Source organism: Echiichthys vipera (assembly GCF_963691815.1).
Source record: "Echiichthys vipera genome assembly, chromosome: 16".
Lineage (NCBI taxonomy): Eukaryota > Metazoa > Chordata > Actinopteri > Perciformes > Trachinidae > Echiichthys > Echiichthys vipera.
The window spans coordinates 25144794-25288972 of record NC_139841.1 but is presented as its reverse complement, the minus strand read 5'-3'; the positions used below and the strand labels follow the sequence as shown (position 1 = coordinate 25288972).

The window sequence follows — 144179 nt, the reverse complement described above, 5'->3', positions numbered from 1 at the left end:
AGTCTACGTACTACACAAGATAACAATGCATCATGTTTTATTCATAAGTTCATCATGATTTGTACATTAAATGTATTAAATATAGGTTTGTATATGATTTATCATACGACAAGTTATGCACAAAGATTGGTATGGCATCCCTGAAGTGGGCCGTGACGCTTACATTAAGGCAGCATCAGTGACAGTTGTAGGACAGGAAGTATGGCGCACTGTGAAGCCAATTTAACTAGGGGTCAAAAGGTGGCATTACAATTTCCGTGTTGGTCATGTGAAGCCATCTGGCCCAAAAGCAGCTCTCCCATTGACTTGCACGGCGAAAGAGCCGTCTGTAAATACGTGGATTTTTCTTTCAGAGCGCCACAACCCCCTGTGAAATGACTCGGGTATACATCAGATTATGATCCATTTAACATTTTGAAAGTCTAGAGTTTAGAGCAGGGGTGCCCAGTCCTGCTCCTGGAGAGCTACTGTCCTGCATCTCTTAGGTTTCTCTTTGCTCTAACACACCTGAATCGGATGATTTTCAAACCTGTGACGTGCTTCAGCTGCTTGATAACGAGCACATCATTAGATTCAGGTGTGTTAGAGCAGAGAGAAACCTAAAACATGCAGGACAGTAGCCCTCCAGGAGCAGGACTGGGCACCCCTGCTCTATACTCTAGACCAGGGGTGTCAAAGTGATCAGGTAAAGGGTCGTGTGTGTGTGGCTGCATGTTTTCATTCCAACCAATCAAAAACACACCTGGTCCAACAAATCAACTGTGTGAAGCGTGTTCAGGTGATTGAGTAAGTCGAGTCAGGTGTGTTCTTGCTTGGTTGGAATGAAAACCTGCAGCCACACGGCCCTTTACTGGATCACTTTGACACCCATGCTCTAAACCAGGCCTGCCCAACCCTGCTCCACCCTACTGTCCTGCATGTTTTAGGTTTCTCTCTGCTCCAACACACCTGAATCTAATGCTGTGCTCGTTATCAAGCAGCTGAAGCACGTCACAGGTTTGAAAATCATCCGATTCAGGTGTGTTAGAGCAAAGAGAAACCTAAGAGATGCAGGACAGTAGCTCTCCAGGAGCAGGACTGGGCACCCCTGCTCTAAACTCTAGACTTTCAAAATGTTAAATGGATCATAATCTGATGTATACCCGAGTCATTTCACAGGGGGTTGTGGCGCTCTGAAAGAAAAATCCACGTATTTACAGACGGCTCTTTCGCCGTGCAAGTCAATGGGAGAGCTGCTTTTGGGCCAGATGGCTTCACATGACCAACACGGAAATTGTAATGCCACCGTTTGACCCCTAGTTAAATTGGCTTCACAGTGCGCCATACTTCCTGTCCTACAACTGTCACTGATGCTGCCTTAATGTAAGCGTCACGGCCCACTTCAGGGATGCCATACCAATCTTTGTGCATAACTTGTCGTATGATAAATCATATACAAACCTATATTTAATACATTTAATGTACAAATCATGATGAACTTATGAATAAAACATGATGCATTGTTATCTTGTGTAGTACGTAGACTCTTAAAGAGTACAATATTTGCGGATGAAGGGTAAAGTAGCATAAAATGAAAATAATTCACATTCACATTTGTAGTTTAAGTGGTTCTCTTTGCTCTAACACACCTGAATCGGATGATTTTCAAACCTGTGACGTGCTTCAGCTGCTTGATAACGAGCACAGCATTAGATTCAGGTGTGTTGGAGCAGAGAGAAACCTAAAACATGCAGGACAGTAGGGTGGAGCAGGGTTGGGCAGGCCTGGTTTAGAGCATGGGTGTCAAAGTGATCCAGTAAAGGGCCGTGTGGCTGCAGGTTTTCATTCCAACCAAGCAAGAACACACCTGACTCGACTTACTCAATCACCTGAACACGCTTCACACAGTTGATTTGTTGGACCAGGTGTGTTTTTGATTGGTTGGAATGAAAACATGCAGCCACACACACACGACCCTTTACCTGATCACTTTGACACCCCTGGTCTAGAGTATAGAGCAGGGGTGCCCAGTCCTGCTCCTGGAGGGCTACTGTCCTGCATGTTTTAGGTTTCTCTCTGCTCTAACACACCTGAATCTAATGATGTGCTCGTTGTCAAGCAGCTGAAGCTTGTCACAGGTTTGATAATCATTAGACTCAGGTGTGTTGGAGCAGGGAGAACCCTAAAACATGCAGGACAGCGGCCCTCCAGGAGCAGGGTTGGGCACCCCTGGTCTAGAGTATAGAGCAGGGGTGCCCAATCCTGCTCCTGGAGTGATGATGTAATCCATGATGTGCTCGTTGTCAAGCAGCTGAAGCGTGTCACAGGTTTGATAATCATTAGACTCAGGTGTGTTGGAGCAGGGAGAAACCTATAACATGCAGGGCAGTAGCTCTCCAGGAGCAGGGTTGGGCACCCCTGGTCTAGAGCCACACAATGAACTCATCTAATTCCCATTCATGTTAGCCAGAGCGCTAACCCGGATGTAGCCGGCTCGGTTGGGAGAAGTCTGTACTGCACCTGCTCTATGGGCCCAAGAGTGGGGAAGCGACGCCGATCATCCGGGTATTTTTAGCTTCATGCGCCACAGAGCAGCTTCCATAGGAATAATAAGATTTATATATCAAGCACCATTAAAAACGGACATTTACAAAGTGCTTTGACAGGCGGAGCAAAGACAAAAGCACATAGAAATCCATGCATACAACATATGTTCACACCAAGAGAGCGAGATAAAGAGTAGGAGGCGTCTGCTAACAGTAAAAACGACAGATGAAGAAAAAGTACAGCAAAAAGACGATGAAATAAAACCTAAATAGAAGAAGAAGAAGAATTCTTTATTTGTCCCGCAATGGGGAAATCCAAGTTTCACTCTATTTTTTTCTTTTCATGTTACACACACACAGGCACAAAATACACACACATGCACAGACAGGACCTATATACATGCAATTAATGGAGAGATGTTAGAGCGAGGGGGTGGCTTGCTCAACAGTCCACACTCCATTCATGGTCCATACAAGGACTAGAACCGGCAACCCTCAGATTCCCAGCCAAGTCACCTATGGACTGAGCTACTGCCGCCCCAACAACACCAACACCCTGCGTCCAACGTGAGGTCACACTGGTGAAATTCCTTTTATACATATATAATTATTTCTATACCATGTCACCTGACTTCCTGCTTTAGTCTGGATGCAGTTTCTACAGTAAATAAATGTAGATTACTCTTCATCGTCATGGGTACGACCAGTGGATGAGAACAGCACGATTAAGGCTGCCTTTTACTGTAAAGGACCCGTGGCCGTGTCATGTGGTCCTCTCCGGGGACAGTCCCGTATCTGATTTAGCGTGGTGGCGGTGGCTCGTTGGAGGGTTCCAGTCCCTGTTTAGAAAGAGACTTCCTGTCTCTTCAGCCCTCTCTGCCAAACTCATTAAGACGCTCCTTTCTAATATTAGGACCTCGTCGGCTCAGCGGGATTATAACCTCTCTCTCCTACGCAACTGTCATTTGATCCTCGAGCGTGACATTCGGGGCAGTGTACGATGTACATTTGAGAGGCACAGCTCTCAAAGTGCATGTTGAGGTTTGTTTCAGGCTTAATTGTGTTTGTTAAAATGCAAATAAGTACTTTACTAGTTTGGTTCGCTCTCACCGCTGTCATCAGTGTCATGTCCAGATGCAGAAAGCAGCTGTTTACAGTAAAAACAGCTCTTAAAAAACTCACCGCGCACTACCTGCCCGGCCCCAAACGGCAGGCCGACACGGTTAGAGAGCAAGAACACGTCATCAAATGAACAATGAGCTTTTTTCCATACCTGTTCTGTAAATGAGCAGTTCATCAGATCAGCTTGGATCGTGCTGTGTTGCGTGCACAGATGGTTTCTGATGCCTTCAGTTGACTTTCAGGATTATGTGGAGGCTCCTTTCCCCCACTGGGACGGGAAATGATTCACTTTCATGAGAAAACTCCCTCAGAATAAGACACTGTGGCATTATTTTAACATAATACATCATTATTTTACGATTCTGAGTCATTATTTTAAGATAATGGGCCATTATTTTCAGATACTACTTAATTATTTTTGAGATACTACATCATTTTAACCACAATATCTCTATTTTAAGATAATAAGTCACCATTCCAGCATACTTTATCGTTATTTCTGAGATAATACATCATTATTTTTAGATATTAAATCATTATTTTTGAGATACTACATCATTTTAACATATTAAATCATTATATTGAGCTACTATTTAATTATTTTATCGAACAACATCATTATTTTTGAGATATTAAATTATTTTTTAGATACTCAGAACAAACTAACTTCACTATTTTAACATACTATTACGTTATTTTTAAGATATTATGTCCTTTTAACATATTATATAATTATTTTCAGATACTATATCATTATTTTAAGATACTAAGTCACTATTCCAACATATTATATTGTTATTTCTGAGATAATACATCATTATGTTTAGATATTACCTCATTATTTTTGAGATACTACATCATTTTAACACACTTTATCATTATTTTAAGATTTTAAGTCACTATTCCAACATAATATATCATTATATTGAGATACTACTTAATTATTTTAACCAACAACATCATTATTCTTGAGATACTAAATTATTTCTGAGACACTCATACTAACTTCACTATTTTAACATATTATATCATTATTTTGAGATACATTTTAACACACTATATCATTTTTTTAAGATACTAAGTCACTATTTCATTATTTCTGAGATAATACATCATTATTTTGAGATACTAAGTCATTACTTTAAGATAATGGGCCAATATTTTTGAGATACTACATCATTTTAACATACTTTATCATTATTTTAAGATACTAAGTCACTATTTCAGCATACTATATCAATATTTCTGAGATGATACATCATTATTTTAAGATATTACATCATTATTTTTGAGATACTACATCATTTTAACATATTAAATCATTATACTGAGATACCACTTAATTATTTTAACAAACAACATCATTATCAGAACAAACTAACTTCACTATTTTAACATATGATATCATTATTTCTGAGCTAATACATCATTATTTTGAGATATTATCTCATTATTTTGAGATACTAAGTCATTATTTTGACATACTATAGCAATATGTTGCATATGTCACAAACCTTTCATCTTTTATCTCTTGCATCAAAAATATATTTGCAACAAAGACACACGTACAGCCGACCCTTGTTTTCCGTCCCTTGGCGATGATTCTGAGGTTAAAGGACAATATAAATAGATGAGTGTGACCCTGAAACAATCCACTTCTTGTGTTTCACAGCTAATTGGAATGCAGTTCAATATAATCAGTTAATTGTTGCTGACTTCACGCATTCGTCTGTGCAAAGTAGTCCAGTGTTCTTCCTCCACAGCCTGGTGTTATTCTTCCCGTGGACCGCCTGCACCGCTGGAAATGTTATTAACGATCAAATCAGTGTAACGTTGAGTGATGCCTCCGTGTAAAATGCGATTACCATAGTTCTGAATGACTTTGGCCTCAAGCTCAAATCAATCTTTACATATTTATGTTGCGCCGTTGCCCAGATAACACATGTCAGTGTGGTTTGTGGATCCATGTATCCAAATATCTACGGTATAAAAACGTAATAAGAAGAACACGTGACCTGGAAAGGGGGAAGTTTGGCATTTACCTCATTTGATTACCTGGTCATTGATTGAACCCTGCGATGGGTAATGTGAGTGGGAGGCTTTTCGCTACCACCCCCTCTGGGAACATGTTCTTGTCAACAAGTCGCGGCATGAGTCATCCATTAAAGAAAAGTGCTTCCTGCGATCTGAGGGGGGATCTGAAATAGACTGTGGCGTTACAGATGGTAGCGTTGCTGTTCATTCGAGGCTTTTAGTGCATGCTTTTAAATGAAATGCTTCAATGTTGATAACAAAACTCACCATCTAAACAGGTGCATCTGCTGTACATTGGCTTGCTTCTGTTGTCTCCCTGCCTGTAGGTTGGATGTATCAGATGCTGCACACGTCAGAATGAAAGGATAGATTTTTAAAAGGCATGTTCACCTAAACGTCATGACCGGAAGAACGAGGTCGTGGGTACAAGCGGCCGAAAGGGGGTTTTCTCAGGAGGGGGGCTGGAGTCTCCCTTAGAGAGAGGGGGAGAAGTTCAGCCATCCGTGAGGAACTCGGAGTAGAGCCGCTGCTCCTTTGTGTTGAAAGGAGCCAGTTGAGGTGGTTCAGGATCATCTGGTAAGGATGAACCCTGGGCGCCTCCCTAGGGAGGTGTTCCAGGCACGTCCAGCTGGGTGGAGGAGGCCTCGGGGAAGACCCAGGACCAGGTGGAGAGATTAGATCTCCACACTGGCCTGGGAACGCCTCAGGATCCCCCAGTTAGAGCTGGTTAATGTGGCCCGGGAAAGGGAAGTTTGGGGTCCCCTGCTAAAGCTGCTGCCCCCGCGACCCGACCCCGGATAAGCGGTTGAAGATGAGACGAGACGAGACGAGACAAAACGAGACGAGACGAGATGAGATGTTAACCTGAACTTTTGCCTCTGCACCCTATCTTTTCCATAGAAAAACACCATTTTTATCCCTTTCCCGACTCTCGAATGATAGCTCAGGAAATGAATGACCTTGTACAAAGACCCCAACCGACTTAGATATGCTTCCAGCTAATTTGGGCTAAGAAGTGCTCTGCAGCGTGACCTCCACATTTGTTTTGGATGTATTCCAGTGTCACATGCTGATTTTGAAAAGTAACAGTCCTCTTGTGGATTCTGAAACTTCCCTTTTAGGGGGTCGGATGCAAAAACATAAACTCTCTTAAAGTATCATGCAATCTGCATTAAATACTGTGTCGGAGACGCTCAGTTCTTCTTGAGTTATGGTAGTTTTCAAAGGCATGGAGGGTTGCACCTGTCTGCTTTGGTCTCACAAGGACCTGAGTCTGCACCTCACGGTCAAACACTGCTTTTTCAGGTGGTGCCCGGCTGATTATCACCCTCACAAAGCACCCAACGCTTCCTGGAATGACTCCAATACGTGACACCTTTAGCGCCCTTATTCTAAGGGGAGGTGGTCTACGATCTTTCTCACTGAGTCATGTGCTCTTTGGGAAGTACCGTAAGTCCTGCTCTCACTCGTGACCAGCTTGCCTTTGGTGATTCTACAAGCATGAGATGTGTGTAACACGGCTGCATGTTCGCTTTTATCTCACAAAACTGCTTTTGTCTTCCCAGAGGAGGAAGAAGAAGAATTACTTTATTAGTCCCGCAACAGGAAATTCAATTTTTTCACTCTATTTTTATTCATGTTACACACACAGGCCTGAAATACACACACACAGACAGGACCTATATACATGCAATTAATGGAGAGATGTCAGAGCTGCCAGTGACCAGCGCCCCGAGCAGTTGGAGGTTCGGTGCCTTGCTCAACAGCACCCCGGTAGTGCCCAGGTCATGAACTGGCACCTCTCCAGCCACCAGTCCACGCTCCATTCATGGTCCGCACAGGGACTCAAACCGTCAACCCTCCGGTTTCCAGCAGAGTCACCTATGCACTGAGCTACTGCCGCCCAAGAACTACGAAATAGCACACGATGTTACAAATAAAGGTCCTACGTTCATCCTTTTTACTTAAGTCAAAGAACAAAGCATCCTAAATATTTTTAAAATAATATATGTCAGGTTAGCACTGTCGCCTCACAGCGAGAAGGTTCCAGGTTCGAATCCCGGCCTGGGCCCCTCTGTGTGGAGTTTGCATGTTGTCCCCGTGTCTGCGTGGGTTTTCTCCGGGTTCTCCGGTTTCCTCCCACAGTCCAAAGACGTGCAGGTGTTCGGTTCATTGATGACTCTAAATCACCCTTAGGTGTGAATGTTTGTCTGTCTCTGTTCGTCCCTATGTGCCCTGCGATAGACTGGCGTCCTGTCCAGGGTGGACCCCGCCTCACGCCCGATGCTAGCTGGGATCGGCTACAGCCCCCCACGACCCCGACAGGGACAAGCGGTTGAAGATGAATGAATGAATAATATATGTCTCTGGATTACAAGTTTGGATGCATTAATTGGTACATTGCTGTAATGTTGCAGCTGGTAATTCATGGTTTGATTTATATTTTGTATTAATAACAGGAACCTGCAAAGTAACGACTCAGATAAACGTAGAGGAGTATAAAGTACAACATTCGTAGTGGAGAAGAAGTGTAAAGTACAAATAAATGTACTTAGCTGCCGTCCACCACTACATGTTACTTTTGCAAATTCGTTTTAAACAAACTTGAAGAGTTTCCAAAGCACGAGGACAACGATCTTTATATCTCTATCTGTCACACGGGGCCACTTGTAATGAGAGAGTGTGCACGTCTCCACCAAGCTGATTATTGCACAAGCCTATAATCTGTGAACATCTGCAGCCCGACTAGTCCGTCGCCACTGGTGTGAGAAATCTGCCAGCAGCAGATTTGTCTACTTTCGCTTTAAAGAATTAACTCGGTTTGGACTCAGACGCAGTCTTGCTCAATATCTGCATGCTGACAGAAAGCCATGTTAATATGAGTTTTATCCAATGGGGGAAAGTACATTTATAACATTACTGTATTTCAGGATAATACTTTTGTATTTCTACTGTTTTTTATTGTTTTTTATTGTCTGTTTTTATGCTTTGAAGCACCTTTGAGTCTGAAATGTGTCATATGAATGAACTTGCCTTAAAGTATTTCCATTTTCTGTCACTTTACACTTCTATACAAAGTCTGGTAGATTAAGGTTTTACATACAAAGCATTGGATGACGTGTAGAACAGTATGAACAATACAAAAATACAATATCATTAAAAAAAAGATGCTCATGAGGGCAGTTTTCTGGATAATGAGCGGACACCTAAAGTAGATTTTGCGATAAATACTTACTACTGTAGTATAATCTGAGTATTTATTATATGTATCATATTCATAGTCAGCCTGGTCTCACTAAAAGGCGTGTGAATGACACGCTATTTCTCTCAAGCCATCTCGCGTATAATTACAACGCATTTCATGATTTTTGCGTGTTATTTCACGCCATGTAGTCTCAATTGACTTGTATATTGCAGAGATGGCGTTGTCATTTCACGCACAAATGTCATTGAGGGAAAACCCACGTGTTCGTATTTCTCCGCTACTATCCGGATAAATACGAAGTGGTGGAGCTTTCTGCCAGAGGGTTGTTTTTAAATCAATATTTCATGTGAAGGATGGCTGAAATAACGGGCGTGAAATGCCCTAACCCTAACCCCAAACCCCAACCCTAACCCCTAACCCTAACCCTAACCCCTAACCCTAACCCTAACCCTGACCCTAACCCTTACCCTAACCCTAACCCTAACCCAAACCCTAACCCCTAACCCTAACCCTAACCCTAACCCTAACCCTTAACCCTAACCCTAACCCTGGGGAACTACGGGCGTTAAATGACACGCGAAAAGCTTAATATGCGTAGACATGCACGCGAAAAGTCATGCAAGTCATGAAAAGTGGCGTGCTATTTATACGCCCTCCCATGAGACCACGTTGTCATAGTGAGTAGTAAATGATCTGAATACTAAAGTAAACCACCACCAACACATATTCCAATATCTAGTAGAGAAAAAAGGCGTTATAAGTCTCTGTTAAGTTTTCAACATGCTGTACTTGTAGAAGATTAAATAAAGGAACCACTTCATCCAACACCACCGCACCTCCACCAGTGGAACCCCTGACATTGGTGCAGTTACACTACAACATGTAATGCATCCAAACACCTGCTCAACAGTTTGTGACTGTAAATCACATAAAAGGTGTTTAATTTGCTGTGTTTTCCCACACGTCTTTATTCAACAGTAGCTCATTGTTGTGTCCAATCGACATCCCCAGTTGATGCAACGAGCAGCTGTGAGCTACGTGTTCCTGAGGCTGTTAATACGGTGCCATGCTGGCAGACCAAGTGAGGCAAATCCAGTCTATTCCAATTATACAGTGGAGCGCTTTACTCCACTTACTGAAGTAAGTGCATTACCCACTAATCAGTGCCTGGCTGTACTTGTTAGTGCATGACCTTCCCTCATATTCATGCCAAGGTAAGTGCTTCTGGTAAATTAGCTCTTACTTCCCCATGGTAGATCTTTTCTCCTGTTCATATGCAAATGCATTTACGCTCTCCAGCAAATACATTAGCACGTATGCTGCTGTAAAACAAACATGTACGACGAGGCCTAGTCCACACTAAGTGCTTTTTAGGGTGCACTCACACTGTCCATCTGTACCGTGCCCCCTGCTTTTAGACCCCTAACTTCCCTCTCCCGGGCCACATTAACCAGCTCTAACTGGGGGATCCCGAGGCGTTCCCAGACCAGTGTGGAGATCTAATCTCTCCACCTGGTCCTGGGTCTTCCCCGAGGCCTCCTCCCAGCTGGACGTGCCTGGAACACCTCCCTAGGGAGGCACCCAGGGTTCATCCTTACCAGATGATCCTGAACCACCTCAACTGGCTCCTTTCAACGCAAAGGAGCAGCGGCTCTACTCCGAGTTCCTCATGGATGCTGAACTTCTCACCCTCTCTCTAAGGGAGACTCCAGCCCCCCTCCTGAGAGAACCCATTTCGGCCGATTGCACCCGCGACCTGGTTCTTTGGGTCCTGACCCAGCTTTCATGACCACAGGTGAGGGTAGGAACCAAGATTGACCGGTAGATCCAGAGCTTTGCCTTCCTCAGCTCTCTTTACGTCACAACGGTGCGGTAGAGAGACTGCAACACCGCCCCCGCTCCCCAGGAACCCAGTTTTTAAAAACACCCGTACATGTGGACTAGACCTCAGTTTAAGGGCACTGCACTCAATATTCAGAACATTAATTTGGCATCAAACAAAAATCGATATTGTAAAGATATGGTGGAGTAATTGCGTCGTGTGGTTCATGTGGATAGACGGCCTGATGGTATGTGCATGATGTGAATTTTTATGTACTGGGGTGAGAACCAAGTTGAGGCAATCACACCCACTCTTTTCCACACGTAGAGCACCTTTAAGGTACTTTACATTTACTCTAATTACATTAACTAAAGCTTGTAGGTAGTGCTGGCTCAGGTTCGCCTCGGACCAGCAGCCCTGAGTTATGCTGCTATTAATAGGCCTCGGCTGCTGGGGGACTTCCATGAGCCTCTCTCTCCTCCTCTCTCTACATCTGTAATATTCATGTCCCACTAATGCACATGTTTCACTTAGCTTCTTCCCCGAAGTCCTTGTGCTGTCTAGCTTTTAGCTTAGCTTAGCAGAGACACTGGAAACAGGGGCAATAGTTACCTTGTACTGTACATAAACTGAAAACTGCGGTGATAGGCTTGAAGGTTATAGGTGAGAACTATTTCTTTTAGCTTTTATACGTCGGAAACCGTCCTTTTGAACCTTTGCACAGAGCCACGCTAGCTCTTCCCCCTGTTTCCAGGCTTTATGCTAAGCTAAGCTAACTGGGCGTAGAGACAAGGGAGCGTTATCCATCTTCTCATCTCACTCTTGGCAACAAAACCTATAATATTATTTTCCCCAAATTAACTTTCCCTTTAACTTTGACCAGAGAGCCTCGCGGAGTGACTCAGTCTCCATTACATCACAAATGTATATAAAGTCACCGTAGTGCTCGAACATGTGCTAATACAACACAGACCTGCTCACAAAAAGGGCACCTTTGTCATTAAATACACATTATCCTTGATATTTCTTATAATGGTAGAAAGTACAATCCAAAATAACCATGGTATTTATCTCAGTTTTTAATATAAAGTGGTAAATTCACGAGCTACCTTCCTTTGACATAGTCGCACTGACCTTAAACCCTCCTGTTGCCCTCAAATATTACTAACTCCATTTATTCTAGGGGTCAGTTTTAATTTGTAGCAATTTAAACATCTGGAAAATGATCATAATCAATGTGTGACTCAAGTGAAGTCGGGTACTTTATGTATTTCTTTAACTAAATGAAAAATATCACTGATGTTAAACTGCATGGAGGGATTTCTGTGTGTGTGTTTGAAAGTAAGTGTGTTATTTTAAGTGCTATTTTGTGTTATTTGTAACATCTGGAATGAAAGTAACGTCCGTTATCAAGGACAGCAGCATGAATTTGACCTCATATGATAATTGAATTGTAAAATAAACAATAATAATAATGATTAAATCATCCAGATTATCAAACTGACCCAAAGGAACACCGATGCCACAAGTACATGTACGATAAGAACAATTAAAATATATATAATCATGATAATTTTAGGTTTTTTATGAGTTGTCCCCATAAAATTAGGAAAAGTCATAAATATAAAGCAAAAAAAAACAAAAAAAATGACATTATTTAGAGATGTTAAACATTAAATGGGGTCAAATTGACCCTGAGGAGAACAGGAGGGTTAATAGAAGCGCACTGTGTTAAATGAAAAAAAAAGAAAAATCTAGATCATAACCTTTGGACAACCCCCTGCAAAAGTTTCATGAATGCTTTTGGAAATCATTTGGGACAAAAAGTCTCTTATGATTCTCTGGTTATCTGGGACAACCTCAATCCTGCACTTATGTTAATCCAGCCGTGGCAGCACCATGCAGCCGGTGCCTGTGACACAGGACTGAACCAAAGCAGATTTCCAGTGATCTACAAACCCGGATGGCACACAGAGGCCGTGCCAGGGCCTCTTACGTAAATTCAGCCAGCTGTGGCCGACCGTGGGCTGTGCGTGCAGGGAATGTGTTTACATAACGCTCATTTGTTCCCCTCGCACAGCCGGCCCTGTAGAGTTGAAAGTTGGGACTCTTTTTTTATTTATTTACTTTTTTTTTTAACGGAGAAACTTTTCCTCTGACTGACTTTGGGGAAATTTGGGAGGACTTTGCATTTGTCAAGACAGCTGAAGAGTGACAGGACACCGAGGAGAGAGAGGGAGGAGGGGATGACCTGCAGTAAAAGGGCAGCAGGTCGGAGTCAAACCTGGGCCCCTGCGGCGAGGATTCTTAGCCTCTGTACACGGGGCGCCTGTTCTAACCACTGAGCCAGCGGGCGCCCTGAAGGCAGTTTCCATTGATCTCCCTCTTGACATTTGTCTCCGTCACAATCCAAACGTAGAAATCATCCACTGTGGCTCATTAGTGAAGCATACTGTCTTAAAGGGGAGTTTCAGTATTTGTAAAATGTCCACGTGTTTCTGCGTAAGTGACTAATGGCAAAGACTTTTTTGGAAACCGGTCCAGTTTAGAGTGTGAGCGCTGCGGCCTGGCTGTCGTGAATCAGGCTGCAATGTTGTCGAACTGGACGCCTGAACACCGTCAATGTACGTCCACTACATGTTTGATTTTGCCACTGACAGAAGAAGAAGAAGAAGAAGAAGAAGAAGAAGAAGAAGAAGAAGAAGAAGAAGAAGAAGAAGAAGAAGAAGAAGAAGAAGAAGAAGAAGAAGAAGAAGAAGAAGAAGAAGAAGAAGAAGAAGAAGAAGAAGAATTCCTTTATTTATCCCCCGAGGGGAATTCCATTTTTTCAATCTGTTATTATATATTGTTCATGTCACACACACAAACACACACACACACACACACACACACACACACACACACACACACACACACACACAGAACCTTTATACATGCATTAACGGAGAGATGTCAGAGCGAGGGGGCTGCCCCGAGCAGTTGGGGGTTCGGTGCCTTGCTCAACAGCACCTCGGCAGTGGTGTCCCTTGAGCTTGTTGTTGTAAGTGTCTGAGCACGTCACGGAAAGATGAAGGTGAAGTCTCGTTCTAAAATCTCCTTCTGAAATCTCGCCAAAGGACTTTTTGCCGCAAGACGGCGGAGAGGAACCACGTGAGCAAGATGACAAGCATATGACAATAAAGAATTTGTCAGTCAGTCAGTCAGTCAACTCTGTCGTCTCTTTCATCGATTAGAAAAAGGTAAAATGACAATTACGTTGTTTTTTAAACTCCGATCTGTTCAAACAACGGGGAACACGACACTGGGGCGTTGTAGGAGTATGATGCTCGGAGCGGCTTGGACCCGTAAATCATATTTGAAAGGGTGTTACGTCACGACGTAGGCCGGATAGTGTCTTTGTCAGACGATCAATGTGAGTGTGTGGATACAGTGGAACAGCTCGTGGAGGAGTCCAAAGTCTAGTTTCAGCTCTTATTTGAGCAGGGCGGCTGCAGCGATGTGGGCCAGGTCAAACATTAATAATATACTAACTAACGGTGTCGTGCGTGGCAGCATCACTTTAGTTGTCAGATGGGAGATCCACCCTAACTCAGCTTCTCCGGTGGGTCGTACAGTCTCCAGTCTGTGCTACTTTCAGCCCCTCTGTGTCTCAGGTGTTGCTTTCCTTCGACACAGCCTTAATGCGTCTCTCCCAGCATGCCCCCGTAACGGTGGCTCAGACTCCCAGTCCTGTTCTCCCGAGGCGGAGAATCAGCACCTGATCTGCGATAAGCCCTGGAGCTTAAATCCCTCTCAGACGCTCAATAATGCGCTCGGTGTGGGACCACACTGGCGTTGTGTCACTCTCCTGGGCCCCGACCCCTGCCCTGTGTCTGACCGAGGGATCTTCTCCTCCCCCATCCTCCTCCTCCTCCTCCTCCTCCTCTTCTTCAGCCTCCTTAATTTTGTCTTTAACGCCCGCCTCTGTTCACTCTGCCACCTTTTGACCTCTCATACTCCTCCCACAGGTGCGTCTAAAAATAACAGCAGAAGGAGGGAATCAAGAGAAGAGGGATAATCATTCAGCGGAGTTCTTTACTCACAGAGGAGCCGTTGGATGTTGTACATAAAGTTTGACGTACGCTCACATTTCTCTCTCGGGTCTGTATCCTCCTGTGGTCATGTCACTGAGAGATGGACGTATGTCTTTCTCCGTCCAGCAGGGGGCCGCTCCCCTGGTTCCAAAAAGAAGTTCAATTGTATAGAAGTCAATGAGAAAATGAGCGTACTTCTCACTCGATTTATTACCCCAGTAAACATTTTATCAATGACTTTAAGTCTTCAGCACCGCACGATGTTCATTTGGTCAATTACGGTCCTGTTTAGAGTCAAACTGGTGATAAAGCAGGGGGTGTTTTGGGGCGTGGCTACCTTGGAACTTTTACTGTAAATATGTCGTGGTGGCACTGTCGCCTCACACCAAGAGGGTTCACGGTTCGAATCCCGCCTGGGGCCCTTCTGTGTGGAGTTTGCATGTTGTCCCCGTGTCTGCGTGGGTTCTCTCCGGGTTCTCCGGTTTCCTCCCACAGTCCAAAGACGTGCAGGTGTTCGGTTCATTGATGACTCTAAAATTGCCCGTAGGTGTGAATGGTTGTCTGTCTCTGTTTGTCTCTATGTGTCCTGTGATAGACTGGCGTCCTGTCCAGGGTGGACCCCGCCTCACGCCCAATGTCAGCTGGGATCGGCTCCAGCCCCCCTGCGACCCCGGGTCACACAGGGTGTGTCAGCAGGATTACGGAAAAACCACTGGCTCGATTCTCATGAAACCCACGGGGCGCCTACACCAATTATTTTTCTCTTTTGTCAACACTGTGAGATAGGGAACGGCAGAGATCTGTGCTCACGAGTGCCCTTCCTGTTACTCTTAAGCCTCACTGAGGAGGTCATTTACTGTTCAGTCAGACTTTTACTTGGCCAAACAGAAAAGGGTCCTGCGGTCTGCTGAGCGAGGGGCAAGACTGGGAAGCAGATTGTGAAATTGTTATCCATCCATCCATTAACTACACCATGGTAACAGACAAGCATGCAATTTGAATTGTTTTCTTATTTGCGATTACCTATTGCAGTAAATTGATGTTACCCAGTGTCTCTGTGATTCAAGTGAGTTTTGAAGAGTGATACAAAACAGAACCATAATATTTAAATTGACTGCTGTGTGTGTGTGCGGCTCTTGCTGCCATTTCAGACAATGATGTTCTGACACTGTGTCGCACGAGAGGCAAAGGTCACATCTCCTCACGATGAATGACTGACAGATATAAAGCAGCAGAGTGATGATTGGCAGAGTCCAAGCAGAGCACGAACTGTTGATCATCTGGGAGTTTTTTTTTGTGTATTTATTTTGTGTGTACTCAACATATTCATTAGTCCACTTATTAAAAGCAGGGGGCGTAGATAAGAGGGCGAATCTCCACTGAAGGAGGCAGGTTAGTGCGGTGGCTGGTTTCCCACAACACGGGCGAGCGGGGTTTGTTCCCCGTTGCCGGTCATCTCCCGATTTTACGTCATCATACCACGGCTTTTCAAATCCTAACCGAGTCGTTTTGATGCCGAACCCTAACCGCCATCTTTTAAGGGCTAAACCAAAACCGGTCAGGTAACGGTAGCATTGGTGCCTAAACCTGACCCAACCAAAAGCAACCATCGCGGTCCACTCAACACTTGTCGCCGCCTCGCAGTCGACTTCCGTTCGCCATTTTTGTACGATATTCCACGAACTTTAGTGCAGAACTTTTTGTAAGATACCCTACGAACCTGTTTATGAGAATATGTCGCGTAGTTATATACAGTGAATGAGAACAGCATGGCAAATACAGTACATGTGAGCAAAAACGTACGCGTGAACTTTTTCGTACTTTGGTCTACGATGTTTCTGCGTAATATGACGTGTTCTTTTTTGCAGGCCGTCCATTTTGTTTTGGGGACTTGAGGAGGCGTTCGTTCGTTTCCCAGCCGTGAAGCTATTTTTCAGATTACTCCGAGTATTTGTTCCTGTCTTTCCTGCAGCAGCTCGAGTCCACACCTAAAAAACAAACAGCAAAATCACACGTCTGTGTACGGACCAAAAGAATGAAGTCATGATATAATCATACAATGAAACTAGCGACTTAAGCACTCTCTAAACTCACAGACAATGCGCAGTCGCCTTGATGACCCAGCACCAGTCTGTGGGCTGTATACATAGTTAGTTAGTACACCCACCATTTAGCAACCTTACACAAAAACCACAACACCATGCAGTCACCCTCCCCTCATTTTGCCGTAGCTCCACAGGTTTGAAGCAGGTTTTCCATCAACATGCTCTTTGCCACACAAGGAGCCTTTAAAAGAAGCTCCCGGGTCCCAGAGTCTATTTCAAACTGAGCATTTCATCGCAGCCGCGTGAGATTCCCTTACAATCGAGTGTTTGCTTTATTGCTGCAACACGAGCGGTTTCCTTGAATTCTGAAAATAATATTATCGGTCGGTTCCACTTCACAATCTCCATTATTGTTTACCGTCACCCGCCCACACTCGAGCAGCCGTCGCACAAACACACACACACACACACACACACTTCTACTTGTGTTTATGTTGCTTCATTCTTTTGGCTTCGCAGGCGGGACTCTGTCAACACGGGGGAATATGTTTGAATATGTCACATGGTGGACTGGTTGGTTACAGGTTACATATGTGACAGTTTGCATAATTTAAAGGGTGTTTTTCCACCGCCTGTCCGTTTCCTCTACTCCATGCAGAGTAGTGCTGATATGCTTTGGTTAGGAGTGAAGGATTACATGCCCTACAGCGGCTTTAGAGTGCAGAGTTGAGCCCACGTCAGGAACAATATCGGCACATTGTAAGAAAAAAAAGTTGTGCAGAACGCAGAAAACGAAGAGCAGAAACAATAACAATGGAGCTTTTAGCATTTCTGACACGAGGCTGAACCCTCTCCTACACAATGAGCTCGCCTCTCCCCGCGGCTGAGCACTAGCGCTCGGCCAGGAGCCATTAGTTGCAACATGAGATATGAGAGCTGGGCTGGAGTTCTGGCTTCCCCCCAAGTCACAGAATGTACTTGAACGTATTCCAGCAGCAAGAGTGAATGCAGGCCGGAGTGGATTTATCTATCTGTGTCTCAGATTTGCACGTGTCCACAGGAACATGTAATCTTCCCACCAACTGGTTTTAACGTCTCTACGTCTTTATTGATAAGATTCACTTTTCGCTCTCGTCGTCCAAACAACCGCAAACTACTTAAAGACACGTGCAACAGGAACATGGGATGTTTTCATAGATTTTTACCACAGCTTCAGTAATTCAATTCAATTCAATTTTGTTTATTCAGCCAAATCATAACAAAAGTTATCTCAGGAGACTTTACAGAGTAGGTAAAGACCACACTTTATGACTTATTTATGATTTACATGGACCCAACAATTCCCCCGTAGAGTTTTGTACATACTGACGAAATTGTTGGTCCACCACAGAATTAAATACAACATCCCGGCTGGGGCCCTTCTGTGTGAAGTTTGCATGTTGTCCCCGTGTCTGCGTGGGTTTTCTCCGGGTTCTCCGGTTTCCTCCCACAGTCCAAAGACGTGCAGGTGTTAGGTTCATTGATGACTCTAAATCACCCGTAGGTGTGAATGGTTGTCTGTCTCTGTTCGTCTCTATGTGTCCTGTGATAGACTGGCGTCCTGTCCAGGGTGGACCCCGCCTCACGCCCGATGTCAGCTGGGATCAGCTCCAGCAACCCCCGCGACCCCGACCCCGGGATAAGCGGTTGAAGATGAATGAATGAATGAATGAAGCTCAACAACTATGAGGTGGATTGTTATGACGTTTGGTACAGAAATGAATGGTCCCCAGAGGGAAAAGCCTGCTGACTTTAACAGTCCCCTGGCTTTCCTCTCTGGTGCCACCGTGTGGTTGGCGTTTGGACTTTTAGTGAAATAACTTGAGAACTACTGGATTTATTGCCATGAGATATGACATTCGGGGTACCCAGAGGTGGACTCTTTATTGCTTTGGTGATCCCCTTCTTTGACATTTAGAGGCTAGCCTGGAAATCAAGACCCCCATCTATCGAGATGTAGGGTCAACGAGCAACAGACCTTTCCAACGCACGCGGTTCAAAAGACCACTGTATGCAACTGGATAGCACTACGACTGACTACGCCCTCCTGGAAGTTTGTTTAATATCTGAAGAATCATTGGATTTTAGTTCGGACATTCATGGTTTTCAGAGGATGAATCCAACTCACTGGTTATACCCTGAATTTTACCGTACTTCCTGCCGCCAGCAGGTCGACGTTTTCACTCAAGTATCTGGACAATCATCGGTTAAATATGTCTTAGATTGTTGGTTCGGACGTCCTCGTTCCTAACAGCGTGGATTGTAAGAACTAAGATCTGTTAGCCTTTCATTTGGCGCCTTTACCGCAAAATGAACATAACATGCATTGATCATAACGTAAAGCGCGGTAGAAACAGTATAAGATAATAAATACGATGGTGGTTAGCACTGTCGCTTCACAGCGAGAGGGTTCCTGGTTCAAATCCCGGCTGGGGCCCTTCTGTGTGGAGTTTGCATGTTCTCCCCGTGTCTGCGTGGGTTTTCTCCGGGTTCTCCGGTTTCCTCCCACAATCCAAAGACGTGCAGGTGTTCGGTTCATTGATGACTCTAAATCACCCGTAGGTGTGAATGGTTGTCTGTCTCTGTTTGTCTCTATGTGCCCTGTGATAGACTGGCGTCCTGTCCAGGGTGGACCCCGCCTCACGCCTGATGTCAGCTGGGATCAGCTCCAGCCCCCCCGCGACCCCGACAGAGACAAGCGGTTAAAGATAAAGGAATGATATTTTTATATTGTTTGGATGATATAAGTTATATTGCCCGGCTCTCTTTTGTGTTCAGTGCTTCTTAGCAAATTTTCAAATGCTAACATGCTAAGCTAAACATCTGCGGCGCGTCTCACGTGCCGGATTTCAGGCCCTGTCAGCAATCTCGGATATGTTTTTGTGTGCGTTTCTACAATTGCACGGTTTCTGCATCCGGTGATTAGCACCGCAAACAAACAAAGTGCAAATAACAAAGGTTGTTTTTTCTTTCACCTATCCCTAAATGATAATCCCACCCTACTCGCCTTAAGCCAGGGCCAGAGGAAGTGCAGTGTGAATCCTAAAGGTTACCTGGAGTCAAAACGGTGTTTGTGAAAAGGGTCTAAGTTAGCTCAGGGTCAAGTCTTTAGAGAATGTGAACAGCCCGGAAGATGTTGAACACGGTAAACATCACACCTGTAAAACATCCGCTGTAGGCTGCTTTGTTTTCTCTGCACAGTGTCGGCTACATGTGTCTGTGTACACACACTGTACACACACACACACACACACATATATGCAGCTGATAACAATGCACACGGCCGGTCACATCATTAGCATTGATCAGCTTTTCTAAAATGGATTACAAACCAGCCACAAACCCCCACTGGACACAGTCAGACGGACGATGAAGATGCATTTCATCATCCTCACAATCCTTTATCTCCACGGTAACGTAACGTAAGCGACATTAAAGGGGCTGAAGCTGGAAACTTCCATGGGAGACGATGATGCACCGCAGACTCTAATGTAAAGTGACGACAGAGGGCATAAGGAGGGGGGGAGGGATTTAGTTTAACTTCATTTTAAAGCATAATTAAATGTATTGGCTCTATACTTAAAGGCAAACGGGGAAGTTATATAATTAGCATTTTTCCAGTGCATAAAGAAGAGGAACAGAGTTGACATTTTAGGACATTGCACCTACGAAGATATGGAGATTTCGTCCTACAGCTGCGACGGCTGTGGCTAAGGAAGAAGCACAAGAGTTGGGGGGGCGAATAACACCTAGGGCATCAGCCGGGGGCGGCAGGGGGAGATCCCTGCCGTCGCTCCGCCACCAGTGGACGTTCTGGGGGTAAAGGAGTGAAACGTTGATCACTGTTGGTCCCCAGCTGATGACCCGATTAGGCCCATAGAGGTGTTCAGTGAGGTGTCACAGCACACCTGCTCTAAGGCACTGTTGGAGGATGCCTGCCTGTCTCTCAGTCTGAGGGTCTGTCTGTTTGTCTAAACACCTGTCTGTCTGAATGCCTGTCTATCTGTCTAATTGCCTGTCTGGCACTTGCTCTGTTGCCTATATGTTCTGGAGGGAAGAGGGGGTGTAGAAGCAGGAAAAGTTTGGGCCTGTCTGTCTGTCTATATGTCTGTTTTGTTTGTCATGTATATCTGTTTGTGTCACTACAATATATTGTATTGTTATAATATGTTATTTTGGGTTGGGTGGTGCTGGGTGAGGGGTTGGAAATTTATAAGCGTTGCTTCCTTCCATCCCCTTTTCAGACTGTATGTGTAAATTGTTAATTCTTCTTTTTTCTCTTCTCAATGTGTTGTTTTTTTTTCTCATCTTTGGATTACAAGTCTGAAATAAATGAATAATACAAATACAATAGGTGCGTCAGGCAGTAATGCCCAGCAGAAATACCATCACCTGTATCATGAATGCTATTGGCATTTTCCCAGTGCATAAAGAAGAGGAACAGAGGAACAGAGTTGACATTTTTGGACATTGCACCTACGAAGATATGGAGATTTCGTCCTCCAGCGGCGACGAAACATGAGATTAAATCCCTCCCTTCTGGAAAACAACTCAAATAAGAAACACGCGGCCAATGATTGATAATAAACGAGTCACCACCATGTTCTTTCTCTGCCCTGTAGAAGCTCCTCACTGCTGTAACCCCCCCCCCTCTCAACAGTTAGCCCCATTATTAAAACCCTAAGAGGATTTCCCCCCCATTCATCCCTCGATTTAATATTTTTGCTTAGTAATCAGTCCGTGTGGACACTGATCCATGTGTATCATTAACCCTGTAATCACGTTACAGAGCGTCAGCAGGGAACCACATATATATTGGAAATATTCTTTTTTTTTTTAAGACAAAGCACATGTAATGTAATCACAAATGTGTCCCTACATGAATACAAGCTCAACCCGCAGATTACACATTAGAATATGGAGCCTTACACTGTGCAACACTGCGCAGTAATGCAGATTAATGTCCCGTGTATTAGCGTTTGCAGCTTTATCAGATTCAGTCTAATCTTGGGCGGATTTCCGTACACTACACCGCACCACATTTGTCCTCTGCTGCGTCTCTGTAATGGATGTTGCGTAACAGAGGGCCTCATTGGAACAGGGACAGCCGCTGCACACAGGTGGAAGGATACCGCCCCCTGTTGGTTTTACACTGCACCACCGTATCGTTACGTTACCTGCTGAGTGCAGATAATCTGTTGGCCCTCTGGACCCTGGATTTAACAGGTTTGCAATTCCTTATGGAGCTTTCTGAGAAGAACAGAGTAGTTTGATACCTGTTATAGGCAAAATAGGGATTCATACAACAGAAGAGATCAATTTAAACCCAAGACATTTACTATAAATAAATGTTTAAGTTGAATTTAGTTATCTGAAACTTTATTCCCCTCATATATGGGATCGTACAACCCTGGAAATCCACATGCACCACTAGGACATTCCCATTTTCTCTGGGCACGCACCTCTGGAGCTCATGAACTGTCAGAAAATGCCTTATCACCAATCAGAACCGATGACGTCAGTGATGCTCTGTCCAGGTCGTCACCCTGTTCATTGCTGATTGGTCGTAGTCGGTCGTAGTGCAATCCAATTGCGTGCAGTGGTATTTTGAAATGCATGCGTAGGTGCGATGAAGGTGAAGGAGGTGAAGGAGGTGAAGGAGTTCAAGTAGCTCTGGATCTTGTTCACGGGTGAGGGGACGATGGAGCGTGAGTTTGGCCGGAGGATCGGAGCAGCGGGGGCGGAGCTGCAGTCGCTCTACCGCACCGTTGTGCTGTAAAGAGAGCTGAGGAAGGCAAAGCTCTGGATCTACCGGTCAGTCCTGGTTCCTACCCTCACCTGTCTCGGGTACAAGAGGCCGAAATGGGTTTTCTCAGGAGGGGGGCTGGAGTCTCCCTTAGAGAGAGGGGGAGAAGTTCAGCATCCGTGAGGAACTCGGAGTAGAGCCGCTGCTCCTTTGCGTTGAAAGGAGCCAGTTGAGGTGGTTCAGGATCATCTGGTAAGGATGAACCCTGGGCGCCTCCCTAGGGAGGTGTTCCAGGCACGTCCAGCTGGGAGGAGGCCTCGGGGAAGACCCAGGACCAGGTGGAGAGATTAGATCTCCACACTGGCCTGGGAACGCCTCAGGATCCCCCAGTTAGAGCTGGTTAATGTGGCCCGGGAAAGGGAAGTTTGGGGTCCCCTGCTAAAGCTGCTGCCCCCGCGACCCGACCCCGGATAAGAGGCTGAAGATGAGATGAGATGCGTAGGTGTGGCCCCTGGAGTTGGGAAGGTCTATCGATCGTTGCCAGACTCCATCCCTGTTGCCGTCAGACAAATGTCCCATTCTTGCATGTTCACCTGTCTGCCTGTGCACCGACTGAAAGACTTTTGGTGAAACCTTCAGCTGATTAAGAGAAAATTGGCCCCTGAGCGCAGGCGTATGATGAGCTCAGCACCCTGCAGAGAGTCTACTCTTACACATGTTGTGTCTCTTTGTGGTCATGCTGCGCCTCCTTGTGGTCGTTTTGGGGTTCGCTTTGCATTTTGTTGTAGTTGTTTTGGATCTATTTTGCGTCTCCTGTGCAGTTTGCATCTATTTTGAAGTCATTTTGCATCTTTTTGTGGAGGTTTTGCATCCACTGTGAGTCGTTTTGTGTCTCTTCGTGGTCATTTAGTGTCTCCGTGAAGTCGTTTTGCATTTATTTTTTAGTCCTGTTACTTTTCTTTCTTTCTCTTCATGGTTGTTTTAGATGTATTTGATGTTTTACACCTTCTTGTGGTTCATTTGTAGTTTCTTTGAATCTCTTTCGAGCAAATTTTGGTCTCTGTGGTAATTTTGTGTTTTCTTGAGGTTGTTTAAATATATTTTTTTTGTTGTTTTACACCTCCTTGTTGGTTTGCATCTCTGATTATTTATTTTTATCATCTATTTTTAGACATTTTGCATCTCTTTTGGTGTGTTTGTGGTCACTTTGGCTCGTTTGTAGTGTATACGTTAGTGTGTATATGTAGTTTATATCGTTTTGTGTGATTTTAGAAACATTTTGAGAGTCAGGTCCTCGCAATTATTTGGGAAGTGTAGCAAAAGAACTCCTTAATTAATTTAGTTAGTAGTTATATGCCAAATTTGAACTTAAGTATGAAATTCTATAATTATTTCAGGAAAAGTATTGTGTTTATTCAGAAACTATGATAAATGATGATAGTAATCATTGGTCTTTGCTTTATTTTTTAGTCCTGTTACTTTTCTTTCTTTCTCTTCACGGTTGTTTTAGATGCATTTGATGTTTTACACCTTTTTGTGGTTCATTTGTAGTTTTTCTTTGCATCTCTTTCAGGAAAAGGTTTGGTCTCTCTGGTCATTTTGTGTCTCCTTAAAGTCGTTTGAATTATTATTTTTTGTTATTTTGCATCTCTGGATTATTTTTATCATCTATTTTGAGACATTTTGCATCTCTTTTGGTCTGTTTGTGGTATATAATTACTATGAAATCATAATTATTTCAGGAAATGTATTGTGTTTATTCAGAAATTATGATAAATTATGAGTAAGTAGTAATCATGGTCTTTGCGTGCGTATACAACAATTTAATTTACCAAAAACTATCCATGTAGGCTGCATCAAAAGAGGAGTGAACAGATCAATTCATAATTCCATTTTATTTTCAGTATTACGCAACATTAGAAGTATAAATATCTGTTTTAATATACAACATCTATGACATCCATAGAGCTTTCCTCGGGCAAAATACACAACTCAAAACACTTTTATTGCACATGTTCTAAAAGACAAACCATCGTAAGCGAGTTCATCTAATACTAGTTTTGCACAGAGGAAGGAAAAACAAAAAAAAAGGAAAAACGGGAAACGAGACGAGCAGAGAAAGAAAAAACCTGACGTGAAAAGACACCGATCACGGCACGGACGAATGTTCAGGGGAGCAAAGTCTCACGCTACTACAAACGACACTATCCTGGACACAGAACGTAGATTTGGCAAATCAACAATATACAAAATATACATCCATGATGCTTCGTAAACAAACAGTGAATGTGCTTTGAGGACTTAAATGTTGTCACGGGAAAAGAAAGAAGACAGAAAGACACAGAAAGAAAGGACGGGGACACGTGTTCAGTTTGTTCAAAGACAGATTCAGTGATTCATTGAGACGTCAGGATGAGAGGAGAGTTCAAGAAACACGCTTCAGCTCCAATTTCACTCTCTCCTCACCCTTTGAACTGAATGTTAGCGAACATTAAGGTGCATTTGTTCTCTCGCGTTACATCAGCGAGACATTAACGTATCTAACGCGGATAAACATCGGATTCTTTTAACATTAAAATCTCTTTCAGGTTCGTCCCGATGCGGCACGACGTTTGGACGAACCGCGCTCTGTGTCGCGTTCTGCTCGTCGACGTAAAGAGTATATGTAGTAGGACAGGGTTATTGTTTTTACAGAGCCAGCACGACAGAGCAAATACTGCATTTACATACTTTAGTGTCCCCGGCTACCTCCTGTTTTGTCATTTAATGCAATTCCAAAAAGGCGTCTACAGTATCGAAACGCGTCTGTGTGAGTAGATTGCAGAAGGTGAATGCAGATACATGACAGCCTGTGTGTAAAGTACCAAGTAGTTAACATCTAATGTGTGTTGTGGACACGAACTATGCTACGCAAACGGTCAGGATTCCTCATATGAAGTCCTATGAGCCGGGCGCTGCTCGTTATGAAGGGTCCTTTGAAACACACACACACACACACACACACACACACACACACACACACACACACACACACACACACACACACACACACACACACACACACACACACACACACACACACACACACACACACACACACACACACACACACACACACACACACACACACACACACACACACACACACACACACACACACACACACACACACACACACACACACACACACACACACACACACACATCTTACTGTAGTGATTGGTCTTAAAGGGACAGTCTGGGTTTTTTTTTTTTTAAGTGGGGAGCAACCTCATAGGTGCTTCTGAGGTTACCTACAGTAGATGGCGGTCGGCACGCCCCCCTAGTTTGGAGAAGCAGCGGTGGAGACGACGCTAACGCCGTAGTGCTGTGGTTGGGGGCAGCGGTGACACATATTTCCATGTATTTTGAATATTTTCACCGCTCTACTCTTCCGTCAGTGAGCCCTTTCCTTTGGCACCGCATTTCCTCAATTGTGTTCCTACCCAGAACAACAAATACATTAAAATAAAAATGCGTGATTAAGACAGCGACGACGAAATGCCGTTCACTGCGGGGGGGAAAAAGGATATGTTTGAGACGGGACGGGCCTGAAAGAGAGAGAAAGAACACTTCTCCAGGAAGGAAAGGGCTGTCTGACGGTCAGGCGGTGAACATATTCTACACAGAGGACACTTTAACTGATGTTGAGTACTTAGAGGTGAGTTTAGCTGCTGCACCCGTTCACAGCAGTTCATCTCTTAGCCTCCGTGGCGTGGCTCCTTCCTGCTTCTCCAAATTGGGGGTGTGGCGTAAGTACCACGTACGGCCCCACTTAAAAAAAAGAAAAGAAAATCCTATCCCTTAAATATGTCTCCGCACAGACGTGGACACAGCCGGAGATGAAACTTCCTGCGGTGATTATTGGCAAACAGAATTTCTTGTCCGTGTCGTCATATTTTACACTCTTTAAACCAAAGTCAGCCCGAAAACACTCCATCGACGACAAAGACGTTATTGGGAAATGCTGACAGCCCTCACAGTTTTGTTATTTAATGCTACATTTTTTTAGAAATAGCCCAGTTACCCCCTCACGCCTTCTCTCTCTCGCGCTCTCTCTCGTCAAATATTTGTTTGGAACATGTGAAAACATGTCGAAAGTCACAAAGGAGAGGACGCCTTTGACGAGACACATCACAGTAGCTTACTTCAGACCACAGAGACACTCTTAATGTTGAGCATACATACAAATGACACTGCAAAATCTATACATATGATACAAACGACGTAAAGCCCACGAATCCCGGTTTTACAGTGTTACCATATTTACACCATATTGCGTACAAATCAAAAAAACATATGTACAGACGTCAGAGGAATGTGAATTAAACACCACACCTTGCTAAGAACAGCAAGTTTTGTTATTTCCCGTAATTCTAAGGCCCCTACGCTAATTTACGATTTCTAGAATCGGGAGATGACTCCGTGTTTTCGGGGGGGTTTCTCTTTTAAAAGGTGAAAAAGCACAGGGCGTAGTGCGTTCCCTCCGTGTACCACTGCACAAACGACCCGACGCAAAAAGAATTACACCGGAAAACGGAAACAATCGTGACGCAACGGCTAAACCGCTGAGCTAAACCGCGTGGTCTACTGCATTAAAAAGACTTCGGGTCCTCCGAGTCTAGAAGTAAGAGTGCAATTCAAAAAACCGTTATGGCACCGACTCTACAGTACATCGCAGCCCCTGGAAAGGCTCCTCCCCTGCCGCCCCTCGCATACTGATTGCACGAAGCACGAACCGAACATTCAATACAACAGTAAAACACCAGAAATGAGCAAATCATTGCCTACATTCAGACCTAGAGACGTCCGCGTGTGTCGTCTCAAACACACGCACGCCTGCCTCTCCGTCAGCACGTAACAGCTTGCCCGGTCCTCAAACAAAACAAAAACACAAAAAAAGAAGGCATGATGATGTTCGCACAAACCATTTTTCCAACGTTTAACTACGCTCGGACTCTCCGAGTTTCGCCTAAATGTTACTTTTTGTTGTTGGAACTACGCGGCGACTCCTTCAGCTGCTTCCTGCCGGCGTCTCTGTCGGAGGCGGCCGCTCTGGACGCGTCTCGTTTTGTGTTTTTCTGCGCGCACGTGACCTCTTGCAGGGTCTCTTTTTTCTTCCTCTCAACCTGATCCTTCTTGCCGGAGGCCGCCTGCTTTTCGGGGGTGGTGGTTCTGGCGTCCGCGCCCTTGTGACAGTCCGGTTTCAGCGTTTCAGTCTTGGGGTTCTCCTTGGACACCTTGACTGCACTCTCCTGAGGTGCACCGCTGGAGCTCTTACCCGAGACGGCGGGTTTGGGCAGCACCGGAGGTGGATCGGGCTGGGAGGGAACGTCCGACGGTGCGGCTCCATCTTTTGGTTTCGAGCCGTGGTGGTTTCTGACCAACAGGGCTTGGTTTTTGGGCGATAGGTCTTTATGTTTGGCGTCTTGTTTAATAACTGGTGTCGGCGCTACACACGTCTTCAGAGTTGACGGTGAAGTGACGGTTTTAGGAGGGAGAGGTTTTGGCTTTGAGTCGGTTGCTACGGAGCTTTTGGGCTGGGCTTCTCTTTGCTTCACGTCGGCGAGAGAGGGAGAACGTGTGAGCTGTGTCGATTCCTCCCGCTTGGATGGCGAGGACGCTTCCTTCCGCTTGGAGTCAGGGGTTACTTGAGCGTTTGAAGTTGGGAGTGCAGACGCTGCAGGCGGATCTCTCGGTTTTGAACTGGGACCGCCCTTGGCTGCTGGGACGGGAGGAGACTTCACTTCAAGTGTTTTTGCCTCCGTCTTCACAGCGGCGTGTGGTGCAGGCTGTGGGTCGGGCCTCGACTTACTTTTGGGAATCAAAACATTTTCGGTTGCCGGGGATGAGCATTTCTGTTTTGCTGCGTTTTCTTTCACGCTGTTATCTGTTTTTTTAGAGGCGCAGGGTTCGGATGCGGGTGATTTGTTTTGTGCTTTTTCAGCTGGATACATTTTGGATTGCTGCTCGGAGTCTTTCCCATTGTCTTTGTTCTTTGTCTTTGGTGAAATCGGATGCTCCTTTCTCTGTGGCGACATGCTAACAGTCTCTATTGCACCGACAAAGCTGTCCTTTTTATCTACGCTCAGTGTAACATTGTTCAATGAGGCGACCATGGTTACCGCAGAAATATCGCTCTTCTGCGCACACACGATTTCCTTCCTGGAGCCCGAGCTCCCTGTATCCCCGACCGCTCTCACAGCGGATCTGTTCGACTGCACGTCGTCCTTACGCACAGATCTTTCAGAGCATTCCTGACCTTCTGATTTTAAAATGTACGTTTCATTTTTGTGCGCGGGACCAGATGCTGACGTTGCGATAGAAAGCTGCGGCTGTGTATTTGAAGAGTAGATGTTCGTGGGCTGCTGTTTTGACAGCGCTTCCTCTGGAGCGAGAACAGACGCAGAGTTGTTCGGTGCAGTCACCTCACAAACGGAGGTCATGTTTGAGCTGTGTGCAGAGGCTGTTTTCTTCTCACAGCTCTGACGCTGACCCGTGTCCAAACCACAGTTTATACTCTGCCTCAGCGACACAGGTAATGGTTCCCTGGCAGCTGCAGCCGGAGTCTTCGCAGCTTTTATGTCAGCCTCCAGCTCCGCTGCAGTCAAAGAGACCACTGTCTTGGAGCTGTCGGTACTTTGTGATGTAGCGTGTGGTGTGACTTCCTCCGGCTCCACTTCATCCTCCTGATCTTCATTGCTGACTTCCCGTATGGAGGGTGTTTTTCCACAGGAGGAGAAGTGGGAGCTGTGTCGAGGGCCTCTGTGTTCATGAGCCAGCGATGAACTGGACTTCATACCGGTTCTGCTCTCTTGTTTAACAGTGAAGCTTGAGGCCTCCACTTTGCCGCTTTGAGCCTTAAATGATTCGCCGTGTCTATCCTGTGTTTTCTCCCCACTGGTATTGAGTTTCACCTCTGTGGCTGCATTATGTGACTGATCTTTGGAGGCCACTATGCTATTTAGAGAAGCAACAGCTTCAGGGTTTGTGGAACAAGTCAGGGGGCTCTTCAGCTTGTCTTTAGTTTTCATTTGGGGTTTGGTTATTTGTCTCTCAGTAGGAGTCTGGAGCCAAATTGGAGGACTCAAAGAAACACTGTCGCTTGTGTTCTCTGCCATCTTGGATAAACACGTTTCTGTTTTGGAGTATCTGGGCCCTGAGAGCAGGCCGATATCCAGAGTGCCCTCCAGAGGCTTGAGAGAGGAGACGTGGCGTCCTTCGAGTTTGTATTCAGATGATGTCTTTCGAAGGGAGGACTCTGCGGAGGAGATGAGCTGGAGTTTTTCCACAGCGCTCTCTCCTCTGCCGGAAAAAAGCTTGGGGGAAAGACCTTCGGGGCTGGAGTGAACACTTCCCAGCCCTGCCTTCATGTGATCGGGAGACATGGCCGTGTCCAGCTGCAGGCTCTTTGACCTGGTGGAGCCAAAGTGCAGGTTCTCATGGATGCCGGAGGACAAGCGACACATGCAGTCTTCTCGCTCTTCAAACGAGAGCCTCTTCCTAGTGAACTCGATGTTGGGAGCTTTGAAGTCCAATCTGTCTGGCTTCATGTTATCTTTGCTCTGTCTGGAGTGCTGCCGCTCGGGGTGAATGGAGCAGAGAGTGGATCTGAGTCCTCCTTCACTTTCACAGCAGACGCCAGATGTTTCTGCGATGCCCTCAGAGACACGTGTGGTGAGTTTCTTATACAACACGTCTTTGAGGGTCGTGTTGGCAGCTTTGGCCTCCAGAGGGCCAGAGTCTGGGCTGCACTGGGTTTTGTTTTGGCTTCGGCCCACAAAACTTTCATCCCTGTCATCAGCACACAGAGGGGATGAGTCAGACTCACGCAGGGCATCTTGCTTCTGTAGAGACTCCCTTCTCTCTGACCAGTCCTGTCTCTTTGCAACCATCTTGGACTTCAGCTTTTCCTTGTCGAGCTCCTCGACAGACTCCTGCCGGCTCATCTTGCGACTGACGGGCCTCTTTAAACAGCCCTGCTCAACAGGTCGAACGCGGGTGACGGCCAGCGGCTCGCAGGCTGTTTCTTCCACACTCTGCAAGATGGTGTAATCCCGATCCCCAGGCCTCAGTTCCTCATCCTGCACCTCCTCCTGGGTCACCTCCAGGCTGTGTTTTCTGGGACACAGGTGCTTCTTATCGCCTGTGTACGAGGGGGACAGCTTCTCCTCAGACTGGACACGTTTAAGGAGTGGAGAGCGAGGTGGCTCAGCACTTTTGGGACGCACAATATGGCGTACAATTGTAGGTGGGGAATGTATCTTAGCTGGGAAGGCTTGGGTTGTCTTGGAAATGGCAACAGGATGCCCACTAAGAAGGGGAGAGGGTGAGCGCTGAGGAGACGGTGGCTGGGGGGTGGGTGAAGGTGTGCGAGCCAAAGGAGAAAGGGGAATGCTGCTGGCAGACTTGCGACGCCCCTGGCGAAGCCTCTGACCGGGCAGCTTGGGCCCGAGGCCGTGGAGGGTGCTGGGACGGATGTGTCCTGAGCCTGCAGGGGAGTTTGGAGCGCTGGAGCTGGGGGAGCTACTCTGGGAGGAGTTGCCACCTGGATGTTAAAACAGACAAAAATGGATGTCAGTAATTTAACATATAACATATGCAATGAAATTAAACTATTTCATGATGAATTTCATAGTGAAATTCTCCACCTGACTGGGTGAAGTCTGGTGTGGGGCGGGAGGTGGCGGTAGGGGAACGAGGGGAGAGACTGTGGGTGGGGGAGCCAGGGAGACTCTCACCAGATGACAGAGAGTGGTTGAGAGAGGAGAAACTGCGGCTCGTGTGCAGGAGAGGCGAGGGCTGCATGGCGAAACGCCTGAACAGGGAGCGGCGCCTGGAGGAAACGAGAAAAAGAAATCAGTCCAGACGACTCTTTTATACAACCACACATCTATAGATAACAATTACTGATAAAGAAAATACTGCAGTATAATATAGAATGATCTGTAACGTCATCAGGCTCTTTAACGTATGTGTACATACAAATACACTTGCAGGAATAAAACAAACATGCAAAACACAAAACAAAACTAACAAAAATATTACCTATTACTTATCCTATTATTGATGTGTGGGAGAAACACTCATGTTGAAAACTCCCTCAGTGTAATCGGTCTGCCCCCTAGAGGCTAATAAGTAACACAACGTCCACACACTTTTTTCTACTGCACTGTGCACATAGCTCAGGTTTAAATCAGTTTTCTTTCAACAAAATCCTCATTAACTTATAGAAGGTCCTGACCCCATACTGTCTCCCATATATGTCACTCTCTTTACTACATCCACAGACATGGTGTGCATCAAATATTTAAGACACCTAAATCTAGCCCATGTGTTGCATTTGGAAAACACATTGAGGTAGAGATAAAAAACCCCGAACATCTAGAGTGAAAGTTTCAGTGGAAGATTCAGACCTTTCTGGTGTCTTCTCCTTCTTGGGCTTTTTGGCACATCTCACCATCTTGCTCCTGTAGCTGTTCCTCCTGGCTGGACCGGTTTTTATCGAGGTATTTTCAAAGGGGGTTGTGGAGATGGCCACTTTACTGCCACTCTGAAAAGGAAGTACGAAGCATGTTTTTTTTAAATCACAAATAATGTTTACTCCTGCATTATCGTGGTTTATATGTGACGTTTCTAGAAAACAATGTATAGGAGATTAAGGGGCGCACTCACACTGTCCTTCCGCACCGGGCCAAAACAGGTCGGGGTAATGCCTAGTGCGTTTGAGCAGTGTGAGTGCAACCGCTCAGCGCATAACTGCGGACAGCTGGTCGTCCACGGCCCATCTGAGAGAGGTGGGAGTGTGTAGAGCGTGTTTGCACATGTACGAGCACGAGCGTGCGCACGAGCACGAGCACGAGCACGAGCACGAGGCCTACGGCGGTTCTGACGTAATTTATGTGCGCCTGTTCGTACATAGAAAATAGAAGGAGGGACCATGCGCGGACATTTAACAACAACAACAATGGTGGTGAAAGGTTCACGTTGGTGTGATGCGGAGGTGGAGTGTTTACTGCAGATTTGGTCGATGAAAAGATTCAAAAACAGTCGACAAGACGCACAAAAACTCTGTTTCCAAATCTTTCCATAGACCTCAAAGCGACCCATTGGGATGACGTCATCAATGCGTGTGACGTGTTACGGCGTGATGACGTATAGGCAGGCAAGAAGCATTCACCGAGGCCCAGGTAGTGTGAGTACAAACGGGTTGGCAAGCGGGGGGAGAGGGAGGGGGGAACAAGTACCCTAAAGCCTAGGGCACGGTGCGGAAGGACAGTGTGAGTGCGCCCTAAATGACTGTTTATTCTTGAACTTAATTTGTGAGTTGCAGTTGAAAGATAAACATACATTGACCTTTACCTTGAGCAGGAGCTCCACCACTTCAGTGTGGACAAGGCCGTGAACTGGTTCTCCGTTCACATGAGTGATGAGGTCTCCAGCCTTGAGTCCTGCTTTATGTGCAGGCCCACCGTCTTCTACATTCTGATAAAACACAAGAGACATTTATTATTATCATCATAAGGTTTGTTTTTTCTTTTACGGCAGACAGGAGCCTCCGCACTAAGGTGCAGAGCCCTCTAGTCGCCCGGGCCGGAACTGTCCATGGGACAGCACCCCCCGCGGCCAGACCAGAGACAACTCCCAATCTGGCAGGCCCCCTGAGGAAACATTGGAGATTAAAAACTGTTGCCTAAAACTGACTTATTATGACAATCTGTCCACTAGAGGTTGATAAAGTCCTTACCCAGACCATATGGTAGACAGTGTAGATGTCCCCATCACACGCGTACACACGGATTGCCCTCAGTGTGAAGCCGAACTTCTTCCCCGAGCTGTGGATGACGACGGGCTGCCGCGGGTTAGCGTTACAGAGGGAGGAGTCTCGGCTTGGAGAGGAGTCTCTGGAGGACGGGTCAGAGGAGAGGGAGTACGGAGAGAGGGGGCTGGCCAGCGGAGACGCCCCGAAGATATCTGGAAAAAGGAAAGGTCGATCACCACCTGGGCAGATTCTTTTATTTAATCAGTCGGTGTGTCTATAAAGCTCATGAGCCTGGTTCATGCTGCTCCTGCTGAGGGTGAAACTAATGGGATTTTCCCTCTCCCAGCAGCGAAGATCTCTTCCCCCTGACCTGCCTGCTTACTTTCCTTGCTAGCGGCGTGTACTCGGCTACTTGCCCGCAGCCACTCTGTAAAAATGGAACGCACAGCAGGTGTCACGCTGGACCAATTTCGCACAGATCTATACGGCGTGCTTTCATCTCCGTCACGTAATGTGTACAAAGTCTGCTGCTCTTTTTGTCATTCTTGACACGTCGCTGCTTTGATATACTTTCTACAAACTGGTTGAGATCATATTTCTGAGCGTGCACACCTGTCTGCATGCCGCTACATGTGCTCTGCTTCTTACCCCCGGGGATCATGAGGGACAGGGCACCAGTTGAGACGGACTTTGGGACTTTTGCCACAACTCCAGTCTTCTCCGCGGCACTCTCGGGCCTCAGGGAGTTGGTCGGGGCCCCCTGGTCTGCGGAGGTGTGGCTGGTGCTGTCGGGGCTCTCCAACCCCTCGCCCCTGGGTGTCAGCTGGTCCAGATGTTCTGAGAAACTTCCTATTTATGACAAAAGAGGAGCCTGGAGTGAGGCATGCAACTAGAGGAATCAGGATGAATAAGTCCACCTCTTCTTAAGACGTACTTTTATAGTCTAGCTCCTGTGATCCTTCTTCTTTCCCAAACCATTTACTTTATGGTTTTCATTTTAATTGCTATGTTTTATGTCCTATTGCTTAAGTTTAGCTACTGTTTTATTGATGGTGTTATTGCTCTTATTGCTTTTATAATCCACATTTTAATGATTATGTTTTTTTGTTGCTGTTACCCTGTAAAACACTTTGTAAAACCTGTTTAAATAAAGGTTTATTGTTGTTCGGCAGTGGTTTCTGCTACAGAATCTATTATAGATATAATTTTTCTACTCTTAAATCAACTGTTCGGGGAAATGTGGTTATTTGCTTCCTTGTGAAGAGTTGGATGAGACTATTTATACCCCTCAGATGATAGTTTAGCTTAGCACAAAGAATGGAAACAGTGGGAAACACCTAGCCTGATTTTTTCTGAAGTGAACAAAATCCTCCTGCCAACATTTAGAGCGTGCACTAACTAACACGTTATAGGACAATGCTGTAAAATACATGCCAGACTATTTTAAGTGACTGAAATTAATGGAAAAATACAAATATTACAACAAACACTGAACAAAAATGTGCAGAGATACTTCTGAATAATAGAAACGACTGAAAACAGGGAATTAATAATTACAAATAACTAAAGTAAAAACAGTTTTCTAACTGTATTAAAGACTGGGAAACACAATATACAGTAAAAAAAAACCTTTCTTTTTGGCTTTGTGTTCATTATTGAGGAACTTTCCAAGGAGACACAGAAGGTGGAATCATATATTTAAGGACTAAGGGCGCACTCACACTGTCCTTCGGCACCGGGCCAAAACAGGTTTTTCGGGTCAAGCCTAGTGCGTTTGACCAGTGCAACCGCTCCGCGCATAACTGCGGCCAGCGGGCTGTCCATGGCCCGTCTCAGAGAGGTGGGCTTTTGTAGAGCGCGTTTGCACATGTACGAGCATGAGCGTGCACACGAGTGCGAGCACGACGCCTACGGCGGTTCTGACGTAATTTTTGTGCGCCTATTCAGACATCAATGCGCGTGACGTGTTACGACCTGATGATTTATGGACAGCAAGAAGCATTTGCGCGAGGCCCAGGCAGTGTGAGTACAAACGGGCCTGGAGCGTGGGGGGAGAGGGGGCAAGTACACTGTCCCCGCGGAAGGACAGTGTGAGTGCGCCCTAATAGCTTCATGTTTAGAGTAAGGAATGGCATCAATCTTCTCATCTAACTCTCTGCAAGAAAGCAGATTATCATATTCCCCAATATATCAAACTCTTCCTTTAACTATTCATCAAACGCATTCCTAGACTACAATTGTCACAATACAGCAAAGAATTACCTGAAGGTTATCAATAGAAACATTATCATCTATACCAGTCCTAACAGAATGAGTGTGGATACTGTACTTTCATTGTTTCAGGGTTTTTACAGGTTACTGATTTATTAAAATGAGAACCCAGCACATTCATATATATGTATGTAACTGTAGACGCTGTCAGTTCGTACCAGAGAGCGTGGCCCCACTGTGGGTGCTGCCCGGGGTGGTGGCGTCAGGCTCGTCCTGCAGGAGCTCTCCCGTGGAGAAGGAGGTCTTGCTGGGGTCACCGAGGCCCGAGGTCTCGTCTCCTTCGCTTTCTGCTGAGATGGCGAACTTCGGCAACACGTTGGAGCGAGGGCCCTGGTTCAGACCGTCTGTATCTGTCGAGTGGGACAGCGAGGGCCTGGTGGAAGGAGAGAGCAGATCCTCATGAGACGAACAGATTCTCACTTTGTGTAAGAGCCAAGTTTTGTTTAAATACTTAATGTTTTGGATAGTTTTGCATGAGAATATAAGAGAGGTACACCCAGTGTTATTTTGCTGTTGGCAGAGTTAAAATATGTTATATACACAAGGTTAGATGGATCCTCGTTGACCATTTGTCTTGTTTTATACTCCTTTTGTTGCAGAAAGGTTTCGCTTTTGCAAGATTTATTCCAGCTGTGTACAAAGAAGAACTTTGTCATCTATGTGGGGCTATCTGCAGGAATGGTTAAAGGTTAACCTGTTCCTCTGAGCGAGTGAATTTGTTTATAATCTTCCATTGATGCAGAGTGGAACCTTGCAAAGTAGAAAAAGTGTAAAAACTAACGACCTCGAGTGATCAAGTGGCCTAAACTGCACTCTTAACTTGAGAGTACCGTATTTTCCGCACTATAAGTTGCATCTAAAAACCTTCAAATGTCTCCAAAGCCGACAGTGCGTCTTATAATCCGGTGCTCCTTATATATGGACCAATGTTGAGCCACAACAGGTCTCCAACTACGGTGAGCAGCGGCCGACTCTATTTTCCCCCGTAGAAGAAGTAACGCGCGGTGCATGTTGAGATATACGACTGCGTGAAGCGTGCCGTTTCATTTCCATGTGTGTGTTTGTGTAAAGAGCCCAAAATGGCTCCTGTTAAGAGACACGCTTACGACGCAGAGTTTCCACTCAAGGCCATTAGTCACGCAGTAGAACACGGGAATAGAGCAGCAGCCAGAGAGTTAAACATGAACCAATCAATGGTGCGGAAGTGGAGGAAGCAACAAGACGACCCGCGCTAAGTAAAGAAAACTAAACAGAGTTTAGAGGGAACAGAGCGAGATGGCTACAGTTGGAGGACAAACTCGAACTTGTAACCCCAGCCTCGACTGTAGCGTCTATTCTATGCGCCTTATATATGAAAAAAGTTTCAAAATAAGACATTCATTGACGGTGCGCCTTATAGTGCAGAAAATACGGTACTTGATATGATGAGAGAAAACTTAAATATAATATAATAATGATTAAATGTCTCAATCAGAAACAAATACAAAATGATATAAAACAAGGTATTTTTATTTCTTCGTAAGGATTTTAACGTTTCTTTATTAAACTTTTAGGATTATCTCAGTCTGTGGTTTTCTAAAAATATTTATATATATTTGTATCTATTTTATTAACTCCCATAAAATTATATATAGCGATTTATATCTTAAGTTTAAAGAAAAACGCGCATTAATCATTTAAATACAAACTTTCACCACTGTCACAAACTTGTAGTTAAAGATTTCTATTTTATACCAATTTTTCAACCGACTCCACTACATTTAGAGAAATATTGTACTTTTAACTACTACATAACTATAAATATGATTATAAAATACAATACAGAACTTTATTTTTCCTCTTCCCTTATTCATATCATGACTCCTGAGACTTATCTTGTAACTATATACCCACACTAACTTGATATAAATAAAACTACCTCCACCGTGAGCAGCTACAACTGTAAAATGCTACACACGCATTGATGCATCAGCATTAATCTAATAATGTCATATAGAATAATATATGTCTCACAATACTTAATACTTTAAGTACACTTTGCTGGTAATACCTCTGCAGGTAGGATTTATAATGCAGGACATTTACTTGTAATGGATTATTACATTCATATATTGGTACTCTGTACACTTCAAATACTGAATTTGCAGTACAATGCAAATGTCTGGCCACATATACAAAAAACAAACGATTTGTTTCACTATTTCTGTCTTTAAACCAAAAGGTATTTTCATTTGTGTTTAATATTATTTTCAAATGCAAGACATGAACAGCACGTTTAATCTCAGCTACGTCCTCTACTGTGTTTACGTTCAGAGGTTTCGTTAACGTGCGTTTCAAACATACATTTCAGGGAAGTCTGGCGTCCAGCTGAGAGAGTCAACCGTCAGTGGACTCTCGCTCTTCTTCCCCTCGGTCTCTCCCTTCTCCTCCAGGTGCCCACGGGACAAGTCCAGGCTGCTGTAGACCTGGCAACCACACAGAAAACAACGATTAGCTGCAGTACATGCACGCTATAACGGCATCATGTTTGCATGCATAGATTCAGAATTACCTTTAAGGATTGATTAATAAAAGCACTGTACAGATAACAAGTAATAATAAATAAATCAGTTTTACAATAAAGAAAGAGCAGAAGCACAGCGCTGTCTGTGTGAATGCAGACTTCAGCATGTTTTACAAGCATGGACTTTTAGGTGCAGCTGAGGCAAAAAGGATTCAGTGTAGCTCAACACTTCCTCTGAGACGCCCCGCTGCTTTCTGAGACACTGTAATGCTTTGTTTTGATGTGAGAGGGGAGCATACTGTACTGCAATGCAGCACAACAATGACTCCCAGCCTGTATGAATGTATTGTGTTCCACGTTACCCCAAAAAAACTCTGCAGATCTGATTTGCAAGCGGAAAATATATGCAAAGCCGAAATCTACGTTTAATACTTTGGGGGTAAAGGGACAGCGGGTTGTGTTTTCTAGACACTCATTTCCATATGAAACACCACTTGCTCACGCTTTCTTTTCCCATGAGAAGAGGAGCGGGATAAATGAAGGCATCAACTCATTTACATCGCGAAACATCTCCGGCGATAATGATGATGTATGCGTGTTAGTCGGAGAGATTTGAGGAGGGCGCACCTTTGAGAATCTGTGAGAACAGGACGAGAACTGCCGCAGCTCCACATTGAAGTCTTCGTCGTTTGTATCGTCTTCCTCTGGTTCCAGGTGATGGTACCTCTCAGAGCGAGCTGGGGATGAAGGGAAGTTTAGAGTTTTAGTTATTACAGGTTATTTACAAGTGTCACGAGGTGATTTAAGTCGTAGAACAGGGATGTCAAAGTCAAACACATCAGAGGGCCAAAAAAACAAATTTGCTACAAGCCGAGGGCCGGACTGGTTCAATGTTTATTAAAACACATTAAAATGATGCATATAACCTATTGAACCAGGACCTAACACAGTGTGCCGTATTTTATTTAATAATTAATTGAATAATCCAATATTTTCTTATGGCTCTGATGGTAATTTCAAGTGAAAACATTTCTCAACAGGCAAACAGCAAAAAAGAAAATGTCCTTCAAAAATAAAACGTGTTCCTTAATATCAATATAAAGACACACAGCTGTGTGAACATGTGCTCTGCCTCCCACCGAGCTTCAAACACCCTGTTCTCATCGTCCACCTTCAGTTAAGCCATTTTTGGGGGCCAGCAGGCGGCTGTGGCGTGCGGGCCGGTTCTAATACTAATCAAATATCATCCCGGGGTAATTCATTCGAGGGCCAGATCCGGCCCCCGGGCCTTGACTTTGACACCCATGTCGTAGAAGAATGGATTATAATCACTTTGAACCCAAGGCTCCAAGTTTTCACTCCCTTTATTTATTCACTACATGTATTAGCCACCACCGCAACGCTGAGCCGGAAGGCAAAGCTCTCGATCTACCGTTCAATCTTGGTTCCTACCCTCACCTATGGTCATGAAAGCTGGGTCATGACAGAAAGAACGAGGTCGCGGGTACAAGCGGCCAAAATGTGTTTTCTCAGGAGGGGGGCTGGAGTCTCCCTTGGAGAGAGCGGGAGAAGTTCAGCATCCGTGAGGAACTCGGAGTAGAGCCGCTGCTCCTTTGCGTTGAAAGGAGCCAGTTGAGGTGGTTCAGGATCATCTGGTAAGGATGAACCCTGGGCGCCTCCCTAGGGAGGTGTTCCAGGCACGTCCAGCTGGGAGGAGGCCTCGGGGAAGACCCAGGACCAGGTGGAGAGATTATATCTCCACACTGGCCTGGGAACGCCTCTGGATCCCCCAGTTAGAGCTGGTTAATGTGGCCCGGGAAAGGGAAGTTTGGGGTCCCCTGCTAAAGCTGCTGCCCCCAATAAAAAGGTAATGGTATGGCCACCAGTTATAATGATTTCTTTGTCATTCTGGCATAGTAGACACACGTAACAGCGTTTTAATCTGATGTTGTCGTAGTTAACTTCTACCTAGGATTTTGATGTACACAGGTCATTAGTTATCGTGACCGTATCGTTTCTGTGATTTCTAAGCAGATTTATGGACGCATGTAAAAAAACCTTTCGAGTAAAATTGATGCTTTGATAAACTCACTGTCAAAGTAGCTGGTGTCATCTTCAGACTCCAGCTGAGGGATAAACTCAGCCTTCTGCCTCAGCAGGCTGTTCCAGTCCAGGTTGTGGAAAAACTGATGCTGCTTCACTTCGGCAGCTCCACCTGCAGATGGAATAAATGCAAATGAATAACTAGTTTGCATATAAGACAAATGTGAGAAAGAAAGAAATCACTGAATGAATGAACGGTTAAGTGAGAAAACAGGAGGTGCAGAAACGCCAATGCTAGGTTTTCCTTTTCCCTAGTGGCTGCAGGCCAAACCGTTATAGTGACCATAAATTATGCAGGACAATTTCCTGCCTGTGACCTTTTGGTGGAATAACAGGAGACTTTGTGAATGGCAGCCTGGCGAGGGGAGATCTAGATGGACTATACGTGCATCCCTCTGATTAAAAGCCTTTGTCCCGGGTCATGACCACTTCTACAGTTCACAGATCTACACACTCCTAGTGCCTGATCATGCACGGAACTAGATTCATGCACTGGCGAGGAAATAATTGCAATTGATCAAAGGGAAGAGGTGAGGAGGCCACAGGATAAACTGCTCTGCTGGATGACCTCAATTTCTGCCCCGGGTGACTTGGAGTTATGAGTGGTGCTGAGGTGGTATTAAGGGTCACAGGAGAATTTATGGTGACCTCCTGTCCCCGTTACCGGCTGGGTCACATTGTATTTGGTCTTGTTTGTACCTGCGCCCATCCTTTCCAGAGGGTTCTGTCGGAGGAGTAGTGCGATGAGCTCCTGGGAGTCAGACGGTGGAGCGTCCTCTCCCTCGGGCCAGTTGATCTCGTCTGGAAATACACAATGCACGCAGTCAGTGCAACATGCAAGAAGCTGATGAAGCCCGACTGCTTTTATATTACTTAGTGTTTATATTACTAATGTGTTTCTGAGCAGCTTCATCGTAACACAAGGAGTTAAAAAACAACCCGGACCGAGTTGCTTTAATGCCTTAAACTTTCGTGCATAATTAGATTTTTGCATTAAACAATCTGGTCAGAGACTGATGAGGAACAAACCCAACAGTTCACGCTGTTACTGTGCGTTTGTGGCTGTTAAATAAATAAATATTGCAAATGTTTGTCAGGCTCTATAAACGTCTGGTGATGTAAGCATGGCTATAATCAGCCGGTAAACAGAAGTCGAGGTTGTAAAACCAAAACAAAACCATCTATGAGAGAAAAATGCAGAGAGGTCTTCAGGAAATTGGTTCGCTTGGGCAAGTTTTATTTGTTCTTTCCTATCAGCGAGTGTTGGCTATGTTTATGCTGTCTGGAGACATTTCAGGGAAATATCAACAGCTGATGTTGAGATAAATGTTTGTGCTTCAGAGAGTTTAGTCGACAAAGACGTTTCCATATCCCATTTAGGCCATCAACTCTTTTTCCACAAAGGGAAAAAACCATCTCAAGCGAGCGTAGAAGCATTTTTGCACAGTTCAGGTTTTATCCAGTTTGGTTGTTTCCATACGGCTTTGCTATCACCTACACTTATAGGTGTCTCTTTTCATCATTCTGTATGACTGATAGTTAACACTTAAACTCCCCGAACCTGGTTAAGTTTGACAATCAACAGCTTCAGACATGCTGATGTTAAAAAAAGTAATAATACATAATAGAATATTATATAAGCAACTTGTGCAGCAAGTAAACAACATGAATTCCTACTTAATCGTCTTCATGGTTACGTCCTGGTCATGTTATACTGGGGGATGTACATCCTCACACACACAACAGAACTGAAAATACTGGTAGAGTTGCATTTATTTAATGACCCTTTCCTTTCATTTCTTTCCCTTTGTCTCCGCTATTTTCTAAGAAAGCTGTGTAGAACGTGTGCAGAGTCACTTAGCAAAGAAATACGTTTCCCCCGACTCTCTTCCGTGCAAAACATCAACGTTTCAACACATTTATCAATGTTTTATTCCTGTTGTTGCTGTTTAAAAATGGGAAACCAGTTCATAAGAACAATATCATTACTGACACAAAGGGTATGAATGTTTGTGACCCACTAAGTCTGACATTTGCACCACTCTACTCTGAAGTGCTCGTTTCAAAATAGCTTCAACAGCAAAGTCAGACAAAACAAGAGCGATTCTGAGGTGTAAGCATATTGTTGAATGAGACAATTTACATGTGCTCGAGCTTTTAGTGAAAAGCCTCATGGATAAGCAATGAAAAGGGGAGCAAAGCCTGTCTGCGCCATGCTGATTGTCTGCTCTGTGCACCATTTGTCCCCATTTTAATCAAATTTGGGAGGGGAGCTATGAATATGTATGTGCGGCCCGAGGCCACGGCGGCATGCATTCAGTGTGTTCAGGCCCCTTTAATTAACAGTCACTCTCAGAGGCTTGGTAGAGTTTGATTGAGAGCATAGCAAATCAGTCATGGCGTGCCATTCATTTCCACGCCACAGATAGAGGCTGTTATCCAACAACTCCAAATAACACAATTCATCTGAGCCACATCGCCGACAAGATAAAAGCTCTTGATTTTAAGATTAAGATTTTCTCTTTGCTGCTTAGACTACGAGAAGAGAATGAAGAGACACCATCAGAATGATTAAAACTTCACTTGTGGTCAAGCTGAACGCACTTACTGCCATCTGTTTTTGCTACAGGCCCTGTGGGAAATCTTCGTTTCCAATGAATTAAGAAATATGCACACTGACTAATTCCATGTGGTCACTAAATGTAAATGTTTAATTCATGCCTCGATGAAAATTGGGAATTTCTCCTCGTGTGCCCAACAGAATCTGTAAACCAGATGTTGTGAGACCTGTGAACATGCATGTAGTAAAACTGGATATTTTTGATAAACTTACATAAATAAATAGCAAAGTTTATTTTCTTTTTAAATACAAAAACAACAATTTGTGCTCTGTAATTCAAATGTTACATGTGTCGTTGGATGAGGAAAGCAAAAAACTCAATCTTCTAGCTTGAAGGGATTGAGAGGATTTTTCCAAGTGTGGTTGTAAGAGATACTCATCCATAGCAGTCCGCACGCCACCAGTTTGGAGAAGCAGACAGGAACACCGGCATGAAAGCTAAGCAATGTGGTACTTTGGACGACTGCTAAATGTATTTTTACACCAAAAAAAACTAACTGTTCTATGATCTTGTTAAAAGCCGGCAGACTCCTTTAACAAAAACAGTAATTTTACCTGACAGAACACGGTGATTGCTGGTCTACCGCCGCCTCTATGGGTTAGTTTGTTTTTGTGACTTTGACGTTTCAAAGGCTTAAGAAAAAAACAACAACTAACAAACAAACAGGTGAAATACCTGGATCTCAAACCAGTTATTTGGACCAGTCCCAGCCTGGTCCTGGTCCTGGTCCAGTCCCAGCCTGGTCAGATGCGTACATGAACTGATGAAGCCTCTTGGATGAGAGGTGAAACGTCTTTCTAGACAAATAACCAAGTCCAGTTCCTTTTGACTGAAATTGCTTTGAGGATAACGACGACCTGGATGAATGAGAACATTCACAGGCTAACAAACTAACTGATCGAGGCAGCGGTAGACCAGCAGCTCCCCAGTTCTGCAGAGTAAAATTACAGTTTTGCTCAATGGAGTCTGGTGGCTTTGATGAGAGCATAGTACGGCTTCTTAAGGTGGATGGTGGCTATAATATGTTTTGACGCTGCCCCCGTCCACAGCAGTACATTACTTGGGACACCTGACTGCTTCTCCAAACTGGGGGTGTACCAACCGGCATCTACTGTAGGTCACACACTCACTGTGGATAGATACCTCATAGAAAATCCGAACTATCCCTTTAAATTAGCAAGGAAATCGGTTTTGATCGAAGGCTAGCTGATAGCATTGGACTGAGGATCACATGATCCGGAAGTGTTTTTGAATCATCATCATGTGAGAAGAAAGGGAGGTAGCACTGACCACTGATGACCTGTCCGAAAAGCTCCTCTGGTGTGTCTCCAAAGAAAGGCACACAGCCCACCAGGAACTCGTAGAGGATGATGCCCATTGCCCACCAGTCCACGGGCTTCCCGTAGCCTTGTCTCAAGATCACCTCTGGCGCAATATACTCCGGGGTTCCACAGACCTACACAGAAAATAAAAAAGCAATAAGTATTTTAAACAGGATGTGCTTTGTGGGAAATGCATTACTAACATTACTAAGGGCGCACTCACACTGTCCTTCCGCACCGGGCCAAAACAGGTTTTTCAGGTCAAGCCTAGTGCGTTTAAGCAGTGTGAGTGCAACCGCTCCGCGCATAACTGCGGCCAGCTAGCCATCCACGGCCCGTCTGAGAGAGGTGGGCTTTTGTAGAGCGCGTTTGCACATGTACGAGCACGAGCGTGCGCACGTGTACAGGGCCTACGACGGTTTTGACATCATTTATGTGCGCCTGCTCGGACATAGAAAATAGAAGGAGGGACCATGCGCGGACATTTAACAACAACAACAATGGCGGTGAAAGGTTCACGTTGGTGTGATGCGGAGGTGGAGTGTTTACTGCAGATTTGGTCGATGAAAAGATTCAAAAACAGTCGACAAGACGCACAAAAACTCAGAGGTCTATGGAAAGATTTGTAAACAAAGCCACGCATCGCGATGACGTCAATCAATGCGTGTGACGTGTTACGGCGTGATGGCGTATGGACAGGCAAGAAGCATTTGTGCGAGGCCCAGGTAGTGTGAGTACAAACGGGCCTGGGGCGCGGGGGGAGAGGGAGGGGGGACAAGTACCCTAAAGTCCGGGCGCGGTGCGGAAGGACAGTGTGAGTGCGCCCTTAGAACGTAAATAAGCTGTACCTGCTTATCGGAGAACTCCCTGGCATCTTTCTCTATGTGTCCCTCGTACAAGTTTGTGGTCATGTTCATCAGCCCGACTTTGGACAACCCGAAATCTGTCAGCTTAATGTGTCCCATCGACGTAACCAGCAAACTGCGGGGAAGGAGAACAAGAGGAAAAAGTACAATAAATAAACAGTCGGCAAACCTCAGGGCAATTATACTGGGAGACATTCATCATTATGAAAGAGCGCACAGGTGACTTGTGTTCCTGGCATCTTAAGAAGTATTAGATTAGATCTTTTACTTTAGTGACAGGAGTAAAACAACAGTGTAAAAAAAGTACTCTATTTCAAGTGAAACTGCTTTTATCATTTCACATAAGTCAATAAATAGATTGTTTTTACCCAGAGCGCCAAAAGTAAAATAACTAATAATGTAAAATGTCTTCTTTGAAAGGTTATTTATCCATGTATGTATGCATGCATCACTGTGTTTGGTGAAAGTGCTTTTAAATATTTAACACCTTTATCTATGAATAAACTACAGGATCATCAGGATCATAAACTGGAACCCCTCATCAGCACGGAGCATTTCAAAAGCAGGATTAAGGACTTTTTGAATACAATTTGCACATGTTCTGTCTCTGTCTCTGAGCACTGATGTGCTTTTTTATTTGTAATGCTGTTTTATTTTGTTGATTAATCATGTTAAGTTGTGTGCTGTTTTGGTTTTAAATGTGAAACTTGTGCGTTTATGCTGCCGTCTTGGCCAGGACTCCCTCAATGAGGATTTTCCTGGTTAAATAAAGGGTGATGAACATGAAAAATGAAAATAATGTATAATTATTAATGCTAACTTTGTACAGCTGCTTTTTAAAGCTTTTTTCAATGAAAACAGATGACACACAAAAAAAACCCTGCAATTCTGCACACTGGAAAACCACAACAATGAGATGAAAGACACTAAAGTGCCTTGTAGAGCTGCAGGGAAGTGCAGAGTGGGATGATATGTTTCTGTGAGTTCATCACTAAAATGTGCGAGGTCTCACTTGTCTGGCTTGAGGTCCCTGTGGACAATGCCGTAGTTGTGGAGATACTCCAGAGCCAGCACCGTCTCTGCAAAGTACATCCTGGCCATATCCACAGGCAGGGGACCCATGTTCTTCAAAAGGTTTGCACAGTCTCCCCCTGAAAAGATCAATGCAGTAATGTGATTGAGAGCACACATACACACACGCACATGCGCACACACGCGCACACACAGGAGACACTGTTCAAAGTGCTTTCAGCTACTGACCTTCAACATACTCCATGACCATGCACAGGTGCCGCCGTGTCTCAAAGGAGCAGTACATGGACACTACAAAAGGGTTCTCTGCGAAGGTAAGGATGTCTCGCTCCACAAAGGCCTGTTGTATCTGATTCCTCAAAATCAGGTTCTGCTTGTTGATCTTCTTCATGGCAAACCGCTGCTTCGTCTCCTTGTGTCGAACCAGATAAACAGCTCTGTGGAGGGAACAGTTCACCAGTCAGCTGGGGGAGAACAAGGTTGATGATCAAACCTGTTTTATTATTTATTGTCTGCGTTGGTTTTCTCGTGGGTTTTCTCTGGGTTTTCTCCGGGTTCTCCGGTTTCCACCCACAATCCAAAGACGTGCCCGTGTTAGGTCAATTGATGACTCTAAATCGCCCGTAGGTGTGAATGGTTGTCTGTCTCTGTTCGTCTCTATGTGCCCTGTGATAGACTGGCGTCCTGTCAAGGGTGTACCCCGCCTCACGCCCGATGTCAGCTGGGATCGGCTCCAGCCCCCCCCGCGACCCCGACCCCGGGATAAGCGGTTGAAGATGAATGAATGAATGATTAGTATCTAGGAAACAGCAGCCCCTTTCACACATGTAACCCTGAAATAATCTAGACATTGTGAGAACGTACACATCAGAATCAGTTGGATCGCACAGTAAACAGACTTTACCCTGCCAGCTCCCTAATACAAAGTCTATTACATGTCCAATTGAGTCCATATGTGAATAGAGCAGGTCATTGTCCACATAATTTACAGCGAGTGAGGGGGCGTGTTAGCGACACTTCTATCATGCGGTTGGTGCCAAACAAGAAAACAAAGAAGGGGGATTTACACAAAGACCCCAACAAATACAAGATTCAGGAACTTCTGTTGTTAGGGGTCGACGCCAAAATCGTAAGACAATTTCAAGAGCGCCTCGGTCGACCAAATTACGAAAAGACCACGATGTAATCCGCTGTTATCATGTCCTGCCGGCTCTGCCCAGGCACCACCACTCCTCCACCTAAACTAAAGTAGGTGAGAACGCGTATGACACAGACACTCCTGTTGTGTGTAAAAGGGAACCTGATGTGTCGAAAACGGCTAGAGCGGGAAAAGGCAGGATCGAAGGGAGATAACAGGAAAAGAGAAAGTCAGTTCTAGCTGCGATGGTTGTCTGTAACAAACCATCTATCAACAGAGATTAAATGATCAGATATAGAAGGAGATGTCCTTACCCATAGGCACCATTGCTGATGAGTTTTGTCATCTCAAAGTCCAATTCACAGGGTTTGCGTCGACACCGCAAGGCTGTGCTGAGGCTGTGAGACTGAGGGCAAAGAAGAGAGACAAATAACAGAACAAATCAAAAAGATAAACTCTGTACCTCGCTGGTACACCTGCTGCAAAGATAGATGGAGTAGATCAATAATAATAATAAAAAAGAAAATCAATTCCTGCTTACAGAGTCGTCTGTTTCTGGTGTTTCTGCGATCCCGCTGTCACAGCTGGTCAGCTGAGCGATTTCTACGGAAAGGAAAAAGAAACAAAAGCAGCAGTTTATGGTTAGTGCGACATTAATCTATAGCTTAACGTGAGGCCTATGAACGTGTTCTGCAGCACAGCTTTTCAAACAAAGGTAACGTGAGTGCTGAGACAAAAAAGGCAACATCCTTTATTGACCTATTAGGTTCGAGGTGCTGACTCCGAGAGAATCTGAATTGAGAATAAATGGGGCGGAAATCAGATGCGGCAACACAAACACTCGTCTAACACCCATTTTGAAAATCACCACTCCGGAACAAATGCTCGTTATAAACCACCTTGCATCTTTCGCATTTTTTTTTTGAGTGTGCGTTTGAGTGCAATCATGCCAAAGTGCATGTGTGTATTTTCACAGGGGGGTGTTTGTCGCGCCCCTAGAGAGCCTGTAAACACATTTCCACTGCTATTTAACATCTGTCCTTCCTTGTAAGGTTTGCTTCAGGCGCACGAGAAACTGGGCAAACGAAACACACGAGACACTCGGGGGAAATGAGCGGAGAGATGGGCTGATGAGCCAGCCTGAGTGGATCCGTATAAGGTCTGTGGGGAGGCCATTCCTTTCTAATTAGTCATAATGAATGTTGTTTGTTACTGAATCTGGAGAGACAGAGGGTCATTAGAAAGACGGTCTGTTCGGTACAGGACATTAGTCAAGAATATCTTTGTCTTTTACGTCTTTCCTTCCTTTACAGACTCACCCCAACACTTACCCTGTATTCAAATGTACCGAGACGCATAGCACTCAGCACTTTTAATGGAATTCAATAAGATCGGTGCAATGAATAAACTTATTTTTTACAAACTCTAAAGAAGAAACTAGACCCTACTGAAGTAATTTAAACGCACAATATGCCATTTTCTTTTCCCTCTTAATCGAAACATTACAAAAAGACAGAGTTTGGTGCGGCTCTGAAGAAGAGTGGGATCACGGGAGTTCAAGGTTGTCGTCATTGTATTCGGCTTCTCACGGTTAGGATTCCTTCAGTGTTTATCATTCAGGAAGTTTTTACGCGGGAGCCAAATTACCCGCAGAGGTCTTCTCCTCTCCAAATCAAACGGACCAGTTTATTTAAGAAAAACACTAAATGAAGCATTTTCTTCAGAGGACACAGGATGTCCCAGAGATGCTACGAGCTAAGCTACTGCTAATGTTTGCTCACTTGGGTTCTCTTATAATATAATATAATATATATCCAGGTAATATAGTGTATTGTAAAATCGTTGCTTAAAACAGGATACAAAGTGAATTCATGAAAACCACAACTAGGGATATGACACCACTGAGAGAAGACCAAATGTTGTGGACCTTTATCTTCCTCTGGTTTGAACATTGTTGGAAACATTTGAGTTAACGTAACTACACAACTCAACAAAATATACTACAAAGGTCTAGACATTAAGGTATTTTAATGTGGAAATGCCACCTATAATACCTTTCATGGTGTAATAATTGAACTTTTCCTAATTATTTTCTAACTTTATGCAGTTTTGACATTTGAGTGTCTTGTTAAACTTCCCGTACCTTCCAGAGGATCTCGTGTGAGTCCCAGCTGGCTGATGATGTAACGTGGGATGTCGGTCTTGATGCCCTGGCCCTCTTTAGCGTGTCCTTCAGCCGCCTCCAAAAGGTGGTAAAATTCCTCTGGGTCGAACTCCTGAAGACAGTGCAGAATGATTTAGTGTATGAACACACTCACAGATACCTGTTATAAGTCTGAATGTGCAGTCTGGAGGTTTGATAGATGGTGTTTCCGTCTAAGGGGTAAAGTTGCAGCTTTTCTCAAGGTAAGGAAATCACCTTTACACTGCTCTAACACTGGGAGGCTTGACTGTTAGCTATTATATACAGTATATATCTATAATAAGTAATGTATGTATAAAAAAACATGATGAAATACTGAATTTCTGATCTACTTCCTGTTTAAAAACACTCACAAGAGACACAGCAACACCAATTTCCTCTGTATCTAAACCTGCAACAGGAATTCTGCTCAAAAATCAGATACAAATGATTTGTGAAATGTATAATTGCAGCGGTAAACATAACAATAACATGTATTTCAGTGACGTGAAACATACCAGGCATTCCAGCAGCCGAGCGGGTCGAGCTATGATGATGAGGATCTTCTTCACCAGCTCTCTGATGAAGTTCACCTCCTCGCTCTCTGATCTCTCTGTGGACTGCACAGGAAGATACAAGGCCTCAGTTTTTCACTTGCTACTGTGGACTGAAAAAAAAATGAAGCCTTGTTCTCCTTTAGCAACACACATCCAGATGCTAAAAAAAGTTGGATAATTATTTGACATCTTAAATGTGATGTAATACATGACAAGCACAACATGGGGCTAGGTCCACCTGCTGTAAAGATCTAAGAGCGTGCTCACATTGTCCTTTTGGCCGCGGCCAAAACCGCTTTTTCAGCTAAAGCCTAGTACCTTTAAGCAGTGTGAGTGCACCCGCTCCGCGCTCAACTGCGGCCAGCGGACCGTCCACGGCCCGCTTGAAAGAGGTGGGCTTTAGCGGAGCCGTTTGCACATGTACGAGCACGAGCGTGTGCACGTGTACGAGCACGAGCACGAGCCCTACGGCAGTAGCGTTATGTCCGCCTGTTCGGACATGTAAATAGAAGGAGGGACCATGCGCGGACATTTAACAACAACAACAATGGCGGTGAAAGGTTCACGTTGGTGTGATGCGGAGGTGGAGTGTTTACTGCAGATTTTGTCGATGAAAAGGTTCAAAAACAGTCGACAAGACGCACAAAAACTCCGAGGTCTGTGGAAAGATTTGTAAACAAAGCCACACACACGCGATCAATGCGTGTGACGTGTTACGGCGTGATGGCGTATGGACAGCAAGAAGCATTCGCCGAGTCCCAGGCAGTGTGAGTACAAACGGGGCTGGGGCGCGGGGGGGAGAGGGAGGGGGGACAAGTACCCTAAAGTCCGGGTCTAGGTCCGGGAGGACAGTGTGAGCACGCTCTGAAACACTTTTCCCACAACACTGGCATGCAGAACCACGGTAAATCAGTGTCAATGTCTTTGCGAACATGATTCCTGAAAACGCACTCACCTCCTGAACAAGCCTCTCCAGCTTGTCGGTGAGCTCGCAGAAGTAGCTGGAGGTGATGAGTCCTAGCCGGCTCTTCTCCAGACAGTCACGGGCCAGTTCAATTATCTGGTGGTGGGCAAAGCCGAGCACGCCATCTGCCAACGGGAGGACGCTCTCCGGAGAGTTGCTGCGGATGATGTCCTGAATCCTTTCCTCCATCTGAGCCGTGGCCTGCGGGGAGAAGGGAAGGCGTCAGTTTGTTAATGCGTTAGATAATTAATGGCGCAGACACGGATGTAGTAAACATATTGCGAAGCCTCACTCTAGGAAACCGCTCCTTGTAGACGTGATTCATCATGATAATCTCATGGTCGTAACACGATGGCGATCGTCCAGGGCTGAAAAATGAATTCCATTTAAATCAGTACCTGAGTGGCACCGGTGGCATGCATGCATTAACACGTGTGGATGTTGTTCATCTGTCGAGGTAAACAAATACCTGAGGCTGCGTGAGCGGGGTCGCATGGCCGTCGCTCTGCGGCATTCATCCCCGGATATACTCTCAGTGCAGAAGTGCTTGGAGAGGAAGTGCAGTTCATCAGGCGTAGGCTGGAAGGGCAGCTGGTGCAGCTTCTCCTGTGATGAACAGGATGACTGGAAATGAAACACATATATATTCAACATGAAAAGAAAAAAGGATGACATTTTTTGTGTGGATAAAAAAAAAAATGCCATGACAACGGAAAATCATGTGTTATGGTCGTTTTTCTGAAGTACCTGAAGATACATTTCTACCCCTCCCTCAGCTGGGAAGTGACAAAACATACTTCCCAAAATTAGACTTCCCACTTTCTCTTAAGTACCTGCTAAAGTGTAAATAAATCCATTTTTCATTTTAAGCATATACTTCACTCCTACTCTTTTTCGGACATGTAAAATTTAATTTGCATTTATGTGAAATTTTTGTGATAAGAAATCTTTGAATTTGTACAAAGGATTATTTCATTTAGCCCATTTTATTCAATTATTTATTGTTATTATATAAGCAAGAAAGAAATAAAGACAGACTAACAGACAGAAACAAACAAATAAACCAACAAACAAACAAACACAACCAATTGCAAATATGAGGCAACAGCCAGGCAATGGTTAGCTTAGCTTAGCATAAAGACTGGAGGCAGGGGGAAACAGTTTGCCTGGTTCTGCCCAAAGGTTAAAAAAACAGAAAAAAAAGTAAGGAACAAAAAAGGTAAAACCACAGATAAAGATTAAAAAACAAGATGAAAAATAGAAATAAAATAATTGTGAGCTGCAGGTAGGTGGATGGAGAGAGAGAGAGAGAGAGAGAGAGACAGAGAGAGAGAGAGAGACAGAGAGAGAGAGAGAGAGAGAGAAAGGGAGAGATAGAGAGAGAGAGAGAAAGGGAGAGAAAGAGAGAGAGATAGAGAGAGAGAGAGATAGAGAGAGAGGGAGAGATAGAGAGAGAGGGAGAGATAGAGATAGAGAGAAAGAGAGAGAGAGAGAGAGAGAGAGAGAGAGAGAGATAGAGAGAGAGGGAGAGATAGAGATAGAGAGAAAGAGAGAGAGAGACAGAGAGAGAGAGAGAGAGAGTGACAGAGAGAGAGACAGAGAGAGAGAGATAGAGACAGAGACAGAGACAGAGAGAGAGAGAGAGAGAGAGAGACTGAGAGAGAGAGAGAGACTGAGAGAGAGACTGAGAGAGAGAGAGAGACTGAGAGAGAGACACAGACCGAGAGAGAGCGACAAGACGAGAGAGAGAAATAGAGATCCAGGTCCATTACTATGGTGAAAGCATGATTCAATTGCAGAAAGTCCTAACTTGTGCTTTTTATATCCTGTATTTTTAATTCCTGTTTGGCGTGTTTGAATACGTGTGCATGCACCCTCGGGACTGCTTTTTTATTTAATTGTACTCACAATGAACAATGACAATAAATAATAGGAGAACAGAGGAGGGTGGGGGTGCTGCAGGAGGAGGGCTGCATTTTGTCTTTTCGCCAGCTTTAAAGCATCTTAAAGGACCACTTGTACTATGGATGTTTAGTAACACACGGGACAGTGATGCAACTCTAACACACTAGACACAAAAATGACCAAATAGTAAACAATCTACTGAGAAAATTACTTATCATTGCATTTATAGTTTATTAAACAAATCAACTATCAAAGTGCTGCTGTGCTGATAACTTAACTACCTCTATCACACACATAAAAACAGTTACTGTGTCTGGTGCGACTTGACTCCTGACTGATGCCTCACCGCAGAAACAAGGATATGCTTCCTCCAGCAGACGGTGTGAATAGCAGGAAATGCACAAGGCGACCAAATACCAGACAAAACAAAAACGCTGCGCTTTAGTGCGTAGTGTTTACATGCATTGTGTGCCCATGCTCTTTGGCTCAGTCTGCTTCCTATAAACACAGATGTGTATGAATACAGTAGTGTTCTGTCAGAGTGAAAGAAAAAGAGGGATGTAGACGGAGGAACTAGACACAATGAGAGCGAGAGAGAGAGAGAAATGTGGGTTTTTTGTGTGTGCGTGTTTGTTGCCTACTCGTAAAAGTCATGTTTACTCCAGAAGAGATGTTTTGCCTCTCATACAGAAGCATTTTACTCACTTCCCAGAGAGAGACAAAGAGTTAACAAAGCCACTGGGACAAATACTGAACTCCACATTAAAGTCATTTTCCAGTTTGCTCTTCATGGTGACTTAGCCAGATTTTTATTTGACCCTCCTGTTTTGGCATTATGAATGTGGGTTCAGTTTAGTTCATTAGGATCTCCATCAGTGACAACGTTGCAGCTCTTCTGTCTGGGATCCTTCAATCAGGCTTTACATAGCAACCAATACAACTTTGCATCACAGCCATAACATCGAACTATAAAGCAGTCATGAAAGCTGGGTCATGACCGAAAGAACGAGGTCGTGGGTACAAGCGGCCGAAATGGGTTTCCTCAGGAGGGTGGCTGGAGTCTCCCTTAGAGAGAGGGGGAGAAGTTCAGCATCCGTGAGGAACTCGGAGTAGAGCCGCTGCTCCTTTGTGTTAAAAGGAGCCAGTTGAGGTGGTTCAGGATCATGTAGTAAGGATGAACCCTGGACGCCTCCCTAGGGAGGTGTTCCAGGCACGTCCAGCTGGGAGGAGGCCTCGGGGAAGACCCAGGACCAGGTGGAGAGATTAGATCTCCACACTGGCCTGGGAACGCCTCATGATCCCCCAGTTAGAGCTGGTTAATGTGGCCCGGGAAAGGGAAGTTTGGGGTCCCCTGCTAAAGCTGCTGCCCCCGCGTATCATCAGATATACGCCACACTGGGTGTGTGTGTTGCTGGGTCAGATGGTGTTGCTATAACAATAAACTTTTACATTTTGGCCTGTAACTTTAGGACCGCAAGTCTTGTCTGGTTTGTCCACCATTTTGAATTGTGTCCAAATCTGTGTTTTTCATTAGTTCTACAAATTTAGAGTTTTGCTACAGCTCAACGCCCTCAACGCTTGCTCAAATGCTGCAACAGCATTATTTCATCTCTGTTAACGTAAAACTGACACATTTGTGATTTGCTTTGTACAGCCTCACCTTGTTTAATACTAAGTAGACAACAAATAAGTCTGTTATTTATTGAATAGTAAATAAGTGCAATATTAGTTCCTGAAAGGTGAATCTGAACTAATCCTTTAAAACACTTAACAACACAGACAACCTTTCGGATTGAGGCAGCGGTCGACCAGCAACTTCAGTGTTCTGTGAGGTCAAATGACTGTTTTTGTCAAAGGAGTCTGGTGCTTCGAAGCGAGCGTAGATGGATATAAGGGCTGTTTGATGGCAAGGTGAGGCGGGCCCTGACCGGAGCAATGCATTCCTTCGCTTCCGTGTCCTCTCTGTTTCTCCAAGCTGTGAGTCAACCTCCATCTACTATGTTATACACTGACTATGGATGCGGTTGTGTCAGACTGGGTGAGTGCGTGATGCTTACAGAGACAGTGGAGCTGGGCGTGTTGGTTCCATATCCGGAGGACGGAAGGGAGGCCAACGACCAGCGGCGACCATCAGTCCTGTTACACAGCAACAAAGACGAAATTGAACTGAATCCATACATTAACAGAAAGCTGTGATGCTGTTCAGTCAGAAGCATTTTGCAAAATCGGCTTTAAAAACACAAAATATGCATCGTTTCCATGTTTGCATTCAAAACACGTAAATTAACTCCTACGATCCTAATGATGGATATCGATGAATGGTGACGTTTTATTTGCTGTTACTCAAAAATGATTTTACTTGTTACACCACACAGGAGAGTGTGAATGAATGTAGGACTAAAAGATGCCAGAGTGATGTAAAAGACAACTTCCGCGTTATGGTGAGACAAACTAACACAGTAAATGGCGGAATGAATGGACTAAAGTTCACTTGGTACAAATGTGGGATTATGAATATTCAAGTAAGTGCAAATAAAAGCCTAACAAAGTTACCTGTCTGCTCTGTGGCAATGACTGTGGGTTATAATAAAAAACACAATTAAATATGTGGTATCATGTTGAGAAATGGTATAAAATAAATAACATATTGATGCTGTTTTGAAAGTAGAAATAGATTCAAGAAGCTGAATATTTAGACTTTATTGACGGACACTTTTGAACGACTACAAGTTGATGTTTTTAAAGAAGTATCAAGTCTCCCTCTTGTTTTTACTGGCTGATATGTTCAGATTCAAATCAAGTAAATATCCACGGTGGTGTGTGTACCTTCGTGCAAAGGAGAAATGAGCAGAGGCACTAGGAGAGAAATTCCTTGGACTGTCTTGTGGACTTGATCCTGCAGGAAATACACAAGAGAAAACAAATGTAAGAAAGTAAAACAACTATACAGACAGCTGCAGGGATTAAAATGAGAGTGAATCTATTGCATGGGACGTGCGAGTAAAACACACATCTAGAACGCTTGTGTTGTAGTGTTTTGGACCCAATAAGGATCTCTTGTTGCGGTCATTGGTAGGCCAGAGAAAAGTGCAGAGCAGTAGCCTAGCCTGGACATTAAAAACACACGTACAGTATAGTACAAGACCTTTGGTGTCTGAATTGTATAAAATGGGATGTATCGTACGTAGAGAAGTCAGTTTTTCAGAACATACTTGATTTGTTATCTATAAATAGTTTGACGAGGATCACTTGCACCAAAAAGAGAGAAGCATCTACACCAGGGGTGTCAAACTCAGGCCCGTGGGCCAAATCTGGCCCGCGGTGTAATTAAATTTGGCCCCGAAGATCATATCAAGGTTGTCTGAGAGCTGGCCCGCCATTTTAAAGCACATACACGTCTACTTTTCTGTTGACAAACATTAGCATCCATGCTACCAGTCTCTGCAGACAAAGTGAATCCACCGCTCCCCAAAAATGGCCAAAAGAAAGATGGAGGACAGGAGCTTTCAGCAGATGATCTGTGTGTGAAGGTAAAGAGCTGTTTGTCACCGTGGCTGTAACCAAAGAATCAAACAGAAGAAACACCACGACAAGAACAAGGACCTGCACTGGAAAGGTTCAACATTACACATCTGGAGAGAAGGGAAAACATGCACACTTGCAGTCTTTAAAAACAATTTTTTTTAAAATAAATATTGAGTTTGGCCCGCAACTTTGTCCCAGTTTTTAAATTTGGCCCACTGTGAATTGGAGTTTGACACCTGATTTGACACTATGTCCTCCAACAACTATGCAGGACTCCCTATCTTTAAATACATTAAAAACAAATAATAAAAATACTACATCGCTGGTTATAGAAGCTTTGGGTCATTGAACACATTACACTGTGAGACTTTCTGAAAGGCAGCAAGTTAGCCGTTGTGTTTTCAACACATGTAAAGTTAAAACAAACCTTATGCTCTGGCGTTAATCTGACATTTTCCATACTGGTGAACAATGTTAGTGCCATTGAATCTTGATTGCGACGAATTTCAGCTATTTGACTGCACCGTAATCCTAATCACTGCCAATTAAAAGATGATAACCTCCTGCCTTGGGAGTTAGACTGCACTCGAAGAGACTACTGGCTGCTAAGAACCTTGTCTGAGAGGAGTAAGGGGTCAAGGTAATGTCATCTATAAAAGGATTCATTATCACAAACTAAGGTTTGATTTGCTACAAGACACGTACATAACCGAGACCACAATTCAGAAGAAAAACATCAAATTAATTATTGTGCATCACCACAGTAAACTGAGAGGGTGTTTTTCTTACCTTTGGTAGCAATATTACGACTAAGCCACAGTGTGAGGTCATCCCAGCGCTGAACACATTCATTAGCCTGAACACTGTGGATTTCTGAGTCCATCTTAAAGACGGGGCCGCTTTGCGAGGTTGAGGCGCAGACCAAACACTGAGAGTTGCGGCTCCAACTTTGCCGACCAATGCCAGGAAATAAAACGCCCTGTGGTAAATGAGGCCTGCCCTCCCTCTGCTCCTGTGCATTTCCTCTCTTGCAGGCCACCACTTCCTCACCCAGCACAATAACTGCCCTTCAACCTGCCACTGGTAAACGTTTTAACAAGCAACTCTTTAGTGCTTTGCTTTCTGTGCCAGAGAAGCTAGCATCCTTTGTTGTTAGTCAGTCAAAACTAATTAATGTGTAACATTGGCTGCCCATTTATTTATATATCATAATATTAATATTGTGTAAGGGTGCCTGATAAGTGCTGGTTTAAAGCTATGGAGAGTAAGAAATCTGTGTTGTTTTCCAAACGACTTTTGCATTACATAATGAGCTGCAGACCTCTTAGAGACCATTGTGAGTTAACAGCTCACCCTGGGCACGTGTGAGTAAACACATTAATTAACATGAGCATGTAATGTACATACACTTACCTGTAAGAGATGAGAGAGGGGAGTGAGGTCGGGGTAAACCTGACGACTGGCCGCTTCCTATCAGACTTTTTCTGTTGCTCGTTCTGCAGCTGTGAAAGCAGAGAGTCAAATATCAGGCAGGTGACTGGACAAAGATTTTCATTGTCACATATTTCACTACTGACAGGAGGCAAAATCTCAACTCTTATATTTTCTATATATATTTTAATTGGAGGTATTTGCTTCTGTTCAGTGGCGTCATTGCGATGTAGTGTTGTGCGTTGGTCAACCTCTCGGTCTTGGTATCGTTGTTAATGTCAAGTGTTGTAAAAGGGGAAAAAAGGAAGTCCTGTGATTTTGGATTGAATTTGTAAACCTGTAAAAACATTTCAGATGTTTTTGAGATTTCAAAACTGGAAATGACCGTTTAGAAAGTTCTTAAATGTTTTTTAAAGTTTAGCTTCGACAATGATATGTTACACGATAAACTATGTTTTCTAGTAATTCAATAAATGAAGAGTCTATATGAAATAACCACATGGTAAAGCTTTTTTTGTGTATACTTGTGTCACTAGACCATTTCCTCATTTAATAAATAACTTTAGTGCAAAATATAATATACCTCACATCTGATTTTCTGAAAAATTTGAGTTAGCAGGTGCTGGTTATTATTAATTTAGAAAATGTAAGTGTGTATCACATCTCAGTATATGATATCATCACAATACAGATACATCTTTACACATCCAATTACACTTATTACAAACACTCAATTACATGTATTTCTGACCGAATACTCTATAACAATAATGAAACATGACCTCTAATAGGCCTTCAACAAACACTGCATCCCTGTGTGTTTCAAACCCGGTAACACACTCAGACAGAGACGAGTACATCCCAAGGACAGAACACCACACACCCACAAAAGCAACCTGGTTTGTGCTGTTAATGCAACGAGGAATGCAAAGATCTCTACATTGGAGAAACAAAACAACCACTGCATAAACAAACGCATGGCCCAACACAGGAGAGCTAACTCCTCAGGCCTGGACTCTGCTGTCCACTTACACCTCAAGGAGAAAGCCCACTCCTTTGATGACAACAATGTCCAAATCCTGGACAGAGAGGACAGATGGTTTGAAAGAGGAGTAAAAGAAGCATCTACGTAAAAGTAGAGAAACCATCGCTAAAGAGAGGAGGAGGTCTGAGACACCACTCATCTCCAATTTACAATGCTGCCCTTTCATCCCTTCCTAGGAGATTCAACAATCCAACAACTGTTCACAAAAAGCCTCCTATGACTCCAACGACTGTCGTTCAGACTCAACAGAGCACTAACCAAGTCGAAACCTACTTCCCACCAACGACGGTCATTGGCACTTTGATCACAAAGGGTTCCAGTGACATCATCATCTTTGTGAAAGGTTAAATACCAGGATCTCCACACCAGTTAGTTGGACCAGTCCCAGCCTGGTCAGATGCGTACATGAACTGATGAAGCCTCTTGGATGAGAGGTGAAACGTCTTCCTAGACAAATAACCAAGTCCAGTTGCTTTTGACTGAAATTGCTTTGGGGATGACCTCTAATATACTCCAGGGATACACCCTGGAGTATATTAGAGTACACAGTTGACAGTAAATATCAGTGTGTACAGTGTCGTGAAAACAACAGACACAACATTGTGGTTCAGTCAACAAAAAAACAGGCTCTTTGTGCAGCATTCAGGATCCTTTTCTGCTTGGTGATCGTGTTAATACAAAACTGTGACTCACGAGGGACCACTGTGATCAACAACATGTGACTCATGAATGTAGCCCAGTTTTTAACCTTGAGAGCAAAAATGAACTATTTCAACGATTCAAAAAAAGCAGCTTCAGCGTTAACTGTCCTGATTAGTCGCGGGGTTACACATTGAAATTGCCAAAGCTGTCAGAGGAAACACATAATGCCTGAAGAGCATGAATTCACTTCAAGGTCAAAGACTCAATGGCATCCTGTTATATAACCTCCTCAGAGCTGAACCATTTACAACCGAAGCTTCAAGATGTTATTCAATAATAGTTTCTATACTGTGCATAATACTAATACCATAAAAACACATTTATTCTCCAGTTTTTCTCTTTGTTTGAGTATTGAAGCTAGTGACCGTGACTTTACTGCGGCTTTAGATGACCATAGTACCGTACTACAGCATTCATGTTGCCATGTTCCTGCTCAGATATAGAGTTTCCTCTTTTCCTATTTCTCAATGGTGACAAAAGTGTTGCTGGAGTTTTACCTCTTGAGACTTTTTTCCTTTCTCCGTGCACCTTGAAAGTATAGTGTTAGTTCTATAATGGCACCTTTTCTGATAGCAAAAAAATCTTATCGTGTTCCACAAAAGGAGTTATTAGAGCCAGGGTAGAGGAAGTAATATTCAGAGAAAGACTGCTCCCTATTTACAAGAAAAGAACTTGGATATTCTCTGAGATTAAACTGGAAAATGTACAAGAGGAAGCTGATATTATCAAGTCATCAATTTGTGGGGAAAAATTCAGAAATTCTGCGATTAAATTATTTCTTTACGAGAAAACCGAGAAAAAAGTTTTTGTGTTTTTGGGTCAAGGAAACGCATCAATTAACTATGCAAGTTCGGGTCAATCCTATCACACTACAGACGCCACTGCTTGCCGTGTACAATGCCCTAGATCATGGGTGTATGAATTATCTTGGCCCCCGGGATGATATTTGATTAGTATTAGAACCGGCCCGCACGCCACAGCCGCCTGCTGGTGTTTTTCATGCACCAAAACTACATTACCCACAATGCCACGGTAGCCTGCGAACTCACTGCAACGCCGCAAGTGGGCCGCCTCGGCTTCATTATTCGTCAGCATTCAGGGCAGATGTCAACTTTCAGCGACCCCCCCCCCCCCAATAACGGCTAAACGTCAGGTGGACGATGAGAACAGGGTGTTTCAAGCTCGGTGGGAGGCAGAGCACATGTTCACGGAGCTGTGTGTCTTTATCTTGATATTAAGGAACATGTTTTATTTTTGAAGGACATTTTCTTTTTTGTCTGTGAGCCTGTTGAAAATGTTTTCCTCTAAATAACTAAAGTCATAAGAAAATCTTGCTTTATTCATTGAATGTACAGGACAAGTTTGTTTTTGTCTGTGAGCCTGTTGAAAAATGTTTTCACTTGAAATTACTGACAGAGCCGTACAAAAATATTGGATTATTAATTTAATTATGAAATAAAACACGGTACACTGTGTTAGGTCTTGGTTCAATAGGTCATATGCATCATTTTAATATGTTTTAATAAACATTGAACCAGTCCGGCCCTCGGCTTGGAGCAAATTTGTTTTTTTGGCCCTCTGATGTACTTGGCTTTGACATCCCTGGTATAGATGAACTAAGGAAATTATAGTTAGCGGTCAGATTTAGCCATAAGCTAATACTTTAGCCCAGACTCACCTTAGTATCATAAGCATTCTGACTTTAAAGAGACTTAATGAAGTGATGTAGTTCCTCGACACAAAATGTACGTAAATGACTGATTTTACAATCTCAGAGTATTCAATTTCTTCAATCTCAGTTTTTTCTGGGAACATTAACCCTCTTCCACAGCTCCGTGATTACATTATTATACTTACAATATGCCGTTGTATTGTCTCCTTTTTATAAATTATTGATCCTTTCTTGTTAAAACACCTTACTGGGTGTTAATTCAATAATTTACGGTCTTATAAGTTGGTCTGGACATTCAGCACATTGTTTGGATGGATGGATGGATGGATGGATGGATGGATGGATGGATGGATGGATGGATGGATGGATGGATGGATGGATGGATGGATGGATGGATGGATGGATGGATGGATGGATGGATGGATGGATGGATGGATGGATGGATGGATGGATGGATGGATGGATGGATGGATGGATGGATGGATGGATGGATGGATGGATGGATGGATGGATGGATGGATGGATGGATGGATGGATGGATGGATGGATGGATGGATGGATGGATGGATGGATGGATGGATGGATGGATGGATGGATGGATGGATGGATGGATGGATGGATGGATGGATGGATGGATGGATGGATGGATGGATGGATGGATGGATGGATGGATGGATGGATGGATGGATGGATGGATGGATGGATGGATGGATGGATGGATGGATGGATGGATGGATGGATGGATGGATGGATGGATGGATGGATGGATGGATGGATGGATGGATGGATGGAAAACCACGTGCTGCATGGCTACAGGTTAGAGTCCTTTCCTCCAGTGACAGAGAGATGCACAGCAGCCATTTATGTAGGAGAGCGAGCATCAGTCCCAGCTGCAGCTCGTCTGTCTGTGCGTTGCAGCATTGATCTCACAGAACGCTTAAATGCACATGGGCTGATGCAGTGATGCAGAGATGCGTGAGCAGGCAGCAGCAGCCTTCATGTCTTTGTCAACACGGCTGAAAAGAAGCTCCTACAGGTGCCATCGCAGGGCACTCAGAGCTTCAATGTCAAATCAGCAGCAGTGAGGTGCTTGGCAACTACAAGAGCTGATAATGAAGTGTAAAAAGCCCTTGATGCTTCATGCTGTGCGCAAAAGAAATAGAAAAGCATTAAAGCCTAGAATTAGTCAAGAATTGACACAAAAACAATTACAATAGTCTAAGTTTTTGTTTCGTTAGTTTGCACGAATCAAGTGTTTCTACCGATCGCTGTCTTCACTCTCCTGCTCAGTTATTTATATTATAGCCTATAGATTCAGGAAATTTCAATAAATCACAGTACATCTACCTTAATGACACTGATGTATTCAGGTTAGCTATTTATTCTTTGTGCAGTGACTTTTAGATGCACCACTTGCAGTGCTGATAGTACTTGCTAGTGTTTTTAAGTTATCTATTTTATGTACATTTCACCAGAAATACACACAAATCAAACCTGAACATATATATTATGTAGTAATCTGCACCAGGTAGCGTTAGAGAAGGAGAGGGAGATAATTCAATTTGATCATTGTGATGAAATCATATTGAGGTATTGCGATACATCATCTATAATGATAACAATACACATCCTAACTCAAATTTCTGAGTAAATATGAGATATTTTGAGTTATCCTCAAAGCAATTTCAGTCAAAAGCAACTGTTTCACCTCTCATCCAAGAGGCTTCGTCAGTTCATGTACGCATCTGACCAGGCTGGATATTTTGAGTTAATATTTTGCACTAAAGTTATTAATAAAGTGAGAAAATACTCACAGGAGTATTCAAAAATAGACTTTACCATGTGGTTATTTTATGAGGCCTAGTTATTGAATTGCCGGCGAACGTGCTATATCGTGATATATATCGTTATTCAGATATAAAATGATCTATATCAGGATAGAAGATGTTGAAGATAGAAGAAAACACTGTTTATTCATTCGCCCTCACAAAGTGCGTTGCCTTTGAAAGGATCAGCGGCCCGTGGATGATGTTTGTGCTCCTATTGGTGAATTACCGACGGGCCATTTCCCACAAATTTGATGCATCGATTTAACGATGACACCAGAAACATCAGCAGACGGAGGCTGAAGTCTTCGTCCTGCGTGATGCCTGAGCAAATTAGCCATATGCTAATGTCTAATGTGATGATGAATAGATGACAAATGTGCAGAAACTGTGGTTACAACATCTAAGTGCTCTTGATGATCATAAATTAGGGGATGCAAACTTTTGACGATGCTTGGAGTTGTAGAGAAAATGTCTGGTATTTGGATATTTAAGAAAACAATGACCTTGGAACAGAGATTTAATAACTCTTATAAATGTGCATTCAATTAAACCAATAGTCATGTATGATGTAATGTTGCACGGTGAAAAACAACAGTGGACAGAACGGCAGTAGCTCAGTCCATAGGTGACTTGGCTGGGAACCGTAGGGTCGCTGGTTCAAGTCCCTGTGTGGACCATGTATGGGGCGTTGACTGGTGGCTGGAGAGTTGCCAGTTCATCTCCTGGGCACTGCCGACTGCCGAGGTGCTGTTGAGCAAGGCACCGAACCCCCATGCATGCATTGCATGTATATAGGTCCTGTCTGTGCATGTGTGTGTATTTCGGGCCTGTGTGTGTGTAACATGATTAATAATAAGAGCGAAAAATTCAATTTCCCCGTTGCGGGATAAATAAAGTAATTCTTCTTCTTCTTCTGAGCATGATAACGGATTTCTCTCAGTTTGAGCCTGTGTGTCAAAGGATCACACACAGTAAATGCACAAGACTGGACAAGAGGAAAAACCAAAGTCGTGTGCAATTTAGAGATACACTGGAAAAGGTGTTGAAGTACACCTTTATTTCACCTGCTTAAGCACAGGAAACAACTGCTTTTTTCACTGATTGCTTGAGGCTCTGCAGTGTAAAAGTGTTTTTAATCACAACCTGAATCAAACTTGAATGAAACGTAGCTGAACACGTCGCCTTATATGGCAATTTTAGAGCCATGCATTACGCTAATGATCTGGAGTTTGTGTGTGAATTTGACTTAAGACACACTTGAGACACACAAAATATGATATTTAGGATCAAAACTCAATATTATTATCAATAAATATTCTTGCATGAGACCACATGACTGGCCTCAGACGTATCTCCTGTCCTCTAGTCCTGTTGACGCCCTGTGGTCGCACCAAACTCTAAATTAATCTCTAAATCAGTGGGGAAACCCTATTTTGGCTGAAATCCTATTGTTCCTTGTTTGCTGAAGTGGTTTCTAGGACTAACCCCCGCAATCAAGAGCATGGACACATGCCATGAATCATTTATCGTGACGAGGAGGGAGTGAATAGTAACTGGTACACAGGTGCTCAGTCAAAGAGGATCAGATTTAATGAGATCTATTTATAACCTCTCACTGTGGATTAGTCCAAGAGAATGCCACGCTGCTGCCCAATCAAACCTCTTACTCCCCATCCCACTGTTTGCACCGCTGTAGAGAGTGCGGTGCCACTCGCGGAGACATTCAAATGACTGCTTCTGGGTTAGTAACAGGTTATGACAACACGCAGGACCATCTTCATCTTGTTTGACGCTAAGCTGAGCTGTGACGGAGGCACCTCTGAGGCCAGAAAGGCAAAAAATAATGTGTCTCTATGGTAAATCTTTACAGGAGGGATAAAGGAACCCTGGGCGAAGATGATAGGGAGAAAGTAGGCCAGTGTTGTATGCTGTACTGCAGATGTGCGAGATTCCTGGAAAAGATCCATAGGACGGTTTAACAGTCTCGGTTATATGCAAAACCCTCAACCTCATCGCACCATTGTTGTACTACACGAGAAATCTCCACAAGCGTAGCTGCAGATTCAACGACTAAAGATACTCCAGGAAGTGTTTATCAAAGTTAGAGATACTTTGCACTTCATTGTCATAATATTTAAGTGCTCATTTCAACTTTTATTACATTTATTTCATATTCTGCACTGACCTATTTTACTGAAACTCTTAAATATAACAAAGTAATCTGAATCTGTCAGGAGCTATTTCTCAGATTTCCGCGTGCTCACTTATTTTTGGGTACAAGAAGAGGCAAAAATAGATAAGAGCCTTTGATTTACAACAAAAAAAGACGACTCTGAAATGTCTCGTCTTGACCCCAGTCAACAAAAAGCCAGGATGAATCTTTTTCACTCCTGTGTTTTGCTCCCTTGTCGGAGCTGTCAGGTGAGCTGACAACGCGTAATGCCACATAAATTGCTGCTCTTCGCAGACAAACCCAAATTCAAAGTCACTCGTATGACACGCGGCTCTATTAATAGCATTTAAAAAACTTGCTGCTTGGGTAAAAGCAATGCAGCTTTTTTTTTCTCCAGCCACTGAAGACTGATTTTCTACATCTGACTATGTACAGTGATACATGGCTTTGACAGATCTTGGGGTACTTTTTAGTTTGTCAGGAGCTTATATTTTCAAATAAAGTGAATTACATAGGAGCTGCAACGATTAGTCGATTAGTTTTCAACTATGAAATTAATCGCTAACTACTTGGATCATCGATTTATCCTTTTGAGTAAAAAAGGGTCAAAATTCTCTGATATCAGCTTCTTAAATGTGAATATTTTCTGTTTTATTTTCCTCCTCTTTGACAATAAACTCAGTTTCTTTGAGGACAAACCGACACATATGAGGAAGTCATCTTGGGCTTTGGGAATCACAGATGTTTCTTTCTTTTTTCAACATTTTCTGCCATTTAATAGGCCAAACAATTAATCTACGAATCCAGAAAATAGACAAATTAATCCACAATGAAATAATCGTTAGTTGCAGCCTTTAATTATATATTTAATTATATATTTAAGTCCCCAGTGATAGTTGCATCAAAGTTCTTACATCCTGCAGTTCCTAAAAAGTTCATAAATATTGATGAATACAGTTAATTACTGCATCTTCTTCTTCTCGATTACAAGATGTGTCAGCTCCCTAATTATTACATTTACAGCGTCTTGTTTAGGATAACAGTTTTAGTGAATATCATGTGCTTATATCAAACAATTCACACAAAGAAATAGTGTGAAAAGGGGCATTTTTCTATAACGTGGGTAGAAAAGAAGTGGTCTACATGCAAAGCACTTAAATAAGGGTAAACGTTTCATTTGGGTTTAGGGTATCACTGGTCGCCTGTGATGAAACTTTCTATCACTTACGTTAGACATCAGTTCAACCTTACTACTGTCGATCATGAGTTTATGCACAAACCCAGAAGAAGAACATGCCTGTGATCTCTGAGACTGTGCGTTCTGCAGCACGAAGCTTCAGTTTTCAATATCCACTAAAATCTGACAGCCAAAGCGAGAAAATATTCATGCACTGATGCAAAATGTCCGAAAAACAGCCAGCATTTCATGTTAAGCTGTTCTGCACTATAAAATGGGTCACCACAGGGATTAAAGATAAATATCAGTTATATGGGCTTCAACAAACCACATACAGAAAACTGGGATCAAGTGGCTTAGCTATAAACCAGTGGCTACACACTCGAAATCACATAAACCAATCAAACATCAAACAACACGTAGCATGGTATGGAAGGCGTCATTTACTCAGAAGCAGTGCAATTCTCAAAATAAAAAGCAAATCCTCGGTGGGGGACAGAAACCGCCACTATCAGTAATGGAAACACACAAAACACATCAGCATTTCCATTTTCCAGCTCTTCATCGATGAGGGTAGCATATAGGAAAGTTCACATCCTGTGAAGGAAATGTGAGACTCATTAGCATTTAACCTACAAAGTAAATAATAGGCTACACAATAGGCTGGAAGGCAACACCCAGCTTCTTATTCATGTTGGCCTCATAAAACCGCCCTGCTGACACACTGTAAATACAAAGAACAACATCCCTCCTGCCAATCAGCGTCCAGAAAACTAAACATGTCAAGCTACTCGTTTGGTAGGAAAACAACGTCTTTACTCAGGACAGACTTATTTCTGTCACCTCCAAAGAAGCCTGTCTATAAAGCAACATATCATATTGCAGAAAAGAAATAACAGCAATACTTGAAAGGGTTTTGAAGGTTACCTCTTGGACCGGCGCAGACGGGCTCCACTGAAGAAATGTGGCATGTTAAAGTTGGACAGTACTGTCCACAGACTAGAATCTGACATTGTGTCGAAGTCATGCCAGAGAGGGAGATGTAAAGGAGGCTTTTGATGACCTATTGAGGAGCAGCGACGGCTTTCAGGGTTCAGGTGGATACGCCCCCCAGCACAGTCCTGACAAGTAGTCCTACAACAGCTGTCCTTAGGTCCAAACTTCCTCTGCACAGGCACATCTGCAGCCAGCTGCGGCATAAACACACCGGCAGAAAGGACAGCTTGTCCTCCTCTGTCCTCAAATAAAAAAAGTAATCCAGGGAGGATCCTGAGAGGGCACACACAGAATGTGTGATCCAGGTCAGGTGTTGACAGCCTCCACTGTTGCAGGGACAGGACACCTAACACCAGCAGACTTTTTGTTTTCCCCTCTCACTGTGGCTGGGCTCCATATCCCAAACACTCACCCTGCTCCCTTTGCTCAACATGCTTCATATCATGTAACAGGCATCTACCACTTCACATCCTGTGCAGGGGGGGGTTGTGAGACAGCAGGGTGCTGCATCATCAGCAGATGCTGCTGTGCACTTACAGCTTTCACAAACTGGCACCCCTCCAAAAGTTCGGTGGGTCAGTGCATAAAGCTGGACCTATTTGAAATGGAAATGCTTTGCTTTTGCATGGATTTTATTCTGCTGCTGCATAAATTTTTCCCTCAGCTGTTCCCTGCATAGACAGTCCTTCCTCATTCATTTGATGGGAGCCTCACCTTAGCGGCATCACCTTTGATCATTGACTCATGTATACCGGCCTGCAGATGCACAACTAAACATGAATGACTTCGGAAAAATAGGAGGATCCGAAGTTTAATCCTTGTTTAAAATATATCAACATATTGTTTTGACTTTAACTGTGATAAAACTGAGGACAAGAGGTGTGTTCATGCATGAGCACAGCACATCAAAACTGGTGTTTTGTCAGTTCAGTGATGAATTTGACTTTGAGTCTTGCGTGTATGTGTGAGATCTTAGAGTCAGCTGATCATAGCAGCCTGTGGGGAACAGACAGTACGCAGGCAAAATTCTCTGAAGGGGCTGTCAGGGCTTGGAACAAATAATATTCACGACCATATGAACCATTCCCAGCACAAAGAATCCAACTTTAGGACCAAGCCATTGATTGCTTATATCCAATGACCAACAGTAGAGAGAGTGAAGTTCAGCATTGCATGAAGACGCTTGACTGTGCCACCATAACCAAACTCAAGATCTGAGAGCACCTCTGTTAGTGTGTATGCAGAGTCTGAGGTCGCAGTAATAGGCACATGATTGATGGGGTGAGGTTTATATGTTGTTACTTTCACAATCCAGCTTCAAAACATTCATCTTGTCTTATCAAGCTGAACAGAAATAGATATCGACTTCGTGAGCAAGTAAAAACAAAGATAAATGCAACTCATTAGAGAGAGATTGTGAGCTAAAGTCTGATGTTTATGGACCTGAGTTACATCAATTGACAGAAAATTCATTGTCAATAATAAGTCATTGTAAATACCATCTTCTCTAGTGTGAATATTTGCAGGTTATCTTCGTCTCCTATGATCAAACTGCATAGCTTTGACAAAAATAAGCTGTTAACATATGTCACCTTGAGATAAAGGGAATCGTGATTGATATTTTTCACTTTTTTCTGACATGTAATACACCAAGACCAAATGATGAACCGAATAATTGAGAAAGTAATAGTCAGATTAATCAATGATTATCATTTGCGCACCTCTAGTGAACATACTCTGGTATAAACATGTCTCTGCTGCATTGCCTTCTTGGTGGGTCTAGCATGACAAATTCAATTCTGCCTTGACGGTGTTTTTGTTCTGGGACAACAGCTTGAAAATTGGGTTTATTTTAAGTCATAACGAACTAAACCAAAAAGAGCTGCAAAGCCTCGTTATTCAGCAGTGGCACTGGTTTCTGAGCAAACAAGATGGGGGAGCGTGGGGGGTGCACAGTCCATATATTTGCAGAAACAGATGACATGACCGTCATGCACCAGCTCTGTTGTCTTAGGCAGGTTGTTACGATGGCCAGATATCATCTTTCTTGTCGGTTTTAATACCAACAGTGAACAGGAGAGCAAAATAAATGGAAAGACTGCTTGAAAGCTTCAGAAAGGAAGTGCACAGTCAGACCGGAGGACCAGGGTGCTGCAGATTAGTCCCATCACTTGCAGAGTGCATTGCCTGGAAGGGACTCGAAAAGCTCAGGAAGAGAGATGGAGAGCGAAATGGACAAAATGAGGAACACTACCATGACGGCCTCAAAGCCACTGGTTCTACTTAGGTGTAATAAAATGCCATCAGAAGCCATTTTGTCCGTAATAAAGTCGCTGCGTGTGTCTGTGTGTGCATTCCCTCAGAGTGGCTCAGACCAGCTCCCTACAGGCCAGCGTGACAGCCTTCACTCTAATTATGGCTCTGCTCTGTTTCTGTGTTCCACATAAGAAATGATGGTTCAGATGGTTCAAAGTAAAACTTGCACAGAGCAGCATGAACCGGTGACACTGACATTACAAGCAGAAAAATTTGGGTTACTGTCCTCTTACTATCATATGACTTATTTCTGGTTATGAGGACACAGTATGTGCAGTGTGTAATGTATGTTTACAGTATTTTTATATGTTATTGTTACACATTGTTACTGTATTATGAGAACTGTTAGTGCTTTCATACATTCCTAAAAGAACCCTACGGTTATCACACCCAGGGAATAAAAGTTATTAGCACAAGCACAGATTTGTTACCATTAATAAACCGGGTGAAAGGTCAGCAGCTGCCTCTAATCAAAACACATGTATGTGTGTGTATGGTTGAGATCAGTGGCGGCTGCTGGTTTTTCGGAAGGGGAAGCTCATTTTTTTCGGCCTACATCATAAACGTGTTTGTTTGTTTATATGTAAATGCTACCCTTCGTTCCTTTTCAAGAAAATGATCTGTGACCTTGTCGTACCAACTAGGCGTCTCTTTCGGGGACTTGACCAGTATCCTCTCAATGGCAGCAGAGCTAGGCTGCTTAAACGGCCTTGGCCCAGCTGGAGCTGCTGCGCCAGGCTACTATGAAGTGTGACCGCCTGTGAGTGTGAGGGTGAGTGATCGTGACGGGGGGAGTAGCTCCGCAGCTGCCTCTGCTCGTTGGGAAAAGAAACCGTAGAGTGACAGAACAGAGTCGACCAAACACAACGCTAGTCGTTTTTAACAAAGACAAAGTCGCTGGGGATCGGCAAAGTTTCCGGATCAGTTCAGAGCAATGGAATGAAAACTTTGAAAATGCTCCGCTGGGTGTTTATTCTTCAAGATCGCTGATTCGCTCATTTAGCTGTCAATCAAAAAATAATTCCGCTTCAGTCAGCTATTCCAATCATGCAGAAGCCGAGCGTCTATGTCCTATAGACCCCTAGAGAGGCTGCGCGTCTGATGGGCGGGACAAAGCCCAGCATTTATCCAATGAGCGTCTAGTTTTGCTGCAGTGGAACAACCCGCTCTACGCTTCCCCATTGAAGTCAGTAGAAGCTGAGCGTCCGACTGTGTAAAGCGCTGTGGGGATGAATGAGAAGGAAGCTGCACCGGTTACCTGTGATAAGTAGCTGATTCTGAATGAAAGATGAAGGCTCTCTAGCGCGTGTTTAAGTAAATACTAGTTTAAGTGTGGGGGAAAAGGCGTATGCATGGTTTTTGAGCGTACACAGTTTATCCATCTGGCCCCTGGTATAAGTTTCATTTAAGGCAACAACAACAACAACAGCAGGATAGATGATGTAGAGGGTTCTGGTAAAATACCTGGGCCATCCAACAAGTTCAACCTGGCTCATCTTTTGCAATGCAACATCATCTGGTAATTCTGTTTTGGCCAATCGAAAGGACATGTGAGCACAGGTTCCTGGTTGATGACTTTGAAACCTTTTTGCATCTGAAAGGCTCGATAGATTACTCTTACTGAACTACCTGGATCTTATTTCATGTCTCAACAACACGCCTCTTGCATTTTCTTTTTTTGAGTCAAACGTCACTTACACAGAAACACATGGGAAAATAGGGTCAAGGTTAAAAAATACAGAAAATCCCCTTTAATACCTGCTTGGACAAAACCCCTGGGATGTTAAAAATACTGCAATGTCACACCAACGTCTTTGTGGAACATTAATCAGTCACTACCTTTCTGTCATATGTAGATTAGGATGGTGCAATGTGCTGCTGTCTAATGGCCCTGCAGGTGCAGATGGCCCCACACTGGGGTATATCAACTGCGCATGATATTATTCTGTATAGATACAAGTTGTAGTTTACAGCATCTTTGTTCGAACATTTCAGGTCATGCAAAGCCCTGCAGCACCAAACCCCTTGCATTGGGACATGATGGAATAAAAACTGAAATTGTCAATAGATAATAAAATACACTGCCAGTAAAAAACTTCACACTCTTGTATAGAGCTGACTCACTTAAACGCCTGCTCCTCTCGGTGCTTTATGAAAGCGGAGCACAAGAAGAGGAGATTAAAGGTGACTTGGGTGGGTGTTTCATGCTATTCATTCATACAGAAAAGTCTTTAAATATTGAATGTGTTGCATGAGCTGAAAGAAAAATAATTCCAAGTTTCATTCCAACTATTTCTCTTGAAAATAAAAAATCTCCCATCAGAAGCAGCTCAAATAAAGCCAACCGAAGAATCTGAGTCTCTTTTAAAATATTATTTTTTGGCAGTTTTATCCAAGCCTTTATTGGAAAGGACAGACAGGAAATGGGGTGAAAGAGATAGGGGGAGACGTGTAGCACAGGTCGGGGTCAAACCAGCGGCCACTGCCTCAAGGACCATCAGCCTCTTCACCCAATGACTCTCTTATTAGTAAAAAAGCATGTAAACATTTCTTTAAAGCATCGAGCTTTCCAATTTTTTTAAAAGTCCTGTTTCTTAAGCAACTAAGGGCGCACTCACACTGTCCTTCCGCACCGCGCCCCAGGCCCCGGGCTTTAGGGTCCTTGTCCACCCCCCCTCCAGGCCCGTTTGTACTCACACTGCCAGGGCCTCGCGCGAATGCTTCTTGCTGTCCATACGTCATCACGCCGTAACACGTCACACGCATTGATGAAATCATCGCGATGCGTCGCTTTGTTTACAAATCTTTCCGTAGACCTCAGAGTTTTTGTGCATCTTGTCGACTGTTTTTGAATCTTTTCATCGACCAAATCTGCAGTAAACACTCCACCTCCGCATCACACCAACGTGAACCTTTCGCCGCCATTGTTGTTGTTGTTTAATGTCCGCGCATGGTCCGTCTTTTTTTTTTTCTATGTCCGAACAGGCGCACATAAATGACGTGAGAGCCGCCGTAGGCCTCGTGCTCGTACACGTGCAAACACTCTCTACAAAAGCCCACCTCTCTCAAACTGGCTGTGGATGCCCAACTGGCCGCATCTAGACGCGGAGCAGTTGCACTCACACTGATCAAACGCACTAGGCTTTACCCGCAAAACCTGTTTTGGCCCGGTGCGGAAGGACAGTGTGAGTGCGCCCTAAGTTCCACTTGGATGGCGCTTAGGAGAAGCTGCTACGGAAGCCTTCTGTAGGTTCCTTAAAACGGAAGCTAACCATGAAGTTGGATGAATGCAAGAAAAAAATGGTAAACAATAAACCTCTTCCACCTTTGCATGCATACAACTATCGGTTCTTTCTTTGTTCTCACAGACTATCACATCCGTCAGAAGATAGAGATGAAGTAAACACGACTGTAATGCATAATGTCGTCAAAAAGCACTGGATGCTAGGCTACCTTTTCATCCATTTGTCCCACCGAGCAGTAATTACATAAACACCAAAGCCAGAACAAGATGGCTTCAACCTTGGTGACCTATTTGAAAGTGAAACCCTGAACAAGGCTTATGCATGAGGGAAAGAAAAGAGTTCAAGGAGAGGATGTACCATCTCAGACATCCCTGATGCACACCAACCCCCCCCTGAAGAAATAATCTTTTCAGTGACACGAGGATAAAAGTCTTCATGAAATAATCTGAAGCTCTACCAGCACACAGTTTTAAATACTAATCATAAACGAGTCGAGATGTAAGCTTCGATAGGAAACCATTACTGAAATCTAAAACGCTCTTTTAATGTTTTCAACACTCTTCGCTCCTAAATGAATCAATCCAGATTGAGACCGTTCTTCACTTTGATGTATTGCAAATGCCACAAATCCTGCTTAGCACATGAAAGAGAAGCATAAACCTCAGAACAGAGAGGGGCAAGATGGGGGAAGGGGTGGGACACTTTCAACATTATATAAGCAGTGTCCTCCTTTTTCAATGTCATTTCAATGGCAGATGATTTCAAGAGGGCAAACCAGTTACAGCCTTGAGATGCATGACGGCAAGACTGACTCAAACATGCACCGACAGGCCTTTCACAACAACACAGAAGAGCTCAAGCTTACCTCCAAAAATGAAATGCGTGCAGTGGGCTGCACGGACTGCAGGGGCTAGTGGGAGTGGGGCTCAAGCTTCGGGGAGTGAGGCTGTAAGTTAAATGGAGTGTAGTGAATAGTTGTCTTTTATCACACACAGGACATAAACACCCCCCCCACAGCTCTGACACGTGCTCAGATGAAGACAGCAGCATCATGAAGAGTAATGACCTCTGTCAGATGAACCAAAGTTGTGTTAACAGAGCAGGTTCCCAAGGTATTTGTCTGATTCTGCATTGTTTGTTGGACTATGGGAATGAAATGTACCGTAGGTTGCTTCAATTCAGACTAAAAAACAAAAAATACAAACAAGCACACGTGCTTAAAAAGCTCCAGATTAAAAAGATTACAGATTAACCTAATTTCACATTCTTTTCTAAATTCTTGCAATAAGGTAAGAAATGTCTTATGATCTCCTGTGATTCAAATAAAACAGAAACACTTTCACTTCTTCTCTTATGCGATGTCATGGACGGAGAGCCCTATTGAAACTGTGGCACTGCAGAGCACCAGGTCATATAGAGGTGAGTAACTTTTACTGCAGTGCCAGTCCAAAATACACTTTTAAAGGAGAAGTCTGGTGATTTCTTTTATATTCAGCTTATTTTTTTTTTTTTGAAATTCCATGAAAACACCAAAACCAACCCTGAATACATCGACTAATAAGTATTATCGGTGTATCCAGAGCCTCTTATATCTTCTTCCTCTGTGCCATGGAAGTCCATTGTTGCCCAAAAACTATTAAAATCAATGAGCCACTCTGTTGCTGTGGTAGTTCCTTAATAACCATGAACATGGGCACTGAACTTCATTCTGAGTCAGATCCTCAAACACCATCCTGGTGCAGTTAATACTTAGGACACCAAATTTTTAGTTTAGGCAAGTCACAAGGAACTAATTCTTTCTATGGAGGCCCGTCGAAGCTTTCCCTCTTAATAGGGATTATTACGCTAATAGTCCTGAGACAATGGACTACTCCCTCCTGTTTGGCCTGCTGTTTGCAGAAAATCATTGAGCCTTTTGTAAAAGTGAAAGTATGACGGCACTTGTGATCAATTTGTAAAGATTGAAATAATGCATCTTCAGTTAGAACCAATGAGCTTAGGGTTGAGTGCCACAGACCGGCACAGGAGCTCGTAGCAACCAACAAAATGCTGGATTTGGTCTTTTCATGGCATTTGAAATTCAAAAATCTGCCTAGAAATAATGTCTGTAAAGCAAATTGAACATAGTCACTAATCAGTCCGCGTGTGTGCTCTCTCAATTGCAGCATTTAAAGCCTCAAATGGAGGGAACCATAACAAATACCTTGTTGACCTAAATATAAAAAAAAAAGGTATCAAGTCGAACAAATGGCCGTGGCTTTGACAAAAGAAGAAACCTGTCGCATAACCTGCTTTTCACCTTATCGATCACATCTGACAAACGCTGCCACTCAGAGTTGTGTTATGAGCGTGTGCGTGTTTCCTGCGTGTGCACAGTGAAGTGTGTCACGGCAGCAAAGGGAGCATGCTGTGCATCTGAGACACTCCTTTGCGTTATCTTTCTGTGACACACACACACACACACACACACACACACACACACACACACACACACACACACACACACACACACACACACACACACACACACACACACACACACACACACACACACACACACACACACACACACACACACACACACACACACACACACACACACACACACACACACACACACACACACACACACACACACACACACACACACACACACACACACACACACACACACACACACACACACACACACACACACACACACACACACACAGAGAGACACACGCACACACGCACACACGCAAGTAAGCCTCTGTTTGTAGCTGTGAAGGCTTTGACATTAGACTTCCTGCTGCAGATGCTGCTAATGCTAACGCTGCACGAGCAACAGTGAAAAACAGCAACACATATGACACAGAGACAGATGAAGCTACACACTGCAGAGGCACTGCCTCCCCGGTAGGAAAACGGAGGAAAATACTCACTCTAGCGTCAGCCCTGGAATTCTCAGCCTCTCCCGCTGGGCTTTCATGGCTGAACTGTGCTCGTTTGCTCTATTGTGGTCATGATATGCATTCACACTGCCTCCCGCTCCCCCCCACCCCCCTGCACTGACAAAGAGCCAAACCCAGCCAACACAGTGCGATGAGACGGATTGGTTTTCTCTCCCCCCACAAAAAGGGAGGGGGTAAAAGAAAAAAAAAGGGGGCTACGGTTCTTGTTTTGGTATTTCCACTTCCCACCTTGAAGCTGTCAAATATGATCCTCAGTTGCCTGCGGAGGGCATGGAGGCAGGACAAAACCCCTTCTTCCCTCCCCTAATACACGCCCCCCTGCTCCTTCACAAACGCATGCACATATCTGAACCCTCCTCCCCCACCACCACCACCAATCCCTCCACCAGCTGGTGACTTGCTAAGTAGCAGAAATGACGGCAATAAATGAAATCTACATTTTCTCCGCCGCTCCTCTAACACGCAGTCACCTTGACAGACTGCTAACACAAGGCACGCACCATGCGATGCAATGTCACCACAACTACGGGGATGATGTCATCTTCACATAGAAAAACATAATGCACCACTACCTGCCAGTCCACATCAGTCTGTGTGCGGCGAGACCTAACGCTCTCACACCTGTCTTCAAGTGCTTTTTAGACGATAAGTCACACAAATAAGAATAAAGAAGAGCTAAAAACGAGCATTTTGCAGTGGAATTTGTTAACAACGTCTGACCGTAGAGGCAAGTAGGAGGATGAATTGAGTGTTTGTGCTCAACTTGATGACGCAGCAGAGTGCCCTAGCCCCTGCAGGGATTTAAAAGACCCCAGAGGCTACTGCTTACCGTCAGTTAAACCACCAATGATGCATCTTATTCACACTCATTGTTGCAGACACTCCACTGTCAAACCATTAAGATAGCAAGAAGCCAAAAATAATAAATGAGTCATTGGCAAGAAACTATCCAAGGATGAACTACGGCATGACAAAAGGGGGAGGAGGGGGTGCTTATTCAGATGATTATGACAACACACACAATAATACACTACTACAAATGTGTTTGCAATGACTCATCTACAGTAACTGTATGATGATTAAGTATAGAAAGCAGACAAGACAGATAACACCCCACTGCTGCCTCATTCACTCATCCAGTATACTAATTAATTCTTTATGACTACGAGTGTCTTCGAGGAGCAAAGAGCCACTGCAGATGACACCGAACATTGCGTTAACCACAGCAATATAAGTTGAGGCAGGCAGGAAGTGGAGCACAAGAGGAAGCAGAGTTGTATCCAGAGTAAAGCAGGTCAAGAGACGGCTACAAACTTATGAGTACACAACATCTCCCCAGGTGCTGTGCTGTCATTTTCAGGCATATCTTTTGTCTTGCGTGTTTTTAATGTTTAATATTTTTAATTTTTCACTCATCATCTTTAACAGACCATAAATCTATTATTAACTATTAACTACTATAACTATTATTATTCCTATTATCTAAAAATCAATACTTCCAAAGATAATCATGTTATAGCATTGACTTTTCAACAACCCAACAATTAAATAATAAAAAGTCTTTATGAAATAACCGCATGGTCAAGCCTATTTTTGTTTAGTCCTGTGTGGATTTCAAACAACAAATTAAAATTATTTTTTGAGTATTTTCTCATTTTATTAAGAACTTTTTAAATAGAAACTCAAAATATTTCACTAATTGGAATTATGTGCTTGTTGCTGCTGTTATCAGTTTAAATGATGTCATTGTGCATCATAATATCTAAATATATAGAATAATAGAATAGCCTTTATTGTCATTGCATTTGCATACAACGAAATTGGAGTGCTACTCCCCCTTGGTACATTTTTAGAAAAATAATATATAATAAAACAATAAGCAAAGTATAGTATAAGCAATAAACACACAATATAGTATAAACAATATAATAATGTGAACGGTATAAACAGATGGGGAACAGTATAAACAGAAACTATACTAAAATAAAATATGTATATTTATGGTGGAGCATGTTATTGAACAAGAGTTTTAAAGTGGCTTTTTCAGTTAAAGTGGCTTTGTTAAGTTATTTAGATTCTAAATTTAAAAATATATGATTTAATCACATAACTATTCCATTGAAAGACGATCATTCAATTCAATTTCAATTCAATTTTATTTATATTGCCAAATCAATCAATATACACCGACAGTGTACACTCGGACCAAAACCAATTGAATCTAATAGAGATAAACAAAATACTAAGGCTATTATTATCAATATCAAAATCCCCTACAATGATCACTTTATCCGATATGATCATTTATCGTATCCTTAAATCTGATAATCTGCCGGCCATATTCATTATGTCATATTCTGCCTCTACAATGACACTGCACATCCTTCAGAGAAGGACACAATTGTGGGTAAGGATTATTGAAACACTACGTCTCACTGCTTTCATTAAACGCGTATTAGGTCATTTTTGGCTACGAGGGGGCAGTGCAACAAGCTTAAAACACAACATTGACGTGAAATTAAAAAGTGGACAGGACAAAATTGTTTATAGCAGTTGCCTAATAATTCATCCAGAAGACAGACTAACAATAGCATTAATCTAGAGTCATGCGGTCATCGCAAAGTGAAAGACGATGAAAGGCTCTGTTGAGCTGAGCCGGACAGCAGAGCCACGTGATACAGCAATTGTCTTACAAGCAACACTTAACATAATTTAATTACTATTTCATTTTAAGATGACAAACAGGTGTTGTGGAGCCAAATCAGCTTTTGCAAATGGTCAAAATTAAGCACTACCGAGCCTTTGCTTTATTTCAACGCAATAAAACAAAAACCATCATGTACGCCAGTTTAAGGTATACTTTCATTCACTCTGTATAACCTCGACAATTTAACATTTTTTTAATTTGGCAGATTTTCAAAGCTATGTATGAAAAAGGTAATTGCAGGAGTGAAGAAGGGAGGAAGCTGGAGAGAGAGAGAGAGAGAGAGAGAGAGAGAGAGAGAGAGAGAGAGAGAGCAAGTTAGATGAGTGGAGGCAGGTCAATTATTCAAATTCAAAGAGGGAGTCAGAGTGGAGTTAGGTAACTCGTTTCACCACCGAGGCAGCACACAGGAGTCAAACCACGTGCGTCAGACCGAAGGTTACCTAAACTATTGATGCTTCAATACCAAAATGATTCAACAGCCACATTATATAGTATAGAAAGCACCAAAGTCATATATAAAAAAACAGATGTACAATCAGATATTCAACCCAAGGATGCACAGATGAAACAATGGGGAGGTAATTCAACTGTGTGTTGGAGTTCAGATGCTCAGTAACTTTTTCTGTACACGCACTGTGTGCAAGTTGTTATTTAAAGAGGATAAGGAATAAAAAATGATCCTATTTTGTGTGCCATGGCCGTATTTTCCCATTTGCTGTGGTGTTGAGTATCTTTTGTAGTATTGTATTTGAAATTTAAAAGTCTGGTATCGTGACAACCTCAGTCAGACCCTGAATATCATACTCAAAATACTGCAACTGTAAAACGGAGAAGAAGAAGAAGAAGGAGAAGGAGGAGGAGAAGGAGGAGGAGAAGGAGAAGGAGAAGGAGAAGGAGAAGGAGAAGGAGAAGGAGAAGGAGAAGGAGAAGGAGAAGGAGAAGGAGAAGGAGAAGGAGAAGGAGAAGAAGAAGAAGAAGAAGAAGAAGAAGAAGAAGAAGAAGAAGAAGAAGAAGAAGAAGAAGAAGAAGAAGAAGAAGAAGAAGAAGAAGAAGAAGAAGAAGAAGAAGAAGAAGAAGAAGAAGAAGAAGAAGAAGAAGAAGAAGAAGAAGGAGGAGGAGGAGGAGGAGGAGGAGGAGGAGGAGGAGGAGGAGGAGGAGGAGGAGGAGGAGGAGGAGGAGAATTCCTTTATTTGTCCCGCAATGGGGAAATTCAATTTTCACTTTATTAATCATTTTCATGTTACACACACGGGCCCGAAATACACACACACACACAGACAGGACCTATACATGTAATTAACCGAGAGATGTCAGAGCGAGGGGGTTTCAAGTGACCGGCGCCCCGAGCAGTTGGGGTTCGGTGCCTTGCTCAACAGCACCTCGGCAGTGCCCAGGAGATGAACTTGCACCTCTCAAGCCAGTTACAAATAACCTCTGACAACAACTTTATCTGCAGTGATCAAGTTGACAAAGTGAGGCTGACGATGCCTGTTGAACTGAACACCACCATTAAAAGACCACGTAACAGAATCCACAGTCAACAGCTCCTCTTTGATATCCTGTTGCGTGGCAAAGCAGCTGATGCACAACAGCTTTGGTCCCTCAGAGTTGAGACATCAACAGGTTGTGTTTTTGTGCTGAAGGGGACGAATACGAACCCAACAAAAACGAGCAACAAAGCCAGTAAGTACGCCTTGAGTTGCTAGCACATGCAAATTATTGATTTCCAGTTATTTAATTGGACCCAGCCAAAGACTTCCAGTTATTAAGGTCAGTCTATAAATAGGTCGCAGTCATCACACAACTAGAATGACTCATGTTGAATACGACTCTACATATGACATAATCTCAAAACAATACAATGCATCACTCTCGTGGCTGTGGAAACAAAATTATAATAATAAATGTGCCTCTTAGATGCAAAGGGTTTGTGGGAAAACTCTAACTTTGGTAATTAACTGCCATGTTGACAGCAGCCACCATGTTAATGACTTCAAATGTTCAGTAGATGGCTCTCTGTCACAGGCAAACGTTCAGTGAGCTGCCTTTCCTTTTCCGTTAACTCTCTCTTTGTGATTAGAAGATAAACATGTGTAGAGTCTTAACCTATGGAATACCATTTAAGTCAATAGTAAATCAATAAAAAACAAATACATATGACTCCACTACTGATTATAAGAAATGCAAATATAAAATGAGTAAAATAAATGTGGCATTTTGAAATAAAGGTCTAGGTGTCTGTCTGTGTGTGTGTGTGTGTGTGTGCCAGTGTGTGTGTATGTATGTGTGTCTGTGTATGTGTGTGTATGTATATATATATATATATATATATATATATATATATATATATATATATATACATACACACACGGTATACTGTATATTATTTTTTTATTTTACCTTAATAAATACAGCTAATCTCATTGAGACACAGATTCTCATTCTCAGTGAGCAGGGATCGACCCATATGTTTTTTTTCTAGGGTCGATGCTGATACTGATTTTTTTTCATCAGCCCGATGACCGATAGGGACTGCAGATTTTCTTGAGCTGACCTTCAAAGCCCTACTTTAATAAGAATACTTTTGCTCCTTCAATTTACATCCTAAAAATTCCATAAAGATGGCAACAAATGTTACGAGTCTCAATTTAAAAAAAGGAACATGCATGAACTTAAAAAGGCGTCTCCAGCAACACGGAGCTGCCGTGGAAGCCTGTCTGTAACGGCGAATGCAGCGCCCCACATCGGCCGATACGGGTACGCGTAAAAAAGCAAATATTGGCCGATAATATCACTACAAGACAGACCTGATTAACATACAACAGCAAAATCAACACACAGTTAAGGACATTCACACAAAACTGAATACAGTTCAGAAAAGTGAGGAGGGCAAAGTGTCATGGCAGTAGTTTAAAACCATCTAGAAAAACAAAAGGCAGACCCTCACAGACGACCTCTCCAGATTTCCTAAAATTAGTTTAAAATCCTCCAGAGCAGGGGTGTCAAACTCAGGCCCGTGGGCCAAATCTGGCCCGCAGTGTAATTATATTCGGCCCGCACGATCATATCAAGGTTCTGTGAGAGCTGGTCTGTGAGTATAAAGCACATACACGTCTACTTTTCTGTTAGCAAACATGAGCATCCATGCTACCAGTCTCTGCAGACACACTGAATCCACCCCTCCCCAAAAACGCCCAAAAGAAAGATGGAGAACAGGATCTTTCAGCAGCGGTGGGAGGCAGATGATCTGTGTCTGAAGGTAAAGAGCTGTTGGTCTCGTCTGCAGAGCCACCGTGTAACCAAAGAATCAAACATGAACAAGAAACACCACGACAAGAACAAGGACCTGCACTGGAAAGGTTCAACGTTACACATCTGGAGAGACATTTTTTTTAGTAAATATTGAGTTTGGCCCGCAACTTTGTCCCAGTTTTTAAATTTGGCCCACTGTGATTTGGAGTTTGACTCTGCTGCTCCAGAGGAACCACGCTGGAGAGCCTCAGTTCCTGCTACAGTTTGTAATCTAAGGGCGCACTCACACTGTCCTTTTGGCCGCGGCCAAAACCGTTTTTTTCAGCTAAAGCCTAGTACCTTTAAGCAGTTTGAGTGCACCCGTTCCGCGCACAACTGCGGCCAGCGGGCCGTCCACGGGCCGCTTGAAAGAGGTGGGCTTTAGCGGTGCCGTTTGCACATGTACGAGCACGAGCGTGCGCACGTGTACGAGCATGAGCCCTACGGCGGTAGCGTTATGTGCGCCTGTTCGGACATAGAAAACAGAAGGATGGACCATGCGCGGACATTTAACAACAACAATGGCGGTGAAAGGTTCACGTTGATGTGATGTGGAGGTGGAGTGTTTACTGCAGATTTGGTCGAACAAGACGCACAAAAACTCAGAGGTCTGTGGAAAGATTTGTAAACAAAGCCACACACACGCGATCAATGCGTGTGACGTGTTACGGCGTGATGGCGTATGGACAGCAAGAAGCATTGGCCGGCCCTGGCAGTGTGAGTACAAACGGGGCTGGGGCGCGGGGGGAGAGGGAGGGGGGACAAGTACCCTAAAGCCCGGGTCGCGGTCCGGAAGGACAGTGTGAGTGCGCCCTAAGGGAGTAATTCCTAATTCTGTCCAGACCAGGGGGAAACATATACACAGTATAATTATACATTTACTGTACATTTATTCATCGCCTCATATATATATATATATATATATATATATATATATATATATATATATATATATATATATATATATATATATATATATATATATATATATATATATATATATATATATTTACATAAATGTGATTCCATATTAATCAACTTCACCTTATTCCCTGCTCAGCTCCCCCGTCTGTCTAAACATTTATTAGCCATTCAAATCAACTGCAACTATCATGATTGGAAAGACATTAATCAACTTTGTCATATCCAAAACACCATTACTATGGTAACCAAGGTCACGGGAGGCCCCAGCGCTCTAAATATAAACCGGTGCAGTTGGTGATCTCACAGCACCCAGTTAGTAATGGCTCATCTCTATTAAAGTGGGTGCCCCCTGTGGTGAGGTGCCAGTGAGAGCAGCAAGGTGTCATGGGTAAAGCTTTCTCTTTCTCTTCACCATGAAATTCATCAAACTCAACCAAAATCAATATCCAGGAAGTGTGTTATGCCTGGACCTGGCTTAAAAGCTCCATTTCATGTGTCAGAGTATCATCTTTACTAACCTATTGAACAGGAATCTGACCTACCAGCCCGAGGACAGTGTTATTCATTTTTCTCATGACAAAACAGACCCATTATAAAAAGACACAAAGTAGTGAATTGCGTGGTTCACCGTGAAAACATGAACTCTGCTTTCCAAAAACGACGGTGGAATAAAAGCAAATCCATCTGCTTTTCGATCCTGACAGCAGCGGACTACTTCACGTGTAAGGCAGAGAGTATTTATCACGCAATGTTGGAAAGATGAAATCATTCTGTGCATCTTAAGATTCATTTGATCTGAAATGTACAAATGTATGGAGGTCCAAAACAATTCTGGTGATCATTTTCTAAGTCTGATACACAAAAATTAATGTAGGTCAGGGATGTAAAAGTCAAATACATCAGAGGGCAAAAAAAACCTAATTTGCTACAAGCCGAGGGCCGGACTGGTTTAATGTTTATTAACACTGGAAGGGGGGAGGGGGCTGAAAGTTGACATCTGCCCTGGATGCTGACGGCCCACTTGCGGCACTGCAGTGAGTTCGTGGGATACTGTTGCATTGTGGGTAATGTAGTTTTGGTGCATGAACAACACCAGCAGGCGGCTGTGGCGAGCGGGCCGGTACTAATACTAAATATCATCCCAGGGGCCGAGATCATTTGTGCCTTGACTTTGACACCCATGATGTAGGTGATGTGACACCCATGATGTAGGTGATGTGAGCATCTGCACTAACAATATAACAGATAGCATGACAACTGAAAGTTAAGGCTTATTATGTAGTATAACCAACTTATCAAAGCACTCGATTCAAAGCACGTCATATATATATATAAATAAACACACACACACACGCACACACACACACACACACACACCATACAGTGCTGCTTGAAAGTATGTGAACCCTGTCCCTTTTTCCAAACTTTGTTGCCTATAAAGACTCCATTTAAAATAGTTAAAATGCATCTTATCCCTCATCAATCTACACACAATACAGCATAAACAAAGCAAAAACTGATTTTTATAAACTTCAGCAAATTTATGAATAAATAAAAACTGAAATATCACATGTGCGAAGCTTTATGACGCCTTTACTGAGTACTCTGTTGAAGCACCTTCCATTCAAATGCAGAGAGGTTTTAGTGTCTCTTGTAAGAGTCTCTGATGCATTAGAGACTTTACACGCTCATCAACATCAAAGTTTGGACAGGTGACAGGGTTCACATACTTTTAAGCAGCACTAATAAAATATATATATTTTAATATAACATATCAGGGTACTTACAAACTGCCTCTTCTAGGAAGACTCAGCTCTTTCTGCAAATGAAAAGATACAAGTTGTATGTAAGTACAAGGTCATGCAGTGTCTTATGTTTTCAACAGGATCTTGTCGTTTTTTCTTAATTTTAAAAAGGAAGCCAATGGAGGGATGCGAGAAAAGGGACGATGTGGGACTTGTTCTAGCCTGGAAACTGTATTTTGTAAATGTAAAATGTTTAGAGCTTGACTGAGGCATGTGTAGAGGGAATAATAATATATTATATTTTTCTAAGCTGAAGAAAAGAGAACTGGACGAGCTTAGTGTTATAAAGGTCAAATATTAACATTCAAATCAAGATGATACCAAGATTCTTCACACAATAATGTGTTGCTGAAGTCAACGGTGGAAGGCAGAGTTACAAAGAGGTCAGGATTTAGTGTGTGGACTGAAATGGTCCAGAAAAAAGCACCAACAGCGTCCTCATTGATTTCTTGAGGGCTTACGGTTCTCACAGGCTTCTTACTTACTTAAGGATACTACTGTGTTGTTCACGTCCCTCACAGAAAATCACATCTCGTGATTGGATCACAGCAGCTGGGACGCCAAATCAACCTTCATTTTGATCTCAGCTACACACCCGACATGTCTTGTGACTGTGTCTTGCACGGTCAGCGGGCCAGGAGCGTAAAGTGGGGCAGCAGACAGACAGACAGACATACAAACACCTGGGAGAAATATCCAAAACTGCAAATCCGTAGATGCCACGAAGACAGCCGTGCAAGCAGAGGACCGACGTCAGCCACAGTGACAGAAGAGCACAGCTCATACGGATCACTGTATCCCCCTCAGAGTTCACACAGTGTTTGTTAATCACATCAGTTTCTTGTGAGGAATTGTGTTGTTTTATCAGCCCCGCAGCATTTCCCTGAGCTCCTTTATATCAGCGGTGTGAAACGAATACAAAGCTCTGATTATTTCAAATCTCTCAGTGCTGGTATCTGTCGTTTTGCTGCAGAAGAGCGCTGATAAATAACCAGGCTTCGGATCCATTTTGTTTAGCGACTACAAATACCACTGATTTGATCATTAGATATTTCATTGTCTAATAACCACCTGATAAGGGTGCGGCCCTTTGTCTCAAACAGTGTAGGACAGCGAGTTGATGTATATCGGCTGCTCCAGTCAGCAGAAAAAGTGCTTAAGCCCCACTCTCCCTTTGCTATCAATTAAGGCTTAATGTCTGGCTTCCCCCGCTGCTTACAGAAGACCAAGGGCAGAGAGTTTCCTTGGGAGACATGACCGCAGCTCACACAACACTAATTACCAGCAGGGAATGACTTACACCGGCGGGACATCCACCAATCACAGCACACCAAACAGCAGCGTGAAGTCCATAATAACGACCATTTGAGAGCACAAACATGATGAAAATAAACCACTTTTATTGAAAAACACATTCATGTGAAATCAATTCATGCTCCTGGAAAAAAATATTTACATAAAGTGGAATAAATGACTGCTTATTTATGCTTTTGATGCTTGACACTTTTGACAGCTTTTTGAATACGCAGAGCTTGTGTGGAGGAAGCGGAATATTTCGGGCGAGCATATTCAAAGTGCACCGTGTGAAAGCGTTTTAATGAAACAGACTGGCGAGAGACATACACACCATAGCTCTCCTGCTGACTAAAGTTTGGGATTGCCTTTGCCCAAAAATTAGGTGGTCTCGACTAATAAATGCAGTTGCAACACCACAAACAAAAATGCACGCAGAACAATAAAGCTTCTAACTTCATCTGGTGAAGAAAGCTCGACAGAGGCTTTTCTTCTTAAGAACACTCCAAAAACCCTCTCAGCTAAATGGACTTGTACTTATAAAGCGCCTTTCTAGTCTTCTGACTACTCAAGGCGCTTTCACAGTGTCTGTCACATTCACCCATTCACACAGACATTCACACTGATGGCAGTGGACATCTACATACCATCTAATCTAATCATTCACACCACATTTACACACCCATGCACACATGGGGAGCAATCGGGGTTCAGCGTCTTGCCCAAGGACACTTCGACATATGGACCGGGGGGAGGAGGTGGGGATCGAACCACCAATCTCTCAAGCCACAGCCGCCCCCTCAGCTCCTAATAACTTCTACAGAAGCACCACAGAGAGTATCCTCTGCTGTGGCACGACGGGGTATGCCGGCTGCATTGGCGAGAACTGGAAAGACTTGGTCCCGATGGCTTAAACCTCCACAGAAGATTGAGGAACTGTGCTCCCAAACTTCATCCAGCTCACAGTCGATTTGTTCCCTTGCCAACGGGGACGTTTACAGTGCCATGAAAGCCCAAAACAAACAGACTAAAGAAACAGCTTTTTCCCTCAGAGCTGTAGCCGCCATCCCCACCCAACCCTCCCATAACTGCTGAGGACTGAGGACTGTGAATATTACCCTCCCAGCTGCTGCAGATGCACTTCAACACTTTTTTATACACATCTAACTCTTTTATCTCATTCTCTTGCTGCTGCGTCACTGAAAGTTACTAAACGTACTTTTGTTGTATGCCGACGATGGCAATAAAGCTTCATCATGATAACTTGTGATTTGATTGGTGCGACATATGCAATACTCTTTCTGCATACCTATCGTATACATTTACAATTTTAGATCTGTGAAACTGTCTCTTTTGATTAAGGTTGACAGGTTACCTGAATTTATAAACTTTGACACAATATTAGTATTAAAAACTATACAGGATACCATGGTGAAAAGAGTAAAGTCAAAAAAGTCACTTCTAAATGGCATTAGTGTACTACAACAGCAGCTGAAGTCCCACCCTTTACAACTTGTTGTTGTACATAACTCGAGAGGAACACAAGGTGTTGTTTCTTTGTGATGTCCGACTCCGGCAGTCATGGCGTCTGGTCAAAGTGCAGCTGCAAGCCACTTTTAAGCTAACATTAGCTGCATGCTACTGTAAGTAAGCTATGTTGTGTTGTCTGTGTTGTTGTTTTTTAAGGCTGAAATATGACAAAACAAGAGACATCCCTTATTAAAGCTTTGGGTTATGCATGTTTATTTCCAACTACATTAATAAATTGGGTTATTGTCGGCTCGCCATATTCCCAAATGATTAAAGAACCATTTAAAACAAAATACAAACCTTGCATTTCTTTTAATTAAATCCCTTAGTTTAAGGGTTAAAGCTTACAGATGATCTCTAGCAAGCTCTGAGGCATGATTTCTGTGCACAAATGACAAAAACAAAAGCTAATTAAATTGACATTGACATTTTAGATGGAAATGAGTTAAGCAACGGCCCCCGTGTATGTTTTTCAAAGTCAGCATAAGGCCTCGCGTAAATACAAAACATTTTATGATCCTTTGGAGGTTGAAAAGCTTTAAAACAGGCAACACAAACCGAGTGTAATTGCATGAAAAACCTTTCATCTTTGAAAGTTGTCCGTCAGGAAAACAAACCGGTGATGAAAGTAAATCTTGTATGTTTAATCATTTGTTTACGCGGTAATCTTCCCGTTGCTCGAGAGATTAAAACTCTGACACGGTGAACCTGAGATGGTTTATCCTTCCACAGGGTATATGTCTAACAGCGTTTTGTCTCCCAGACACAACATCAAAGCTGCCGTACTGCTCTTGTTAAAAGGCGTATATGTGTATAATGGTTCATTAATTTTTCCCTTTGATTTTGGATTTCCCTGCATCTCTAGATCAAGTGTACTTGGGTCGACTGTGGTTTGATGCTGACAGGCGGGAAAACCCCTTTTCTATTTTAAAGCATGTCATCAAATCAAAACCTTGTGTGACATCAGAGTAACACAACTTAAATCTTTCCTGTTACATCTGGATGCCGGTCCACTTAGTCTGTAATTTTCAAGCGTGAAGGGATCATTTGTGCTCACTGACCAGATCGACTTAACTATCTCATAATTCAATATTGGCGATCTGCATCCACTGCCTCAGGCTACATGTAACTTTGACAGTAAGGGCGCACTCACACTGTCCTTCTGTACCGGGCCAAAACCGTTTTTTCAGCTAAAGCCTAGTACATTTAAGCAGTGTGAGTGCACCCGCTCCGCGCATAACTGCGGACAGCGGGCCGTCCACGGGCTTTTGTAGAGCCGTTTGCACATGTACGAGCACGAGCGTGCGCACGTGTACGAGCATGAGCACGAGCCCTACGGCGGTAGCGGTATGTGCGCCTGTTCGGACATAGAAAATAGAAGGAGGGACCATGCGCGGACATTTAACAACAACAACAATGGTGGCGAAAGGTTCACGTTGGTGTGATGCGGAGGTGGAGTGTTTACTGCAGATTTGGTCGATGAAAAGATTCAAAAACAGTCGACAAGACGCACAAAAACTCTGAGGTCTATGGAAAGATTTGTAAACGAAGCCACACCCACGCGATCAATGCGTGTGACGTGTTACGGCATGATGACGTATGGACAGCAAGAAGCATTTGCGTGAGGCCCAGGCAGTGTGAGTACAAACGGGGCTGGGGCGCAGGGGGAGAGGGAGGGGGGGACAAGTACCCTAAAGCACGGGGCGCGGTGCGGAAGGACAGTGTGAGTGCGCCCTAAGACAGGCAGTAAGCTGTAGAGGCAAAAATCTCAAAACAAATGTTTAAGGTTTTGTCTCCACAACACCAGCTATGAGGAAAACCGTAATAACTGCGTAATAATGGAGGCCAGTTATCAGAGACAGTGGCAGGATGCACTTTATTTATTCTTAAAGCCACGCAAGCAGCGCCTTGAGCCTGTGCTTTGACACAGCGGTGCTAAAATGCTCACAATGACAATCGGAAGCTGCAGAACCTGCAGGAGGAGTCACAGACGACAGGTTTCATTGATCTTGTTGGTCATTATCAAGTCTACACTTTTATTATGCCCGCTGATGCTCACCATAATAATGTTTATTATAGGTAAGGTATGGTAAGAGCGGTACAGTACTCGAGAAAGCTGCGAGCAGCAACACCAGGGGCCAAGCAGCTTGCCCATTCCAAACACGCATATTTTGAGGAGCACTAGCAGGATTTTTTTTTTTTTAAAGGGTCCTAATTAAACAATTAAAGATCACTCTAATTGAAATCTGTGCTTCATCTAACCTGCTTCAAAGTCAGAGACGCCCAAAGTGTGTCTGGAGATTAGGAGAGGTCAAAGACATCAATAAAGCTGGTTATCGGCTCCCGACACATGTGTAACACAGGATGTAGACAGGCTATCTGTTAGAGAACTGATAAAAGATTGTCTCGAAGTGCATTGTTTAACCTCAAGGAGACAAACAATCTGTCTGCAAATAGTCAATGACCTGATTTTGGATCAGAAAGAAACTACATATTAGCAGCAGACTTATAATAACCGTGACAACTACATCAGTACGTCCTGTCTGAAGTAATATTTTCCACCATTACGCCCAGCTCCAGCTGAAAGATATTGATTTCTGAACCAGCAGGGGGAGACTCAACAGCAAAGCACACACACACTGTTTGAAAGCTTTGCTGATTCAATGTGTTGGCATTCTCACATTTCTCCTTGTAGCAGGATGTTAGGTGTCATAAATGCTTAATCCACTGCCTCATCCAATGTTTTATGAGGGAAACAATTCATTTGAAGGCTTGCACAGAGCACTGTGTTCTGCTGATTTTTCTTTATTTTTAATGAGGAGTTCCTTTTAATGTCAGGATAATGGACCCTCAAAGCTAAAAAAATAAATTGATTGAGATACTCTCAACTGTATTCAGTCTAACTTATTCTGATAACTACAGGTTAGACATGGTTTACGTTAATAAGTCGCTCTACCGCACCGATGTGACGAAAAGAGAGCTGAGGAAGGCAAAGCTCTCGATCTACCGGTCAATCTTGGTTCCTACCCTCACCTGTGGTCATGAAAGCTGGGTCAGGACCCAAAGAACAAGGTCGTGGGTACAAGCGGCCGAAATGTGTTTTCTCAGGAGGGGGGCTGGAGTCTCCCTTAGAGAGAGGGTGAGAAGTGGAGCCGCTGCTCCTTTGCGTTGAAAGGAGCCAGTTGAGGTGGTTCAGGATCATCTAGTAAGGATGCCCCCTGGGTGCCTCCCTAGGGAGGTGTTCCAGGCACGTCCAGCTGGGAGGAGGCCTCGGGGAAGACCCAGGACCAGATGGAGAGATTAGATCTCCACACTGGCCTGGGAACGCCTCGGGATCCCCCAGTTAGAGCTGGTTAATGTGGCCCGGGAAAGGGAAGTTTGGGGTCCCCTGCTAAAGCTGCTGCCCCCGCGACCCGACCCTGGATATGCGGATGAAGACGAGATGAGATGGACACTTTCCGCAAAGCTGAATTCTTAATCATTCAACATGTGTTTTTTAAATCTTTGACCTTGACCCTGATCTGACTAATCTGAAATAGTTACAGTTTGGCGAAGATGAGACTAAAATGCTGAGACCCTTAGTCAACTAAAACAGCATGGGGTTGACTAAATATAAAAAAAAACTAACAAGGACATTTGACATAGGAATAGGATCACATCTAAAAAAAAAAACAACTTACAAAACTAACACTAGCGTCTCAAATTTCACTGCTGTCGCACTGTCTTGGCATTTTCATCTAACTGGTGTCTTCACTCACTGGTGTGTGGCTGTTCGGCACGAGCAAATGCAAATGACAGAAGTGATGTACAAACTCAGACGACAGACGGGATGAACAGCTGGAGGATGACAGAGGACTGGAAACTTCTGAAGACGTCTATCTAGTTTGAACAGCAGGTACTGTGAGGACATCAGAAAGACGTAAACTCCAGTGACGAGTTTAACATTATAGTTACTAAGAAGTTGAAGTAAAACTATTAACTATTCATAATGTCACTATTAAACTATGCAGGGACTCCATTAACAGAACTAATGAAACCTGAGATAACCAAGCCTTCAGGTGTCTCCTTTTTTTGTCCTGCATGCAGAATATTTTACTTTTTCAGGGACACATTTTTCCTGAAAGGTTTCACTAATATAAATGTTTCAGATTGGGATTAATCCATTGATAGGAAGACAAAAAAAAGGTCCCTCTCCCCTTGGTAAATGTCCCTTCTGAGACGGTGAGAGGTTAAATACCTGGATCTCACACCAGCTAGTCAGACCAGTCCCAGCCTGGTCCTAGTCCAGTCCCAGTCCCAGCCTGGTCCTGGTCCTGGTCCTGGTCCAGTCCCAGCCTGGTCAGATGCGTACATGAACTGATGAAGCCTCTTGGATGAGAGGTGAAACGTCTTCCTAGACAAATAACCAAGTCCAGTTGCTTTTGACTGAACTTGCTTTGAGGTTAACGACGACCTGGACAAATGAGAACATTCACAGGCGTCCCTACTGAGAATGCCATTGTGAGAATAAGGATCATCATAGAGTTTAACATTTGACATTTCATCATAATAATAAACTGAGAAAACGACATACAGCTTACTAGATTAAGAAGCAGATGTGTGTGCACATATGCTGTTATTCTACCTATAAAAAGTGTGTTTAACCAGATCAAATATAGGTAAACTAACACCTATTTCACACATAGTTCCCAGTAAATAACTGATAACCTTTCAGACGCTGCGATTTATTTTCACTATTTGAAACATGCATTACATTCAGGAACATTTACATGTTGTTCTTTTCATGTATGATTAGATGGGGCAGTGCAGCAGAGGACGGTAATACAACACTTATGGATGCCAACCGACATAACACTCAACAGAAGAGGAAGATGGGTTAGATGTGTGTGTGGCGTTAGATGTTTCTTACATATTTTCAGGAACATTAACATAAAGGTCCTTCCTTCCTGCTGCTGTCAGACTTTACAATCAGCACTGCTCCCAATAGCCTTCTGACCTCATCCTGTACCCTGCACTGTGCAACATGCCTGTCACTTCTGTTTATTTGGTCATATTTACTCATATTTATTTATTCAATACTATATTATTATAAAACAAACAAAACAAGAACAACTGCACTATATCAAGTGAATATGTATATGTCTATTTCTATTCTCTTCCCTTTTTAAATTTAACTTTATTGCCTATTTTTGCTATTTTTTATCGTATTTTCTAATATGTTTCTGCTTGTAATATTCTGTTGCTGCTGTGACAAAGGAATTTCCCCGTCTGCGGGACATGAAAGGTTTTCTGATTCTGATAAAATGGTGCAAAAGCTAAATCATAAAGTCGCAGATTCAAATACATCATCAGCAGAGTCTTGTGATTGGTTCCTTTAAGTGCTTGTCCCTAAAATGTTTGCTTTCATTCAGGATACAGCGGTTACAAACATTTGCGCTGAAATGTTACCAGGTCTTTGGGTGGGAAAATGGCAGAACAGATTTCCCTGAATATTTATCCCTGCTCCCGTTCACAAATGACCCCAGGGGCCGACTGGTCATCTGGCAGACCGGGCACTTTCCCGTTGGTTGGGTCGACACAACCGTCTTTGTTTTGTTGGGGTGTTTTCTTTTTTTTGTTAGATCAGCACATCTGATCCCCCTATGGGCTCAGTGCCTTCATTAAAACAGCATCTGCAAAGAAAAGAGCCCCAAAGTGGACAAGACTAAAGGCAAGGAACGAGCAGAAAGTTTGAGCACCATAAAAGAAAAGATGGGCCCTTCAGACACATCAGTGAGTCCATCAGGCCCGGGTGTCCAAGGCTTTAAAGCCTTGCAAGTTTATGAATAGACCTGACTTTTCAGACCTTTTAGCGACTCAGTGATCTATCAGTGTCTCGCCCTCTCCTCCTTCGCTGTGCGTGCAAGTGGCTGAGAGGGTGTCTGATGGCAGAGGTGACACGACAGAGCAACATTTCCAGGTGGAAAGAACAACTCAACCTTTTAGATTATTACAAAAGAGAAGGAAGGTTGAGTTAGCCTTGTAGTAACTTTTCAATAGTGGTTTGAAGCAGCAACAAATGTTGAAAAATATGTATAATATAATATATAAATACCCTATATGACTATTGTGGTGGGCCATGGTTGATTGTTTTTGTCCCAGTCCACCCGGTCCCAGGGCATGAGCGAAGGGGCTTAATACACACTTTTTTTTTATCTCATCTCATCTCATCTTCATCCGCTTATCCGGGGTCGGGTCGCTGGGGCAGCAGCTTTAGCAGGGGACCCCAAACTTCCCTTTCCCGGGCCACATTAACCAGCTCTAACTGGGGGATCCTGAGGCGTTCCCAGGCCAGTGTGGAGATATAATCTCTCCACCTGGTCCTGGGTCTTCCCCGAGGCCTCCTCCCAACTGGACGTGCCTGGAACACCTTCCTAGGGAGGCGCCCAGGGTTCATCCTTACCAGATGATCCTGAACCACCTCAACTGGCTCCTTTCAACGCTAAGGAGCAGCGGCTCTACTTCTCCCCCTCTCTCTAAGGGAGACTCCAGCCACCCTCCTGAGAAAACCCATTTCGGCCGCTTGTACCCGCAACCTCGTTCTTTCGGTCATGAACCCTTTTTTTAATGGTTAGTTATTTGAGTGTTTGGCTACTGTAAGCATCCGGCATTGTACGCCATCCATTTTCATTTTCCAGTGATGTTGGATGTTTTCTTTTGTCATTATCCTCCCTCAATGAGAACTTTATCGTTTTAATCTGACCTCTTTCACAGCGTCAAAGAAGTGCAGCTGGAGTCAATACGAACTCACAGTCTTGCACAAAGACACTTCGGCAGAGAGGCTGCTTACCTCTAGCTAAAGAGACATTGTCCTGTTCACTTGTCCCTCCCAGATGAGAGCTTTCATTTCAGTAAAGTAGTCGCATCTGTTGTCAAATTAGCTCTCAAAACAACATCTCAGTGACTGCCTCTGTCTGGGGAATATCTTTTACCTACCATTATGTTAATAAGAACAGGATTTATGGGTAAGTCTTAAAAAAGTGCTAAAAAATGTGCAAGTAGATGGCCTTTCTGGTGCTGCACAATCATGTCTAGTCAGCCAGGCTGTATCTCACCAGCTGGCTCACACCACTTCACACAAACGGCTCTTTGGAGGCACACGATGTCCCTGCACTTGTAGTATAGCTACCTTTATGTTACGCAGGCAGTGATAAGATGTCAGAAGTACAGTAAAGCTCACAATGCAATGCAGCAGATTGTGACAGGATCCTCCTAATTAAGATGAAGGACATGCTACAGGCATCATTAAAGTCTATATGAATTCCAACAAATTTTATATAATGAGGGAACATGGTGGCCGTACACCCTTGTAACCAGACTACATACCCAGTGAGACACAACCATGAGAACCAAACTAAAGGGAATCATCTTGTGTGAGACATGGAAGTTAGAAAGAAACCGTGACACTTGCTGAAGACACCAACAGTTAAAAAACACCAGTGAGCAAAGACTACTGACATGCATGAACACATGGAAGCTTGAATTGTCCCTTGTAGGAATTAAGGTAATCAAGTGGTTAGCACTGTCGCCTCACAGTGAGAAGGCTCCAGGTTCGCATCCCGGCCTGGCCCTTCTGTGTGGAGTTTGCATGTTCTCCCCGTGTCTGCGTGGGTTTTCTCCGGGTTCTCCGGTTTCCTCCCACAGTCCAAAGACGTGCACGTGTTAGGTTAATTGATGACTCTACAAAATTGCCCGTAGGTGTGAATGGTTGTCTGTCTCTGTTCGTCTCTATGTGCCCTGCAATAGACTAGCGTCCTGTCCAGGGTGTACCCCGCCTCACGCCCGATGTCAGCTGGGATCGGCTCCAGCCCCCCCGCGACCCCGACCCCGGGATAAGCGGTTGAAGATGAATGAATGAATCACTGGCCCCTTTCACACATGCACTGCAAACCTGAAATTATATAGTTATAACCCTGCGGGGCTGTTTGTGAGAATGCAAATATCCAATTCACTTCGAACTGGACATCAAACAGAGTTTACCCGGCCAGTCCTCTGATACAAGGACAGTTCAATCTCTGAGTGAGCCACGTGTGAACCCAACTATGCATTTCCAGTAAGTGAGAACGCAGATGTGAAAACAGCTATTGTCGTGCATCATATCAAACAAGAAACTGCAAATCTTCTCCTCATTCTGTTTCACAACTACAAACTAAAAGTGAAATGCAGATGACACTTTAGATTATTAATAACACACGACAAGAACATCATATACAGTGAGAAGTCTCAAATCACCCAGACAAGTAAACACAAGTTACTGACAGACGTCTATACGTGTACTGGGCTGAGCTCAAAAAACTTCAGCTGAGTAATTTATTTAGAGAACTCATTAATGGCTGTGATACTGGGAAACAATTATTCTCCTGCGTATTGTTGATTACGCTGCGTCTGAAAAGTCTGAAAATAGATTCTGCACACTGTCATATTCATTAGGCATCAGCTTCTTCTTGTTCCTCATGATCCAGGACAAAGTCACAGTTTTGACATCTCACCAAATTATTGTTCACCTACGACGTTCGTACAGCAAGTGCCAGTGAAGTGGCAAGTATTCGTTGTTAAGTGCTGTGGATATCTTTTCTACCTATTTCATATTTTTCTAAATGTTGCTGCTTAGCTTCACTCCGTTTTAAAATGGAGAAAATGTACACACAGTGAAGATATAAGAATAATTGAAGGTGTTGGGATTATGCCATTGAAGGAATAGTTTGCGGGAAATTTGTTTGTTTGCTTTCTTGCAAGTACTCAAAAGAAGAGAAAAAGATTTATACCACGCGTGTCTGTCTGTTGAAGCTGAACTGCAGGACTTGTATATAAATGAAAGTGCCGGACAAGTTCACACGATGCTGATTAAGGAAGGGCATTATGCTAGGAGTATGTTGAAAAATCGTTGGAAGAATCCAAGAAAAGCTTCTGAAGTGGACGCTCCAGATTACAGTAAAGTGTAATAAGCACGTGTCGACATTTGTTTGACAAAAATCCTGCACTGCAGGTTTAAATAACGGCCAATAGCCAATTAGCTTAGCTTAGCATGAAGACTGGAGATCTAATAGTCCAGCACACAGTCCTCCTTGAAACTACAACTTGACAACATCACGAGCGGTGACCGCTTGTTGAAAAAAAAACAATGGCGGCTCCTACAGAAGCTAGCTTAGATGGCTAAGTAGCATCAGTTTTATCAGACCTGGAGAGTTTTTCCTCATCGAGAGAAGAGAACGACACCGAAGACTTTCCTCTATGGAAAAGATGTTTTCTCTCTTATCCTGATTGACTTTGGCAAGAGAGTTTGATCGACAGATAGTTCATCGAATAACCTGCCGGGTATGTTTTGAAGGTGCCTGCCCTTTCTAATGACGCCTTCTCAGATGGTTATGTGCAAGGGGCAGCTGTGGCTCAGAGGTAGAGCGGGTCGTCCTCCATTCGATCCCTGGCTCCTGGTGCGCACGTGAACCCCAAATTGCTCCCTGTGCAGCGCATAGGGTGTCTGAATGTGGTGTTAGATTAGATGGGTAGGTGGGTAGGTGTCCACTGCCATCAGTATGAATGTATGGGTGACTGTGACAAATAGTGTAAAGCGTTTACCAAACCATCTGACAAGTCCAGTTAAAGCTTAGGTAATGTTGCTGCATATGAGAGTGATATGAATCTTCTCATACTATAGTTTTAATAGACAAAAAACAAAACATATTAAGACTTTAATTGAACAAACAGTCGCAATTCAATTGTTCTGATTTGTACTAAGATATTGCAGTGATCAAATTGTTAAATAAATGAACCGATAAGCTGCTGTTGGCCCTCTAGCCAAACTTTTACAAATGGTAAATGGACTTGTATTTATAAAGCGCCTTTCTAGTCTTCTGACTACTCAAGGTGCTTTCACAGTGTCTGTCACATTCACCCATTCACACAGACATTCACACTGATGGCAGTGGACATCTACATACCATCTAATCTGATCTAACCATTCACACCACCTTTACACACCCATGAGCAGCACGGGGAGCAATTCGGGGTTCAGTGTCTTGCCCAAGGACACGTCGACATGTGGACCAGGGGGAGATGGGGATCGAACCACCAATCTCTCGAACAGAGGACAACCCACTCTGTCACCAAGCCACAGCCGCCCTTAAATATAGGTATAATTCTTAACCAAAGGGAAGCAGCAAGGGTGCAATGTTGAATGAAAAATGTGGCACCCTCTGCACTGTCAATAGTCCAGTTCTTACCCTCCACTGGAATGATGTCATCCCTTTCCTCGCCTGAGAATGAATGGAAAACCGTGGCACTCAAACAGCTACATTCATTTGCCTGACAAACTAACTTCCGCGTTTCCTTTTGAATGTGAAAGTTACAGCAGCGTGATGACAGGAGCGTCCGTTGTGTTTGGTTAGGCTGGTGCGTGTAAGGGCACACTGTGTCTTGTGTGTGGAGGAGAGGGAGCAAAGGAGGAGGTGGTGACTAACAAAGGAAGAGAGAGCGATTAGGGCAGCTGTGCACAAAAATACTGTTTGGAAGTTTTGATGAACGCAATTACCTAAAAAATGTTACTGGCTTCTCCAGAGAAATCCATTAAAAATCAAAGAGCATGAATTAAAAAAATGTTAGCACTTCAGCTGTCTAATTTTCATAAAGAGTCATAATCACAGAGGAACACATTGACACTTAATGTCGCCAGCTTCAATCTTAAGATTTGCTCAACAGCTAAATAAATAAAAGATTGCAGAGGGGAAAAAAATGAGTTCTCAAACAAGCAAACTGCACCTTTGTTTACGATGAAATGAACGCTGGAGCATAAAAGCAGTTTTATTGCCACGGTGCAGCCTAATTAAAACAAATGAGACGTCCAGTAGATCACGGGGAGTTTGCGATTCGAAAAAAAAACCTGCGGTAGTTTGAGGTGAATTTGAAACGAGCCTCTTTTATAAATCACTCTGTAAGTTCCCTCCACTAAATTATAAATCAAGTCCAATTTACGCGTTACTGTAACAGCTGCAGAGTTTGTCGGCTCGGCCCGGGGGGAAATGATTAATGTCTGAAATGTCTTGTGGTGAAAATAGAAGCAATTTCATATTTCACGACACTGTCCTCCCTTTCCACCTGCATTTATATCTGTCGTTACCGCAGAGTGATGGCGGCAATAGTTTGATTAAGTATTTCATGTGTTGTTGGACTGTTGTCCTGAACTCCGCTTACTCACACCCTCCATTAAGGGCTGCAAAGAACAATTATTTTAACCGTTAATTAATCTCATGATTCATTTTCTTGATTTAAAAGATAAATTGTCGTCAGAAAATGGTAGAAATACGTGGATCAGTGAAGATGAAGTCCTCAAAATGTCTCGTTTTGTCCATAACTAAAAAAAAAAGGAGTAAAGAGAAGTAAGAATCTGAAATCAGATCATTATTTTTCTTTAAAAAAAAAAATGTAATCGAACAGTTTATCAAAATCGTTGGCCATTAACTAATCGAGTAATCTTTACAGCTCTATATCCATTATCATAAAAAGTCAATAAAGCACAAGAACAGCCCTTCAACCCACAACGTGATCAATCCAGCTCCGTGAGTGCACATCTCTCACTCCTCCTGCTCACAGCCAACAAGAACAAAACGTGACAAATGATTTTCAAGTACCACTTTCTGGACACAAAGTATTATTTTCCAAATACGAAGAAACAAAGTCGTGAAAATGAAAACATTTGCAGCTTTTTTCTCCCCCCAGTCACCTTTTCAGTGAACATCCTAATTATCCTTGTTAGTACATCAGCTACAGTTCTGCGAAGACGTTCTCTCACATCAGCACACGCGTTAACAGCCAGGGTTTCACACTGTACTGCCATAAAAAGGTCTCAAAGTACTAACTGTTAAAAGAGCAATACAGGAGGAGCAGCACAAGCCATGCACACATACTATATAGTATAGGAAAGTGCCGGTCAAACACACACAGACACAGCTGCACACACAGGCATGGTGCATTTCCTCGCCTACCTGTAGCCCACGTCTCCTCAGAATGCTGGACTCGTCCATGGTACAGAGCCCCGACTTATCATGCCTGTCTACCGGCTCATAGCCATGCTGCACTGCCTCGCTCCAGCCTCCTGCTCTCTCTCTCTCTCTCTCTCTCTCTCTCTCCCTTCTTCCCTCCCTCCCTCCGGCTGAACCTGATCTTAGCAGCTGCTAAACACTTCCATCAGAACTTATCTGATTGGAAGGAGGCAGTCAGCTGACGCCTCCTCTTGTTCCTCTCCTGTGTAACTTCAGGAGTGAAGGAGAGATGGAGCGAGAGAGCAAGGGGTGGGGAGAAGCAGGGAGAAGAGAGAAGATAGGCAGTTCTAATTCAGCGTAGCAACGGGTGGGGGTACCGGGGACAAGAGGGAGCCCCAAGACTCATTTCTCTGAGCAGCCACGCTTTTTGGGCACCCTAGGTGACCATGAAAATGAGAGGATATCCTTTCCAACATTGTTCTCGTCCAACCTCAACAATGAATCTGGCATCCTGTCGGAGTCAGACAGGCAAAACGACCTCACTGGTCTTAATGCAGACAATGAGGCACATGGAGACTACAAAATACACACCTGGAAACATGATGGCCAGCTTATATTAAACGTGGCAGAGAAGAGGAGGGGAGAAAAAGGAAGGAACAGCAACATTTAAGTGAAATGTTGCTGCCCGAGACCTTTCAAACCTGCTGGGAAAATGTCACATGAACTGCTGTGGGCCAATTTGTACATAGAAACCCCGATACGGAGTCATTATCATGCTGAAATCAACCGCACTTCCCTGCACAGCCTGTTCTATATACAACTGCATATCCTGTCTCAATTTCCAACAATTTCACGCGCTGCTTCTGTCTCTTACAGCTCCGCCCTGAGATGAGTTTTGAGGCAAGTGACCACAGATCTTCTCACACTCACTAACTCAATGTCCCCACACCCTCCTGAATTATTAGGATTGGGAAAAAATAAGTTGTTTCCTGACGCCACGCTGCCAAGTCTATCCTGCAATTTTGCATTCTGTTTCAGTCTGTGTTTTTCTTTGTCCCCCTCTTCTGTGCTTTCTCTTTTTTCCACTCTCTCTCTCTCACTCATTTCCATTCACTGTGGTACTGCTCTGTGAATATTAAGTGGGCCCCTTCCATTCTCCTCATCTCCAGCCAAGCTCAAATGATTTCTCTTAGAGAGTAAGGCTTGGAATGACAGCTATACCCGCTACCACAAAACTGGCGGAGGAGGTTGCGCGGGACTGTCAGACAGGTGACCGCTACATCAACTTTTTTTTCTCATTTTTGAAGCGTGCACAACCGAGAGCTGATAGAGTGCTGCGGTGGCTGGGGTGACAGTCATTTGTGCGGCCGTGCTGATAAGAAAGCAGAGAGTAGAGAGCTCGGGTCTGCGCATGAGTAATCATGTTTTTTTTTTTAATAAACCCTTTTAAAACCCACAGAGGATGAGGATTACAGTAGTCAACTTTTTTCAGCATGAACAATGCCCTCCAGATTACCTGAGGGAATGAAAGAATCTTGTAATGTTCAACAGACAGGTCTCGAGTCATTGCTCAAGTCTGTGGCTGCTTAAAGGAGCAATTAGGAAAATACCACATTGGACTGAACAATGAAGATGAGGAGCTGTGGGAACACAAAAGGGTCTCATTCAATCAGAGAGGGACCTTGTTATATCTTTACTCTACACAGTGGATGTAACACAATATATAAACGGCCGATACAAGATACAAACAGCCAACGATCGACAGAAAGCTGTGACATAATCGGCCAACTGATATATGAGGGGTCTGCAGCCACACGAGCAGCCCTGTGACATACCTGCAAATACCGATTTTGAACCCTTCCTCCCGCTGTGCCCCTGACAGGTCATTTCTCCCACTAATCCCCCAATTTCACGTTGCTACACAAATCGATGAGTGAGACCGTTTCTGTGTGGGATATATACGTTTCCACATCAGACTTGAGGACAGTATGAGCGCCATCACACATTACCGTCAACTGACACTTGATTTTGTGAAACCTGGCAACCCAATCTGCAGCATGTGTCGTCAAACACATCTGACTGTGCTCACTGGCATCCATCCCGACACGCCGTCACAATGGGTAAGTGACATATCGTTAATTGGAAACACAGAATAACTCAGGATGCGATGATATCACTTGTGTTTTTGGATGTTATCTGTGTTTTCAGTACCATGGAGGTCCACTGGTACCATTGGTAGACGATAACCTAATCTTTAGTTTCATAAAACACTTTCACATCCTTGTATTTATTCTATTCATCTGTAGTGTAGGGTTGTTTTTATATGGGCACGGTCGTTGGGGGTAGGCCATTTCCCTCTTTCACAACCTATTGTTGGCAGGTATGCTGCTTGGATTCAAAATTCTAAATATCTAATAGTCATAATCGACCTTGTTTGCAGTTCCAGGTGTCCAGTCAGTAGATGATCAAAGTCATTAAGCTCCATCTTGGCCCAATGAATGTCTGTACTAAATCTTACGGCAACTCGTCCAATCAGAGCATGTGAGCGGAGCAAGCGGGAGGATTGTGGACGAAGCGGAGAACATATTTTGGAAGTTGGAGCGTCGTCTAAACCTCCTGCTCCGATTTCATTCCGGTATAACTCCCACCAGGAGTTCGAAGCTTGCCCAAGCTCATCTTGTAGATGCAGATCATATGATTAGAAACAACACAGCTGTTCTTTTTTTTTTTTTGAGCCAGTGGTGAGCGATTTAAGTGCGAGGTGAAATCTGAGGGCGCACTCACACTGTCGTTCTGTCCCGGGCCAAAACCGTTTTTTCAGCTAAAGCCTAGTACGTTTAAGCAGTGTGCACCCGCTCCACGCATAACTAACCGTCCATGGCCCGCTTGGAAGAGGTGGGCTTTAGCAGAGCCGTTTGCCCATGTACGAGCACGAGCGTGCGCACGTGTACAAGCATGAGCACGAGCCCTACGGCCGGAGCGTATGTGCGCCTGTTCGGACATAGAAAATAGAAGGAGGGACCATGCGCGGACATTTAACAACAACAACAACAATGGCGGTGAAAGGTTCACGTTGGTGTGATGCGGAGGTGGAGTGTTTACTGCAGATTTGGTCAATGAAAAGATTCAAAAACAGTCGAAAAGATGCACAAAAACTCTGAGGTCTATGGAAAGATTTGTAAACAAAGGCACACACATGTGATCAATGCGTGTGACGTGTTACGGCGTGATGACGTATGGACAGCAAGAAGCATTGGCCAAGGCCCAGGCAGTGTGAGTACAAACGGGGCTGGGGCGCGGGGGGAGTGGGAGGGGGACAAGTACCCTTAAGCCCGGGTCGCGGTGCGGAAGGACAGGGTGAGTGCGCCCTAAGTGAGCTTGGAGCGATATTGAGCAGAGTGGCCTGGAGCGTGGGGGAACGAACAGCTACGCAAGTGAGGAGCAGTAATTCTCACTGTTCCACTCCGCTCACATGCTCTGCATCCGATAGTCATGGAGATATTGCAGCGCTGGACTGACTGATGGTGCGACATCCCCAATCATAGAGCCAAGCAACTAGCGTGGCTAAAAATACTAAATATTTGTTGTCTCAAGTTTTCTCAAATGTGACATTTTGCTGCTTTTCTCCATTTTATTTCATTATGATTGTGACTGTTATGGCTGTTTCTATAGAAGGAACAATATATAGTATAAAAAATCTAAAAAAAAACAGTATATAGCTGCTAGGAGTCAAGTTCAGGGCAGATATGAAGGCAGACAGTTTGTACCGGTAGCCTTGGAGCAGAGCCACAGAATAGCCTTCGGGAGAAGTCCGGGGGTTGTCTGTGAGTCATTTCCTCCTGGCGGGTGGGCAGCTGAGGTCGTTTCCCTTTACCTTTGGAGTAAAAAGGGAGAGGCGGCACTGAAAGCATGCAGCGAGTGCTGATTGAGTGACCCACAGCCTCTGCTCTGCCTGGGCTTATCAGACCAAGAGGCGACCTGCAGATGTGAGGCAAGCGGAGGAGGGACATGGGCCTGTGAAGAGAGCGGTAAGGAAAGGAAGAATCAATTCCTTCCATACAAAGCAGTGCAAAGAATCCATCTGACCAAAGCCAAAGGAGTGAGAATATCCCGCCATGATAAAAACACCCTTGAGCCAGCCTCCCAATGGACGAGGCAAGTCTTTAACCTTGACAACAAGCACAAAGATAGTAACCAAGACGAACCGACAGCTGCAACAAATCACTCTCAATTCCTCTCTGGTTTTTCAATCTGGAATAAATTGCGACAACCATGCAAATGTAAGCGGTCATAAGATGAAAATGATGTCAGCTTGAGTCCACTTGGACAATCCAATAGACTTTTTCTTCTCAATTCCTTTTCCTCAGTTTCACATAAACACAATGTCACACTGTGCACAACAGCGTCGCATTTGAATCTCAGAACAGAGAAAATTGCATCTCAAACAGAGCGGATGACAGGGGGTTCAATGTCTCAACCGCAATCACTTTATGTGGAGTGACAGTTTCATTTCTATCACACCCCATATGTTTACAGTAACACGCCGCACGCTTCGTAATTTTGGGACGTGTTGCCAAAGATATTCTGTGGAACATAAAGCGAGGGGAGAACAGAAACAGAGATGAATGTACCTCCTGAACATGAGCTAAATGTTTGATGCAGAAAGGTAATATTACTGTTTATTGTTGTACTAATGTTGCTGAAATACGGACACACAGTCCCTTGTGACTAAATGAAACTCCCTGCAGAGACAGTGTTCGTTGTTTGGTTGTAAATTCAATTGGAGGGTTGATTCAGCTTTCATCTTTTCTATCTCTTGTTTGCAGGTGTGTGTGTGTGTGTGTGCATGCATGCCTGTGTGTGTGCGCTGAAGTGGTTTAGAAGAAGAAGAATTACTTTATTTATCCCGAAACGGGGAAATAGAATTTTTTCACTCTTATTATTAATCATGTTACACACAAACAGGACCTATATACATGCAATTAAGGAGAGATGTCAGAGCGAGGGGGCTGCCAGTGACCGGTGCCCCGAGCAGTAGAGGGTTCGGTGCAACAGCACCTCAGCAGTGCCCAGGAGATGACGCTCCATACATGGTCCACACAGGGAGTTGAACCAGCAACCCTACAGTTCCAAGCCAAATCACCTAACGACTGAGCTACTACTGCCCCAACGGATTACTCTGAGGGGAGACACTGCAGGTGCATAGGGTGAAAATTTCAGCTGATAGATATCACCATGAAACTCAACTCTGGTTGATTACTGACATTAAGAAAATTACTCTTGTATTACAAGTTTTCTGAAAACGTTTACATATGCAAATGAGGCATTCTCTTGTAAAAAAAATATGCTGAAATTTGCAGATATTTCCAGAACAGAAATGTGAACATTGGATAAAGTCCGTTGACTTTTAGAGTCAAAGGTTTTTTGGATATCTCTTTTTTTAGCGCTCCATAAAACAGAAAATACTGTCAACAGCCCTAAAAAAAAAAGAAGAAATCACCATGTTTTTAGGAATAAAATGTTCTATAAATGCGGCTATGAATGATGCATGAACGAACCGTCTGCAAAAACCTTCTGAATATGGATGGGAGTGAAACGGGAAAGTTTGGTGTATGTAAGTGCGACTGTGTGGAGATTTCTGGCTCAGAAAGAAAAGGAACATTTTGAGAAAACGGCTTTTTAAAGACATGAATCGTAAAATTCATACATTTTGCGCGACACATTTGAACTCATAGATATCACCATGAAACTTCCCCAGTTACAAGTTAATTGTGCAAATTATAAATATCTAATGCCAACGTTTGGTGAATTTAAGAGAAATCTACAGATGCAAATAGACAAAGAGTGCTAAAATAAACACCTAAATGTGTATTTTGAACGTTTTCTTTCCACTTATTTGAAAGAAAACATGTTAAGGAAGCAAAGAAAATCTCAAAATCTCAAACAACCAGTGCCTGATGTAGTGTTTCACCTTAAGTTTTCCACATCCCAAACCCTTGAAGAGATTTCTGATAATAATAATTTTAACAGTGCAATATATGAAGAGCTCTTTTCCAAAACGAGATAAAAGCCAAATTTAAAAAAAATGAGTTTGAGCCACTTTGCTGTATACAGAACCTTTTCACTGCTTCATCAGTGTTTCTGCCAAATCTCTATATCTCCTAGTTTAAAATGGTCTCAAGATGCAGTTCCTTTCCAAACCGCAACCAGCGCCAAACCTATTTTTAACCTAAATGCGATACGTCCTCTCGACCAATCAGAATTCAGTGAGCGGTCTATGCGATCCAACATGGCGACGCTCTGAAGCGGGAGTGTTTTTTGTGTCGTCTGTCCGTTCAACATGTTCACACTGAGCCATAAAAACCATTCTGACAAGATACATTGAATATTAACTAAATGTGTGGGTCTGGGTAAAAAATGTAATTTTCCTGAAAACTATTAAAATGGATTTATAGCGTTTCGGAAAAGAGCTCCTCATATGTTGTATACACTAAACACACACCACAATGTGTTATATACAGATTAAAGGTCAAATTTAAACATTAAACAACACAAATTGTGGATGATATCATGCCGCCGTGCAGTGGTGCAGCGCCCACAAAACAAAGAGAGATACCACAGAACCAGATCAATGTGGTGCATCTGAGTCGCTTATTTTCCACTCTCTTGTTTTCAAGTGGCTATTCACTCTGGGTGATCTTGGGTTGTTTTCCATTAGAGTTGGGGTTGAAGTTAAAAAAACAAGGCAGGATTGTTCAGTGTTGACGGGAAAAATCTATGTTATTTGTTAAAAACAGCAACACAACACCTTATGTTTGTATAAATAAGCCACGGTTCCTTCCTTTGCACCACCAAGCCGCGCCAACAATGATATCAGTGAAGGACATCACTGACTGCCATTATGAGGGAGAACGAGAGTCCATAAAGGCACAACATCGGGATTATGACGGTCTTATCTCCATATCACACCAGAAGTGAAGTATTGATTTTCTGCCAAAGAGCATCACAGTCAACTAAAGATGTGCCACGCTTGTCAAAGAGCCATGCACACCCAGGGGCATGATGGGAGAGCATGAAGGAGAGGGAAAGGCAAAAAGCAATAACAGGAGGCCTGTGAGGCGACGGGGGGTAAAAGCGCGTCTTTAAACCGCCAATAATCTGCAGACAAGTAGGTGACAAGGGGGTGAATTAAGGGACACTGTGAATAGTTATACATGTATTAAACAACATCAAGAGATGTACATTCTTATTTGGAAAATATGGGTTTGAACACAAATGCTTTAGTGTGTCACAGTTTAAACTAAAGTAGAACTGAAACGATAGGGCAATTAATTGATTTTTAATTAGATAAAGGAGTTAGAAAATAATCAGCATCACCTTTTTGTTGGGTATTTCTTCTTCTTCAGTTACTCTAAACATATCTTTATGTATCGTAGATGATTGTCTTGCAATATACAGGGATAACACAGAACCGTTGTATCGTGATACCACTGTTATCGTCTATAACAGACCGTGATAATATCGAACCCTGAGTTATTCTGTGATTCCAATTAACAACATTGTCACTTACATTATTCAAATCTTTCTATTTGAAATTGAATGAACGGTAGACAAATCCAAAACCCAGTTAATTATTTCAGACATGGATATATCTGCCAAATCTGGCTGGGGTTAGAATTGACAGCAATGCTCAGCTGCATGCCAGTACAGTGATGCGCACTGCACTGGCATGCATCTGAGCGTTGCTGTCAATCACTGGCAGCCCTCCATTCATTCATTGTCATGAAGGCCAGGGACTTCTCAGTCATATAACCGTCATTATGATAAATGCCACTCTGCCTGTCTGGAAGGCATTATCCTGCTAGTTTTAAGTACACTGAAGATGTTGTTTGGATCCCATTCAGTATGTGCAATCGTCCCCGAACCGGACTCACATTTACCAAACTTTTCTAATTGAGAATTAAAAACCTAAGAGGAAACAAAGACAAACAGCACCTCCATTGTCGAGGCTAGAAGCTGAGGTGTGTGTGTCTTTAGCCTTCCTCCCAAGGTCAACCAATTCACCATCTTTTCTAAGCTTGTTCTGCGAGTGGGATAATACAGTGGCTGTAGTAGAACCCCTGAGGTGTCAGAGAAGCAGGCTCCAAAAGATAGCGTTAAGATGTAGCAACACATCAGCCATTCAGCTCGAGTTTGCACAACACAATGTCTGAGGTCACCGGCATCTAATTTTCTCATGGTGCCAACCCCGGATTCATCAGGGGGCATGCAAACAGTGGAGAGAATAAAGATGAGACACCATCTGAGCTGCGTATTACAGGAGATATTTGACTGCGTACTGTACACACTGATCCAATACCAGTGTTTCATTAATAACCTGTGTGCCTCACTGCGTGGTGTGGCTGGGATCATTCTTATACATGCAAGACTGCTTTCTTAACTTTGTAACACTAAATATGACAATAACAGAAAACAATATGATTGAGAGAAAACGATTGTTGTGCCACTTTATTTATTTATTATTTATTATTTATTTATTAATGGTACTGTAACTATCTGCTGCTACACTTAATGTGCTTTAGGACAGGCTGCTACATTTCACTGTGGTTTACTGTAACTTACTTAAGTACGAAATGCTGCTACACTCCACTGTGCCACACTGTCACTTAGTTCTGTAGGACATGTTGCAACATTTTTAACACTTATAACTTATTGCTCCTTCTCACTTATCTAGTTTGTACTTATTTTATTTCAATCTGCTGCTAAACTGAACAGTGCGGATTGTTGTATATTGTATAAACCTACGCTTAACCACGATGTCTGTTGCACTCTCACACTTAGTTCATGCTTGATTTATCTGATGTTAGCTGTATTTTGATTTGATTTATGTTTTTATGCTTATTGTTACTCTGATCCTTTCCCACCTTTGTATTGAAACTGTTGCAAAATAATTTCCCTCGGGATAAATAAAGCTTCTTGAATCTTGAACTTTCCGTTTCACAATGATGCTCTCGTTTTGTCCGTAAAGTCGAGCACTTTACAGCGGTGCACTTTTACCCGTGTTCGCTGAGTTACTGACTGGAATACATTTAATAAAAGGTCACCAAAATGATGTGTTATGTGGTTTGACTTGTCGTGACATGAACAAAGACAAACAGCAGGTTCCCTTCTGTCTGCCGAAGTGCAGATAAAACTGCTAGCTTCTAATTTAACTAACTCCGTCATACAAAAATAATCAAGAAAGCTAAATAAGAATTCTTCCTCTACACACCAGTAAACCTGCTACTCACTCACAGGCATCACCTGGTGGTGAAAGCCAAGCAGCGCATCAACAAAACATCTTAACATTAACTGCTTAAATAATACAGCAGCCTGTAAAAAACTTTACTTTGAGCACATTTCAATAAAAGTTCAATAAATACGTGATGTTTCCAAAGTCGCGCAAAGACCTACCAGCAACTCCGTAAAAAATCTTCTTCAATAAAAGGAATTTCAATTAATATAAGGTTCATGTGTAAACTTTTTAAAAATGCTGCAACAAATTTAAACAGGAATTCAAAATCCTAAATAAAATCAGTGTTCATAAATATATAAACATGGAATTGAAGTGAATAGATCAGCTCCATTGGCAACTATCTGAGTCCGTATCAGCAGGGTATCTGATAGCAGTGTCAGACTCCTGTCTTATTAAAGCAGAAAAAAATACATTTACTACAAATGTCATGGCATTGGCAATCATTAGTTTCACCAGAGGAAACTCATCCGATGAGCCTGAGGCTAAACTGTAGCAGATAGACGACTGGGGTTGTTTTAAGAAGAGCTGAAGGCAGTGTTTTTATTTCCAGTGTGGAATCTCCTACAGTAAGGACGTGCCAGGAATTTTCTCACAGTGCAGCAGATGCATTAATTGCTTATCCATCTATTTTTTTTCTCCTTTTTACATGAAAACTAAATGTTGGAGGTGGGGTGGTGGAGCATGGCACGTAGTGGAGGGGGTACACGATGCACCACGGGCGTGCATTGCAACCCAATGCCCTACCCTTACCAAGAAAACCTAATTTCAACTATGTGTCTGTGGTGCCATTTGCTGAATGGTGAATGGTGTCTCCTGGGTCCCTGTGACCTTACAGCCTCATCTGAGAGGAGAGCGTGAAGTCCTCTCCATTAATGTCTGCCTGATTCACAGCTCCACCGAGCACTAGTATCAAATACTCCTCATGTTCAGTATGACCTGATAATTGTGATGCATGTGAATCTTTCTAGACATATATAGATTTAAGAAAGCAATGTTTGTCTTTGCTTAATTATTCCTGGGTAGGTGGAGGAAGTGCGTGTGGCCAAAGACCCTCCACCTCTCCTGCTTCAGCGTCCTTGAGCAAGATAGTCAATCCCTGACAGCTCAGGGGTGATCTCATGCCCTAACCTTCCTGATGTTTGGAAATTAAGATAAATACACATGGGGATCAGTGGAGCGCGGTAAAAATATCTATATTCTATCTTATGATGCAGATGTTAAAAGACACATTCGGGTCATCAATCCATAAAACTTAAATTGAATCAACACGTATTCATTCCCTCTGCAGGGCACGGTAGCCAAAGGGATTCATTTGTGGCTTTTAAAAGCTCAAAGGACACACACATGGATACACATTTTAGTTCTAAACACTGAAAATGCACTAGCGCCCCCCAGTGTACAGAGTTAGTTCAGATATTTTGGGCTTGTATCACATCCTGTGTTAGTGTTATTGGTGTAAACAGGGTCACTGTGATGTTATGAGTCGTTTGAGAAACAGTTCAGGTTACAGAGCCTTTTTCTAGGTCGAGTGTTAGTTAGACACAAAATAGTGTCTCTTTAAAAGCACCACATACAAGCACAGATGCATGTATTTATGTGCACACGCAAAGGCATGCTTTTTCAACGCATTAACCTTTTCTCTAATTGATACCGAGCACAAGCACACGCAGTGGGACTGACTCATCGCTTAACAGCATTGGATTAGCCTCTGCTTTTGATCGTATCTCCCTCCCTGAGACAATGAGATCGAGATACACCACATCAGATTGTCAGAGTATCTGTAGGTGTCATCTGAAGGAACAGAGCAGGAGTGCGCTGAAGGTCACCTCTGTCTTCATGACATCATTCGGCTCAAACTAGGGATGCACTTGGACCTAAAATGTGTTTTAAGTCAAGGATTCCTTTCTTAATCATGTGGGTTTTAGACAAAACTAACCTATACAGTTTTCTGGATTTATAGGTTTAAATATGCAAATGAGGCATTACCTAATGCTAAGGAGTTAATCTACAGACTCAAACAGACAAAGTGAAGGAAAAATAACAATAATAAGCTGAAAGCAGACTTGTAAAGGAAATAAAATAGTCCAAAATCTCACATTGACCAGTGCATGTTTTTGCTTGTAGTGTCTCCCACTATTGCCTTTAATTATCCTTGATAAATGTTTACACTTCTCATGTTTTGTATCCATATAATTTACAAAGTATTTCTCAAAACAGTGCAACAAAGTGGTTTATAAACCTGCAGCAGTGGCAGAAAAGAGCCATTCAAAAAAAAATACAGGTAATTCATTAAACAAGAACAGTAACCAACACAAAACCAAAAAACTGATTAAAAGAAAATGAACCAGTGTCAAGCTATCGAAAAGCAAAATTAACCGTAACTGACAATGCTAACCAGGATGGAGAATATCATGGTGTGGCTCATGATTAAAGGAAGTACTCACCAGGCTCGAGGTGAGGGAGGGGTCCGACTTGCCGAGGTTCAGGGAACACATACGAACCAGGTTAGAGATCTCAGATGACGGCTGCCATGCTGTCGGAGTCTGCTGGGGGTTGGTGGGTAGCAGAAGGTACTTTCCTGCGGAGCGACAACGGGACAAGCTTCAGTTATTGTTTCACGCACGAACGGTCTCTTTAAGGAAGGATCTGAATACGTTTCCCACCCATGTGCAGTTATAAACAAGCTGTAAATTCAAACAACTGTCATAAGAAGCACAGTGTAACACTCGATCCATAATAAGAGGGAGTAAACGGGGAGCCAGAACAGGTCAAATGACATAACAGCAACCTTTGATAATCCTAGGTGTCCACTCTTGTTAGGAGCATAGAGCTGAAGGCCTTGACCCTGTGCAGCCGGGCAGGATGTCAAAGGGTTAAATTAGTCCACTGGGGGAAAAGCCCATTAAGAGATCACTGACAATCCCAACATTACATAATCAAAGCGACAGTATACCACGAAGTATGATGATGGTACGTTACTGGATCTACCTCCAAGTTCTGTTTAAAGACATTCCTTGTGAAACTGAAATAAAATACCTCTTTTCAGCTCCCATGGCTGGCAGCTAGATGGCACTAAATGCTGCTTTTATCTGCCCTCTTTAATCCTAAAACCTCAGCGCACCAAGACAAAGCTTAAAAAGCAGCATAAGCAGCCTCAGCATCTGAATCGGCAGCTCTTATTGCGCCACTGGCACGCCGTGAAATGAGAAATCATTTGTTGAAGTGTTGTCATCCTTTATCCACATGTGTATATTTCCATTTCCTGTTCAAGTAAACACTCGAGGGGACCGAGAAGAGGATTACCAATCTTGGCACAGAGAGGGAACGGGAGATAAGTAGACTGTGCTCAGAACATAAAAGGGGATATCTCAAGTTCTCAAGGCCTGAAGCCACACATCATCACATGTGTTAAGCTTTAATAAACTGGACAAGGCTAGTTTATAAATTCACTGTCCTGCTAATAGCAAAACTTGAACCGAAAACGACAGAATTCAAACACAATAGCTGCTTTAGATACATGCCAGGGAGTTTAGAGTTGTTGTTAATGCTAATGCATTTTCTCCTGACCACAACAATCAGAGAACGGTGAAAATGCATGTTGATAACAACGGTAAGAAAGTCAGGCTGCGAACAGACAGTGCCACTCATTTTAAAAGAGCAGGCTAGTTAAAGGGAGTCAATGTTTTAGCATTTGGGTATAAACCAGCCATGTTTTCCCACTGCTGCTGATTACGCCCTGGTTCCATTGAAGAATGTGCTTTAATGTAATTTCCATAATTGTATGGCTCTAACCAGACATAATTTCCATTTCATTTCACTTCATAGTTGTAGCTAGGCAGCTAGCAAGCTATGCAGGAAGAGGACGTCAACCCCCGATGCTCTGATTGGAGCCGGACTTATGAGACAAATCAGTGATGTGGGTTGAAATCCAGAGTTGTCAGACGGACCGTTCTTCTCCAATACAACAAGAATGTGAGTAATGTTTTGTAAATGCAATGCAACCAAGTCTTGCATTACAGACACACAGTTTAGGGATGCTCTGTTGGCAACAGTTTGAGTTAAGTCAATTTTATTTTTATGGCTCATTACAAATTTGCCACATGAGGCATTACAGCATACAACAGCCTTTGTCCTTAGACCCTCGAGACCCCTTAAGTCTGGCAGGAGACCCTGGCTGCATTTCAGTCCCAATCTCTTTTTTCCATCATCTCTCTACTGTCCATTCTCAACTAAATGCATCCTTTTTCAAAAACAAAAGATAGTGTACACTTCCCCTGTTCCTTTTAGCATTAAGTTGTGTCTTCTTTCTCACTCTGGAGATGACACACACAGATTTTTAGAAAATCTTTCAATGGATTTTTTTCCACTGCAGACAAAGTTATACGCCCAGTTGTGGGCATGGATCTGACAGATACTGTGCTGTAGTTACGCTCATAGTTACACCGTTTTCACTGTAGAGAAATGAAGGTGGTTGAGGAGGGACTGAACAGGATGAGGAGAGAAAGCTGCGGTCCTTCCTTCCTTACCGGCAAAAGCTTTGCTCACTGGAGCCCAACACATCCCGGCATAAAGGAAGTCTCTTCAGGCATTCGTCAACACGTTTAGAAAGGGGGAAGGGGGGGGGGGGTGTATTAGTATTTGCAAGGTCAGATCACGCCGTTCCCAACCTTGTGCAGATGCCCCCGTTTCAAGCACAACTCCCCTCCGTGAATCATGATGAGAAAGATAAAGCGACAAATCAAAAGTCTCTACACACACCGTCGCTGGTCCTCTGGGTTTGGTCCAGTTGGACATGTTGCACTCTGCTCATTCATCCTGCCAGATTCACCAGAGGGTGAACAAGGTTACGGCTCTCCAGGCAAGTTATGCAAACCCTTAAAACTATACTTTAATCACATTATCATCCCCTCGCAGAGGGAATGAAATCCTCAGGGGGTTAAAAACACAAGAGCTCTTGTAGTAAATGTATTACAAGCTGACAGAAGTTGTTTAATTCCAGCATAAAGATTTCCTTGTATTAGTCGCACAACACTGTATGATAGGGTTTTTTTCCTAACCACAGCATTTTACGTGACATCAAGGTCTTTGGACATGCGAGACCTTAGAGGCACACTTAGGCTGAAATATATATTTATCTGAGCGTTTAACTTTCTATTTTTAGGTTTGATCTTTCAATAGTGAATGATTCTGTTATTTATAACGTTGAAGCATGTCTAAACCATCCCTGCCCTCAGGTACTTGCGCTAGCTGCAAGCTCAAACAGGAAGCAAACCGGATCTCACTCGTCTTGTTTAAAGATGAGCGAGGCCGTGGAAGTTGACTTGAGGTGAATGCGAATGTTCCTTGCACATCTTGTTTTTATGTAAACCCATGAGTAAAACGCTAATGCTTTCATTCAAAGCTCCACCAGAGGGAAAACACAATCTTTCATTGACTGTAAGAAAGGTTAACATTTGAATCAGTGGGGTGAAAGTCCTCCACACACATTAAAAAATAAGCTGTTCAAAGGCCTAAAAACAGACAATCACTTCAAGGCTGCAGTCAAATTAGAAGAAGAAGAAGTCCTTTATTCTTCCCGCAATGGGGAAACTCAATTTTCACTCAATTTTTTCATGTTACACACACACACAGGCCCGAAATACACACACATGCACAGACAGGACCTATATACATGCAACTAATGGAGAGATGTAAGAGCGAGGGGGCTGCCAGTGACCGGCGCCCCGAGCAGTTGGGGGTTCGGCGCCTTGCTCAATAGCACCTCTGCAGATCTGTAATGGTCCAGAGAGGAATTTATCTAAGCTCATGTGAGCTGGACATGAATGAAACTATACAGCAAACTGTTTTCATGCAGCAATGCTCTTCTCTTTTCTTAATTTGTCCAACTGTTAGGGATCTCTTATTGCTGGAAGGTGGATATAAACTGGATGTGCAGAATGTTCTTGAGTCCCTGAGAAAAACTAAACCTAAATCTGTTCAGGTTTAGTTTTTTTTAGTTTAGATAGTTTATTTCCAATATGTGAAAAAACTAAATGATCACACATTAACGGGCAGTCATAAAGAAAAGGACAAAAAAAGAGAGAAAAATAAATGTACAATAACAAAATATAACAAAGTAAACTGAAATAATATAAATTCTGTTTACATATCCGAAAAGGAGTGGGAAGAAGTAGAAACTTATTTAATTCCACCCCTTTTTAATAAATACGCCAGGACGCCAGTCTATCACAGGACACATAGAGACGAACAGAGACAGACAACCATTCACACCTACGGGTGATTTAGAGTCATCAATGAACCGAACACCTGCACGTCTTTGGACTGTGGGAGGAAACCGGAGAACCCGGAGAAAACCCACGCAGACACGGGGAGAACATGCCAACTCCATACAGAGGCCTCAGCTGGGATGTAAACCTGGACCCTTCCCTCTATGAGTCGACAGTGCTAACCACTACACCACCGTATATATAACATACACACACATACTGAAGATTACAATATAGCTACCTATATAAACTTACATACACACGGACGTACACACACACATACTAAAGATAACACATAGATACACAAATGACAAAGCAAATCATTTGTCCGTTACACTGCGGGATTTGCTACCAACTTGCACCTCAAATCATCACACACTGAAATTCCAAGGGCATAGCTCTCTGCTGACTTTACACATTCCTCATCACCGGAAGACAGCCCGTTGCATTATGGGAGCGCACGTAAAATGCAGTCCCACTGACAGCAGTAAGTAATAACCCAGCAACTTTAGCTGGTCACAAGTGAGCATGACTACTCTGGAACCGGTTAAGTCCCTTTACAAACAGTCACTAAAAACACTCGACCGACTGCCCAATAGCTATGCCCATCGTTGTCGTATCGTACAAAAGTACAACTTACTTCTTACTTCGAAGCCTAGTACCTTTAAGCAGTGTGAGTGCACCCGCTCCGCGCATAACTGCGGCCAGCGGGCCGTCCACGGCCCGCCTGAAAGAGGTGGGCTTTTGTCGAGCCAGTTTGCACATGTACGAGCACGAGCGTGCGCACGTGCACGAGCATGAGGGCGACGGCGGTAGCGGTTTGTGCGCCTGTTCGGACATAGAAAAAAGAAGGACGGACCATGCGCGGAGATTTAACAACAACAACAATGGCGGTGAAAGGTTCACGTTGGTGTGATGCAGAGGTGGAGTGTTTACTGCAGATTTGGTCGATGAAAAGATTCAAAAACAGTCGACAAGACGCACAAAAACTCCGAGGTCTACGGAAAGATTTGTAAACAAAGCCACACACACGCGACCAATGTGTGTGACGGGTTACGGCGTGATGACGTATAGGCAGCAAGAAGCATTTGTGCGAGGCCCAGGCAGTGTGAGTACAAACGGGGCTGGGGCGCGGGGGGAGAGGGAGGGGGGGACAAGTACCCTGAAGCCCGGGGCGCGGTGTGGAAGGACAGGGTGAGTGCACCCTAAAAGGTAAGAGGTATCCTTCAGGGTGCATACATTTCCCAATACGGGGTCTTCTACAAGTGATAGATGGTCATTGGTTTGTGACCATTAATATCATGAGGATTAACATAAACCATCTTTCTCCCTCTGGCTTCAACTATTAAAAATACAACTTTAAGCTATTGGAAATGGTGGAAGATTCAGGAGGGAGGGGAGAATGATTAATTCGAGGATAAAGGAAATTAAGAACAAATGGATCATGAAAACAGCAGCTGTTATAGTAGCACCACAGTAGAAACATACAAATACTGCGGTGTGGCATCGATTTCTTATAAACGCATCCATCTGAGAGTCTAAAGCAGCTGTGAGGACCTAAAATAGAAAGCCTGTTCATGACATGATTACCTGTGAGACCGCCCCCTAGGCTCCTTCTCCGAAGGTGTTTTCCATCCTCACTGAGATGTCGCTTAAATTTGAGGGCAGGACTTAATCCGTGATTCAACTCGGGGTTACTGGACTTCCTGAGGTATGTGGAGGGAGGGTAGAGGATGTTGTCCAACTGGAGGAAAAAACAGAAAACAATCAGTCGGTTAAAAATGACATTTACCGTTACTAGAAGTGAACAGGATGAGCTCCGCGTTCTGGGTTTGTCCTATTCAGAGAACATCAATTACAGCTTGTGATGCCGTTATCAGTGTTGCAAACATTAGCTTGAGGATATTAGTGATTTTTGTAAACACTGTAGGATTGTACAATTGTCAATAAAGTGGAGTATTTAGGAAATCAAAGTGTTTAGTACATTAAACGGGATAGTTCTGAATCTTTAAAGTGTGGCTGTAGCCACCAGACTCCATTGACAAAAACAGTAGTTTTACTTCAGGTGGTAAAGGTTTACAGTTAGTTAATTTGTGTTGTTGTCTCTTCTACATATTTTTTCTTCTCAGACAGACACAGTGTCATTCCAGTATTGAGGAAACATCACACCTGCTCTCTCTTTTCCCGCTCAAATCCAAATTGATCCCGTATAACCTCATCAGACATGTCTATGGAAGACATGTTAACTTAAAAATACATAGTTACCAGTGTTCAAGCACAAAACGGCCAGGTTCAAAAACATCTTTTAGACTGGTCCTAGCCACGCAAGACAGACAAAAGTTTAAAGTTAGCTAACCTACCCCGAGAGAGGTATGTTTCCATGGTAACAAACAGGTACACTTGCTGACCAGTGACAAAAAGAGGAAAGCATGGTTCATAATTTGGGGTAGTGGAGCGAGTAATGAAAGGGGAAAGAGACCACAGCAACCTGCAACATACAACCGTGAGGTGATTCGATCTGAACCATTATATTTAAAGTCTATATTTGTCAAACAAGCCCAAAACCCTCCGCGTGGTATAGGCCTACATGACTATGAGACATAAAGATGCAAATCTAAAAACCACAGGCAACCCTGAAGGGAGGATTTAAGTTCTCAGATGACTGAAGAAGGGGGATTCCTAGGGTGTTCTGCAAATAATATTCAGCACGAAATGTAGTTTATGAATCACTTTCCCACTCTAAGACTTGTAAGGCTGCCACACCCGTGGTTGTTGTGGCTTTTCAATGAGTAACAGGAGAGTCCCAGCAGTGGGCCAGTCGCCCGAATAACAAAACATATTTCCCAACAATGCTAGAGAGAAAAATGACTCGTCTACATCAGGGAATATGGACGGTTAGAAAGACTAATATACTACATTATGCACTGCAACAGGTTCCACCGGCGTATTGTATCCCCAGAAGATAATGACCTTGTAAGAAGCTCAGGCCGTGTAACAATGCCCGGCGGTGAGGAAGAGGCCCTCCCTGAAAATACAAAGATATACATGGCTCAGAGCCTTCTGTGGACGGAAACGCTCTCCGCTTCTCCAGGGGAGGATTCGTGATCCCAGTACAATTGAGGACAACTGAGAGCAATTCTTTGCGGGGTGGCTTGACCTCGCTGTGTAGAGCAAGAGTGACAGAAGTACAGAAACACGCTAATCAAAGTAATAGTTCAGTTATTTTTAAAGTGAGGGTTGTATGAGGTGCTTATATATAGACAGTGTGTTACCTACAGTAAATGACGGTTTACACGCTGCCAGTTTGGAGAAGCTAAGCAATGTACTGCTGTGAACAGGGGCGGCAGCAAAACGTGTTTTAGACACCTAAAAAAAACAAAAATCTCAGTTTAAATGCAAGTTATTTTTATAATATGTTTGAGAAAATTTACCTTGCTGTCAGACTTCTACACTTTTGTACACGCTTGCTCATAAAAAGATCCTCTTCATTTTGTCGTCGCTATTACAAAACACTTTATTTCTTATATTCTTTATTCCAAAAATGACCGAAAGTCTGACCCGAACAGCTGCTCTGCAGAGTAAAACAGTGCGACACAGTTAGGATTAAACATAGGAAAACTTTGAGAAAATGTAGTGCCAAAGAAGAGGGCTGTCTGACGGCGAGGTAAAGCGTTGTAAATAATCCAAATATAGCATATAATTAAACAGATATTGATTTATTTTGGTAGGTAGGCTTTTTTTTAAGGTGTTTAAAGTATGTTTAGCTGCAGCCCCCGTCCACAGAAGCTCCCATGTCTGCACTCCTGTCTGTGTGTGATAACCTTTATCTACTATAGGTAATACACTGACTGTTAAAAGTGCCTCATACAACCCCACTTCAAAGCTGAACTATCCCTTTAAAGAAATGCCTTCATAAGTATTTGATAAACTAATTAATATAGAAACACATACTGTTATGTAACAAAGTTTATCTTCAGTCATCATTTCTAAAAACAACAACAACTTCAGAGCTAATAGTTATGAGACAACTGATCCTTTGCCGCTCGGCCCTAAGCACAAATAGACCCAGGATCATCAGGATCTCATGACCCTGATGTGCAGAGCTCTGCAAAAGTGTTCGTTTGGATGTCTACTATATGTGATATTACTCTGAAAATACCTATACTGCTTTATCTGACCTGTAGAAGTACTGAGACATACACATGAAGGAAGGAAAAGAAACAGAGGGCCATTGGCAGGGCGGGGGAACGTGCATTACCTCTCAGCTATGTTTAAACACAGATATCAGCTCTATTTATACTGAGGTGGCACATACAGTGCAGGACACGGTCACATTTCACGCACTTAATGTACTGCATGTATTCACAGAGGACATATGTTTTATTATATAACCTCATACTGCTGGGGTTAAGACTGAATGGAAACTTTCCTTATGTGCACAACATTAAGAGACTTGTATAAAAAATGGGGAAGGAAGTGAATGTTTCAAGAGCTGTGTCCCCTGTAGAAGCTTTTTTTTTAATATATATATAAAAACAAATAAGCATCCCCTGCTAGAGCTGTTGCCCCGCGACCTGATCCCAGATAAGCGGTTGAAGGTGAGTGAGTGATGAGTATTTAGCAACTGATAATATTTACGGAGAAACTAGTTCGTGTTCAACCCATGTTCATTTATTAATGTGTAAATCTCCATTGTGTCCTTACCCCAAGTAAAGGAGTTCAAGTACCTCAGGATCATGTTCACGAGTGAGGGGACGATGGAGCGTGAGTTTGGCCGGAGAATCGGAGCAGCGGGGCGGTGTTACAGTCGCTCTACCTAATACCTAATAACAGCTAATAACCAAGCAACCCCTCTACAAGCAGCTTAGAGTCGTCATCCAGTGACATTGTTTAGAGCCAGAAGCATCTTTCTCAAGACGGGTCATAATGACCCGTCTTGAGAAAGATGCTTCTGGCTCTAAACACGCCTGAACACCATGGATCATGGTGATAAATGGTGCATGTACGATGACCCATGGGAGGACAGTAGCGGCTGCAGTGTCCCTTTGAAGTTAGACACATTTTATAGAAGTTAATATACAGTACAGAGCAAAAGTTCGGACACACCTTCTCATTCAAAGAGTTTTCTTTATTTTCATGACTGTGAAAATCACAGATGCACTCAAAGTTTTCCCAATTTTCAGACAGACTGACCTTCATTTCTTAAAGTGCTGATGGCCGCTTGTTTTTCTTTACTTTGCTGCTTTTTTCTGGCATAATACAAATTCTAACAGTTTGTTCAGTAGGACTATCAGCTGTGTGTCCACCTGACTTCTGCACAACACAACTGAGGGTCCCAACCCCATTTATAAGGCAGGAAATCCCACTTATTGAAGCTGACAGGGCACAGCTGTGGAGTGAAAACCATTTCATGGCGACTGTGGCTCAATGGCAGCGTGGGTCGTCCTCCATTCATGAGATTGGTGGTTCGATCCCCAGGTCCACGTGTCGAAGTGTCCTTGGGCAAGACACTGAACCCTGAATTGCTCCCTGTGCTGCGCATGGGTGTGTGAATGTGTGTGTGAATGGATGGATGAAAGTGCCTTGAGTAGTCAGAAGACTAGAAAGGCGCTCTATAAGTACAAGACCATTTACCATTTCAGGTGACAACCTTTTGAAGCTCATCAAGAGAACGCAGAGTGTGTGCAAAGCAGAGATCAGAGCAAGAGGCGGCTCCTTTAAAGAAACAAGAATATAAGGTGTATTTTCAGTTGTTTCACACTTTTTTGTTAAGTACATATTTCCACACGTATTCATTCATAGTTTCGATGCCTTCAGGGTGAATCTACAACGTCAATAGTCATGAAAAGAAAGTAAAACGCATTGAATGAGAAGGTGTGTCCAAACTTTTGCTCTGTACTGTATTACTGAATATATTCCTGCTGTTGCCTTTCAACAACTTGTTCCCTCGAAGGCTGTTAGAGAGAAATTATGTGCAGTATTTTCATTTTTGTGTCTGTATTATTGCAAACCTCTGACAAAGACTTCAGACAGGAGGAAAAATGTCATGTTTCTGTTCGGTTTGTTTGTTTTTTCTACAGGCACACCACAATATATTACCTATCTCTGGTAGTTTGGCTTTCGACTCATAAAAGGAAGTAACGTAATCACCAGTTGCATCTTGCCATCTGTGCTCTGGGTCAAAGTCTGAAGTTTAGAGACGTGCGAGATATTTTGGTCTGACAGTTGCGTTTCACTCGACTGTGCAAACATGAAAAAGATCAATTCATCAATATTTTAAAACGACGAGAGAAACAGCAGTGTGTGTGATGCAGAACATGCTTCTATCATTAACCGGACCAGTGGGTGTATTCTGGCTGCTTATGTAGAATAAGTAGTAAGGCAGCATGCAGAACAAGCTGAATTTTAAACGCAGCTCATAACGAACAAACTGTGTAAGCCTTGAAACCCTTGCAACCTTTTGCCTTCATCCTCCTGACTCGGTTGGTTCACCACTAAAGAAATATGAGCCTGTGAAAACTGAGGACGGCTGCCAAAACTGGCCAGAGTCTCATCTGAGTGTCTGGTAGGCTGAGCTTGGACGTCGTTATCAGCCAATTACCAACAATCATCTACGTAATCGGTAGAGCCATATTTCCTGTTTCATGCATATCTCAATTTACACTCTGATTAGAGGATATTAGTCAAATTTATGCTCGTCCAAAACATCTGCATTGATTTTAAAAAGGGGTGAATGCCAACTTGATTACATGGAAAGCATTGCAGTGAGCCAATAACCGTTAGCTCTCTGTGTGTGCACAGCAGGTAGCACACACGTTGCCGTTTTGGCAGCTGCCGTTGCCCTTTCACCTACCGTTCCTCGCTCCCTGCAGAGCGGCAGAGAGCCACGCAGAGCTGGTGAGAGCAAGATCAAACCTAACCGGCCCCTCCTTCCTCCTCCATCCTCTTTTCCACCCTCAGCATCACACACAGTGGACAGTACCAACAACCCTTTGTTGTCAAAGCAGAGAACAGACGGCAAACAAGAGAAACAAAGAAGGTGGACTGGACAGTACGCTAAAAAGGGTTGTGTTTACAGGCTACAAGACGAGGCAACACAAACCTGTATAGAGCATGTGACAACTGGAGATCTTCATTTGCTGTTACACCATCATACTTTCTTTTGAGAATACCGTTTACAAAACAACCCTGTAACTTTGATTCTACATAAGATTAGATAATCTAACATCCTGACGCACCTGCGGTTTACCCACCAGAAGATCTGTTTAGCTTAAAACAAACACCCCTTCCTCCCAAATACATTAAACCTGCAATAACTGATGTTTTTACCTATTGGGAAATCCAGCAGTTAGTTAGAGAGCAACATATTCCCATATATAGTCTAATGTTCACTCCCTTTATGGTGTTTTTGGTCTCAACCCACTCCTGAGGGGGAAAGGAGGATCTTTATCTCGATAAAAGGCAGCAGAATCAGTGGGAATAAGGAAAGGGAAAGAGCCTAGCACACAAAGAATGAATGTCAGACAATGTGCAAGAGAAAGTACGAGAAAACAAAGAAATATAAAATGTAATGCGCGAAGGGAATTGTTCCAGCATATGGTGGAGAAAACTGAAGCAGAGCAAACACTCAGTGGAAGTTTCAGTTTTGCTGCTGACCTCTACCAGCCAAGACTACAAAGACTGGATACACTGGAGGCAAGGAGAGACAGAGAAAAGACAATTTTCTATACTGGTATATATATAAACAAGCATACACAGCTACCTAAACAAACTGATTAGCAAAAGGACAAAGCAGCAGGAAGAGTCGTGCATCCTGACAAATACAAGGATGAAAGAGCAGAAGAGGCAGGAATGCACACAGGGACATTCTCCCCCAAGATCAAGTAATAAATATTCAAATAGTCCGAGCCAAGGGAGACGGTGGTCTACCCGACCGAGAGGCACGACTATGAGAACTACTCAAGTGCAGGCACATTAACGCCAATTTCAATGTTTTTCCTGCTACTCGCGTCAACGATATATTTATCATATCATGGTATACTTCACCAATCGGGGTTGTTCTGCATTACAAAAGGTGAAGAGAGTTGAATCATCATTTCCTCATTCAAAGAAATTCACCTGACGCCGCTGCACACGGGGAGAATTAGCAAACACATTCACACCGCGGGATATTAATTTCCTTTGAAGGATTTGAGGGGAAGTGTTGTTTATCATTTCACTGAGGTGGATGAAAGGAACCTTTTACAAGTGGGAACAAATTGTTATCGGTGTCTTTCATTGGTTGCTAAGACACAATGAGTACATGTTTACAGTAAAACAGGAAGACAGACGGCATACATCAAGAGGCTTTACACTTTAACACTTTAACACTTTTCACCGTCGCTGTGCTTTGTTTCACTCAACGCTCACCCTGCCGTTGTTTCTCCATCATGTCCTTTTCTAACCAACAACTGGGAAGAACGTGGATTGGTAATAATCAAATATCACTTTTCACACATTTCACACATTGTTACGGGGAAACCACTTGAAGAAGACCATGAAGAATTTCCCCCTCTATCACTTCAGGTTTGGTTTCCATCAAAAGTATCCATTTTCTTAATTACGGTCTAGACTTTAATAACAAAGACATGACAAAATGCAGCTTTTAAAGCCAAAAGCTGCAGCTACCCATGCTGTTGTATTTAAAAAAGACACCACAGGCCGCAGTTACATAATCTCAGTTCATCACGGCTGGTATTTGACTATCTAACAGAGTGAACTTTCACCAACCAACCGGGCATTTCAATCAAAACAAGCCTTTTTTTTTTAAAAATGTTCAAAGCCATATAAGTGCCTTCAAGTCTAATAAACTGTATGCAAACTACAGTAAAACAAGTTTGCACCAGATTAAAGGGCCTAATGTTGCTGATGCTTCACGGTTTGACAAGATAATCCAAACGGTTCAGCACCCTCTTGCACCATTTATGTGAAAGTTCAAACTAAGCCCTTTTTACAACGTTAAAAGTTACTAAGATGTAAATTAATCAATATTAAAATAAAAGCGGTAGCACCACAGAAACAAGTTACAACATAAGACATACTTTATTAATCCCTGAGGGAAAACTAATTATTATTTTTACACACTGCACACACAAACAGGCCTGAAACACACACACACACACACACACAAACAGGACCTACATATGCATTAAATGAGCAGGCGCCCGGAGAATTTGGGGGTTCAGTGTTTTGCGCAAGGGCAGCTTGGCAGTGCCTGACTGGGCCCTCTCCAGTTACTACGTACAGGGACTTGAACTGGCGAGCCTCCGCTTCCCAAGCCAACTTCCACTGGACTAAGCCGCCCAAAGTACATAAGTTATAACTTCATATTTACGCATTCCTCTAGGGTAGGTATAAATAATAAAATGTGGCAGAATTTTCCTCACTGATGGTAAAACACAAGTTGTTCTGCCACACAGCTTCATTTTTCCATTAAATGCAAAAACCACAGGTTAAACAAAAGACCAAAGGACTCTGACCCAGGAGACCAGTGTTTGTGTCCCGTGTGAAACCGGAAGTCAGTGGGACTTTTTATACATTGACTCCTAAACTTACATACGTTACTCAATTTACATAAACCATGAACCATGATCTTTCCTGAAACCGTACCAAGTCATTTTAATGCCTAAAGATACAAACAGATGGTCTTTTCCTGCTCTGCTTGCATCTTTGTAGACTGTATTAGATGAACTCTTGAGATAGCGAACATGTTTATCACTCTTTTTCCAAGGGTCAGCTACAGCAGAACAAACTATCTTCTGGCCGACCTCGTCACCCAACATCTGTCTACTTCAACTCTCCCCGAATTCCACTCTGGCCTCAACGTCTCCTCTCTTGCTGTCTGCGCTGAGGATCTTAAGTGTTTACTTCTGGAGGAAAACGGCACATTTAACAGTCTCATGGCTCAGTTTCCAAATAGATCCCTATGATTCAACTCTCCACAGGGTCTGATATGTTTCTGTTACCTGACGGTCATTTTATTTTTCTCCTTACACTGACACTGTCCATTCACTAGCTTAAGAAAAACGTTGCGTATTTGAACTTTGAGTGCTCTCACAGGGGAATTCAGTTTCCTGTGTTGACATAAACTATAGTTGGAATAATACAGCAGTGCTTTCCTTCTCTGACTGACCAGGTTAAGATTTCTTATCGTCGGCATGTAGAGAAGTAAACCATGTCTTCCACCAGGGAAGTCGTCCTTTACCGCAATTTAGCAAAGAGCCTAAGTGGGTTATTGTATGCATTCCATAAAATATTGTGCCTCAACCCTGGGGAATAACTGATTACATTTTGATCATGATGTGCATCTGGGAACGACCAGCGTTCTTTTCATGTCTCTGATTCAACCATGATACATGAGACATGCTGTCGTTTTTTATAGCAATCTGAATCGACACCAACCAGTGTAAACAGCAGCTTAATCTTGCAAGATAAGCTTCTCCAGATTCAGCCAACATGGGAAACAGGGAATATTGTCAGAAAAGAGTGAATGATCTGCTGCTCTTTGCCATAATGATCTCAGTACTGGTATAAAATGCCTCCACAGTTGTGAGGACACTGGATGACTGGAGGTTAGTATAAAACAGGCATTCCCAAGTTTGATTTGGCAAGTCCACTTATGTATCTCAGGCTATATTTGAATTAAAGCTCACAGTTTACTTTAAACCCCCTATTTAGCATTTATAAACACTACAGTAAAAGGACATTTATAAATATTAATGCACAGTATTTCTCTCCTATGAGATATTTAACTCAATTTCAATTTAATTCAATTTTATTTATAGTGCCAAATCATAACAAAAGTTATCTCAGGACACTTTACAGAGTAGGTAAAGACCACACTATGACCTTTTTAAGATTAACATAGACCCATTAATTCCCCCGTCGAGTACTGTAGCAGCGGAAACCTTCCCTATAAATAAATGATATAAATTATATTTTATATAATTTAACTCCAAAGAGGAGGTCGTGTATTCAGCTCAGTTTGTGTCTTAGTTTGTTTGACTGTCTGTCTGTCAGCAGGTCCAAGGGTGGAGTATGCGTCAGATTTTGAGATTGGATCCAACTCACGGGGCAGATACACACATCATTTTTAATGCATTTGTGATTTATCATGCTGTGTTGGATTAATGGGACACATATTTACACTACATTAACATTGTGAGATGCCTTGGTGGAGGTCTGCGCTCTCCAAGTGCCCTTCTAGTGTGTTTTGCTGTATTGTAATGTGTTTTTTCATACAGCAGTCTTGTCTATAGGCGCCCACAGGAGCAGTTAAAGTTGTTGACAAACACAAATACACATTTACATCTGGGCACAAATATATTATAATGAGTTATGAACTATTTACAAAATAATTATATATATAAGATTCTGGTTTAAACCACTTTAGTCTGAGTCAGTGTAACTCGCCACATCAGCTTTTAGATTTGTTGCTTGAGAAAAGGGAAATCTGAATTCAAGGGGTTAAACAATAAATAATTTCTATACACTATCCTTTAAAAGCTCAAAATGTAATTATAAACTGACTCTTAAAACAGCACAAACCACATTAAACAGCAGATAAAAGAACCTACGTTGAGTTCTATGCAAGTGTGAAAAACAAGTTAAAACTTTAAATACAAATTAAAATAAGAAACAAATACAGGAACTTTAGATTCACCCTACTTCTTAATCCAATCAGGAGAATCAACTGCTGGAGTCTCTTACCTTGCTTCCCTCCGATGATGCACGCTGACCTACAGGTAAATTCCGACCTAGAGACATTTTGTTTAGGGTACCAACAAACTTAAGCTTGTGTATCACTTCGAAAGCTTGGGCATCACAAACAGCTGATTAAATCCAGACACGTACAAAGCACAGGAAAGAAGAGTCAAAAATCAAGAGATGGATCCTGAGAAGAAGAGTCCACAGTAGGAGTTGAAAGAGTCTTAACCAGATTGTGTTAATCCTCTTGGATGTCCCTCTAATCGGCCTGACTGGCAGCACGCTTAAATAAACGACTGCTTATTTAGGGTCATGGCGCAGGAACAGAACCGTTGCACGGAGGGAGTTAAACATTGTCGAACAGAAGCAAATATTGATACACAAAGAGCACTGGTGCAATGCGTGACAGTTGCCCTTCCAGTTTCAAGGAGCTCCATAACCCTTCATAGAATAAACCAAAGGGAGTATGTCAGATGTAGACGCACGTTAGAAAGAAAGTAGAGACTACTAACAGCTTGATTTGGTTGTTTAAAATTAGGAATTGAGAATTGAAGGCACTGAAATGTGATTATTCAAATCTTTGTTTTAAAAAAAAAAACAGATTTCTTAGTCCAATCACCGAGGTCCCGTTGGTTTTTCCCTTGACCCTGTGAAAGATCAGAAAATGAGCACATCACGGGGCCGGCTGAGCTATTGTTTTCTTAAACACAGCCCCACCCAACCCAGCAGCAGCACGCACAGCTCATCCTAAGAAGTTGAGTTCAGGCAACAACATTTTACGTGTCTATTCTTGTCCCCAAAATACTTAAAAAGTCCCAGGTTTGGATGCACTTTAAGTATCACTAACAACTTATGGAAGCATTTTACCAAAGCAAACTTTAAACTAATGAATGTGCATTTCCTGACTTCAAGGCAGCCGTCAATTTCAGTAATGTATAAACAACGACCTCCAGAGACTTGAAGCCTGCTGAGTTTCAAATTTACTGTAGTCGTTGCAGGGTAATAAAGTTCAGAACGGGGACTTAATTGTAAGAAAAAGCTCTATCAATATATTAAAATAACAATGAATGAACTGCTTTCTGAACTGCGTATGTGTGTAAAGTGTTAGTGGTCAATCCATTGCATAAGATTAACAAACAGCCGAGATCAGTGGCCACACGACCCCAAAACTGTTTACAATGTTCAGTTCACTTTAGGACTGCACACAACAGGCCTGATCTTAAAAGGGACTCAGGTAATTAAGTAGTTCACTTCCTTATTGATGTTTAAAAATGAAAGGTAAAGACAGAAGGAGCCGAGGCCAACATATCCTGACTTTTGACCCCCTCGTATGAGTCACGTCACATGAAAAATACCCTGGATCTTACACTTCCCATGATGCAACTTATTAGTCCCACAGCTCCGGTTTGCAACATGTGCTAAAACTTTAAGGCCAAAGCAAAGACACCCTTAATGACATCATCAGGGTTAGCTCAGACTTTGGAAAGCTCTCTCCAGAGCCACAAACATTATATACTTCTTATACAGTAACGGTTTGAATTCCCCTTTCACAAAGTGAAAGCCAAAGCCAAATCATTCTCACTCCCAACTTGTCAAATAGGACAAGTCGCAAAGCACACTCTAGCATCCGTATGAGACGCAGCGCACTTTCATCTACTCGGCGCTGTGAGAGACCACTATATTAAACCTACACTGACTTGTTTAAAGTTATGTACGTAACCGACTTCTCTAACTTCACATACGTACATTATGGAATAAATTTACTTATTTTGACCTAAATAATTATCGTTTTCTGGACAAGTACCGTAAAGCACAGGGCACTGTATGGATGGACAGTCCGAGTGCGCCCTAAATCTGCGACCGGGGGCATCCGTGCTGCAAATAAGGGCGCACTCACACTGTCCTTCCGCAACGCGCCCCGTGCTTTAGGGTACTTGTCCCCCCTCCCTCTCCCCCCGCGCCCCAGCCCCGTTTGTACTCACACTGGCAGGGCCTCGCGCAAATGCTTCTTGCTGTCCATACGTCATCACGCCCTAACACGTCACACGCATTGATCGCGTGTGTGTGGCTTTGTTTACAAATCTTTCCGTAGACCTCAGAGTTTTTGTGCGTCTTGTCGACTGTTTTTGGATATTTTCATCCGACCAAATCTGCAGTAAACACTCCACTTCCGGATCACACCAACGTGAACCTTTCACCGCCCTTGTTGTTGTTGTTAAATGTCCGCGCATGGTCCCTCCTTCTATTTACATGTCCGAACAGGCGCACATACCGTTACCGCCGTAGGGCTTGTGCTCGTGCTCGTACACGTGCGCACGCTCGTGCCGTGGACGGCCCGCTGTCTGCAGTTATGCGCGGAACGGGTGCACTCACACTGCTTAAACGTACTAGGCTTTAGCTGAAAAAACAGTTTTGGCCCGGTACAGAAGGACAGTGTGAGTGCGCCCTAAGACTATTTTCATGAATCCAGGTTGTTTTTTTTTCAAACTGTCGATCATCAATTTAGTCTCCGATCAATGTCTAAAAATTACTATAACAAATTCCTAGAGAGCAAAGTGGGATCTTCAAATTGCTTAAAAAAAAAAGAGTGACTGTACATCGATTAACTTTCCGTTGCACTAAAAGAGCACCCGCTGTGTTTACATTGATCACTTAGTTAAACAGAGGTTATGGGGGTATTGCAAAGTGTATGAAATTTGAAAAGACTCCCGGCAGCCTCCATTTACCTCCCAAAAACAGTTTATCTTGTTCATAGACATTCTCAAAGAAACAAGTCCGTCCCGTGTCTTTCTCGAGATGAATGATCGTCCTGCTAACCTAAACACAGCAGCTCCAGTTCAACAAGGTTTTCTAGTTGTTGTCAGTGCCAAGTTTCACACATGGTTAGTCCCATCTGAACAAACTCATTACTCACTGCAGAGGAGGGTGTCACTTAATTCAAACTATACTGCTCCGCAGGGAAGGGTTGACAGAGGTATTTCATTTAAGTGCAGACTTTTTGAGTTTTTCGTTCATGTCGATATGAAGGCTGTATGTCTGTTTTACAGCCCTCTCTCACCTTATTGATGTTGCTTTTAGGGAAGTCATTTGTGACTTGGTCGCTGCGGTAAATTATTTTACTGCTCCATACAGCACATCATTCAGTGTGATAGACACGCATGGGCAAACACGTTGAATCTATCAGTTCACAACAGCTGCCTTTTGGGGGACGGATAAAGATGAACGGAAGTCAGCGGAATAAATTCAGTGTCACAGAAATAAAAGGTGGAAAAAGAGAGTCAGGGCGCACTCACACTGTCCATCTGTACCGTGCCCCGTGCTTTAGGGTCCTTGTCCCCCCCTCCAGGCCTGTTTGTACTCACACTACCTGGGCCTCGGCAAATGCTTCTTGCCTGTTCATACGTCATCACGATGTAACACATCACACGCATTGATTGAAGTCATCGCGATGTGTGGCTTTGTTTACAAATCTTTCCATAGACCTCAGAGTTTTTGTGCGTCTTTTCGACTGTTTTTGAATCTTTTCATCGGCCAAATCTGCAGTAAACACTCCACCTCCGCATCACACCAACGTGAACCTTTCACCACCATTGTTTTAAATGACGTCAGAACCGCCGTAGGCCTCGTTCTCGTGTGCACGCTCATGCACACAAGTGACCGGCAAGTGTACCGTGCCTAGACCCGGTACGGTTGCACTCACACTGGTCAAACGAACTAGACTTTAGCCGTGAAACGTGCTTGGGCACGGTACGGATGGACAGTGTGAGTGCGCCCTTAGAAGCAAATAGACCTTCTTTAAAAGGCGAGTGTCTATTTTGTGACAGGTGATCTTTTTTCACCATCACAGTTGCACGAGGCAGTCAGGGTAAAGCTAACCGTGTAACTGTTTGTCTGGTCTTGACAACAGGACATAGGTCATCAAAATCCAACAAATCAAATGTATGTAAGGTAACTAGTCAGGGCGCACTCACACTGTAAAGCTAACTGTTTAACTGTCCGGTCTTGACAACAGGACATAGGTCATCAAAATCCAACCTATCAAATGTATGTATGGTAACAAGTCTGGACGCACTCACACTGTCCATCCGTACCGTGCCCCGTGCTTTAGGGTGCTTTAGGGTACTTGCCCCCCCTCCCCCCACGCCCCAGGCTCGCTTGTACTCACACTACCTGGGACGTAGGTCATCAAAATCCAACCAATCAAATGTATGTAAGGTAACAAACACGTGAACCTTGGTTCAAACTTTCAGCCGTGAAAAGGCCCTAAAAACTAACCATTACTGTGCTCTTGGGTGGCATGGGCAATGCATGACGCAATCCATTTTCCACCTAACCTCACCACTGAGGAAGCCGTTCAGTTTATGTTGGTCCTCCCTCTGTGTGCTGGAGATAATCCCCATGATTGCCAGGTAGCTACTGCACTACACAAACATGTGCAAGACTGAAAGAGAAAACTGGCATGAAGACGGAGAATAGGAATAATCACTGTTGTTACAAGATGTTCTTTGATCCATGCCAAAATTACCGTCCAACTTCAAGTTATTATTATTATTATTACTTATCATACAGTGGTGGTGGGAATACTGGCTTGACATATCATAGATTGCGGAAAGTACAACACTCAGCCTGATCCTCTGTGGGAAATGTATTTGTTGTTGCAGCAGCAACTATAATTGCGAGAAAACCATAAAGGAAATGGTGCGATTAAGCACACACAACTGATAGTTCTCCCACTCTGCTATCACAACATGAGAGGCAGAGATGAGAGAGTATGGGAACAGAGGATTTATGATATGTGTGTGTGTGTGTGTGTGTGTAGGGGGGTCATATCTAGACAAAGAATACAATGATTAACAAACTATCAGAGTGTACCTTGGCAAACAGTATGCCAGACTCATTGTGTGTCAGTGTTATCTGAAATCTACAACTACTTCTAACAGCTCTACGTGCAATAAAGCCTCAGGTCACGGTTAAACGTGCATCATGGGAAGACCAAAACCATGCTGTTTAGTGAAGCTTATATGGGGTTTATGCCAAAATTCCTTTTAACTACTTAAGAGTAAATCCATCTGTGGTGAATTTAGCTTTAAATAAACGGACTGGAGCTGCCACAATTGATTGATTAATCGACTATTTTAATAATCGGCTCATTGTTTCAGTCAAAAATGTCAATTATTCTGTGATTCCAGCCTCTCAAAGTGAGGACTTGCTACTTGTTTTCATCAAATATAACAATAAATTAAATATATTTCAGATTTTAAGTCTTGTTCCAACAACACAAGTGATTTAAGGACATCATGTTTGGCTCAGGGAAGTTTTTTATGGCCGTTTTGTTCAGATTTTTGATCTGGCAGCTCTATAGCAGCGACGTTTTAAAGCAATATTGCCAAAATTCGGTGGTTCCAGCTGCTCCATTGTGAATATTAGCTAGTTTCTATCCTTTCCCATGATAACAAACTGAGTATCTTTGAGTTTTGGACTGTGGTCACAACGACAGATTCACCAATTATTAAAATAATTGTAATAAAATAATCTTTAAAATGTCAGAGAATAGCTTAAGAACCTGCCACAATTTCCTAAAGCCCAAGAGGGCGTCTTCAAATTGCTTGTTTTGTCTGAACAATAGTCCAAAGGTATTTATCTTGCAATGATATGAAACAAAGAAAAGAGGAAACTCGCCACAGCGGAGACGCTCGAACAAATTTTTGGGCAATTTTGCTGGAAAATAACTTAAACAATGAACCGATTAACAAGTGCAGCTGCTGACACGGACTCAAAACGTGCAATGCACCATAATTAACAGGTAAATAAAATGGGCAGTGTTTCCTCTACCATTATAAATTGGGGGGGGGGGGGGGGGGGGGTGCTCCTCTGCACTATTACTCCGGGAGTAAAAGACTTAAATCAACTCTGACTGGAGCCCCGTAGGGGCCACAATCACATCTCGCTAACCAGTTTCAGGGCCCCAACGGTGCCAGATCACGACAGAAGTCATTTAAGGAGGATAAAGGATACTTTCCTATACAACAGGTCTATATCTTGTCCTTAAACAAACTAAATAGCCTTATGTTTTTTATCTTATTTACAATGACGGCATGACCTTTCTGTCTCTATATGGTCGCACGTTTATAATTCTCCTCTGCTCTCTGCAATATCTGCGTTTGCGAAATGCCCCCCAAAAGCTGTAAACCTAGGGGAAACACTGATCAGAGTGTATGCTGTTGTTTTATCTTATGCATGTAAGAAAGGATTACGCATGGCATAATCTCATGCTCACTGCAGATAATGTTCTCTGTCCCTGCCCACAACACTGGACTGATTTAGATGTCTGAAAGATTCAACACTGAGATTTTGTTTAGATAGGCATCGACATAAACATCTCTTGAAACTCTGTAAGAAGCTAAGTCTGGAAAGGAGACGTCATGCGAGTTCTCAGTAGAGTTTCCTTCTTTAACTCCACAGCGGCAGGATAGCAGACAAAGGGTCAAAGGTCAGGGCTCCTTGATTATCACTGTTGTAATACCACCGGAAGGCTGCTCTTCACTAGCAGGTCACCTTACCGGTTTTCCGGGGTTTCGGCTTGTGATGTGTCTATTTAGTGCAGCCTAGCAGCTCAAATTACATCTTCTCTTCAGTGGCCAGCTACGGAGGGGTCATGTCATTTTGACATTTCGAAAGGGACCAGGAGAAAAGGGCACAAGGTTCATCCAATACATGCTGCACTGCCTCTTAAAATCTGTTTAAATGTGGTTTAATTTTAGTAACACTAAAGTATTTCAGTTAACCATAGTTAGTCACTTTGAGAGAGAATGAAATAAGAGTTCAGTATGAGTCCTTGTGATAGCTCAGCTCTAATGGACTGTCATATTTTGATCCAGCCAAACCGAATTAATTAAGCACAAGTGAAAAAAACATGACACCACCCCCGGAGGTATGTTGCAGGGGGATGCCAGTGCATGCTGGATAGTCTGATAATGCTCAAAGATACTGATTTAACAGTTGTGATACGACAAAATAAGGAAGGAATTAAATTATTGTCCATTAGTGTCCTCACAGGAAATGCCATCTGGGATATTTATTTGTTTGTTTGTTTGTTTATTTCTGGCATGTCAGTAAGATAAATCATCATCACACATTACCTTGGTTTACCATTCACATGACCGAAAGGGAAAGCTGGAGATGCAAAAGCTTATCTAGTCTCGCCCCCGTTACCCACAGAATACATGATCTTCATCATACCCTTTTCCTTGTGTCCTTTGACATAACATATTTCAACAGCAGGCTGTGGTCAGAGCTGCCGTCCACCTCTAGACAGACAAACAGACACAGTGTCTGCAGGTCGGTGCAATTCCAGCTTCCATGACTAATCAATTATTCAGTTGTTTTTTAATTCACGACGGGGGCATGTGTCGGATCAGCGACCTATCCCTGCAAAGCTTTGGGACATTGCATCCAAAATATGACGAGGCAAAGACATGTGGAGTGAAACATGGTTACGCAACCTTCTGTATTCTCCCATTGCTTACATTGGACCTAATAAGGGAAGACAGTCAGCCACACCTACAGCCTGGAGTCATGTTGCATGATATTAGGATTTGGAAAGGTTTAAAAAGGTTAGGTAACTGCATGAAAACTCAAACAAATCCTTGCACGCATCGGGCTGCATTGTGTTAATCCTAGCCAGTCAAACCAGTCTGCAGAAGCATCCATGCAAAGTCAGGATTTTCCCTACCATTAAAAGGCGTAAGCGCAGCACCCAAACCATTCTGAACCAGAACCAACTAACTAGGATTCAGGATACACAGGTGGACTACGGTAGTGCTGAGCAAAGTTTGCTAAGGGCGCACTCACACTGTCCTTCCGCAACGCGCCCCGGGCTTTAGGGTACTTGTCCCCCCTCCCTCTCCCCCCGCGCCCCAGGCCCGTTTGTACTCACACTACCTGGGCCTCGCGCAAATGCTTCTTGCTGTCCATACGTCATCACGCCGTAACACGTCACACGCATTGATCGTGTGTGTGTGGCTTTGTTTACAAATCTTTCCCTAGTTTTTGTGCGTCTTGTCGACTGTTTTTGGATATTTTCATCGACCAAATGTGCAGTAAACACTCAACCTCCGCATCACACCAACGTGAACCTTTCACCGCCATTATTGTTGTTGTTAAATCTCCGCGCATGGTCCGTCCTTCTAGTTTCTATGTCCGAACAGGCGCACATACCGCTACCGCCGTAGGCCTCATGCTCGTGCTCGTACATGTGCGCACGCTCGTGCTCGTACATGTGCAAACGGGCTCTACAAAAGCCCACCTCTCTCAGGCGGGCCGTGGACGCCCGCTGTTCGCAGTTATGCACGGAGCGGGTGCACTCACACTGCTTAAACGCACTAGGCTTTAGCTGAAAAACCGGTTTTGGCCCGGTGCGGAAGGACAGTGCGAGTGCGCCCTAAATTGGGAATAACTGGTCCACCTTAAAAGTTGCCCGAGTGAGCTGAAGTTGTTGTTAGCTTTGGGGCTAACTCACTTCACTGTTATGAGTAGGAAGTAAGCAAAGACACAGGAACTTGGCTCGGGTCTTAAAGACTTGTAGCATTTACTCACAGACAAACTGTCCACACACTGCTGCTCTGCTACTCAAACCCGTCATTACAATGCAAGCAACTGGTTTCTCAACCAACCCAAACTTAACCACTCGAGGGACTAATAAAGCCATGTTTTAACATACTGGGGGAAACCCTGGAGAGGACAGTTCAGTAGCGATGTTGTAAAATGTCACAAACTCAGAGAAAGCAATAAAAGGGTTTAAATGAAAATGCTGCTGAGACATGAATTTTGTCTTCCTCATTCGCCCCATCTGTTTCCTGAGTAAACACCACAACTTCCAAAATGACCAGACAGTGGAATCAACACCTTTCTGAGACTGTTTCAACAAAAACTGAACAACGTAAATTTCTCAAAGGTAGAATTTCTTACAGTACTGTTGTATTAGACTACTGATAATTCGACTTTTCTTCTTTTTATGTTGTACAATTTGAGCAACAACACAAATCAAAACAGGTGCAACTTCAGAAATAGTGCTGAATTCCAGATGTAGTACTTTTTCTCTTACTTTTAGTACATTCTGCATACTGCATACTTACAAAATACATACTAGTGCATGCAGGATGCATACAGTTGGATCATACTACTATGTCATAACACTGCGTCTTAACTTTGACCCTCTTCTGTCAATGACCTGTATTATGTCTGTGCTCTAGAGCTGCAAATATTAATCATAATTTGTGAACTATTAAGCGATTATCAAAATGGTGGGTGATTGATTTAATTTGTTTTGAGCATTTTATAAGAAAAATTAGTAAAAGTTCTCAGATTTCAGCTCTTTTTACAAATAGATGTTATCTGTATAACATTGCTGTTGTTAAATATGTTGTTTATAAAGCTGGAGTTTGCAACAAAAACAGTTTCCCCCTGGGATTATTAAAGTATTTCTGATTCTGATTCTTCAATGTTAATATGCTCTGATTCATTTCCTCCTCTATGACAGTAAACTCAACATCTTTGAGTTGTGGACAAGACACTTGAGGAGGTAATTTTGGGCTCTGGGAAACGCTGACTGACATTTTTCAACATTTCATAGGCCAAACATCTAATGGAGCAAGTAATCAACAATGAAGGTTGTTAGTTGCAGGCCTAATGCGCTCTCTGGGACTTATGGGGCTTTCCGTTTCAGTCCCACTTGTAACTGGGAATGACATCACACCCAAGGTGACTGCGGTGCAAATTTAGATCACTGACTGGAAACTCGGAAATCCCAACTTCAGTGGGGGCGAGCCAGCTTAAACTTCAGACCTCAAACTTGGAAATTACAGCTTCCAAGATCAACTGTAACGCAGCATCAGTCGATGTGACGTATATTCAACTGCACAAAGGACTGTGGGTAAGAATAGTCAGGAAAGCCTGCTGCCTTGTATACCAGCCCCAAGGAAGTGAACTGGGCTTTAAAGTCATTTCACATAGTGGCAAAATTGTGGAGTTACAAATACTGGGTCCATCAAGTGATGCCATCTGGCCCAGAAATACTTTCTTCCAATGACTTACAATGCGAAAGAGACATCTATAGATCCATAGATAGTCTTTTTTAATTCCCGCAAAATGATTTGTGTTAATATCAGAATTGGATTAATTCGGTCTGATAACATTTTCAAGGTCCAGAAGAGCCCCACGATTAAAGAATTGAATCCCTATTTAAGTTAGCCATAGTGCTAAACCAGAACTAGCTGGCTCTATGAACCACAACGCGAATGCAGTGACCGATCATTTGTTTAGTTTTAGATGTGGAAATTTAACTTTTTTAGCTTTACATGAATGAACAGGGCTCCGCTTCGAACGCTGTGTCCAATTCTCTCAATACAGCCATGCTTGCATACTGCAGAGAGGGGCCTGGACATCCTGGTACTTTTGGCGTACTGCATTTGACATACTATACTAAATATTTATTTCTGGCAGGCTATGGTCTGGGTAACGGAGAGTTCGGACCTCCAACTAGGAAAAGTGCACTGGAACGCCTGTCAAAGTGGAACCTCCTACTATCGAATTCGAGGGAGCTCGAACTATCCACTCAATACGTATTCGCTAGTAGGAGTGAACCTCCTAATAGCGAATTCGGCGCACTTTGCCTGGTCCGAGGTCCAAAACATCAAACTTCCCATGAGCCTAGAACGCAGCATGAGCAGTGCAAGTGAAACAGAGCGACGGATGACGGATGACGGATGAGCAGGAAGCTCTGCAAATCATTTGATTCAGACTAAATAAAATGATCGGTCAGGCCTTTTCAGAAATGTGAGTATTGAATATTTTTCAGTTTCAACACCTGGTGGATTTCTATTACATTTTAAGTGTGCCGTGCGCTTGTTAGGAGCATTTTACGATTACAAAAGAAAAGTGTGAAAGTGCCAGAAAGGTAAGAATTGCTTTAATGCAGCAGATAGAATATGTTTAATCCAGATAGTATTACATGGCAGACCCAAATTGTGGCTAAAGTTAAAACATTTAAAAAAAAAAAACAACATGTATGAGCAGCACTTATATGGCAAACACCCGCTACAGTCGACTGAATGACTCCGGAGGACTCATCACAGATAAAACAGAAATCAGATCCCACTGGAGGACTCAGGCTGACTGAGTGTGACTTGTAAATGGGGAGCATGAAGTCAAAGAAGCACACAGCGTGACATATACTTAGAGCTGCACCGACTTCTGCATGGCATGCAACCAAACACGAGCTCGAGACACTGAGCTGATGCAGGTGGTCGTTTACACACAGTTTGACAGCAGCAGGAGCTGAATTAATGGAGTGTGTGACTGTGTTCAGAGGAGGTGTGTGAGCACTCTTTAACCACCAGAACGTACGCGTGTTGATGTATTAACACTTCTGTTAACCTCAAGTTTTACTAACCCCGTTTATCCTTGGGGTCACCTCCGCCCTACCAATTTAAACATCCAGAAAATGATCACAATCAAAGTTGTTAATCAAGTTTTTACGTCAGATACTCTATGGTATGATATTACTCAGGTAATATGGGTATTTGTTGACTACCTAGTTAGCATTTTAATTGAAACACAGCACCAAACACCTTCTTATACATCCAGGATACTTATAACGTGACTTGGGAAATACACAGAAAACTAAATGTATTATCTTACGATACACCTAAAATTGGATTGAGGGAAATTTGTTTGTGTGTTTTAGAGTAAGTATATTATTTGTAAGTACTATTCGGTGTTATTTATAATATTTGGAATGAAAGCAATGTCCAATAGCAAGGGCAGTGGCACGAACAGGGTCAATTAGACAAAAATTATTATCATGTCAGTTTTAGTCCTCAACGCAATTTCAGTCAAAAGCAACTGGACTTGGTTATTTGTCTAGGAAGACGTTTCACCTCTCATCCAAGAGGCTTCATCAGTTCATGTACGCATCTGACCAGGCTGGGACTGGACCAGGACCAGGCTGGGACTGGACCAGGACCAGGACCAGGCTGGGACTGGACCAGGACCAGGCTGGGACTGGACCAACTAACTGGTGTGGAGATCCAGGTATTTAACCTTTCACAAGGCCGATGATGTCACTGGGACCCTTTGTGATCCAAGTGCCAATGACCGTCATTAGACTGGCGCTTGGAGCACAAAGGGTCCCAGTGACATCATCGGCCTTGTGAGAGGTTAAATACCTGGATCTCCACACCAGCTAGTTGGACCGGTCCCAGCCTGGTCCTGGTCCTGGTCCAGTCCCAGCCTGGTCCTGGTCCTGGTCCTGGTCCTGGTCCAGTCCCAGCCTGGTCAGATGTGTACATGAACTGATGAAGCCTCTTGGATGAGAGGTGAAACGTCTTCCTAGACAAATAACCAAGTCCAGTTGCTTTTGACTGAAATTGCTTTGAGGATAACGACGACCTGGACAAATGAGAACATTCACAGGCTTATGTCAGTTTTAGGTTTTCCCAGTTGTCCTTATAGAATTAGGAAAAAGTCATTAAATATGAAGCAGAAAACCCCAGATGTCAACCATGTTTTTGGGGCTGTTACACATTGAAATGGGTCAAATTGACCCCAAGGAAAACAGACACTATTAGACACTATTGAGCACACGCCTCAAACAAACCGTGAGTCGTGCACAGTAGCCGTGAGGGTGTTTACCTTCTCGTCCTCGTCTTCTTCACTTCCTTCATCCCTCGGTGTGTCCTTGTCGTCGTCCTCCGCTTCGGGGACACTTTCAGCGTCCGAGTTGTGAGCGTCGTCACCTCCACCTCCATCTCCAGAAACTTTAACGTCCACCACCACCACTTGCAGCGCGGGCGTCACGTCTTCCCCCTCGGACAAGGTGTTTGAACCCGACGACGAGTCACTTCCACTCGACACATAACGTTTCTGCTCCATTGTATTTTTCCCCCCAACTCTTAAACCCCAACTTCAAAGCAACAACGCGTCCATTTTTGAAAGACGCGGCGTCAAAACAAGCCGTTAATTAACCCGTGAACGCACCTGTCCAGTGTGAGCGAGGGCATTTTCGTCAGGAGTCGCGAGCGCGTAAAAGGATACTTTGTGTTTGTTGACCGAGTCAAAACAAAGTCACGACATTGCGGAAAGTCTGTGAAGTTAAAAACAAATACATGTATCGACCCTTTTTCATGTCAGTGTGAGCGTCCAGGCTGAGGTCCCCGCTGCAGGTAAGAGTCGCCCTCTCTTTGGGGGTTCCCGGAGCGCATGACTTCCCCAGCAGCGGCGGCGGCGGCGGAGCCCATGCTGTCACTGCCTTCATAGTGCACGAGTGAAGCCTGCAGCGCCCCAAATAAACCCCGCCCACAACGTGCGGGGGCTGGCCAATCAGATCAGTGTACAGCTCCCACCATCACACAGAGGCTGTTTTTAAATAATCACCCTTAGGTGTTCAGTGGTCTGGGCTGGGGGGGCAGCAGTTAAGTGTGTATGGAGGACCACCCTCCTGATGCAGTGGTGACAAGTTACTGCAAAGTACATTTTTGAGGTTCTTGTACTTTACTTGAGTTTTTCAATTTGCTGCTACTTTAAAAAACTGTACTTCACTGCATCTGAGAGCTAAATGATGCACTTTTTATTCTACTACAGTTAAACTGGTTCATTTCTTGTGTATTTATTTGAAGGGATTTAAACATATTACTAAAAAAATAATTTTTTATGTATTATTCAAATAATGGGAGGAGGAATAAATAAATAAAGGAAATAGAAAGGAGCCAGTTGAGGTGGTTCAGGATCATCTAGTAAGGATGAACCCTGGGCGCCTCCCTAGGGAGGTGTTCCAGGCACGTCCAGCTGGGAGGAGGCCTCGGGGAAGACCCAGGACCAGGTGGAGAGATTATATCTCCACACTGGCCTGGGAACGCCTCAGGATCCCCCAGTTAGAGCTGGTTAATGTGGCCCGGGAAAGGGAAGTTTGGGGTCCCCTGCTAAAGCTGCTGCCCCCGCGACCCGACCCCGGATAAGAGGCTGAAGATGAGATGAGATGAAGATCAAATAAAATTGTATTGATTCACAAGCTACCTTAAATTGTTTATTTTGCATTAATGCACTAATAATTATAATACAACGATATAATGTATATTATTCTGAAATGGGCCATTGCTGCACAATGAGTACTTTTACTTTTGGTACTTTAATCATATACATTTGTACTTCTACTTAAGTCAATATTTGAATGCATACCTTCTACACTGTGCTATTACTACTTTACTTAAGTACACAATGTACACTGTGCACTTTTTCCACCACTGCCTATGTGGTATTTTCCATAATAGCATTTATCCATGTCAGAACTGTATTATCACTAAAGATATCCACACATTTACTAGTAGAAAGGTCTGTCACAATATCTACAGCTTTGATTGTAGGGGAGACCGGGGTTGGTTGGAACACAGCTATTTTCTGATCCTTTTCATAACTTGCTAACAAACAATACAGTATAAAGATAGAGACATTAAAACTCACCTGGAGGACGTTTTAGTCCCATTTAGACGACGGGGTAGTGGTCTCCCTCTTGTGGCCGAAATGAGTAAGACGACAACAAATATCATTTCAATTTAAAAACATTATCCTGAACAAACGTTGTTTTTTTCATCTGCTCTTAAGTCGTAAACAAAGGAGAGAAAACAGTTAATATCAGACTTGATCACCCAATTTTTTTCCTCACTTGCCACTGAGGGCTTCCGTACCTGTGTCACAATGTCACCGTAAAAACACAATACAAGGCGATAAAGGGCACATCTCTCTGTAATTAAGATGCCTCTATTAAACTACACATATTAAATTGGTAAGTGCATTAGTAGTGCAGAAATTAACACAGCATTTAGATTGTTTTTGATGTGCTGCCATTACTATGCAACGCACAATAATCAAATGTCCCCTTATTCAAGAGCATACAATGCACTTTAAGATCCAAGTTTGCCTGCACACACACCTTAAACACACACACTGCCTACATTGATTTAAAAGCAGAAACCATATTCATCCAGAGCACGTTTACAGTCGACAGCACACGCTGCTCTTTAGCCTCCCTGTGCAGTCTGAGCGGCACAGGCAGCTTCTTCTCTTTATAATCCTTATCTGTCGCATTAAGTCACGGTATGCTGAGCTCCATAGAGCAAACAGGCCACTGAGGTGTTGATCCATTGTACCCTGCAGCCAGTTCTTGATCTAGCGTCGACTTTTGTCATGTGTCAACAGCTGAGATAGTCAGATATGTACATGACTTGTTGAAGCCTCTTGGATGAGAGGTGAAACGTCTTCCTGTAGACAAATACCCAAGTGCAGTTGCTTTTGACTGAAATTGCTTTGGGGTGATAACGAAGACCTGGACAAAAGAGAACATTCACAGGCTTAGCTGAGAAAGTGTTGACATCCATATATATAGATATAGATCCTGTGCAAAATTGCTATCTCTATACCCCTCCTCAGAATCACTACTCAACAGTTGTTGTTTTTTTTCTCAGCATGCTTAACTAAGATGGCGAACGTGATAAACAACATATTCATTCAATTCAATTCAATGTCATTTATAGTGCCAAATCATAACAAGAGTTATCTCAGGACACTTTACAGAGTAGGTAAAGACCACACTCTATGACTTATTTATGATTTACAGAGACCCAACAATTCCCCCGTAGAGTACGGTGGCAATGAAAACCTTCCCTATAACAGACAGGAACGTCAGACAGACCCAGCTCTGTGGAGGACGGACATCTGTCTGCACCGGAGAGAGGAAGAAAAGGAGAGAGAAAGAGAGAAGGACGGACAGATGGACAGAGAGAGACAAAGACAGACACAAAGACAGAGACAAACACACTTCCAGTGACTATAAAAATATCTATAGTAATGTGAATATGACTTATTAATACAGCAGAATAGTAGAAACAAGCACAGCTAAGGTTATAAATTATAATAGTAGCAGGAAGCGTCATGCAGGACAACGGCAGCAGGCACCACCACCATCAGCAGAGACCTGCGAGACGACAAAGCACTATTACCTACGGCATATTAGCCGTGTCTCTTCACTTCTTGTGGTCGAGCGAGGTAGACAGCAGGCATTTGCTTAGAGGCGTTGTCAGTTGACGTAATTACTTTGCGGTTGACTTTATCTACTGAGTGATTTTAAAGTGCTCTTTGTCATTGAAACAGCAAGTTTGGTAAACAAACCCTGCCTGCACCTGGTTAAATAAAACACTGGCACATCACAGAGCTGTCACTGGTCTTTCATTCAAGTGTGAAGTATCGTTTTTAACTCATCCGTGCACTGACGATAATTTATAGGCATCCGCCCAAGCTGCCTGTTCTACAGACTCCGATCTTGCAGTGAAAACGGAGCTTCAGGCTGACTGTGAGAGGGTAAAACTGTCATTAGGCCAGCGTGATGCCCCGAGGGTCACCTCTCCTCTCACCCCTAATTTTTGTTCTCTTAGGTATGAAAATCCCCTTTTCAAATGAGGAATCAAAACATGCTCCAGTCACATAATGACACTTATGACATAAAACAAAGGAAAAAATAAGAAAGAAAAACAGTGAGTGAAACTGAAGACAGATCAGAACGACACCCGGCGTCACATAACAATCAGTTCACAATTTAGAAGTTTCTACTAGTTCTATTTATGACCAAATACCTGCAAAACCAACAACATTAATAAGCCTGTGAATGTTCTCACTTGTCCAGGTCATCGTTACCCTCAAAGCAATTTCAGTCAAAAGCAACTGGACTTGGTTATTTGTCTAGGAAGACGTTTCACCTCTCATCCAAGAGGCTTCATCAGTTCATGTACGCAGCTGACCAGGCTGGGACTGGACCAGGACCAGGACCAGGACCAGGCTGGGACTGGTCCAACTATCTGGTGTGGAGATCCAGGTATTTTACCTCTCACAAGGCCGATGGTGGCACTGGGACCCTTCTTCTTCTTGGAAATAGAGGACAGATGCTTTGAAAGAGGAGTGAAAGAAGCCGTCTATACAAAAGTAGAGAAATCATGGCTAAACTTATCTCCAATTTGCAATGCTGCCCTTTCATCCCTTCCCAGGAGATTCAACAATCTAACCTCAAAGAAAAACTGTTCACCAATGGCCTCCTGTGACACCAACGACTGTTGTTCAGACTCAATAGAGCACTAACAAAGTCGAAACCTACTTCCCACCAACGGCTGTCACCGGGTCCCAGTGACATCATCGGCCTTGTGAGAGGTTAAATACCTGGATCTCCACACCAGTTAGTTGGACCAGTCACTGCCTGGACCAGGACCAGTCCCAGCCTGGTCCTGGTCCTGGTCCTGGTCCTGGTCCTGGTCCAGTCCCAGTCTGGTCA

The 144179-nt window shown here is 43.3% G+C and overlaps 1 protein-coding gene across 5 annotated transcripts; it reads right to left on the bottom strand.

Annotated features, from left to right (window-relative positions):
* Window positions 1-25776: 25776 nt before the first annotated feature.
* mast4 (microtubule associated serine/threonine kinase family member 4) lies at window positions 25777-140048 on the bottom strand. 5 transcript variants are annotated; one of them, XM_083930008.1, is made up of 29 exons: window positions 139502-140048; window positions 116657-116810; window positions 111245-111378; window positions 84651-84682; window positions 57815-57903; window positions 55703-55772; window positions 54934-55012; window positions 51441-51595; window positions 51264-51339; window positions 50963-51172; window positions 49969-50070; window positions 49412-49544; window positions 47810-47871; window positions 47583-47674; window positions 46359-46567; window positions 46111-46249; window positions 45081-45213; window positions 44201-44366; window positions 40989-41090; window positions 40279-40401; window positions 38814-38923; window positions 38027-38148; window positions 35842-36056; window positions 34061-34261; window positions 33398-33624; window positions 33001-33135; window positions 32067-32203; window positions 31302-31486; window positions 25777-31198 (listed from the first exon to the last, which is right to left on the bottom strand). In XM_083930008.1, the coding sequence occupies exons 1-29, from the start codon at window positions 139739-139741 to the stop codon at window positions 27630-27632; spliced, it is 7401 nt and encodes a 2466-aa protein (XP_083786134.1). In that variant the 5' UTR covers window positions 139742-140048; the 3' UTR covers window positions 25777-27629. The 5 variants fall into 5 exon arrangements, with proteins under 5 accessions (XP_083786134.1, XP_083786135.1, XP_083786136.1 ...); XM_083930009.1 differs by having other exon boundaries at window positions 33013-33135; XM_083930010.1 differs by having other exon boundaries at window positions 51441-51577.
* Window positions 140049-144179: the final 4131 nt, after the last annotated feature.

Bases quoted from the DNA above. Each gene is read 5' to 3' on its own strand.
- mast4 (XM_083930008.1), bottom strand. From the start codon at position 139,741: ATGGAGCAGAAACGTTATGTGTCGAGTGGAAGTGACTCGTCGTCGGGT. The intron at 34,262-35,841 runs GTACGAACTGAC...TGTCATAAATAG, and splicing joins CAGTGGGGCCACGCTCTCTG to GAAGTTTCTCAGAACATCTG. The intron at 32,204-33,000 runs GTATGTTTATCT...CTTCCTTTTCAG, and splicing joins TGCTCAAGGTAAAGGTCAAT to AGTGGCAGTAAAGTGGCCAT.